The 127,544-nt window shown below is 39.2% G+C and overlaps 3 protein-coding genes across 10 annotated transcripts; 2 read left to right on the plus strand and 1 right to left on the minus strand.

Moving 5' to 3' along the window:
• Window positions 1-7,926: 7,926 nt before the first annotated feature.
• On the minus strand, window positions 7,927-26,737 carry ARV1 (ARV1 homolog, fatty acid homeostasis modulator). 3 transcript variants are annotated; one of them, XM_067293420.1, is made up of 6 exons: window positions 26,608-26,737; window positions 22,938-23,021; window positions 15,248-15,367; window positions 13,509-13,662; window positions 11,622-11,846; window positions 7,927-11,160 (listed from the first exon to the last, which is right to left on the minus strand). In XM_067293420.1, exons 1-6 carry the CDS (start codon window positions 26,704-26,706, stop codon window positions 11,054-11,056), a joined length of 789 nt encoding a protein of 262 aa, XP_067149521.1. In that variant the 5' UTR covers window positions 26,707-26,737; the 3' UTR covers window positions 7,927-11,053. The 3 variants fall into 3 exon arrangements, with proteins under 3 accessions (XP_067149521.1, XP_067149522.1, XP_067149523.1); XM_067293421.1 differs by lacking the exon at window positions 22,938-23,021; XM_067293422.1 differs by lacking the exons at window positions 15,248-15,367; window positions 22,938-23,021.
• A 220-nt stretch (window positions 26,738-26,957) lies between these two features.
• On the plus strand, window positions 26,958-78,291 carry TTC13 (tetratricopeptide repeat domain 13). 5 transcript variants are annotated; one of them, XM_067293415.1, is made up of 23 exons: window positions 26,958-27,174; window positions 30,780-30,874; window positions 33,899-33,974; window positions 36,926-36,996; window positions 39,693-39,758; window positions 41,486-41,578; window positions 42,693-42,809; window positions 43,639-43,749; window positions 47,545-47,627; window positions 50,493-50,634; window positions 51,971-52,145; window positions 52,542-52,698; window positions 53,804-53,934; window positions 54,276-54,408; window positions 56,962-57,054; window positions 62,246-62,329; window positions 63,872-63,956; window positions 66,368-66,477; window positions 70,065-70,200; window positions 70,971-71,050; window positions 72,217-72,295; window positions 74,368-74,447; window positions 78,141-78,291. In XM_067293415.1, exons 1-23 carry the CDS (start codon window positions 26,958-26,960, stop codon window positions 78,262-78,264), a joined length of 2,538 nt encoding a protein of 845 aa, XP_067149516.1. In that variant the 3' UTR covers window positions 78,265-78,291. The 5 variants fall into 5 exon arrangements, with proteins under 5 accessions (XP_067149516.1, XP_067149517.1, XP_067149520.1 ...); XM_067293416.1 differs by lacking the exons at window positions 26,958-27,174; window positions 30,780-30,874; window positions 33,899-33,974 and adding an exon at window positions 34,889-34,992; XM_067293419.1 differs by lacking the exons at window positions 26,958-27,174; window positions 30,780-30,874; window positions 33,899-33,974 and adding an exon at window positions 34,889-34,992 and having other exon boundaries at window positions 66,371-66,477.
• Window positions 78,292-84,369: 6,078 nt separating this feature from the next.
• Window positions 84,370-109,843, plus strand: C3H1orf198 (chromosome 3 C1orf198 homolog). Of its 2 annotated transcripts, none has more exons than XM_067293423.1 (4): window positions 84,370-84,813; window positions 95,383-95,433; window positions 104,883-105,434; window positions 107,349-109,843. In XM_067293423.1, exons 1-4 carry the CDS (start codon window positions 84,466-84,468, stop codon window positions 107,403-107,405), a joined length of 1,008 nt encoding a protein of 335 aa, XP_067149524.1. In that variant the 5' UTR covers window positions 84,370-84,465; the 3' UTR covers window positions 107,406-109,843. The 2 variants fall into 2 exon arrangements, with proteins under 2 accessions (XP_067149524.1, XP_067149525.1); XM_067293424.1 differs by having other exon boundaries at window positions 84,370-84,792.
• Window positions 109,844-127,544: the final 17,701 nt, after the last annotated feature.

Raw genomic sequence — 127,544 nt, forward strand, 5'->3', positions numbered from 1 at the left:
GTGATTCTGTGATTCTGTGATTCTGTGTCTGCTGCAATGCACTAGTTTATTTGGTGTTTTGAGGTTAAAAGAAGCTGTGAAGTCTGTGTACATGGTTTGTGCACAGTGGCAAACTATCTCAGAATCACATTGAAAGAAGAGACACAGACCAAAGAATGTGGATATGCTCAAGGGCAGATGCAGTAGATAAAACCATAGGTGAGTCTTGATTTTTCCTAGTCTGGCGACTACAGCTTGCAGGGCAATCAAGCTTCATAAGTGGCAGTATTAGAAAGGAATTCTAACTTCAGATCAGCAGTGGGTTTGACCATTTGTTTTTAAATGAGAGAATAATTTTGGAGAGGATGATATAGCAAATTCACTGCAGAAGTCTGTTTTGCTTACTTTTTTTGGCTTCCTTTCATCTTTTCTATTCAGGAAAATTCATTAGATGACTGTGGAAACAACCAGCATTGAGTAATCAAGCCCATATCTGATTTTGGAGGAATGTGCTTTCAGCTGTAGAATTTACATTTTTCAGATAAGGTTGGTATGTAATTTAAAGAGACAAAGCCATTTGCTTTTGAAATACACAGGCTTGTGACTATTTCCACTCTTCACTGAACTTCTGCCATGATTTTAAATTCATTCATGCTAAGACATTATTAAAATAAATACTTTGGAGAATTCCTCAATTTAAAATGAGATGAGAAATCTCATGCAAATCTGGGATTAGTAGAGTTTAAAAAATGTGGCCAAAGCAGATTGCATAGGTTGCTGTTTAGAATTGCTAGTTTATATGGAGTTCACTGTGTGTCAAACCACTGCCTTAAATTCATGTTAACAGAACATTCTTCTTCAGAAATCACAAGTATTTCTTACATGGGTCAGACACTTCTATGATTATCTTGCTAGACACGTGTAATAGTTTTAGAGCTCATCTTGGCTCAGGATACCAAGCTCTGTCACAAAGTTGTGTGTCTGAGTCCTCCCAGCTATTGCTTTAACTGTTCTGACTTGTCAAACAGCAGAACCTTTTAAATCATTTACAAAAGCACAGTAAGGTCATTACTTCAGTTACAAAAGTACCTAGACGATACACACAAATGGTACATTTTTAAATTTTTCCTCTAAACTCAAACCTTTACAGTGTTTTCAGTTTAACTGTATCTGTAACTTAACAAAAATCTCTAGTACTAATTATTTGTATTAAAAGCCCCCACAGCCTACAGTTTCACAGAACCACAGAATGGTGGAGGTGACAAGGGACCTCTGGAGATCGTCTGGTCCAACCCTGCCTGCTCAAGCAGAAACAGCTCAAGCAGGTTGCATAGGACTGGAGATGGAGACTCCACAACCTCTCTGGGCTGCCTGCTCCAGTGTTTAGCCACCCTCACAGTCAAGAAGGATTTTATGTTCAGGTGGAATTCCATGTGTTTCAGTGTGTGCCCGTTGCCTCTCATCCTGTCACTGGTCACACACTGAATTTTCAGTCCACCTCGCTGTCCACTTACCTAGCCCATACTTCATCAACTTATCTATGAGGATATTATGGGAAACTGTTGAAAGCCTTGCTAACATAAAGGCAAACAGCATCCACTGCTCTCATCCATCCTCATTCACCAAGCCTGTCATCTCATTGTAGATGGCTCTCAGGTTGGTTAGCCATGATTTCCCCTTTGTAAATCCATGCTGGCTACTCCCAATCGCCTTCTTGTCCTTGAAGTGTCTGGAAATGGTTTCCCCCTCCTCGCCATCCCAGCCTGTCCTTCTTAAAGAGTCTGTATGCATCCATCACAGCACTGCGGTCACATCGGCTACCCTGCCACATCTCCGTGATCCCAGTGAGACCGTAGCCCTGAGTTCTAATTCCTCCTGTTTGCTCTCCAAGCTGCGTGCTTTAGTGTGCAGGCACTTCAGAGAGGCACCCCAGCGGGCTGATTTCCCAGAAGGGCTATGAGAGCTTTCCTCATAATTCTGTCCCATAGGCACGTCCTTATTTACGTGCATACGCTTATAGGGACCCCACTTCATCATGCAACACACCTCGTCACAACATCATAGGCTGTTCATATCATGGAATGAAATATATTTTTGTATGTTCTATTACACAAAAGGCAAACCACTTAAGTACTAAAAATACTTGTTTGTTATAGGGGGAGGACATCATATCAGAATCAGCTGAAAGAAAAATAATACATCATATTAGGATGAAAACTCATTACTCATAGCACTAGAATATCAAAATCCTGTTACCATTTGTTTTTTATCCTTTTTTCCTTCTGAACACAGCATGTCTATATCCTCTCTAATTATTTTAGGAGCCTTTATATACCTGTGTTCTTCTGTTTAATATTGTACAAATCATATGGAATCTTTGCTGATATCTTTGAATTATCCTTTCTCTTTCTGACTGATATTTAGTCATGTTTCTCAAGCAGGAGAAGCATTTCCTCAAATACATTGTATCATATAATATAACTTGCAGAGAGAAATGGAATATATAGCAACTGTTCAGTATATCATTTATTACTTTGTGTGCATTTTTTGAAGAGGAAAGACATTTATGAACAAAGGCCTAGTATATTTTGAGGACAGTCCTTGTACAGTCATTGCACTTGCATAAAGGATTAAAATTCAATGATAAATAAGTGACCTAGAAATTGGTAGCAATCTCTGCGGGGAAAAAATGAATTTCCTCCTCTGTTTTATGTATTTCTTTTATCCAGTTTCATGTCCCTTTCTGCAGGATTTGATGGAGGTGTAAGTTTTCTTATGTAAATAGATTGGTCTTGTTCTCAATGCTTTTTATATGTTCACACAATAGGGCTTTTTTCCCCTGTGCCATTTATCACTAGCCAGTCATTCAGGAAGTCCTTTGTATTTATGTTGCAAATGTGGAATTGTTCTATACTTTCAATATAACTTCTTCTCATAGAGAATACAACTTTTTTTATAAGCCTTTAAATGCAGGTATGTATGTACAAAATAAATCAATCAGTGTTAGAGAAGCCAAGCATATCTCACTATGGTTGCAGACATTCATTTATAAAAGCATCTATTTAAAAATGTGCGGAGTATAGAAATTTACACTACAATTTCTTTCACAAATTAAAAAGGAATTTGAACAGATGGATTTACAATCCACAAACAGAGGTCTCAATTCACCATGCTCATCTTTTCATTCCATTCTGAATGAAATCTTTTAGTTTGTAGACAGTGATCATATTTTTGTTTAAACTTAACTCTGTGTAACTCAGTATGTAAGTCCTTACAAGAAACCTGTAGTAGACTAAGGAGATACAGCATGCCTTGTTTATTTTAAAGTCCTATATACTTTGCAGTTCTACAGCCATGGAATCTGACTCAGATTTCCTTGTTGCTGGCTCAGCAAGGTTGCTGCAGTGGCTAGCAGGGAATGTGAAGCATGTGACCTGGACAATAAAAATAGAGGGCTCTAAACTCCTAAGAGATCAAGCCACCATCTTCACAATGAATTCTTTAAGTAAAATCTTCTGTCTTCACAAAATCAGATTCCTTGATTCATAGTTTAAAAGCTGAAAAACAACTGGGTGTCGTGCTGTCACTGCACACAGCAAAAGCTGACAGGTTCCCCCTCTTTAGGAAATACAGCTTGGCTTTGGTCTCTCCCAGCCAGGATCTCTGGCTGCCCATCAAAACATCTGTCAGGAATGCCAGTCCAGCCTCATGGGTGGAGGAAGGACCAGCTGACCTCCTGAGTTCACTTTGAGCCCTGTGTGAATCTGCAAAAACAAAACCGCTCCCATAGACAGTGGCAGAGCCAGCTGCCAATTCCGGACAAAGAGCTAAGCGTTCAGGAGCAGCTGTGGAGAGGAGTTTAGAGGAGCCAGCACTTTGCAGTATAATGGCATGAAATTGCAGATGGCTATCTGCCACTCAGCCATTCGGATGAAGAGGAAGGAGCTGTGCATGAGAACTTCCTGTTTTGCTGTCCTTTATCAGGACTTACTGTAGAGGATTAAAAAAGACCTCTCTGAACTTTCTATTGAAGAGCTCCTGCAGCTAAATTAGATTAGCATCACCATGTTGGCATTTTTGTAATGAAAGCAGATGAGTAACAATGAGGGAAGGGAGATATGATCTGTATACATTTTTGATGCTGTTTTATCAAAGACATGACTTCTTTTTTTTTAACTGATATAATCTGTACTGTTGCAGAGGCAAACTATTCTGAGGATAAGGTGCCTTTCTCCCAGGTGGCCCATGCTTTCAGTGTACAATCTTTACGTGGTGCAGCTGAGTTCACATCAGCAAGGTGTCATGGTTAAAAATTAGACAATTTCATATTTAGGTGAGGCAGAAAACGCATAGGCTGAAAGAGCAGGGTTGACCCTTCCCTTTCTATCATCTCCCTCTCTTCCTCATATATCATTTACACATGTTGCACAATTCAATTGAGCAGGAAAGTTTTTGGAGAAAAATCTACTTAAAAGTGGAAGGAGCATCAAATGAAGTTTCAAAAGATATAAGTTTTAATACAAACCAAGTCTCTTCATGTTGTTATGTAAAGAAACATATACCTACCATTGGGTATCTCTTGCACAGCAAAGTTCATTGGTTTTTCCATAGCAAAGGTTTTCAATAATCTGTTCAGAGCAAAGCAGCTGCAGCAATTTTCTTTGTTCTATCTATTGTTGCTGAAAAATTACTTCACTAATCAGAAATGTCTTATTTTCAGTATGCTCTCTCCCACGACAGAAGGAGTATGAGATGGGTTGTGTTTTCCTAGCTATACAACTCATTTGCCATTTCCACATTGCTAACTAGGAGAAATGTCCTCACAGGGAAAGAGAAATCCTTGTTATTGAAGAAGTGCTAAAGAGTATGTGCAAAGTATATACATCCATTTCTGCACCCTACCTTGCAAAGTCCAAACCCTTTTGCCTAATGCTGGTCTGTGGCACTTTATTATGCAGTTGATGCTCTCAGTGGAGAATGTTTTCTTCCTGGTTCTTATCAGGCTATTGTTGGCTTTTGATTTCTGTTGATCAAAAGAATGCTGTAGTCCTACCAACTGAGAGAAAGAGATGCTATCGCTGCTGTAGCCAAGACATGATACATCAATGGCTTTGAAAGTTAAAACCAAAGCCTTATACTGGAAGTGAAGGGAGAAACCAAAGAAGGGATCAGAGTTTAGGAGTGATGCATTTATGACAGCATCAGGCATGTGTGCCCTGACATAGCTTAAAGGTAATAACTGTGGATGCTTACATAGTGAATTAGCAATTCTGAGAAGAGAATGCAAGGTGAGTGGAGCACTTCTGTGTTGTTGAGATTTTGTTTTCTTATTGTTAAAATTTGTGAAATGTTTTTGGATTCATTTATTGAATACTAATGATTTGTAATATTTTTCAAAAAAGTTTTTATGTAAGACCTACCCATGCTTTATACCTCAAAGCCTCATACTAGCAAATCAAATAGGACACCTTAACAGCTACCTGAAAGGAAAATTAATGTGCCAGTTCCCTCCCCTCCATTTTTTTGAACTACTTTCATATTTATTTTGGTACATAGCAGCTGTAATAACTTTTAAAATTTACGTTAAGGGGCTCACAGTTTGCTGTATATGCCCCCAAAAGTCTGCATATATATATATATGTTATAGAATTGTACGCTAGTGAGGATCAGAATTATAGCTTCCTTTAACACAACAAAGAATTCTTTAAACATGTCAAGTTCCATATTTCATATTCTCTGGTTCCTGGCATGTCAGCTTTAATATGTGAGGTTCAGAGCGTTAACTGACTCCCAACAACCTGCAGCTAAGAGGACTTAAGGCTTTTCATCTTCTTAAGCAGGCATCAACAAATTAATTCTCTTCCCACTCCTGTGAAGGTGGGGGTACAATCACATTATGGAGACACATAAGTGACTTGTTCAAGGTCATAGCAGAAGTCAGTCTCATATTCAGGATTAGGATTCAGATCTTGTCCCCACTCCTTTGTTCAGGTAGCTATGGCATGCATCTCTGTGCAGCTTATGGACAACAATTCGTTTGCCTAAAAATGTATTCAGTATTACTGTTAGAGATTATAAGAAATTATGGGGTCACCTGGACTTACTTCTGCAGCAGCCAGCACATGTTCAAACTGTATGTGTTCACACTCTAAAGTGTTATTATGTAAAGGAATTTAAACCAAATTTTTACCCAGAAAAAAAAAATCTATTTTCCTAATGAATAACACTTAAAATCTCATTGGCAGTATTTCCTAGTCCCTTTGCAGACTTGCCATTTATTTAAATAGTGCTTGAAAGAGCTTCACACATTTAGGACAGTAGATCATGTTTTGGGAAAAGATTTTGCAAAGCTCCTCATTCTCAGACCTTCTTTCTAGCCACCACAGTAATATAGTATTATTGGAAAGACTAAGAAGGTTAGAATAGTGTTATAAAAGCAGCAGGGCAGAAAACAGAGATCTTGTTATGTACATCTTACTGCAAATTCTAACTGTGGCAACCTGGGTGTGATGCTATTTCAAATTAATTCAGTGACAAAATTCCTACTGCTTTTTAGCAGTGAAAGAATGTGTTCACTCTGCCTTTTGCCATATGGATTTTCTCTGAACTCAGTGAGACTACTCAGAATAATCCCAGCTTGCAAGATCTTGCAAGTCTTAAACAAAGAGATGTCCATGATAAAATAATCTGCATTTCATAGCTTTCATGGTGAATATATTGAATTGACTTTGATAGTTACCAAAACAATTATTTTGTGGGCTGTTTTGATCAACAACTTAATGCTTTTCTAAACTGGAAATGAATGTTAATTTTAAAAGCTTGAATTTGTGATTTTATAAAACATTAATTAATTAGAGAATATGTACTTATAGTGGTCACACTTTCTCTCCAGTATTGGAAACAAAAGTACTTTACTTTTAGACTGCAGGTGGCACTGTGGTGCTTAGTATCACCCAGCTGGGAGAGCACTGATGGAGCAAGAGCATGCAAGTCCCTGAAAAACAATGGTTTTCTTGTTTTAAGAGAAATCAGTTGCCAATAGCTTTCCAGCGCAGATGCGCTATTTTACTTCCAGTTCTGTTAAGACTGGGCTAACAAATGGAACTTTATATGACTGAGATATGACTCGCTGTGTCTGTGAGAAAGGCTCACTTGTCTATACTTGCATGAGGTCACAAGAGTTGTAGACCTTCCCTCCATCAGCAAAACCTAATGCAACACAACCATTGCTGAATGGAGAAGCTCTGCTGTTGCACAGCCCTTCCTGTCCACAAAGTGATTAATTCTATCTCTGTACAATTGTTAATTCAGCAGTATAAGAGTGTATTTTCAAAGACATAGTCCAAACTGCTTAGATAATGAGGTTATCAGTAACTTTTCTAGGGGAACCCAGGATATAGTAGACTATTTGGAAGACATTCTATGGCATTTCATGATATCACTTAGCCTATTACAAAAATGTCTATAATATTCTTTCATGATGTTCATTCTTTGAAATTTAAGAGTAGGACGTTCATATATTTGCTTAATCATACACTCATGCTACAGCTATAAGAGGAGCTTAATCTTTTCTTACATACTAACTTCTGTGCAGACTTCTCTATCCCCTTAGTTTTTATAATCTTCTCAAATCTTAATTTTGTAGCTCTCTGCCTAGCACCCACACTCTTTTAACTGTTCCTTCCCAGTTTATACTCTCATTTTCCAGTGTTGTATAGAGCAGTTTCCAAACTCTTGTCACCTTACCTGTGGAGCCAGTTGAAGTTCCCAGTAGTTCTTTTCAACTCTCACTGCATAATCATCTAAACCTCAACTCAAGTCTGAATAACATCACTGGTTCTATGCATTTTGCCCAACAGAACTCTGGAATTCTGCAATTATTTCCTTACCATAGGCCATAATATCTCATGAGATTCTACGCAAAACTCAAGACAGTTTACAGGGGTTCATTTGCAGGTTTTTATTTTTTTCAACCCAAGTCCTTTACAGTAAGTTAACCAAGCAACTGAAGATATATAGAAAGGACAGGCCATTTGTAATATATCTTCCAGCACAGGGAAGGAAAGAGTTATATTATTAGACTATTTCATTACAAAGAGTTTATGAAAGATGAGGAGATCAAAGGAAAAAAAGGAACAAATGTGAGGAGATGACTATTTAAAACAGGAAAGCTCTCAAAATTATAGCACTCGGAAGCACCCTAAGGAATACTTTCCCAAAGGCATCAGAAAAGCACACATTACCCTCCCCGCCCCAGTATCCTCAAGTTCCTCCTCAATTTACAGAATAGTAGTGTATTTGTTATGTCAGTTCTGGTTAATTAGTAGCATAAAACCACACAAGGCACAATGTCCTGAGTTACTAGACTCTGAACACCTTGTACAACACCTGCTGTTGTTCCACAGCTGTGCAGCTCTGCTAGTTTTTTTCTCTCTCCTCCATAAAGTTGCACAAGAATGGTGTTATCTCCTGATAGCATTACAGAGTGCACAGCTGATATGTTATTGGCACCTATGACACAATATATAAGCATTTCTTCCTTTGGAAGGTGTTCATGTCTGTTCCTTCCTCTTTTAAGTGAAACTCAGGGAAGGCATCCTGAGATCAACTTCATATTCAAAATAAACTTTATGTAAGAAAACTATTCCCAAACAAAATTTCTATACATTTTATTTACAACTTTCCTACTGACTAGATCATGTTTACATTACAGGTGATGCAAGATCTTCCCCTTGCATAAGTTGCACTTAAATGCGCTCAACTCAGCTATACTCTAGCCTTTATACTGAAACCAGTGCCAGAGCAGACAAAGGAGAAACTCTGATAAAAATATATATATATATCTGTGTATAACTGTGACACATACAAGACTAATAAAGAACTCTAACCTAACAGGATTGCAAACAAATACTGCTTTTAGGTCATTAGAGAAACAAAACTGTGTCAGGGAGCAGGCAAGTTTGTACATTCCCTGCAGAGAAACATATGTAACGGTAGGAAACCATACCAGCTGCAACTTAAGGAAGTAGCATGATGAACAGGGAGCTGGTAAAAGCCAGATGACTGCTGCAAAAACAAAGAGAGTTTGGCTCAGCAGGCACCAGCACCTTCCTAGTGCATATTCTTCTGCCATCCTCTCTACCGCAGCAGAAGTGTATTTCTTCCTAAACTAAGGGGAGAAGGTGAAGGAGGTAAAGGAAAGAAGCAGGCCAGACCAGCATTCATGAAACTTTTCTAAAAGATCTACTGCTCTTTCCCTTTGCACCTTCTCAACCTGCAGCATCTGTTGTGATGCTGTGTGCTTGTGCAGTAAGAGGGAGCACTTCTAAAAGCATCTCTGGCAACGTACTGTTTTTACAAAGTCTCCCTTTTACAAAGGGAGAGAAGTTTCTCCCCAAATCTAAGCATGTAAATCAAAGCATGCTCTAGGTGCTGTGTTGCCAAAGCTGCTGCTCAGCCAAAAGTGGACAACTGCAGGCCTACAGACAGTTGTCTGGTCACTGATTCACACCAATAGCAAGGTGGATTCCTCATATACCTTCACAACTATGTGCTCGTTAGGGGCAGCTGCACTGTTAAGCTGTCTCATAGACTTAAGAGGGGTTGCAATTGCTTTTTTTTTTTTTTTTTTTTGCCTTCCCTGGCCACACCATCACGTGCTCAGAAAGATACCAAATTCAGCAAATGGCACACTAGCGTGGTCAGCCTCTGCCCTATTATAACAGAATAGGCAACCATTTGCTTTCTCTCGAAATAGCTGACTATGGCATTGCAGTTGCAAGGGTTTTAATGTGTCTGATGTCTCCTGTCTTCTGGACTCATAATCTAGACTTACTCTACATCTACTCAGAATTAATTTGAAGATACTGCAAAATGTTATTTACTGCATTTTGCAAAAGATGGATAGGAAACTGCAGCTGAGAAAAACAAAGAATCGAAGCCGTACCTGTGGCGTGTATTGACAGAACTACAGCCTTCCAGAATGAAGCAGGAGAATTAAACTTTGGATGGAACATAATGGAAACTGGTCTGCAGAAAAAGATTAGGTCTGTGTGCTAACTGCTGCCTGTCTTGGGAAAATGATTCTGCCGATTCCTTCTGCTAGTCCCTCTGCAGGCCATCTAGCCCTCTCTCCTTGCCTGCTGGGGTGCAAGGTTTAGAACTTGCATAAATGTTTCTTCACTAATTTAGTCCAAACCTTGTTTCTTTTTCAATATGTACTACTCCATAAAAGAACACTGCTAGGCAGCCTCATACTTCACTTTGTGTTTTCACTAAACAAGCTGTCAGATGAGGGCTGGTTCGGGGGGAGATGGCTTAATATTAACTACAGCAGGAGCAGTATCCCAAACAACCTTGTATGTTGGGGGTCAGAGTCCTTTCCTCTCTTTTCATCTTTCAGAACAGTGCAGCAGGATTTATAAGGTCATATAAAATTTGAAATGAAGCCGATTAAAACCATAACTCCTAGAGATTACTCTAGAACTAGGTATTTTATTATTTTGGATTGTTCTATAAACATTCCAGAGAACACGACCTAGTTTTTCCACTGTAGTTTTACTCTGCAGTACTTGCCTTTTCTCTAATAATCTGTTTGTGCCTGTTCATTTCTCTCTCTGAAAATCAACTTTTGCAGAAATACCAGTTTTGTTTTCTACACTTTTTCCACTGACTGCTTTCCTTTCTCTTAAGGGAATAATTCATCTCCCTCTTTCTGCAAAAATGCATGATTGGTAGCAGTGTTGAATTTTTTTAGTGTACCTTTCTTGTTACAGCCACAGCTATACAGCCAGATTTATAAAGCTCTTAGGATAGTGACACATTCATATTTTTGATGAGAAAATAAACAAGCTAAGGCTGAAGTTTTATGTCTCATCACATTAAATAGCTGAAGTTCTGAAGTTTCTCATTTTAACTTATCCTAAAACTGTCTCCAGCAAACCACTAATGAAAATTTGTTACCTATCATTTTCTTTTTCACTATGAAAATAGTGACTTTGGGACCACTGGCAGAAATCATCCTTAGAAGATGATCAGCATGTTGTTGGTTTTTCTTTAGATCTGGACTGACTTTTCAAACATTCCATCCCATTTTCTGGAACAAGCAGACTGTACCATTTTCCAAAACTAATCCAATGAAGATGGCCAACCAAGGGAGCATTTGGTTTAAGTTTAATGTAACTGCAAAAGAAAAAAGAACAAATTTATCCATTCCAGATCACAGAAACCATGTGAGAAATACATGCATAGGAAATCACACAAATCTGTTAAAGCCTGCATTACCAAACCACACATAAAATTAACGCTCTATTTTCATCTTCCAGACACACAAAGGATTCTACATTATGTTTCAATGTTCCATGCTGAACTGATGGATGCAATACAGCATTTACAAAGAGATGACTGTGATAAAAGTTTTGTTCTATTTTTTACAAATGTTTTGTTTCATTCACTTTCTATGAAAGTCCAAAGATCAGAGTTTTAGACCAGAACTATTCTAATCACATATCTGGTAATAAACAGTGTTTTCTCTAAAGACACTTAAAAATATAAGAACGATAATAATGACATATATAACAGCTGCATTCTCTCTCACACACATTCTGTACACATTGTATACTAATAAAGAAGCAAAAATGTACCTCTAATTGCCTGAGAGTTTGATGTCAAGACAAATACTTTTATAAGCATGAGGCACAAAGGCGCGTAGTCATGTTCCCAAATAACAGCTGGAATTAGCAAAAGCTTTCCATAGCTAGACAACAGCAGTGCTTTGAGAAGTAAAATGAAGTCAGACTTCTTCTTCAGCATCTCAGGTCTCATCTGCCATAAGGCAATAAAAATGCCCACTATAAATGAAGTTTGTTCTAAGAGGAAATAAAGAGGAGTTGGAAAGAGAGAATGAAGCACAAACATCAAGTCCTTTTGTGATCAATCTCAGTGAAATGACAGGTCCCAAATGCAACTGAGCCACTGCTATTTAAAAGACATTTTATAAGCAAACATGAACAACATGTCCTCCATCTCCCATTTTCACTTTAATAGGCAAAAATTACTATCACTTATTTAATCTAATTCAGTATAACTCCATTCAAAATAATTCAATCAATTCTATCTGTAGGATGGTTGTGCTTGTAATACCTGACACCATACAGCATAGGAAATTTAGCATATGAAACTCTTCACTTTTCCTTTTTAACAAAGGAAGAATTTTTTCAACTGGCTGTTAGCCTGTAAAACAAGATCATCAATACTTGTCTTTTTTGAAAGGCCAGTAACAATAAACCCTTTCCATCCAGCACAAGGAAGAACACTAAGGCGAAAACTTCATTGAGCTATTAGACTTTCTCCAACACCTCATCCCTGCGTAACACTGGAACTAATGCCGATTGTCAGAGCAACTCTCACAACAACCGTAAGAGATGAATTACTACTGAAAAATGAGCTCCAACATTTTTACTGACCTGTTATGAAAACCTACTAAAGAGAAACATTAGACAATAGATGACTGAAGTTAAACTCTGAATATCTAAGGGAAACATTTACAGTTTTAGTCTGCGTGCCTGATTTAAACAGTATCACCAGAAGAAAAAAAACTGAGAATAAAAGTCTTAACTAAAATAAAACAAAAACCCTCACCAACCTTCGTAGTTACTCTTACAGCTTAGAAATATTTACTGTTTACCAGTGATAACACTGTTCTGTTTGACAAATACTGATTATTGCAAATTCATTTTAAACAGATAGAGCTTTTCCTGATCACTGTTTGCTTCTGCAAGGATCATCCTTAATGTTGTCTCATTTTTATAAGTCATAAACTTTGGAGCAAATCCAAAGAAATTTATGGTTTTGGTTTCACTTAGAGCTAAAAAAAAAAAGGTAATTGGTCACATTCAAATAGTAGTCTTTCATTTTTCAATACATTTCAAGCAAACTTCCTAAGAGAATATATCATCTCCCCACATTTTCTAACGGTCTTAAGATAAGACAGGTAAGAGAACACTGACAGGATCCTTTTAAACAGATTACTTTTAGAAAGAGGCACTTATAAATAGCATATTCTATTTTGCAGAAGACAACTGGCATTAAAGTATCATGCCAGATAATGAGACATAAAGCAAATTGCAGAGAATGTTTGTTAACTTGTGCTTGAATCAATTATCTTACATTAAAATGCAGTAGAATATGTAGAGTTTTAGTCTTTGGAATAAGGCAGAGCTCTACATTGGTCTTTAAGCTATGTAAATGCATTCAGACTAAGATTTCTGAATATTGCCATCTTCTGGTGATTTGATATCTAATGTTGATTATACCAGTCTAAATTGCAGTCAGGTGATTTAAATATAAATTTGCTTTAAATGAAGGCAAGTGAGAGAGTATGTGAAAAATCATTTAACCATGCTGGGTTGAACATGACAACCATTCTGTATTAATAATTTTTGCAATATGAGGCTGTTGAAAGATTCATCCAGTTATAAAATGCTTAAAGAGTACACTTGATAGTTATATGAAATAATCATAGTTCTTACCTAAAGAAGCTATGCCAAACATTCTATAAAAATCCCATTCCTTGGCATATCTGATTAAGTCATCAGGATCTGTATTTTGGCTTGAATCCTGTAGCTGCAGCCACCTGAGATAAGCCTCACAGAGCAAACAGAATATGCAGAGCTTTCCTTGAATCTGGTAAATGAAAGAAAAATAAATGCATTAGTATCAAATGTTTAATTTAAAATACCTTTTGACATCTCTACACAAACAAGCTCTGCTTATCATTTTAGGCATGTTTAGAAATGTAAGCAAATTACTTTTGTTGAGCCACTAATTTAGCACATCTTCCTTTTAGCATCAATTAGTTCACTTACATGACAGGCAAATTAGAGGGTGTTGAAAACTGCATGAACCGTTCTGTACCGAAGAAAGTATGTAATTGTAGTTTGCAAGGTCTTCTCTATACTTTTTAAAATTGGGACAGCTGTTTCAGTTAGGAATATAAAAACAAAATCATGTCCTAGCTAGCAGAACTATACTATCAAAAGATTCAGTATAATGACATCTACTCCATTCAGAGAACTGTTTTAAGTTGCCTTGTTTTTGTTTTTCCCTGAGAAAAATTGTTTCTCCATTAGAAGAAACTGGCAGTGTAGTTCTACCGAAAACATCCCTTAGTTCAGAGAAGGGTGAGGAAACAACAGTAAAGAGAGCAATGCAACCAAACAAAAGTTAAATCATCCTCTGAAGTAACTGCAACAAGAGGTGCTATGAAGGTCCACATTTAGCATATTTCCATATTAAACATAACTTATAAGCCAATGAAAGTGGCTTCTGTCTAGAATTTTTTCTGTTGGAGACTAGTTATGCAGATTTCACTTGCAGGGACAAGTATACCTGCACAAGCTAAGCTAAGTTTAAAAATCAAATTCATTTATTTGAATAGGTGAAATTTCCACAGATGGAAATGTTCTTCCAGAGGCCTCATGGAAAGCATCATTACCTGTTTCCAGCAGCATTTAATTCATTAAAAACCTTTAGCCAGATCTATGCTTGAAAGATATGCAACTACAGGATTCAAGCCAAAATATGGATCCTGATGACTTAATCAGATATGCCATTGTAAGCAATGTAGATCTATCTACACTGCTTACCTTGGACTGGTCAAGAGATAAAAATATGTAGACAGCATACACTGATGCTTGGATAGTTTACTGTAGATTAGCTTCCCTCTCCAGGGAAATAAACTGTTAAAGTAAAAATAATGTAACTCTGTGAGAATAGCTACCTCTGCACTTCAGTAGGTCAGAGGCAAGCTGCCCATGGGACTCTGCATCTCATGAGGAAATTCATTAGAAAGTAGCAGAGTAGGTTTAATTAGTATAGCATTGTTAGTATGGTACATTATACTACTATAGTTCATTTCAAAAATAACTACTTCCATCAGAAATTTAAGGTGGAAATGAATTTGAAATTAGACCTTTCTCTTCCAAAAAGTCCAGTTAGGACTATCTGTAACATGTAGTGAAGACAGCTGTATTTGCCAGTGTTACAGAGACAGTACTTTCTTAGTAATAGCTAGAATTTGAGATGAAATCTCAAATGTGCTCTATTTACCATATTTGACCCTTAATCTGCCTGAGGAAAAAAACCTGTGGTATGGCTTGCTGGGGCAGGAAAAGAACAGCACCTAAATTTTGTAACTATTCCAATCAACTTATCAAACCTAAATATATCTTTAACTAAAAAGCCACATGGTAGGGGCAGAGCAACTTACATTTATCTTTGCATTGAAAAGAATGTGTCTGTATGCTTGCGCTTTACATAAAATAGCATTAATCAAGATGATAACAGGATCATACTCAATGTATTTGTCCACAGGTTTCTGGCAGGATTTCTGAAAGTCACAAAATAATAAGAATTAAAAAAAAGGAAGCACAAGCTGATGAAATGTTCCTCTTAGTTTAGCACAATCACATAATTCCAAGTAGACATTCAATTCATATTACTCTTTCCCTAATGTAGTCTTTATTTTCAATGCATTTTTAATCCAGCCAGAAAAAATGCCTTATTTCCCCTTGACACTGCAGTTTAAACAAGGATTTCCCTTATGAACCAGAAAGATACATTACTGATATTTATAGACTTCAAATTAACACAGAACAATAAACTATGCAAGGATGTACGTAGTTACCATTTTGTGCCCTACAGATGCAAAAAAAACAAATTGCCTTTGAAATACTCAAGAACCACACCAATAGGTTGTTGAAGGTTAATTGATTATGCTTCTCTATACGGTGGGGTTTTTTTTGAAAGAAAATGGATTTCTATTATATATATCCTTCTTTTACAAGAGATGCTTTATACAAGAGATGCTTTATACAAGAGATGCTTTATACAAGAGATGCTTTATACAAGAGATGCTTTTTTTCCTCCTTTTGGGAAAAGGTAAGTATTTTTTCCTGTTGCATTGTCCTTGCATACAAGTTAGTAGCCCAGACATTTCTATTCACTTGCAATTATTAAACAAATACCCTCCCCACTCCCAGCCCATAACATATATTTGGAATATTGAAAACATAGCTTTCACACTAGAGATGTAGCTAAAGAATCAGCAGTTGCTACTGAATGGTGTGGTAAGACATTAGGGAATTACTTCTCTAATACATCTGCTGGTTCCGGCTGTGCCAGCTAGACAGGTTATTTCCCCAAGTGCACTGGGAATTGCTTGTCACCATCCCCTTCAGATTTATTGACCTACCTGCATGGCTGGGCACTCAAGTCAAATGAGAAGGGCTTAAAACAGCTATTATTTTAACTGTTTAAGTGAAGAGAACGTTTAAATAACAGTCTTACAAAGAGCTCAACCAACAGCCCTGAGGGGGAAATAAATAACTTCTACTGGAGAACTTCTCTCATAGAGAAGCACGAGCAGTTGACCACAACAACCACCTCAGCTCACACAACTGCACTTGCAGAAGGACGCCTGCCTGCAGGTCGGCTTTCTCCTGCTACCAAACTTCTGCTGCTTCTTCTCTCTGACCTGTCCTGAGCTATTGCCACCTCTCTTGCTTTCATATTAGCTCCATACTTAGAGTACAAAAGCCACAGAAACTACCTGCGTTTCCATTTTAATGAGGGCACTGCTGTACACTGACAGAACAGAAAACTCTGCCCAGTCGCTTCTGAAATACTCTGCCTGGCACAGTCGGAGCACATGGAAGAGTAGACAAGGCATATCTACGGCAAACTCGCAGGAAAGAACAAAAAGTTTCTTCAGTTCAATAGGGATTCCTCATGGCCAAAGTTAATGTTGCTTTGATATTTATCAGAATTACTATCGGAGAATTTGAGAATGCAAAAATTCACCATAAGAACAAATATGCATCGTAATATTAGTTGAATAGAGTCTATAAGGAACACGGATACCACTAGTCAGTGCTTCTTGGTCCAGTTCAGGAAAATCAAAAACACAGCTCATTTGGATCAGAAAAGAAAGCGCTATATATGATGACTCAATTAACCAAAAGTTTGATAGGTCTAAAATTAAAGTCAGAGAGATGGAAAAAAGGATATAATTAAATGAAGACCATAGCTACAGTGTTTAACAGAGTGAAAAATCTACCACAGAAGAGAGTGCAGCTATAATTAAAGGCAATGTCTTGCTTCATTTCTTTCTACAGGAAAATCATGAAAAAATATTCTTAAAGGTGGTAATTTACATATGTCAAAGCTCTGGGTTGATGTAGCACAAGAAAATTCCAATTTTTTTTATAAGCTTATTCCCAGAAGCACTGGACAAGCACAAATGAAAGATTATTCTTGAACAGAAAGGGTGGTGTAAAGGTTAGATTAAGGATATCCTACATGCCCCAGGACTTATGCTCTCAAATTTTCTATAACAGAAAATTTTTAGATCAGACATTTCAAAATGTTAACCTGCAAGCAAAAATAAATAAATAAAAAGAAGATGACAATATTATCTTTCTGGGAGAAGTACAGAATAATCTTTGAAAATGAAGAGGGTCCCAGCCAAACACTGATCAAAAAACCTGCAGTCACAAGCTACTGAATAATTCTCACTTACTGCTAACATGAATTTTAGATAATTAAAATATATCAGACCAACCCATCAGGCAAAACCAATGATACAGAAATTCTAGCTCAGATGTGTAAGGAGATTGCTACAAAGGAATATGCAGACAGCACTGTTGCCTGTAAGAATGATTTTTCTGCTCTGCAGCTTCTGGCAGCCATGGCCAAATCTTCAGAAGCTGTGAGAATGATGTTTAATTCAGTATCTCATCATATCATCAAACTTTGTTAAGAATCTAATTTCTCCTGTATTACTTCAACAGGAAAAGAAAACTTGCCACATCACAGAAGAACGGCCATCTTCAAGGACTGTTTACACACAGATACACACACACACTGATGTCTGTCTTCTAGACTACTGTCTTATTCTTAATATATTTTATTTCCATTTGAGTCGTAACTGTACAAAGTAAAAGTCCTTGGTGGTTATCCAGCCACTGATCTAGCTAGTGTTAGTGTTTTCAGCAACTTGGGAGATCTATAAAACATCCTACTGAAGAAGAATTGTGTGTGCACTGACATAGACTTGCTGGACAAAACAAATACAGTATTTGTTATATCATGAAGACATTACAGAATTAATAAACTCTCTCTCCATACCTGGCTTTTAATGTTTTCAGCTATAACACTAAAACATCTGCTACTAACCTTAAGCACTTGGGAAGCAAACTTGTGACCAGAGCCTGACCTGAGCAAAATCAATGTAGGCAAGGGTAAATGTAGTTTAAGTATACTTACAATATTTTAACTCGATAATTTTACTAGTTAAGATGATATAACTTTATGAACATCGATAATCACTAACAGTATTAGAGAAGATCAGTATGAGCAATTCAGCCATGTCTTACTGCTTGCATGCTCATTTTTAAGATTTCAGTCAGGCAGTTTAAAATGAACTAAAATACTGGTGCTCAAGTCCAACTGCCCAATTGCAGTTCTACACAGCTGCAGTGATCTGCCTGTTCGGCATACTTGGAAAAGCTACATCCTTTACAGAACGGAGCTTTCTCAATTTTGAATTTGAGAAGCAAGAGATTTACTGCTGTGGGTTGCTGAGTGCCAGGAAAAGTGACTGCACAGGCCTACCTCCATCCATGCTGAACAACCCTGAAACTCCCCAGTCCAGAGGACAGTACAGAATAAAAATGAAGGGAAGCATGTCCTTGATCTGCTGGTACAATAAAGGGCACTTTCGTTTTCTGACTAATGCCTATTCACCGGTTCAACAAGGTAAGCAAAGTTTCTACTGCTCATCTGGAAAGTGCACATGCTTTAAGTGACAAGGCAAGATGAGTCACTGAGTTTGATAATAAGCCTGAACAAAGCATTTGATCATAATATCCTGGATAAATGGTAGCGGTAGTGATCACTTCCCTTTTGCATCTTCCTACAGCTATTATTTTTTCCCACACAGAAATTAAAAGCCTAGTGCTAATGCAGCCTCCTTTGCTTGGACTGGTAGAGGCTATATCCTTTCAGGTATAAAGATTATATCTTTGCTGATGGTCAGAGAAGGGAAGAAGAGGGGTGTTGTTGTATAACACTATACTAGCCACATTTGCAAAGTGTCTTATAGGATTGCTGCTACAGAAATATTAATAAATGTCATAATGCACTTAGAACTCTGAGCAGATCCTACAATTAATTTATCATCTTATCCAGTAAAAACCTAGTCACAAGCAAATGTCTTTTTGCCAGAAGTAAATATGATTAAGACTTCCTGTTATATGTTAAATTGATTTTAGCAATTGATGAAAAGGAACCAAAACAGATAACTTGGATAACAAATAATTGGAGAGAGTTTCATGATGACTCATATCTTTTTCTTTTCAAAAGTATACAAATGTTTTTAAGAAGGTATGGAAACCTCTGTAAGATCCAGTATGACTAGTTAACTCTTTGAAACTTATCTTTCAGTGAAAATGTCACTTCAGTTTCTCTTCATTGTTGTTGTTTAGAGAGAAATATCTATAAAAGCATGTATTGTTTGAAAATGCCTAGAAGAACTACCTGAGACTAACCTAAACCCGTATATGTAAAGCTACCAATTCAAACGCATCTTGTTTGCTCATGTCCCAGATGTCTCCCACATACGCGTATGAATATCCAAAACCCGCCTGGACGTGATCCTGTGCAACGTGCTCTAGGTGACCCTGCTTGAGCAGGGGGGTTGGATTAGATGATCTCCAGAGGTCCCTTCCAACCTCAACCATTCTGTGATTCTGTGATTCTCTGGACTTTCTCCAAGAAATGCATCATTTATCACAACCAGCTCTAAAACGTTCGAAAGGAGTAACTGCATTTCTGCATATTTTTAAACATCTTTTAATTTCTTCCTTAAATATGTAACTGACATCAAAAGCAGGAAATAAGTGGCATCTTTCCTTGAAAAACAGACATTTCCTTGATATCTACAAGTTTGTTTCAGATCCTGCTGCAGAAGGGAAAACTAAATATTTGACTCTGTAAATTCTATTTCCGCTTTTTTTTTCTAAATTGGTAAATTTAAGTTTATGGGAATGTTTGCTACTGATACACATTAGTCTAATATACTTTAATCCCTGAAAAGTATGTGTTCAAAGGATTTCAATATTCTAATAAATCTAAATGAATACTAATTTATGAATTATTATTTGTATTCCTGATAATGCTGGTCTGTTGCTTCCAAACGAAGTGCTCGAATTTTCTTAACTTAGAATTTGCTTAGTTATCCTAACATATTTTGTTTAAAAAAATGAGCAAAGGCAGCTTTAAGGAAAACAAGAAATCTTAAAAAGATAGTACAAGGATGTTCTTCATAGTTCAGCATAGCAGATTCTTTCTGGTCCAAGCAATCCAAAACAATTAGTTAAGGAAAGTAACATATTTTAACAGCTGTTTTGTTAAATAAGACAAAAGAAGTACTGGAACATTGACTCGAACTGCATGTTTACCAGGCTCTTACAAAATAGCACTCAAAGGACATGCTCCTTCTTTGTTTATGAAAGACACTCAGCTATGAACACAGTCCGCAAACACACGCCAAACAAAATACAGCATAGAAATATTTGTGGAAACTACCTACATTCAGTAGTACTTTAAAAAAAGCCACATGCATATAGTTTATTAAGTGCTCTCACCAACATTAAAACATAACTGATTTTTTAAGTAGGAGTATTGGAGGTGTGTGTGTGTGTGGGGGGACTTCTTCTTGAAGAGGAAACCATAGCTAGCATACTACAGAAAATTAAAATCCAGACTGAACATCCAGTCTTCATCCTGACCCAAAGATGGCATGAAAACTGCAACAGTGCAGCAATAAATTTGCAAATCTCTGGATATCAAAAACACCAGCGAAGCAGTCTCATTTTGGTATCCCCTTCTCCAGGGACTGGAGTTTGGCAAAATAAAGCTGCAATTTTTTGCCAGTCTACATATACAGCAATATGTAACAACATTTACAGAGATTCAGCTGTGCTGGGAAGGGTAATGAAGGATGCTCAGGTGAAGACAAACTACTGTGGACCCATTATCTTGAGAGAATAGCCTTAATCCCAGTTGCACCCTTAAGCAATAAAATGTAATTAGCTGTGCTGCTTTCAGAAATGGCTTATTAGGGATGCAGCTAAGCGTCGAAATAAGCTGAAAAACAAAACAGCTCAGGTTGATATGCATTCCATTTCAAAAAAATAAAATTACAAAATGTTGTTTTCTAATTTTTCCTAAATCAAATGTTTTACACTAGTTAGTTGGTCTGCAGATTGAGTTATGTAAAGAAGAATGAAAAATATTGTATTTTATTTTCCAGGATGATCTTTGTACTCCTGACAGATTCTTTACCTTATCGCATAAATGCATTGCATTCAAACCATTTATATTGTCTCCCCCTTCCTGCAATAAAAGAGCTTTTCAATTATTTTTTAATAGCAGAAAAGCTAAATGAAGTGTGCACTGCTCAGGCAATTTAGCTTTCTTATTACAAAGCACAAGGGGGACCCTGGCTGAGCTCTACATACTGCAATGGATAATTTGTTTGCCTTGGTTAGGGTCTGGAACTATTAACCATTTTCAAACGTTCTTTTTAAGCACAAGAAGACATGTGTTATTTAAAACAAAATACAAATATATAAATGTTTTTCCTTCAATTTTGAGATAAGTCAAACTTGCTAATTTCCCTTTATATTCTTTACACTTGGACTATAGAATTCATTCCAGGTTAGCTTAATGTGTTTTTTTCCTACATCTTTAACAATATAAAGGCTATGTTACCTGAACGGTATTTTTTGTTACTGTTGTTAACGGCTGGTTCATACCTTATTTAGTAAAGATTCATTACATTACTTACACATCATTTAAGTTTTGAGGATATCAAAATAATTTCAAAATCACTGCTATAAAGAACCACCTACACTTACTCTGACCATCCCATCTGGCTCAGAACAGGGAAAATGTCAGTGCCTGTACAGTGCAGGAGTAGAACCAGATCTAGGAGTCACAGGCTGACCACCAGCACTTACCTTCATTTGAGGCAATTCTAACATGCCCGCTCCAAAATTATCACACTGAAGAAAAGACAAAGCGAACAGGTCTCACTAAGGAAGTAAATTCCCTCAGCAGAAATAAATCAAAATAATTTTTATCAGTCTTTACTGCTACTCTAGATGATTCAGCTATCTGCAGTGTTGGCCAACTCTATAAACTTGAAGGAAAATTTAGGGTAAGTAACTGTAACTTCTTTTTAAGGAGCGACAGTCCACCTATCTTTTGTAATTACATTTCCACAACAAAATGTATGCAGCATGAGCAAAAGCTTCATTCTTTAAATGGGAATCTCAAGTAAAAAAAGAATATACAGTATCTGAGGTCTGGGGTGGGCCTGTTCTGAAACTGGTCCTGGTTATATAAATTAGATAAACAAAAGTTACAGAACATAAAAAATTACGACCATTAGCTACCTTAGAGAACTTTTAACAAAACACATGATCTAGTCACCCTGAGTTTTTTGGCACTGTGCAGACTTTTGTGTTTGACAGAGGAAGAATGTTTCTTTAGTTTCTTGAGTATTCTTTGCAAATCTGTTTCCAGATTGTATGTTAACACATGTGAGGTCTACTTGTCCGCAGTAAAATTGCAATATTAGTACAATAACAAATGCTACAGGAACTAAACTGAAGCAGCACCATGAATATTAAACTGAATTTCCAGAATGGCACTCCAATATTGTGGGCTGGAAACAGATGTTGCCTAATGGAAGCTTTTAGTATCTTACTGTGCAAAAACCTTTCTTTTCTGGAACAGATTAACAACAGAACACAACATTGTGGTATTTTACTTAGGCATCCAAATTCAAATCTTCCACCTGAAAATCATGGCCCAAATCAGGTTAAACATACCCTAAAAATGAATGTAGGGCTGGAGAGAAGATGCTGCTGGGAGAACTTGGCTTCTTCAATCTCAAGATGGATCACAGGACCATTCTGAGGATGGCAAAGAGTTTTTAGATGCATTTATTAACTTAACAAGGAGGACCTTAAACTATGATTGGGGCAAGTCTGTAGTCAGTATAAAACAGTTGATCACCTTGGCAACGTTCTGCTTGTTCTTAATTTTCTGGGGCCAAAATAAGGAGAGCAACCCTTGATGTTTCATATCATTCTTGTATGAAACAAATGGTATTTTCCTTCATGTGCCAGCATTTTCATGGACTGCTTGAAAATGGGAATGAGACACAAGTATCTCAATGACTCTTAACTAAACATCCATCTGGACAATCTGCACTGGCCTCACTTTGAGTATCATTATATCATCTTTCCTAATACCCTTCACTTTTTCTGCCTTATGCTAAAATGGAGTAGTGGTACTCAAGGCTCTAATTCCACAAAGAGTGGGTTAAAACAGGTGCAAAGTGTTCTCAGGTTAAGTGACTGCACCATCTAATCTCACCTTGGCCATCAATTTTCTTAAATATCATCAGCTTTTCATAACAGTTCCACTGTACTTCAGAGGTGTATGTTCTGAGTTACATAAATATCTCATATAAATGATGAAGATCCTACATATCAATGTGAAACTTACTTTTTAAAGTGGAGAAAACTTCCAAGCTATTATTTTTTTCAGGTTAAGAGGACTCATACTTGTAATACTGACAATCCCATTATAACACTGCTCTTGAAAGTCGGTGGAGAGTGCCAAATGACATGCTGTACTTGACTATTTCTGTTGTTGATGGCATGATGCTGACTGACTTTTGAGGTCTCAGGCAGGGAGTACGGTATTGCCTTGTTGGAGCAGAATATCTGCAAAGGGTTAGTGCAATGATAAGACTCTTCTTTCAGATTAAAAGGAAAAAGTAAAATAAGAAATGCCCTATTAGAAAGAATGAATTCCTGATAAATGAAGACTGCAGTGCTTTCCTGTAATAAACATATAGAACTGAATTTGGATCAGTGCACACCAAGGAATCTTTTGATCTTAGTAATTTTCTAACATTTTGATCTCCACTTTATAAACTGCGAGCTAATGTGCTTCTTACTGCCTGTTCTTCATATGGACTGCTCCTCCTCTTGGCCCTTCCTGGGTGGCCAGAAATGGAGAGAAAGAGATGGTATGACAACACACCATGTAAGAGCACCTTGGACTAAGACTGAAATTGAACCATGGTGACCCACAAGGCAGACCCAGGCAACAAATTGATAGGAATAAGTGAAGAACAGTATAGATTTAAACCTATATGAAGAAAGGTAGATAGAATTCCAATTTGACAGAACAATGGGATTCTTTATTCTTTTGTTTCACTCAGTTCTTTACTCTTAAAAAAATAGTTTGGGATTTGTGATGAACACAGTGACTGGGACTTATGTCTTTTATTTAACATGGGACGCCACAGCTCCAAAAGACTACGTCACCAAATAGCTAAATACTAAGAGGAAGGAGTGCCATCTACTGGATCCCAGTTTCCCTCAGAGATTATCAAAGCCAGATAATCACCATAATTGATAACCTGGGTTTATGAGATGTGCTAAGTCTTATGTTAAATGGCTGCAGGCATAAACATTACACTTGTTCCTTTGCATTCAGCTTGTCCTTGATTTCAAGATGAGTGTGAAGTTCCACAGTAACCTGAAGACCTCCAAAGTAAACCATCTACATTCCTGTCATAAACCAGTGACAACAGCTTTTACTACATCTCTAACCAGTGGTTTGATGCAAGTCATATCCACTACTAAAGATGACATTATATATATATATATATATAAATCAATTTTTCCTTGCAGTGTGCATGTCTAAAGACAGCAGAAATCAGTCTATTACACTGTTTGCCTTTCCTCTGAAAAGCTGCTGATCTCTCTAGTTCTTGAAAGCTCTGCAGAAAATTTTGTGCATGTTTTTTCAACCGTTTTATGTTCTACAGCAACGAGACATTTTAATTGACTGCTGGGCAGGGAAAAGAGGAGGATGTGAATCAGCTCTTTCCCCTTTCATCAATAATTTGTGTATATGTTGTTTTCACAGCTTCTTATTGATAACAGAAGCTGAGATCTAGATATTTCAGCTTGAGCTAATTGCTATTTTCCCAAATACAAACTGGCTACAGACCTATATGAACTAGTTGTTTATGATCTTTATTTTTGATATAAGAAATGCTTGAATGATTCAAAGTTTTTATACAGTTGTAAAGGAATGTATTGCACATCTTGTACAAAGCTTTCTGGTCATGTTTACTGCTTCACAATTAGTAAATTAACCCATCTTCTTCCAGCATTCTCAAAATGCCAAGGGCAATGTAGTTGGGGGAAAATAAGGGCAACAATGAAAAAAGTTTGAATGCCACACAACTAATTCTTTTAATGTATTACTTTAATATATTCCACAATTTGTTCACATACAAGGTTTCCTGTTTTTATAAGGGGCAGACAGGTACAGGATGTTATAAAACAGTCACAGATTAAATAAAAGGTTAAGTCAAGACACATTTACAAATCCCTCAATTCCAAATTCATCTCTTTTCACACTAAAATATAGGGTGCTAAGTGATCTAATTTTCCCACACACTACAAGAAATACATCAAAACTAACCACTAACTCTATATAAATGCCACCAGAATTTTAAAGTAAAAATTTAGAAATAATTAAGTTAGAAATACCTCGAAAACTTTAATAACTTAAAATGTTAAGTGCTCTTCTACTGTGACTCTAAAATCTCTAAGAATATGTGGGAGAAGATACAACAGAACAAAGTATTTTAAAATTATTAAAAACCATGGGAAAAAAATGAACTCTGTCAGAGGCAGAGAGGGGAGGGAAAAGCATTAAAGAGGTTAGAACATAGAGGTACCATCTGGGGAAGTAGAGCCACTATAGTTGGAAGAGGAAAAGTAATACAGGAGTCCTTGTATGTACACCGGATAATCACCAGTCATAACGTGAAATTTATGTGTGATTGTTTCCCAGCTTCACTGTAGCTGTTGAAATACAGAGCCACTCAGAGCTGGCTTACAAAGAATAAAAAACCCAGAGTATGAAGACCTACTCTGCAGCACAGCAACTGATTCTGTCCAGGACTGCACAGCCAGCAACCGGCAACCTGCCCCTAGAAAAAGCCGATCGCTCTGACAGCAACAGACCAACAAGCTCAGCTATAAGGAAAGAGCTACGGCAAACACACCTCCGAGCACCTGGAAAAAACTAAGGCGGGCAGCGTTAAAAACGGAAAAGATCTCCCAGGACCGAGGGAAGCTGGTGAACCTGCAGGTTTAAGAGGCTCGAAGAAGCCTGGCGGCACAGGAGCTGTAGGCGCCTTAACGACAGCAGACGGCGACGCAGACAGGCAGCGACGCTCTCACACCCGTGCTCGCAGAGGCGCCGCCAGCACGAGGGGCGGGGCCGGGCGGGCAGCGGCCCCGCCCCCCCGCAGACAGATGCGCGCGCATGCGCCGCACGCGCTCGGCGAGCTAGGGGCGTCGAGGCCTCCCGCTGTCACTCCTCCACCCCCCCCCCCCGCCACCCCGCCGCCCAGGACGCGCTCGTAGGCCGCCCCCACCCGCTGCCCCGTCCGGGACTCACGCAGATGGAGATGCGGAGCACCCCGCGCTGATAGTCTCTGTACAGCTCCGAGGCCTCCCTGTTGCACTCGATGCACCGGTACGCCCCCAGCTCCGCCATAGCCGTGAGCGCGCGCGCCCCGGCTGGTCAACGCTTGAAACCGCCTCGCTTCCGCGTTCGGAGGCGGAGCCGGGCCCTGCCGCGAGGTGCATCCTGGGGGCTGTGGTTTCCCGCCGCCTTCCGCTTGCGAGGCTGCGCCAGGGCTGAACTCCATGTCCCAGGGAGCAGCGCGGCGGTGCCCGCCTCCCTCCCCGTGCCCCGGCGGGGCCGTGAGGACGCCCGCTGTGCCTGGGCGAGGGGACGCGGTGCGCATGCGCCCTGGGAAGATGGCACCTGCCGCGGGCTCCTGGGCTGCGAGGGTGCTGTGGGCGCTGCTGGCGGCGGCGCTGGGCCGGGCGGCGCTGGCCTTGACCGAGCAGTACTCGGCCTTGTCCCTGCTGAAGCAGGAACTGCACCGGCAGCGCCAGGGCCCGGCGAGGGGCTGCGCCTCGGCAGGCGAGTGGGTAGAGCAGCACTCGGCCGAGTGCGGTGAGTCGGGGGCGGCGCGTTGCCATGGCGATCGCGGCCCCTTCCCGCGCGCCGCAGCCCCGTGGCCGTTAGCCCAACGGCTGGGGGGACCCGCCCGGCCCAGCCCGCGAGAGCCTGGGGGCCGGCGGCGCTTGGCCTGCGGCGGCGGGAAGGGCGGTGGCGCGGCCGGGGGTGCCGCTGCGGGCGCCCGTCTCTGCTCGCCTCTGGGGATGGCGGCGAGCGTGGGAAGAGGAAGGGGGAAGCGCGTCCCGGCCTCCGCCGCCGTGGCGCCGTGGCGTCGCGGTGGCCCTGAGGATTGCGGGCCGGAGGGCGGGATAACGGCGGGCGGCGTGGCGGGGAGCGTTGCAGCTGCTCCTTGACTCATTGAAGCATCTTCTGTGTAAGCTGCATCCCTAAGCAGCGTTTTGTAGTCGCGTAGTGTGGAGCGGCGGCTGCTGCTGTTGCATTAAGCAAAGGAGACGGTCTTACAGCCCTTAAAGAGGTAAACAGGAATCTATAGTATCGGTGAAGGGGATTCCTGTTGTCCCAAAGCGCGTGGGCTAGGCTGGCTGACCTGCCAAGTGTAGCTGCTGGACTCTGCATTGCTTTTGAATCCTGCTTTCTGTAGCACAGACTTGCCAACCCCCCGTGCTCATTAATGAGCCGAATCTGGCTTGTTTCATTTTCAGCTGCAGTTAAATATACTTTGCTAGTGAATTGGATGCTTTGCTATCTGAACTTGGCTCTCCTAAAGAAGATCTGCTGGTACTCTTCAGCTAATTGATGACTTGTAATATAAACACAATTAAAACTATATTTTTATATAGTTAAATATCTGTAGCGTCAGAATCGTGTGGCTTAAGTAATAAATTTACTAGAATCTTTGATCATGAGGATAGTGTGAATGTATTATATGAAAATGCTAGTCTGAATCAAACATGTTCATGCACTACAGATAACAAAAAAGATTAAGACAATTCAGCATAATGCAGACAGTTAGTTGTATAAGAATAATGTAATGTGTCATGACTGTTCAGTGGTCTCGGGAATCACAGAATCACAGAATGGTTGAGGTTGGAAGGGACCTCTGGAGATCATCTAGTCCAACCCCCCTGCTCAAGCAGGGTCACCTAGAGCACATTCCCCAGGATTGTGTCCAGACAGCTTTTGAATACCTCCAGTTGCGAAGCTCTTCCGAAGCTTCTTCTTTTTTTTTTTTTTTTTTTCATAAAGTCTGTACTCATATCAACAATTGCTGTATACAGCTAGTGGATCAACTCCAAACCACAAATTTTCTTTAAAAATATCCTGTTATGAGTTTCTGCATCTGTTTCTTTTCCCCTGTATATATGTTTTTGTCATCACAACTTAAAGATTTTTGGTTGGTTTCTATTTCAGTCAGCTGTGTTAAGTAGATATTTTACTTTTTTTTTTTTGGTGGCTATAGAGTCTGGGAGCCATAATACACAAACACAGAAACAAATCTTGATAGCTATATTGAGATAAAATCTGTATAATGTGCAAGTTAATAAATAGCAAAACATTTGATTACATTTCGTCTGTTACTAAGGCGTGAATGATTGGCTCAGGATACTCCTGAGGGATGTGTTTGGAAGATTAGATTTTGATTTTTTGATAGAACAAGACCTTGCAGGGTGAACATTGTTTTAAACAGTGTAATTGGAATTGATATCAGGTATACTGCTTAAATCACTGGGTACCTCTTCTTTTTGGATAGACTGATAAGATAGCCTTTAATTACAGGACAGCATGCTTACTCTAAAGTAGCTGTATACCAGTTTTCTCCTTGCTGTTTAAATCTTGCAGTTAAATAAATTGGCAATTGAAAAATTCCCTTAAGCTCCCAGTCTTTGTTTTAGTTCAGCTTTCCCAGAAGTTGAGAATCTGGTTGTCTCAATTGGTTTCTCTTTGTAGTGTAGGTCCAGGATGACTTCTCTGGTTGGTGTTTTTACTTTTTCATGAAGTTGCTGATGAGGCAGTGTGATGCAAGTTTGACGGTACCTAACCTGCAGACATAGGCTAATCCATTCTCCCCTGTGAGTAAAGCAGCTTTGTTGCCCTGAGAATCTCAAGGACTGAACAAGGATTTTTTTTTTTCCCCACATCCTCTTTACCCAGTAGCTTGTAATAGACATGCTGTGCTTATTCCTTGTCACCTCATTCAAAGACTCCCTCAGTAAATTCTTGTTGTTGGGCTGAAAATGCTTCTGGAGGTAGTCCATGCTTGCACCTTCTTGGTTTTGTTCATAAAGCCAAAATTACTCAGTGAGACATCAGTGGCTTCCAGCTGTCACTGGCTTATGAGCCCTGGTATAGAACAGCTAATGTTCTGTTAATAATGCTGCCATGGCACAAGAGGGTAAAGTTTTGGCCAACATGAAAATTAAAGGGCAGAGTTGAAACCTCTTGCTGGCAATGCTTTTTCTGGGAACTACAGGTTGTGAACCACTGTTCTTACAGGACTTTCTGACCTTAAACTTTGACCACCTGCTTTTCACTAGTGTTACTTCTGTTGTAAAACTTCTCCCACTGGTTATCATTTATGGCTTAACTTAGTTCCAAGTTTCTATTTACAGGGAATGATTTTTGGATGCTATTTTGACTTCTCTTTATAAGGCGGCTGTTTCTTTTTCACTTCTAACTCTGTACTTGTGAGAAATGAGCAGTTAACTGACTGCAATGCTTTATATAATCAAAATAGAAAAATAGCACAGCCTGTAAAAGCAAATTAGACCTCCCCCAAACCTGTCAAACTTAGCCTCAAACTTAAGTTTTATCATTTCAACTAATGTTTTGTAAATATCCATTTGTGATATGGAATCAAGGAGATAATACTATTTCTTTGCTTTTTCTTGCTTCCTTTTGCAATATTTCAGGTTAGTGAGGTAGTGAGTTAGTGAGATTGACTTCTACAGTCAATAAATTTGGGGGGGGGTGTTTGTTTGTTTCCTTTCTTAACAATATTTTTCTCTACTGTGACAACCAGCTGTGTTTAGCTGTGTCTGATTCCTGGATTTTAATTAGACTTTCTGTAATAGCCTTCTTGGTAATACACCTGTGAGGAACTCTATATATGTTTAGCCAATTATGGTTTACCATTCGCTCTACTTTTTATTGTTTTTATACTTCTGTTTCCTGGACTTTCATCAGCAGCTTTTTCTCTACTCCATGTGGTCCCTTCCATTTATTCTCTTCTATGGGATCTGAATGGTAATTTGGTCTTTAATTTATTGGGCCTTAATATAGAAACATAGTGTCAAATTGGGACATGTCTACTGAAAACTTTTCTTATTGCTTCCAAATTCTCTTCTATTTTCCTTCTTAGGCGCTTTTTTTTTTTAATGTATTTTAGTCAACAGCGTAGGCAGAAGAAGTAACAAAACTCATAGAAAATAGTCATGCCAACAATTGCTTTCGTAGCTGTGTGGATGTAGTGCTGTGCACAGAAAGCACTTTGTGAAAATTCTACCGTGTGGAGTGCTTGATGGGGACATTCCTAATTGTTAAGATGAACATGAGAAAATGTGAGATGTGATAACAGTACGTACATATAACTCCTTGAGTTCCTAAAGGTATTAATTTTCTCTCTTTCCCCCCCCCACCAGACTCATCCTTTTTGCACTTCCATGAATCCGATTGTGACATAAGAGGGTCTTCATCTTGCGAATCTGTGCTTTCTCTCAACACTGAAAAAATTCTGGTATGCTATAAAGACTATAATATATGAAAAAAATAATAGATTATTGATGGTGATCACTTTAACTGCATAACCAGTTGGCATTAATTTCAAGCACATAACTACAAATAGAATCTATTAATCAGTAGCCATAGATCCCCAAAAGACTTAATTGCTAATGAACTGAAGTTGCTCATGAAGGAATGGTTTCATGCTACTACAGCATGAATCTCTAGGGCTGTCAGCAGTTTAACTGAAGCTCATGTTTCTGCTAAAGGCTAACCTTCACCTGGATTAGCCTTCCAATTAATATGAGGTGGAGGATGGGGGTTGCAGTTGAGGAGGGTAAAGGTAGGTTAGCTTTTACTGAGATTAATCACTCGGCCACCACAAAATGCTTGTGAGAGTAGCAGTGGTAACTTGCAATCACTACAGGAATAACACTGTGCACAGGTAATAGAGGCTTTATACCATATTTATATTAAATTTAATAAAATACAGTATGTGGAGAATATCCTAATGAAAGAAAATTGTCTCTTGGTAGAGAGACTTCAAGAGGATTATTGCAGTATTTGGGTTTTCTTGAAACAATACTGTTAGCCTACTGATCCTGCACAAATATAATCTTCAGTCTACATCAGAACATGGTTTTGATGTTACCTTTTCAGTCTGGCACAGTCCCAGATACTGAAAATCTTCGAATATCTCCCTTGTGAATACTGAAAGAAGCCTTGGGAAATTTGTAGAAATTGTTGTGTTGTGGGAGGGAGTGTGGAACCAGTATTGTATTTTGAAGCAACTTCTCCAAAGGTGACAGTTGGAAATAAAACTTACCACTCTACTGTAAATTCACCAACTATTTAACTTAAATGTTCTCCTTAGACATTACTTCATCAGATATTGATCAGATCCTCTGTCTAATCTAGGAGTACCAGAGATTCATTCTAAGGCAGTGAAATGTATGTTAGTTTTTTTTATAAATTTACCTGTTTCAAAAAAATTTGGGCTACTCTATTCTACCTATTGGAGCTGGTGCTACAATGAAAATTCCTCTCTCTCATGTTTCTTGAAAGTGGAATGATTTCTAAATTTTGCATGTAGAACTGTGGGATGTCTAATCTCTAATTGGATCCAGAATTTATTGAAGAAGTATGAATCCCCTCTCTCCCTCCCCCTCAAATCTCTCCCTACTCCAAGAACCAAATGCTAGTCTGTCGCTCTATGAAAATAAAACAGATGAGGTAGGTGAGGGGAGGGGGAATCACTGTATTTCTCTTGCTGAGTGTCACCAGCAACTCTGTGATTCATAGGACATTAGTGTAATGCTAAATTCTTTTGGTTGTAGCTTATTTTCCAAATTAAATATTTAATAGAATGTTAATTACATACCCAATGTGGAATCTTGTTGTATCTTGTTTTTTGTGCATAGACAAGGAAGCGTGTAGGGCTTTTTTGGAACTCCACCAAGGAGGAAGTTGTACTTCAGTAAAAGTGTTTTTTTTTTTTTTTTTTTTTCCTCCCAAGGTTAACTGTAAAACAATTACAGAAGACTAACACTTTGCAAAGTTAAATATTGAAGATCACTTTATGAAGCAAATTTTCTGGAAATGACTTTATCTTTAAACCATTGATGATATAGAAAGGTAGTTATTGGAGGTGTGTGATTTGTGTATATATCTGGTATGCAATGTAGACTTAGTTTCTTAGTTGGTGTAACTGTTGAACGCTGTTCATTTTTGTGGTTTTTTTCAATTGCTTTTTTCTATGATTAAAAAAATTGTTCTAGTCTGTTATCATAGGTGAAGCACTAAGTGAGCTAATAATGCAGAATATTATATTTTAATGTAGGGACCTCTAATTTCAGTAGAAGCAAGGCCTGGAATATCTGATGTATTTATTGTAGGGTAATAGCAAATACAATTTCTTTCACACCCTCCAAAATATTTTTTTAGACTATAGTTGTTAAAGCAGACCAAACTTTCTTCTCATTCCTGAGACTGTAGGATAAATAAGGCAGAAACTGTACAGTGGGAATTGGCCAGTTACTTTTGTGGCTGTGGATCACTGATATGTCTGTGTTGTAAACACAACTAGTGGGTCTTCTTTTACTCTAACAAACCAAAAAAAGCAGAAGGAAGAAGGGCAAAGTGGAGGAGAGACATGAGGAGTCCTCTCAGTAGAGGAAAAGCTGAAATTAAGATGTTCTCTGAAGTTAAAGATTTTCAGATGTGCTGTGTACCTGAAGCAAAAGAAGAGAACTGAGCAGTAAGAGAGGTTATTTGTTCCTTTATTCTTGCTTCTTAAAACCATTTGGAAGGCCTGTTAATCAAATGAACATTCTGTATTCTTTTTACATAAGCTGCTCTGGTAGGGTCACAGTTACCTACAGAAAATACTTCTGAGAATGAACAGGGTAGAGTATTTCTGTATTTCTGAGGGTTTCTTTGTCAATATTGTTTTTTGTAGATTCATTATAAGGGAACAGATATCTTATGCTTTGTTCAATTAGTTGCAGTCTGTTTTTTGTCTCATCTGTAACTGACAGATCTGTTCTTGCTAGAAAAAGGACAGCCTTTTTTCTTCAGTATGGCACTGTTAGTTAAACTTGTCTTTATTGCTGGAGCTGTTTTCTTTTCAGTGTTTTATTCTTCTTTAGTCCCTTTTCCTTCCTAGGGAATGAAGGATAAATAGTGGAGTAAAGAAAAATACTTTCCTATGAAGTAGCACTTGTCCTAGGATGATGTCCAAAACTTGATGTTAAACAGATGTAATATAGAAAGAGCAACCACTGATAAAATGTTCACAATGTCTTTTTACCTGAAATGTTTAGTTAGCCTTATGTTAGAGAGAATAGCAGCAGCATCTGACTGAAAATCAACTTTTCCCCTCAGGGAAGACTAGGAATGAATTTGTTTTCAGTTAGCTTAGAGCAATTATATTAGTCTTAACTTTTTGATGTAAGGAATTCTCTTAAATACTTAGAGGAGGGTTTTCAGTTAAATTCTTTACTATTGTGTGCTAAATGTTGCAACCAATAATGTTTTACAGAGCCAAGCAAAGTCGCTTGCAGAACAAAAAAGATTTCCATTTGCTACTGATAATGACAACACAAATGAAGAGTTGGGTAAGATGTCTTATATAAGGTTTGTGCAGGTGACTTACATGCTGGCTGGTAGCACTGAGTGTTTTGAAACTAAACTAATAATTCCTTAATGATGTGCTAATTTAAAAGTGGTCCAAAAAAAAGCTAGTGAGTTTTCTTTGTTTAAACAAAGAGAATATTTATCTCTTCCTAATAATCCTTTCTGCTTTGCGCACTAGGACTCTTCACCATATCTGCTTAAGCAAATGTTCAGAAAGCATTTTGATTAAATCCTGTTAAACAGTCTCAACTACTTCCTGCTTCTCTTTTTCTCTCATTATTGATGACTAAAACCATTCAAACATCCAGAAAATCATACCAAGGGAATATGCTTTCTATCAAGCATAGATCTTGAATCTATGTCCACTCCCCATGCACTCTTACCACCAAATCTTATAGGCAGCAGGAAGGCTTTCTGAATTGCTGTCCTTACACAGTCTACTGCTTGTTTTCTGTTTGTTTTTTTGAAAGCACACTCAGACCGGAAGATGGATGCATTTCAGATAAAGCAACGAGAAATACTTTTCTCAAACACTTTGAGGAAGGCGTTACTTGCACTGCCTCTCCAAACTTATAACCTTTGTAGGAGGCAGAGGTATTATGAGACAGCAAAGAGATGGTGAGGGTATATTTCAAGGAAGAGTGCAAACTGCCTTTTATGTAAGGGCGAAGGGAGACTTTACTCATAGGTTGTCTGACGAAGTTAAAATAACTGAGTAGTTTGTTTGTTTGTTTGTTTTTGACATGACTTTCTGCTTCAAGGATTTTTTTTCAGCAGAACTTGAGGGCTTAATCTTTTTTTCATATTCCTAGCATACCTAATCATGTTGATGGAATCCTGAATTTCCATCCAGCAGAAAATATTTGATGCTTTTACTGTCTTCTCTATAGAGCTCACAAGACTGTACCAGAAGGTCCCTATCCTCACGTTTGGCTCTGTAGGCTGGTACCACCTACCCACTTCAAGTATGTCATCATGTGAGGAGCCTGGGTCCTTCTGGTGTGTGCATGCTCCTTCTTGTACCTGTTCTGAGAAAAAGAAATGTTTCGCACAAGAATGTGTGAAATGTTTGGGGCACTTCTGAGGTAACAGTGGTTTCCCAATATTTGGACTGATAGACCATTGTTAACCCTTAGATTTTCATAATAAAGTACAAACATTTGTCACTTCTGTAGTACTTAAAGATGAAAAGATAAATTTAAGAGAGAAAATTTAAAAAGAAGCTGATACTTTAACAACTACTAGCTGCCAGTCACTTCTTGTAGCTTTATAGATGTAGTCTACGGCCTCCTGCATTTTGCCGAGACTCCTGTCACCAATGTCTCTTCATTAACTCAACCATGCCAGCATTAAGGAAAAAAAAAATGGAGGAAGCAAGGTGATCTATTTTCTTTTATATATCAACTGTTTCATGTTCTGAGACCATAAAAGTGACCAAGCAGTCTAAAGAATTGTGTAGGCTTGGAGGAGAGTGAAATGAAGAAACGTCCAAGAGCTCTTTAACCTGTTCTTGACTCCTTCAATTTTCTTTTTGTTTGTGGCAATGCTACGTGTTTGCAGTAAGTGAAGCTTTCTATGTATTGAGGAAAACGCTTTTACTGCACACAAACACTTCCTTCTGATTAATATAAATGTTCCAAGAATGAGGCAAGCTCTGGATTTGCAGTTTAAGAAATAGATTTCTCACTTCGCTTTCATATAACTTTTGCTGTTGTAAAGAATAGCGCTTAGCAACACTGACAAAAGAATTTGGTTAAGTCTGCCTGAAAGATAAGTGTGTCTATTAAACAAGCAAACTGTCTGTTTAAAAAATACTTTATTCTAATTGACTCATGTGTCTCTTCTCATATTTGAGTAAATAAGTGAGCCAATAGTTCTCTTCCGTACTGTGTGGCTGACCACTAAAATTCATCAGAAGTTTGGGAAAGGTGAATTCCCAGCTCTCAGTTCCACTGTTAGCCATTTGTGCAGAATGTCTGGAGAAAAGTTTTACTTTACCTTTCAAAGCTCTGATCTACAACATGCTTGCTTTCTGTGGGCAGTGTAGGCACAGCTTAGTCCAAAGCTAAGAATTAGGAGAGATTTAAACATGTTAAATGAAAAATCTTGAGAAATTCAGTTTTCAAAAATGGTAACTTCAGTCACACAAGTGCAACGACAGCTTTCCGAAGTCTTGTGACTTGACTGTATTTTTGTAGAAACTGGAGATTACAAGAGCATGTTTCTAAAACAATGGTCTCTTTCTTTTCCAAATACGTAATACGCAGTCCAAAGTGGGAATGCAAGAGCAGTTCAGAATAAAGCTTTTTGTATTTTAACATGAGTAAAGCTTCTGTAGTTTTTCAATCTCATTCTTATAAACAGCTAACTCACTTTAGTTGTATTTTTTGCAGATAATTCAAGTGAAGGAAAAATTTATTGTGAGCTAGTAGAGTTTAGCAAAATGTAAAGTAAAATCAGACAAGTAAAATCAGACACGTTATAATAGGAAGTATCAAAAAAATATTAGTCAGTCTCATTTATAATTGAGAAAACATCTAGGGCAGCCAAAAGAGATCAAGGTACTTTTTCTGGTCCTAAGTACTTCAAGAAGCTAATGCAGACCCTTTCCTGAACAACTTGCAGAAAAGGGGAGGGTGGAGGGAGGGAGAAGAGGAGAAGCAAAACCTGAAAAAGATTTCAAGAAGGAAGAAGAAAAGCAAAACCCAAAAAACAATTCTGATGAGCACAGTATGAATTAATAATTCATAAATGCTAGGTAGTGGTTGAGGAAAGTAATTTCAGTGAAAGTTTAGAAGCTGTTTGACTTTAACACTTCAATGCAATGTAGGGACTTTCATTAAATACAACAGAATTTTAAAATTATAAAAATCAGATGTTTTTCACTGTTGTACTTATGTTTGTAATTTATTTATTTATTTATTTATTTTAGCAATTGCTTATGTGTTGATTGGCAATGGCCTGTATGATGAAGCCATACGGCATTTTTCAACAATGCTGCAGGTGAGTTTTCTGTTTGGAGCCCTTAGGCTAAATACAGTATTTGAGGGAGAAGATAACTTTATAGAAGACATGTTTTGAAATGTTCCCTTACAATATGGCTTTTACTAAAATGAATTCAATTTAGGATTTTAAAATGAGAGTATTTATTCTGTTTTCTGTTCACTTTGCATACAAACATAAGCATACTCTTAAAATCATGTGATTCCGATAGCCTAGTTAGTTGACTTATATTTTTCTCATCTGATGAAACAAACTTTTTATGACATTTTGACAGAAAATAAGACCTTTCAGAAACCTGACCTGCACAAAATTGAAGTTCCTTTAATTATTGTCTTAATGTGTAGACTGAGATCTCTTAATGTGGGGGTTTTTTTGGCTACAGTTAGTGTGTTGCCAGTAACATAAGGAGAAAACTGACAGAGATCACATATTGCTAGTGGCAAGTACTACATTGCTCTCTCAATGATAAATGATATTGCTTGCCAGGTTAATCCTTCTTCCTCAGTCATAAGAATTTTGATGAGTGAAATATTTAAGCAAAATTTAACTAACACTCCAAGATACCTTTTTGATCAAAAGGTACAGAGTTTAGAATTTTCTTCCATGAAGTAAAAGCTAGCCACTTAACTTACAGGCCTCAACTAAAGCTGATTTCAAAATACTGTGTTTTTATGGCTAAGAACCTGTGACTACCAGAAGCATGAGACTGCTTTTCAATCTACTCTGGTTGTAGCACACAAATGCATGCTATAAAGTAATAATCCAAATACTGGTGTGTGATTTTTAACTCAAATGTCACATAGCTCATACTTCAATTTAGTGAAAATATAGTAATTTAATGAAGTTATTCTAGGATATTTATCAGTAGGACAAAAAGATGTAAACCAGAATTTTTTCAGATACGTGAGACCTCTGTCTTGAATTTGTGTCTGTTGGGGGAGTGATTTTTCTAGCGAGAAATGCTGCTTCAAAAATCACTTATAAATTGTTCTCTCAAGAAGGAAACTTGATAAAAAATGAAGATAAGCAAGATATAGCAACTGTAGAAAGAAATTGTGAAAAGTGTGTATATAGTACAGTAGAAAATTTGTAATGTGCACATTTCAGTAGAAATGAATATTATGCTTACTGGATGTCTGAAAAGATGTGAAGTGGTGGTAAATGTTCATTCTCTCTTCCATAAAGCAATTGCAAGTATGCATAAAGTGAGTATTAAAATGCTTAACAAAATGAAACAGTGCTTGTTTAGCTGCTGTATTAAAATAGGAAAGTTACCTGAGGTTGACACTGGCAAGCGTACACTTGGAAACAGCTCAAGCCTGGCAAGCTGCCGGCATTGGGTATACCACTTACCTGTTGTTTAGTCAATGAAATACTTGTTTTTTGGCAATCATCCTAGTTAAATGAGATGAGGCCTATGCTACAAACTTTTGTAGCACAGCTGTGTTGATTGCAGGTGCGAAGATGTGTAATTCCTGACTGGCTTTCAGGGAAACCTGTTTGCATAGACATAGTTTTGCCAAGAAAACTAGTTTTGCTGTTGTCTCTTTTAAATCTGGAGGGAGAACCATGGCTGGAGTAAATCATATTGGAAAGAAAGTAGCTTTACCTAGTGTAAGATGCATCCACATATGTACTCAAATTCAGCAAACTATTTAAGACCTATGTCATTGGAAAGCTAAGGGCTTAAATCTCAGCCAAGGAATGTTGCTTGAATTTAGCAGAACTATTTGGCAAAATGCCTCCAGTTTAGTTGCTGCCTGAATACAGATTTTATCAGGATTTCACAATTTCCTACTTCCTAGTTTTAAAGCTTGATTCTTTCTGTAATTCAGAGCAAAGCAAATTTTCAGTTGCTGAATTGTATTCATTTATTATCACTTCAGTGACATTAAACCATTACTGATGAGGTTACAAGTAATGAAGTTGTGACAGAAGAGTATACTAATGTGTATGTAGCTTCTGGTAGGTGGTCACTGATACTGTAACCTGCACTCTGATTACCCTGAGTAGTTATACACGTCAGTGCTTCAGAAGTAGTGTTAGCAATGGAATGGAAAAGCTTTTTGTCAAAAAAAAAAAAAAAAAAACAGTAGATGAAGCCAGTAGGATTACTTTCATTGTTGATTAAATAATGTCATTTTGGTATCTTGGACACTTGGTATCAAAACTTCTTAATTTAATTCTAGCCTGTTAATTTCTCATGTTTATGTTTAAATAACATATGCCACTTCTGCAAAAAAAAAAAGCAGAAAAGCAGAGCTTTGTATTTGAACAGTAGTCCTTGTTTCTGTTTCCTTTTGTGTTATAAAACTAATTGTAGATAAAGCCAGAGGAAAAATTCAAAAGTATGCATAACTTTTCTGGACATTTTTGCTATAAATCATGGTTAGAAACAGTATGAATATCATTATTTCTTGTGTGAAGTCTCCTCTTTCCCCTCAAATTTGGTGGAGATGTTTAGCTCATTTTCCAAACAAATCCTACAGAAATTCCACCAAACTACATTGAAAGTTGTGAGCGTATGAAAGTATGAGCTGTAATAGAATCTGTTTAATACCTTTGCTTGGCAACTATTTGTTCATTGTTTACTATTTAATATCAGCAAGAATTAAATATGTGTTGAAGAAAGATACAAAGATGCCTTAGACTTTTTTTTTTGTAATGATTATTGTATTTGTTTTTAATCTGAACAGGAAGAGCCAGAGCTGGTTAGTGCAATTTATGGACGAGGGATAGCATATGGGAAAAAAGGACTACATGTGAGTAGTTAATTATTTAAATTGTTGTCTGTCTGAATTATTTGAATATAAATGATAAGAGGGCATTTGACAGTTGGAACTAGATTGATTAGACCTTGATAGGTACATTCCCAACTGTGCTACTACAGTGATGCTGAAGTGTCACATTTCCTTTCCTTGGTAGATACCCTCTATTACATAGAGGGAACCCAGTGGTCCATACTGCTCAGACCATGGTGTGTTTACTTTGAGGGAGTGTGAAAGTAAAGCAACATGAAGCAAGGATGCCAAAAGAGAATAGAATATAGGCACATTTTTGAGTGATAGATGGTAAGCTGAAACAGTGGCCTCTTGAAGGAGTTATCTAATAAGATAGTGGGCAGCATCTTGCCTCTAAGAGGCAGGTTTCTGAAGTCCCACTGAAGTGACTGCACACTTAGTCTGTACTTGGAAGTGAAGAAGTCTTTTATGATGCTTTGGAAAGATTGCCAGCTCTTGCCAGCCAGTAGGCTTTACATCATCTCTTGATTTGTCTATGCCTCTTGATAGTGTATACTTCCTTGGTTTTATACAAAAATGTTTGAGGTTAAATTACTTAATTCGAAATCTGTGTTGGTAATAACTATGCAGCATGATCCTGTTTTCTTTTTTTTTTAAACAAGTGGGTAGATTAAACAGCTTTTTCACATTAACGCAATTTCACTTAGTTGAACTTAAAAAAAAAAAAAAAAAAACTTAATAGCCTTAAAAAATACCTTAAGTGCCTACAAGATAAAGAAAAACTTAAGGGTTTTTATCAGTTACAGCTGATTGCTCAATTTCCTGAGCAAAAATAGGTTTAAAAGTAGACTGTGGTCCATGAAGTTTGAGTTTCTGTGGGCTACTGAATCATGATTTGAGTGTTTGCTGGAATTCTAGAAGGCAGATGAGTTGAACAACTCCTTAAAAATTTCCACGGTGCAGAATCTTTAATTCTTCAACAGTGCTGACAGGAGCTTGAAGTTTGTCATATTTTCATGTTTCTTAACACCAGCAAGAGTTTTTCTTCTCAGTTCTGTTGTACATTGAGGCAGCTTCACTTGATGATTTCTGTGAACAGCACTTTGGAGACAAAAAGGTGTTGTTTATCTCATGCAGAATTTCTTTAACTTCAAAAAGAAGAAAAAGATCAATGAAACCTGATACAGAACTTGCTATATAACCATTTTTTTTTTGATAAGTTAACTGCTTCCATCCTACAATTTTTTGAGGGCAGTATAAAAGTTTAAATAGATAGGCAAGATACTGACAACATCAACCCATTCCCCAGCGTACTCAGATTAGGTTATAGACAGTACTGGTGAAAACACTGGTGTTCAAGTTCTAGTTCAGTTAACTGCATACATAGTTGCACTGATACCATTGAACAAGGAAATGTGTGAGAGCTTGAGCCAGCTTTTTTGCCAAGAATACCACCTATGGGGCTGTAACCTTAATGTTTATTCACAGTTACATTAATATAGTGAGTTACTAAAGGTGCAGCACAAAGATAAATACAGAGTATTTTTTGTTGTTGTTTATATCAGATAGATTTTTTTTTAGCTATTTTTTGTATGCTGCATCTTAATCTTGTTAGCAAAGATTGAAGGGCGTTTAATGTAAACTGATGTACTTTCAAAATCTTAGCCAAATTAGCTGTGCTTCAGTCTTCAGAGTATATTACTGTAAATATACTCAGTTGTTTAGCTTGTTTGTTTTCTTCTTTTCAGGACATGAAAAATGCTGAACTTGCTCTGTTTGAGCTCAGTAGGGTAATTAGCTTAGAACCAGATCATCCTGAAGTATTTGAACAGCGAGCAGAAGTGAGCAATTTTGTCTGTCTTTTCAGAACTTTGGAAGAGGTTGAAATTCTGAAATGTTTTCAAGTATTTCTTTGCTTATTTAATGACTAAAGCTCTTATCTGGTGTTTTTTTTGTGAACATTCCTCCTTGTTTTTAAAATATGCATATTTGCTCTAAAACAATGTAATTTGTGAAATATTTAGTTTTAAAACAAAACCTATACTATATGGAGTTACTATAGCCAACAGAATAGCATATGTTATCTGTAACTACTTAGTTTTTGACACAACAGACAGGAACATCATGCTTTTCTAAAATATAATGAAACAAAACATCACTTACCCCTAATATTTCTATTTAGTGTCACCTCAGTAAATTTATAGTTATGACAAGTGAGTATAATTCTGAACTTAAGGAATGTGTTTTTAATCACTTTGGTATTTGTAGTCACAAATATAACCAAAATATAATTCAGATGCAGTTGGTCTAATTTTAAAAATCATGTTTTGCTTGGCCGATTAAATTACAGAAAATGGATTTCAAGCAAAAGCTTTGTGATATACCAAGAGCATAAATATTCATTAACCTCAGAACATTGTAATGATAATTGCCCTAATATGAAATTGTAATTCAAGATTTTCATGTTTTTAATGATTTGGAAATACTGTAACTAATCTTAGTCTAGATATGTAAAAGTTGAGCATTCAAATAATTGGAAAGTAAACAGTTTTCCATTGGAAAAGTCTATTTTGTCAAAATTAAGATGGTTTATGAGAATATTTTAATTAAATTTTCAGTTGAATGTGTTGAAACAATTTGAAATGGGGTATATTGCTTTGACTGGCTTGTTTTTATTTGGACTACTATATTTCTGCAAATGGTGGTGGTGATGTTGATGTACACTGATATTTGGGGGGGAAAATTGTTTTGTGTTTCCTCTTTGATAAGTGATAAAGAAAAATAAATACTGAAATTGGTAATAGAATTTAAGTTCAGTTTTCCAGTCTGTTCCAGTAAATATGCTTATTCTGTTATAGCTGAACTTACGAAAGAATAATCTTCATATTTCTAAAACTAGTATTTGTTCTATTCAGCCTGTTCTGTCTAAACTAAGTACTTGTTTTGGACTCTTAGATATTATCCCCACTAGGCCGAATTAGTGAAGCTTTATCCGATCTCACCAGAGCTATTCAGCTGCAACCCTCAGCACGACTCTACACACACAGAGGTACCCTTTACTTCATATCTGAGGTTAGTGGATTTTGAGGGTTCTGTTTGTTTTTTTTCTTTTTTCGGTTGTGTGGATGGGAATGGGGGGGGGTGTTGTGGGTTTTTTTTCCTTTGAGTATCAGTTGCTACTTTTGTTCAAGAGCATCTTTCCTATTTAAAAACAAAAAACTGATTTTCCTATAGTTGACTTCCAGCAGTTCAGAGGTGTCCTTCAAGCATTTCATCTGCATATCTATTTAATGCAGAGAAGCAAAGGGCAAGCACATGTTACTTGCAGGCATGTCTGGGATTGTTTTGTGTGTTTGAGGAATAGGACATGGATAAATTAATTTGATTTGATTTTTAACCTGCAGCTGCATTTAAGGAGTATTGTTAAATGGCTATCTAAAAAGAGAGTTACAGCCAAGGCAGTAAATGCCATATATACTGGGGGGGAAGGGGAATCCTGCAGAAAATGCTAACATCCTATTTTGCTATGGACTCTGTTTATCTTGGTGTTCTTAAAGTTACTTGTTTTACACTAAATTGTATCTTCAAAAATTGTCTGTACACTAAATAGCTGATATCCCGCTTTGTTCTTGTGATTTCATTCTGCTTATTTCCACCTATTTTTTTATTTACTTTACTGTGTTTTATACAGCAGTTGCTGAAAAGAAAGTTGGAAGTGTATTGTACGTTTCTTTTTCTTTGCTCTTGTGAGTAGCAGTTGGCAATCACTGCTGCTTACCCCTGACACTGACTTCATATACTAAACAAAATTCTAGTTCAAATTTTATCAAGATACTAGTATGTATTCCTCTTAGTATGGTGTTTCCTCTGTCATCTAAAACCTACTTTTTTTTAATCTCAGGATTATGCAACAGCCCATGAAGACTTTCAGCGCTCATTGGAACTGAACAAAAATCAGCCTATAGCTATGCTTTATAAAGGCCTAACCTTTTTTCACAGAGGACTTTTGAAGGTAAAATTATGTTTACTAATGGTACATATAGAACAATGGCCTCTATTCAAAGTTATTTCCATAAAATACTTGTAGAAATTTCATAGGTGTTGATATACATATTTTTTATTACATAAGAAAGATTTTCAAAAACAAAGGACTGCAAGCAAAATCAAGTGGTTTTTGGCATGTTAAATCTGGTTGGTTTGCTGACAGTCTAATACTTCATGATATGACGTGGCAGTACTGTGGGTCTAGCTGGATCTTTGTGAATCAGTGACAACTGATGATGTGTTTAGGAGGTGGCTTCAAAGGTGTTTGTATTAGCACCTTCACTAAAATTTGCACAGTTACATTCAAAATTTCTTTCCATGAAATGGAGACTTTCTAGTTATTGTGAAAGAAAGAGGGATGAACAGGAAAATAATGTTAAATTCCTCCTTGCATGAGGTAATCAAGCAAACTGCTGATAGAAAACCCTTCATCTGTGCATTTGTATCTCAGTTAAATGTTGATTCTGAAGTGCTCATATGTAAATTGAGGGGGAAAATAGTTGCTCCCTCATATTCTAAAATCAGCAGGAAAGTAAACTCTCCCCATGTTTTTTTTTTTTATGTAATGATTTTCTGACTCAAAACTTTCCTATGTTTTAGTTTGAATAATATTGCACCTGTTTCTTGCTTGTTAAGTATAGGGAGATACTGCTGCTCTTTCTCTGAGGGGAGAGTAATTAGAAAAGTTTTCTGAAATCCTCAGTTTGAAAAGTGAGGGAGCAACCATGTGATTCCTAACTTCCAACAGCGAAGAAGCTTTTGTGACCTATGCTAACACCTCTGATGCTTACAGGAACAAAATAGTTGCTCTTGGACTCTTCTGAATCCCATCACACTATAGAAGCTACAGTTGCTGTATAGATATCTTGCTGCATGTCTTCCATGTATCCCTTTTTCCATCTGCAAACTCACCTAGCTTCCTGTTGCACTTGGAGGAAAAAATGGGAAAACTACCTTGATGAGTCAGACTCTCTTTTGAAAACTGAAGTAGCACAGGAACTCTCAGTATTGCCCAAAAGTCTGATTAGCCTTTGGGGAAGTGTGCCACTCACCAACTTGCTAGTTTATTTCCTTCAATGTCCTAGGACAATTGTGGCATATTCTAATTTTTGATATAGCACAACTGAGCTTAGACTGAGTCTTGATGAGATTGCTCTTCAAAGTGGCTGCATGCTTCTAATCAGAACAGTAATTTTTAGCACACAACTGCAACTAAGATAGGGGAGCTTGGCCACTTCTGGCATTTAGAACTGAAGCTAACTTAATATTCAGAACACTTATTCTCATGCCTTTCTGTTCAAAATCCTTCACTACCTCTGGGCTTATTTTATCTCTGACTCTCTAAATGAAGTGCTTCCAGTGGGCTATCACATAACAGTAAAATAAGAGATATAGGTAGTGAAAATGTTATTAATAAACTACCTGTCTGCAATTGTTAATGAAGATTCTACCATGTAGAGTAACTCTCTGTAAAATACATAATTACGGTATGGTCTTTAACCTACTTATTCATCATAATGAGTGGGAAAAGAAAAAAATAATGTTTTCATTAATAGTGTTAGTGAAGATTAATAGCGTTAACTCAGACAGTTTCTTGTTTAAATAACTTCTGTTTTCTATTGAAACTGTTAGTGACCTCTCAGCTGGAAAGGATTGTGGGTTATTTTCTAATTTAAGTGTTAGAATTCTCATTACAATTAGGATAAATAGCCAAAGGTCATTTAACCTAGTATGTTTTAATGGCAGATACTATAATTCACATTTTGAGAACTTTGAGTGAGCCTTGCATTTTTATAGGCTGAGAGGTTATATTTTTGAATTTTTTTTTTCAATTCAAAGCATCTACTTGAATGTTGGAAATGCTGGTGGATACACCCTGTATAAATAAATGTTTACAAGTGATGTGAAAGTGGGTGTATGCATTTGTGTATGCTCAGATGCACTCCTTGTTGGATGTTTTTAAGAACACAAGCATATAAAGAAATACCTAGGGATCCACTGTTTTTCTGTAGTGCAGTCATAATGAAAATACTGTTTGAGTTGAAGTACTGGCTAATTTAGGTTCCAGATATTCCTGTGAGAAAAGAGAATATCGTCTCTTGTTACAGGTGAGGACCTGAGGCATTAAGTGGTTAGGATTCATTAAGGGTTATAGGAAGAAAGCTTGACAGAACAAGGAGACCAAACCCAGTACTCCTGAGTTCCAACCCAGTATCTTTCACAGGCAATCACTGCTCTATTTTAGCAGACAGGCTGCTTTGTTTTATTAGTACCCAAATGGGTCTTTTTTCAGACGCTCACTGTAAACTGGTAGAACTTCAGGCTGTCATTGAACTTATCTTTTGTATATTACCTCAGTCAAGTGAGGTCTCAATAATAATAGTCTGATGGAATTTCTGATCTTTGGTCTGGACAGCAGAAAACCCACAAAATGATGATGGAGCTATAACTGACAAGGATAAATAATACCTCAATTTGCAAAGTAGAAGCAATGCTTTCTCCTTTCAGATATGCAGATCCATGCATTTCCCCCTCTCTTTGCCCTCCCATCCTTTTTCTTGAAAGAGGAGTCTTGCCAATTACCACTCTTTCTTCCCTCTCTAGTATACTACTTCTGAGAGATTGTAAGCAAGTGGCTTTGCATCTCCAGGTGTACCTTGACCTCGAGCTATCCTCTAATAACTCCCAGTCAGGTTCAGGCTGCCCCTTAAAGGAAGGCTGTACAGGTCCTCTGTTGGATTATACTAGGCCTGCCGAAAATTGTGAGATCTGAGTTTCTTTCATTTTTGAGTGAAAACAGGTTGTTGTTTTGGATCATTGCTTTTTTGTTTGCAATAATCTGCTAGGATTTAAAACTTACCTAGATGATGTGAGCCAGTCAGTAATGGTAGACGATTAGCTTATATTTTTGTTCAAGAAACATTTGTGGTGCTTGTTGTACTGCACAGAATGTATTTGATACTTTTTTTTAAATAGGACTTTCTAAACTGACTGAAGATACTACCAGTGCTTTTCTTAGAGCATTTAATCTCTTGTATTATGGTAGACTTCAAGATATCTTTCAGGCATTCCTTCGTAATACAAAATAGTTGCTTATTTCATCCTTAATTCTAAGTCTCAATACTGTCTTTGCTAATTTTGTTAGCCAGTCTAGTTTAAAAACTTAAGCTCTTGACCAGCTCCTTTGGAGGAAAACCTTTGTTTGAACATGCGCATATATTTATTTTTAGCTATTTTATTTTTATGCCATTCTATTTCTGACAACAGCAGTACATACTCTTGTATGAAGATACTTTAGTCACTCAACAGAGTTTTTACAAACTCTGTGTAACTAACACAGAACTCGATAAAACAGTAAAGGTAGAGTACAGATGTGAAAGGGATTTTTGGTCTGCAAAAATTAAAAGGTTTGTTATCAATCAAACAGGAAGACTGTAAAGAGAGGCTGTGTTAGTTAATGAACTAGACTGAACTTTAAAAGTGAACTCCATTAGTAAATTCTAAAATGCCAAAAGAATAGTTTGTTCCCATAGTATGCTATAAAAAGAAGAATTCTAGCTAATGCTTTAAATTGTAAAGAATGTTGCAATATTTTGTTACACAGTGATTATTACTCTGTAGATTTTGTAATAAATTGATGCCTTGTTTGTACCTTCCAAAGACTTTAATGAATAACTGTAATGGCTAGTAATTACTGAAGATGCTAAAATTAAATGGATTCAGTAAGTGACAAATTATTTTGTCCATTGGTGTTTTTCTATAGGAAGCCATTGAATCATTCAAAGAAGCTCTGAAGCAGAAAGCAGACTTCATAGATGCATATAAAAGTCTGGGACAAGCGTACAGGTAATCAGATTTAAAAACTCTTTCTGAATGTGTTTTCCATCTGATCATGTTCTTTAAAGCACACTGTTTTGCACATTTGTTACAAAACCATGCAGAATCATGTGTGTGTTTGGTAGCTCTTACAGCTGGTATGGCTGTGTCAGGATGTGCTCAATATGAATAGTCTTCAGGTTTGCTTCGTAGTTCTAATTCAGTATCTAGTAATTCTAAATTAATGATTAGGTGAATGGTGGATTTCAGTAAAATGTGTTTTAGGTATGCAGAATGATTTCAATGATGGAGGTATTTAATACGAACTGCATTTAGATATTTAGTTTGATTAATATGCTCATTAGTTGCCTTCTGAGATTATTGTACTACTTAAATTTGTGAATAACTCACTATAAAAATGACACATACATCATGAAGTATCAGAGATCTGCTAGGTCCTGTATCAATTAATCTCTCTCACACCAAAGAGATTTACAGTTTTGAGAATTCAGCTAATTTCCTGTTCAACATACTTTTAATAGACACTTGTAATTTCTTACATATCAACTAGATTTAAAAAACTGTAATCTTGATTAAGTAGCAAGGTAATGTGTCATTTCTTTCTTTCGTTAAACTGATTGGTCTTTTTAACGTAAATTAATTTGCAGTTTAATAAAATATTTCTTTAAAGGTGGTCTGCAGATAATCACTAAGGAGGAAAGTACATATACCTTGTTTATAACAGGAACATAAACTAATCATCAACAGAATATCTCTGCCTGTACATTGTAGTTCTTCTTTTCCCAGCCCACTGTCTCTTGTCAGTTTTTTATTTCATATTTTAAGCTTTTATTTTTGGAAAGCACTGTTCTACGGCATAAATGCTGCTGCAACTTAAATAGTTCTTGTTTATTAAGGGCTAATGGGGGCTGGTGGTACAAAACTATTATAAATATAGATTTTAATTATATAATCGTGTGCTGTTTTCCTTTGGGCTTTATGCTTCACTGAAAGCAGCATCAGTTAAATTAATTTTTTTTTTTTATTATTTGCTGTATGGACTTGTGCCTTATTTGCCACAGTATCTAAATTCTGAACTCAATATAGAGCCACCAGCTTCTTCATGAATTTTTCTGTGGGATTTGTTATTGTGGTGTCTGAGTATTTTCTAGGCATTAATGAATACTCAGTAATTCAGCCTGGAAGATGGACCTTCTTACATTTTCGATAAAACCTTTAACTTTTTTCACTTGTATTTTTATGTGACTGTCTCTCTGGTTGACCAGCTGTTCTGTCCTGTGCCCAAGAAACCTTAATGTGAAGGAGCTTCGCTTTGAACAGGGGGGAGGCAAGCTTTAAAATAATTCAGTTTCCAGTAGACTGTTGTTTTACAATACAGAAGTTACTTAACCAGAATATTCCTAATGAGCTCGTTTGTTGCCCTTTTTTTTTTTTTTTTTAAACTCTGATAGTTCTCTGGTCTTCAGGAAATATTGGGGGAAAGAATGTCCAGATGTCTACCCCTTCCCAAAGGGTAGAGACCAAAAAGGACAGAATTTCCCCTGGTGGGATGGAAATTCATAAGGTGGCTGAAGGTCCTTGAGAGTCTCTGTCAGCCCTGACTAAAATCATGTAGTTTACAAGGAAGGCTTTAGAGCTGGTCTTACCGGGTATTTTTTTAACACTTAATGTTCAAAGCACAACTATTGTTGACTCGTGTAAATTCTCAGCAGTTAGATAAGGGATCTCTAGGACAACTCCAGAAAGTAAGTGGAATGCTGTTTAGCAACTGAGGAGACCATAACTGGAGACCTACTATGAAAAATCTGAATTACTTCCTCTGGAGCACTCGGTTGTTGTAAGAGATGTAGAAATAAAACCTGATTTCTCCAGGGCAATGCTCAGTTAATTTTAGCTATCAGATTCGCCTTTCTTTCTAAAATTCTGAATTTTATTAAGTTCCACTCTTTTTTTCTCCTGCAACAAATAAGTTTCAAATATAATGCTTAAAAAGGTCTTTTAAAGACACTTTTGTAGTAGAAGTAGACAATTCTGAACCTCTGATTTGACCTGCACACCATGAGTTATAGCATTTTACCTGTTAAATCCTGCTTCAAGTCTAGCAACTTTTATGTTTGAACATGTATTTGGAACTAAAGAACTGTGGTTAGTCAGTGTCCTATCTAAAATTTCTTTATTGCAAATGTATTTAAAACTAGTTATTTGGGGTTTTTTTAGCATTGTTATTTGGGACAATTTCATTCGATTTGATGTGGAAAGAATTTAATGATCTTGGATTTTAAAAATCAACATAGTAGCTAAATAAAAGAAGACAACCTAATTTTTTTTTCAGTTATTTATTCTTGATCTTTAGGTTTTTGGTGGCTATTTTTACTAAAAGTTGTCCTGCACATGGAGTAATTCCAATCAACACTTCCTTAGTTTCAGCTTTCAAACACCATATACTTTCTTCTTTGGGATCTGAATAGTTCATATATAAAAAGTGTTTCTGTTTGGAAGTTAGAAAGACTTGTTATAGATAGTCTTTTCCAATAATGCTTTTTGTCAAAATTTTGATTCTTGAAATACCATAGATATGGTTTATGTGTTTTTTTATGGTTTATGTCCACTCAGAATGATGAAAATTTGTGGTCTTACAGGGTTGCATATCAGAGTACACATTTCTGTAAGTGAAAAACTCTGGGCATCTGTTTTGTTATTACCACTGAAGAACAGTTGAAGAATTACTATTTTTGTTAAAGAAATTTTCCCTTAGTACCATGTTCCGTTTTAGTGATATATCCTATGGACTCATTAAAACAACTTTTAATGAATAATTTTGTTTTTACTGTTACTTTCTATATTCCTCACTCTATACTTTCTGGAATTGCCCAGAGAGCTTGGCAACTTTGATGCTGCTACAGAGAGCTTCCAGAAGGCTTTGCTGCTAAATCAAAATCACGTTCAGACATTACAGCTCAAAGGAATGATGCTTTATCATCATGGTACCTTAGATGAAGCACTGAAGAATTTTAAGGTAAGCAGTGTAAGGCCCTAAATAAATTAAAACATTTACATTTTGAAGTACGACTAATATACAACAAATGCAATAAAATCAACAAATGGCAAAATTTTTCATTCTGAACGTGAATACAAATGGGCATTTGAATTCAGATTTTGTGAAGTCCTTCAAACATGATATATATATCTCACAGTTTTTAACTGAAAATCAAATTTAGCTAGAACCAAGACGCTTCCTCTGCTTCATGAATTTCTAAAACCAAGCTCTACTTGAAAGGTTTTAACTGTTTTTTTTGTTTGTTTGTTTTTGAAATTACTAATTGTATTCTTGCTGATGTTTTAGTTTGGGGTGGAACCTAAAGATTTTTAATATCTGGGGGGAGAAAGGTTTTTTTTTTTTTCTTTTTTTTTTTTTTTTTTAGGTTAAAGTAAACATACAAAGTTCCAATATCTATCTAATTTTTCTGATTTTTGTTTTCCATTGTAAAACAACTCACAATTTTTAGTGATTCATTGAGCTTGTAAAAATGTGTGTATTTCTGTAGGTAAACAAAATCTCACCTCTCTCCATTGGTATTAAATAATATTGTTATTTTTCAAACAGAACAATAAAGGCACATGTTGTAATCATATGTCCATATCCTTAAAACATGGAATGAAATGAGACATGGGAACAATTGCATCTCTTCTGCATGAGAGTGTGTTTATCCTGCATCTAAGGAGAGAACAATTTTTGTCAATTATTCCATGTTCCACGTATATAACGTGATTTGTAGATACTGATGTATTTGAAAAGATATTTCAACTTTTAAGATGACAATACTCTTGTAAAGAGATGCAATTGTTAGGAGAAGAATCAGAGCATTAATTTTGAAGGATAAATATGAATTTGGTAAGTGATTAACATATAATAAATAGTGGACTGTAACGTAATAAGTTGTACTAATGCATGAATTAGCCAAGATGCTGATGGAAGAAATGGCACAATATATATGTTGAACTATTAAAAAATGACTATTTACTAATATCATCTGTAGTATGTTTTGTCTAGTTTCCTTCAACTAATGAAACTTTTGTGGTACTAATATCATTGAAGCCAACGTGATTTATTTTCATAATTACTAAAGTGTGATCAAAAGCATATGGCAGTTCATTAATGAAACTGCTAGCAAAGGTGAGAAAAATATTTTCAGTTTTAGTACTTAGTGTCATTTGAAAGAAAATAGTGATGGAAAGTGGAGTTTAGGAATCAGTAAGTCTTTTGTCTGGTGCGGGTCCTCTTAGCTTGTTAACTTAGCTTGTTTCAAGAAACTTCTCTCTCTTATTAGTGCTTTGCTTCTTTAATCTCCTAGAGATGTCTACAGCTAGAACCATACAATGAAGTATGCCAGTATATGAAAGGTCTCAGCCATGTTGCAATGGGACAGTTTTACGAAGGCATAAAAGCTCAAACTAAAGTTATGTTAAATGATCTGCTACCAGGCCAGAAGGCCAGCCCAGAATATCTGAAAGTAAAATACCTCCGAGGTAAGTTGGAATCCTCAGAGAGCCCTATAAGTGCAAGCATCATGCTTATAGTTAGAGGCCGTTTTAAAGAAACCATCCTACATTCCCCTGAGCACTGTTGAGTGTGCCTGTTTAAAAATGTGCACTGATTTTTGTTTCTTAATATTGTTAAAAATTGGGACATCAAATACAGGTTTCTGTGTAGCATTAAAGAGTGCTGTGATACTTAGCTAAACTAGACTTATTTCTGCCTTGGAAATTAGCTAATAGCAAAATTAAATGATTTGACATTACTTTAAAAAGGTATTACTGTTAGATAACTGACAAGTGTATAATCTGTTTTTTGTTTTTGTTTAATTATGTAACTAGGCTGATTATGCAAATGATACTTAATTTTATTGCATTTCTTTCCTCCAGAGTATTCTAGATACTTGCATGCACATCTGGATACCCCTCTTACAGAGTATAATATTGATATAGATCTTCCTGGAAATTTCAAGGACCACTGGGCCAAGAATCTTCCTTTTCTTATAGAAAATTATGAAGAACAGCCAGGTTTGCAACCACATATAAAGTGAGTGATTTTTTTTTTTTCTTTTTTTAAATATCCTCCAAATGTTTTTTTTCTGTTTGACTTTTTAAAGTACTCTTCTGAGGCATTTATATCGGTGCAAATGTTTACTACTGTATGAAAGCGGAATTACACAGCTTGTCGGTCTTTTTCAAAATCATACAGACTGCAGTTGATTTAGCTCTTAAAAGAGAAAGAATGAAGCTTAGAATGATTTTCTTCGTTTCTGTCTTCATATAATCAAACAGTATTGTTTCATATTATACAACCTTACTGGTTAAGTATTCTGTTTCTTTTCTTTGCAGTTAATGTTAAGGCACTGATAAATTTGAGATGCTCAGTGCATTGTTCTGTAGTACCCTTTTTACATTTTCTTGTTATAAGTATAATTTCCCTGATGCTAAACAGTTTTTAATGACAGCTGAGTCTCACTGGGGAAAAAAATTCTCCAGAATAATTTAGATAAGCAGTATTTCAGGAGGAAGGTGACTTGAGCCCCCCAAACCCAGGGGATTTAATAGACTATGTTTCAAAAACGTGTAGCTAAAGAAAAGAGATGCAGCAATTTCTCCTGCTGTAAACTAATTTCCAGATTTATTCGCATGTATTCACTTTGTTTATGTAAAATGAGTTAAAAATATATGGCACTTGTGCGCATGGAATAGAATCTGCCTTCGTAGTTCATGAAGCATTTACAGTGTTAAGAAAGAAGTTAGTGAGGCTTCTAGTTTATATACTCATACTTTTCTTACTTAATGTTAAGGTTCTGCAGGGTGAGTGTAACACTGAAGGATTGTTCTCTGTGAACTTTAATATTAATTACTGTGTTAAAGTCTACAGGTGAAATACTGTTTCTTTTGACAGTAGTAAGATTTGCTGTTGAATTCAGTAGGACCAGTATTTGATTTGAGGTATCATGTGTAACTGCCATATATTGTGCATGTATAGTGGGGTGGGAGGGAGAATGAGTGTTCTTTATACTGCTTTTGAGTATTTCCCACACAAACAGTATTGATTACCGTACATGCAAATCTGTGTTTTACTTGTCAGCATAGGTCCTGAAAGTTGTAATGTCTGATTTATGTTTGTTTTTTTTCTTCTCTGAAAGAGATGTGTTATTCCAGAATTTTGAAAGCTATAAGCCTGATGTGCAAGAACTCATATGTGTAGCTGATCATCTGGGTTCAATGATGCAATATGAGACACCAGGATTTCTTCCAAATAAAAGAATATATAGAGGTATACTGAAAATATTCTGTGACTCTGAGAGGAAAAGAGTTCTATGCAGTCATAATTTAATGCCATGTCTTTGCGATCTGCAAATCAGTCTTACGCTCTACTCATTTCAAATAAAATTTTCATTTCAATTTTATTAACCATTGATCATCAACTTCTTGACCTAATCAGGGACTGAAAGTCATGATCTCCCAGTTTTTATTGATACTGGGGGTTCTTTTCCTGTAAATACCTCACTTCCCTGCTTCAGTTTTCCTGTCTGTACAAAAATGAGTGTCTGGCTCTAACTGGTTTTCTGTTCTGTTTTTTGGCTTTTTGTACCATGTTTCCCCCTTCCCCCTCAGCAATGGGATTGGCCACATTAGAAGTAATGCAAGCTGTGCAGCGGACTTGGGCAAACTCAAAAGTTCGGATGAACGGGAAAACCAGATTGATGCAGTGGAGAGATATGTTTGATATTGCTGTAAAATGGCGAAGGTAATGGTAAAAGAAGAGGGAGAATAAGCCTTAACTTGTAATAATGATGCATGTTTCAGTTAACCAGAGGGCTGAAGTCAAAACAGATTGAACAATTGTTCGTTCTTTTGCTAGAAACAGCCTATGTCCTTTAATGTATCTTCTTGTTTGGTTTGGTCCAGTCTATAAAAAAATCCTGTGCATTCCATAAAGGGCTATATACCAATTTATCCAAATCAGGTGTTCAGACTGAACAGTTCTTGCTTTCGGGGTTTTAGGTTTTCTTCTTTTTTTTTTTTTTTTGTCTCCTAATTCTTATGAAACTAAAACAAAGGTGCTTGACAGACATGGAGGGACAGGTGAATGTTTTGTTAGGTAAACATAATAAATCGTTCTATAAATCTTAATGCTAATAAATCATAATACTAATAGGGTTGATAGTTGTTAATTAGATCAGTAGCTAATTGTTTAGAAGTTAAATATATGATGCTTAATGGTTGACTGATTTCTATTTTAGGTCATCCATTTAAACCAAATTCTGTCCCTGCGTTTGTACTGAAGTGCTGGAGGTAGATAATGGCAGAGGCTGTCTTCTGTTTTTGAGATCTGTGCCTTCCTTGGTGTAGATGCCTCCTCTCAGTGGGCCGTTCTGGTGCCCGCTTCAGGGAGGAAGGATTAAGCAGCATTCTGTATGCTGTTCTTTTCTGAAGTTATACTCAGAGCAAACTCCTCAGAGCTATTTCTCCTCAAAATCATTGCAAACTTTCATAGGTAACAGTTGCAGTAATACAGCTATGGACTGATTATTGAAGTGGCTTCTTTTCATCAGATTCCTATGTAAGAAAAGTTAGCAGCTTGGGCTCCCCGGCCATGTACGAGTGTTTGCGCTGGGTCAGACCAACGGTCGATATAGCCTTGCATCCTGTCTCCAGCAAGGGCCAAATTCCTGCATTTAGGAAAAAGTATGAGAATAGAGCAAGCACATAATAATTCCCCAGAACACTTTCCCAATTTATGACAGTTTCTTACGGCTCAGGGAGTTCACGAGCCAGAAGTGATTAATAATCTACCCAAAGTTCTCATTTGTCTGCCATTATCCTGTCAGCAATGTTCACTATTGGGAACAAGAAGGAATTGTGGCATACGTTTCAATTTTTAAGTCTAAGAAGTCAAAATACAGGAGTTAGTCATCTCATTCATTTTGGTTTGATTCTTTAGGAACCAAAAACTTGTAAAAACCTCCTGTAGTTGTTAATGCCAGTGCACTACAAGCTCAAATACTGGCAAGTTGCAAATGCCCTACTGCAAACACAGCAGTTGGTCTGACATGAAGTTTTCCACTACCTTCCAAGCACCTAATACGTAGGTGGTTCTTAGTGGGCCCAGTGCTAGACTTATCCTCATTTTTAATCCCCATTCTGTCTGGGTATTAGATTTGACATTCTATATCACTGATACTGAAATCTTTAATACTTGAGGAGAGCAGTCCTGATTTGTTACCAAAAGTTCTCTACAGGAACAAGTGAAGTCTGCCATAGGAGTAATCCTATATATACTGTAATCGGTAGGAAGACATTGTTGATTGTGGCTCTAATGGATGCTGCTGGCCATGAGAATCAGATTTTTCATTTGTCTTATTTACACTAAAAGTGGAGTCAATGTGGGCAGCTCAGTATGAAGAATCCCAAGTACTGTAAGGTCATAATTTTCTTATTTTATAGGACAGTACCATTCAGAGGCCTCAGCAAAGTTGAGTCCCCATTGTGCTAGGTTCTTTTGCAAAGTAGAAGACCATTCATGCCCCCAAGAGCCTACAGTCTAATAGCAAACTAGAGCAGACAGGTGAAACGAGGATGAGGAAGAAATGTAGTAACAGTATAGTATTAAAAATAATTTTTGCTTATGTTAGCTAGATATAATGGGCCAGTCAGTGGCAGTAATCACAGTGGTAGCTCCTCCTTAAAAAATAAACCTATCCAACTGGTATTCAAAGAATATTGACAGGACAACACAGGGTCTACCTGTACAATACACTACTGTGTTTTACTTGTTAATTTGCTAAACGAAATACATCAGATGTGAACAGCCTCATTTTTGTGACATTGAATTCAAAAAGAGGAGAAAGTGAACCCTTACTTCCTACTTACAAAGCCGTAGTATTCTGATCAAATAGAAAGATGCTTTAGGCACAAGGAGTGTGCTTCTGAAAATATTCTGTTTTCCCTCTTTTAAATGAGGGAATGAGTGGGAATGGCATTCTCTGGTTGAGGCAAAGCTGTGAAAGGCTGTAGGATACATTCCAGCTTTGGTTAACAAAAAGCTGGCAGTTGCAAACTCTCCAGCTACATAAAAATTATTATGAAGTGTTTTCTTCCTCTTATAAAAGTCTTGTATGCATTTCAATAAAAAGCTCTTTTTTGTGATCTCTGAATTCTAGCTTTTCTCTAAAATTATTATGTGCATGAACAAAATTCTTGTGAATTCACAAGTTAAGATGTACTTTTTTTGTTTTTTCTACATTACAAATATATTGAGAGAAACATGTGCCAATATTAATATCCTTTATCTTTGTAGGATAGCTGACCCTGACCAGCCTGTGCTTTGGTTAGATCAAATGCCTGCCCGAAGCCTTAGCAGAGGTTTCAATAATCACATTAATTTAATCAGGTATGAAACTTTTACCAAACAGTTTTCCATCTCCCCCTCCCCCCACCAAGGAATTGTACCAAAGTATACCAGTTCATGAAATAGAATGTGACAATATTGAATGTATATGTTCTTATTTTTTTTTAATATTTGTTTTATATTTTCTAGTGGAACATTTTGTTTTCTATGCACTCAGAATTTTCTCTCATGACATTTCCCCTTATTCCTGAATTTCAGTTTTACAATTGTGTTTTAGGAAGAGATAAGTAGTACCCAGAAGATGCATATTTTTACATGCTGTTTTTTATTCCCAGATAATCTAATTTTTACATTTAAGTAAGGTTCATCACTGTTGGTGTAATTTTTTGCAAATGCTACTTCTAAAAGATAGTAACAGCAATAATGATACAATACAGTTCTATTACCTTTAATGCCAGTTTCTCTAAAGGAATAGAGAGGAAGCGCATAGCCTTTTGGGTGTTCTCAAAGCAGGAAAAAGTAAAGCAAAGATAAGAAAATAAGTGACCTGTGAAAGTTAACAGGTGTACCTTCAAACAAAGGTAACATAAAAGGTTCAACCACTGTTGTACATTCCATCTTCTCCCATGCTGCAAGACTCAATATTGCAGTCATGACAGTGCTACCTCCCATGGAGTAGTAGAAGTGGGAGAGACTCAGTGTGGCAACATCACTGTCAATCACAGGAGCCGAGGGTGTTTGTGCGAGTAAGTATGTAGCCAGGTTTCATCTTATTTCTCTTCTTGCCTCCCTCCCCATCCTACAGGAAGTATGAAATCTTTGATCTGTCATTCTGCTTTTATATCTATTTCTTTCTTTTTGAGAAGTTGTCTGCAAAAGAGAGGACAAGGGAAGCAAAGCCTTTTCTAGAATTTTTATCTGTGAGAGAAATGGTCATATTTTAAAGTTCGCATGTAGAGGCTAATGAGTATTTCTCCAAGCACTTCCTACCTTTCTACAGAATGGACCCTAGCAAGATCTCCTTTACTTTCAGGAGTGGTTACAATGCAGTTTTAAACTCTAATGCAAATCAGCAGTTGCCTTGCAGGACATGCTGCTTCTTCAAGGACAGTAGTATGCTTAGGTTTCTGTCTTTCCTCAAGTCAAGGTGCTACATTTGGGCTCCAAATACTGTCCATCCTTGTTGTTGCTGCCTTTCTCTCTTCACCCACCTAAGAAAGAGCTGAGAACACAATTGTCTGTTCTTTGAGACAGAGGTGTCTTCCATACTTCATCTGTTACTTTCTACCTGTTTTTTATTTTATTTTTTTAAATGGGAGGGAAAGAGCTTAATGTCTAAGTTTGGTCTGTGCTAGCAGAAGGCACTTGGTTACCACACTGGAAATAACTTTTGAACGCTTAATCTGCCAGTGTGTCCCTGTACAGGATCTCTGCATCAGCAGCTCTGTTTTTTATTGGCCAAAGCATGTTATTTGTTTTCCCCTCAGAGAATGCTAGCAAAACTCATAATTTACTGTTCCAGTTATTTTGATGATTCCTTAGGGGAGGCCACATCTGGAGTACTGCGTCCAGTTCTGGGCTCCCCAGTACAAGAGGGATGTGGCAAGTCCAGCGAAGGGCTACAAAGATGATTAGGGGACTGGAGCATCTCTCTTATGAGGAAAGGCTGAGAGAGCTGGGCCTGTTTAGCCTGGAGAAGAGAAGGCTGAGAGGAGATCTTATCAATGTGTACAAGTATCTGAAGGGAGGGTGTCGAGAGGATGGGACCAGACACTTCAGTGGTGCTGAGCGACAGAATGCGAGGCAACGGGCACAAACTGAAACACAGACACTTCCATCTGAACATGAGGAAAAACTTTTTCACTGTGAGGGTGGCAGAGCGCTGGAACAGGTTGCCCAGAGAGGTTGTGGAGTCTCCTTCTCTGGAGATATTCAAAACCCGCCTGGATGCGATCCTGTGCAACATGCTCTAGGTGAACCCCTTGAGCAGGGGGGTTGGACTAGCTGATCTCCAGAGGTCCCTTCCAACCTCAGTGATTCTGTGATTCTTAGAACTCTGAATTAAACTTTAGGAACATTCAGAATGGAAGGCCCACAGTGAACTAATTTCTAACCTTTCATTTTTGGCTCAGCCTTGACTTCTGTATGAAATACTGTCTCATCAGCATTTTAATTGTGCTTTCTCAACAGCTAATTAATGGTTCTTTGTGAATTACTTATTCAGGGCTTTTGTGGAAGGAGAATTAGATTTGCAGCAGCCTAAATACCCCCACTTGAGGAACTGATCATACTTGAGCTGTGGATGCTGATTACATCCTTTTTCATCCTGGGAACCTATACCTGCTTGATCATTTTGCATCCCAAGTAATAGCTGTTTTCATAGCTCAGCTTTATGTAGTAGATTTGTCTGCTATTGGATTCCCTCCTGATCATTTTATACAAGGCGAGAGATAAAAGAAATGAAATGAAAGAAATGAATACAAGTGCTAACAGTTTCTTAAAGCATGCTTCTTTTGAAGCATGCTGTAGTCCATTATGATTTCTAAATGAGAATTTACTCTTACTGGATTATACAGATTGTATAATCCTCTTCTTGTGTTACCTTAATTTACTGTAAAATAGCTGCTAATTGAAGTTAATAATAGACTAAAAAGCTAACACCTTTTTGTTTGTAGATGGGATGATTCTATGGTCTTTAGACTCTTGTTTCAGGAAGACATACATTGCTTTATATTCATCTTATAATTTGAAGGTTATTCTCGTACTGTCAGGCTAAGGCTGAATTCTGTAGCTTAACTACCTGAAAATCAGGTGTAATAGTAGATTATTCGGGCTGACAAATGGCAACTCTTCATGATTATTAAATACACCAAAAATATAAGCTGCTCAGTCAAAACAAGAGGTGTGAAAATAGCAGTAGGGTGGTAAGCATGAAGTGCTAGTCCTTGTTCTTCATGATGAGACTGAGTGTGAAAAGAGGGAGCAGATCGTTTCCAGTTTCCTAATAATCTGTTATTGGCTCTACTGGCAGCAGCTTAAATACTAGTAGAATAATTTGACGTATAGACTAAGGAAATTATGCATTCTCCTGGAAGTACATAATAAACACAGCTGCAGTGTTTCCATGTACTTCCTACAGGTAACTTCCTTAGTTGTGCTGATTCAGTGTCTTTTATTGCATATGACTTTTTACCGTCCTATTGTTGTAGCATGCATGCGCACAGTTCATTTGGCAAAAACGAGGGATGGGAACCACTAGGAGGAGAGCAGGGAGGAATAATCCTTTAAACTGGCTTAGCCACTGAAAGATTTGAAATATGGAACTTCCCTCCATTCTGTGAGTATTTGTGAAAGATCTGGTCATGCCTAGCTCAAGCTGCCTCTAGGATTTCTTTCATCAAAATTTTACATGAAGTATTTCTGTATACAAAAATGTTTGGGTTAAATACCTGTTAACAAATTTTTTTTTAATTCAGAAATCTTTGTATTTAAAGTAAAATATTGTTCAATGATTCCTGTCAAATGACTTTTGGCATGGAGATACTAGTATTCTGTGGCTTCTGAATTCAAGATTCTTTTCCAGAGTGACATAATGTTTCGAGAGTGCTAGAAAAAATTTTTTTTGTTTTGATTTAATATGGAGAACTCTTGTTGCAGGCGTCTATGAAAAGTGTTAGGTTTCACAATGTCTGATAGGTTTCCAGAATCTGATGTTCTCAACATGCAAATATATCAGTTGTCACTACTTCCTGGTGGGTCTGTACAGAAGTGTGACATTGCCTTATCTCCTTTTTGGCTTAAATGATGAGAATTACCAAGTTTCTTTTTAAGCAGAGAAAATGTTTTTGAAAGCTTAACTTATTTCTGTAGGCAAAACAAGGATTTGGGCTCTGCTAAGCATTAGTGATAGATTGACTGTTCTTACAAAAAAAGTAAAGGCACTGCGTGGTACACTGCTACTTTTTAAATTCTTGGTGGTAGTGTTTATTGCACAAAGAGAAAGAGTCAGAATAAATACAAATCACTTTTCACCATCCACTAAAAGTCTTTTTCAATACTACTGCTTCTAGATGACCTGACTTGGATCTGTTTTCCAAGATGCCTCTAAAGGAAAATCCACTACCTTATTCTGACACACTTCTGCCTGTTGTACAGATTTTTTTTTTTTTTTAATTAAGATGGAAAATGATGGGACGTACAACAAGGGCAAATTATATATGGAAATTTGTTTTCATCCTTCCTCTTTCCCTCCTTCCTTTCCTCTATGCAAATATGTATATATGGTCTAATTCTGTTTAGTTTTTAAAGACTGATTCTGCCATTATTCTGGGACTAGGCCTACTAAAGTGTGAGGCTGTGGAGTGAGATATTAGACAGGGAGTTGAGCTGCCAAAATCGGTTGTTTAGAGTGAATAAAAGTGCAAATATATACACCTTCCTGTGATTGACAGTGGTTTTGCTTCCTCAAACAGAAAACAGTAACATTTGCTTTATAAAATCTTGTTTTGTAGACTGGGAGAAGAGGAAGGACTCCTACAAGTACAATAATGGTATGTAATTTTCCCTCTCAGAGTGGTTATAATCCTAGTAGGGTTTTACCAAGTTTTTATATATATATATATATATTTTTTTTTCTTATTGTTCCAAGGAAAAATATACCCTTTTGTCACTTTTGTTTAACAGTTACTACTTATAACTGTTAGGAGTCAAAGCAAAATTACTTCAATGTATAGAGACTTAGGTGAAGAAAGAAAACTGTACTTGGACAGTCAGAGCATATCAGCACATATATTGGCAAATATATAAATTGGAGAGTGTTGGTTCTCAAATCAGTATGGGGATTGATAATTTTCTCTTTATTCTGCAATTTCTTCTAGTGTACATAACTCTAAGAACAATTATTTCCTTGTACAAATCTATGATTATCATATAGATATGTTTTGTTGTACATGGGAACACTGAAAATGGGAAATTATCCATATAATATAGTTTACCGTGGAACAACAGTACCAGTAATATCTCAGAGATTTTGTAAGTCCCCTTTTGAATCTATATTCAAAATGGGGGTTGGAGAGTTTCAGTTCAGACAAACTGCTAGTTGTTTCCCCTAATTTATGAAACGTCTGTAAATAAAATTCTGTCAAATTTTAATGATTAATATTTGTATCTTAGCCCTAACGTGGGCTGTTAGGATTGAAAAAACAGACTTAAAAATTTTTTTTTTTCTTTGTAGGGGACAGGTCATTAACATGAGGTACCTGGAATATTTTGAGAAAATTCTTCATTTTATCAAAGATAGGATCCTTGTTTATCATGGGTAAATTACTGGGTTTTTTTTCCCCCCCTTTTCCCTAGTAACATTGATTTGAATTTTATGTAATATTGATATACAGTTCCAGAAAGTTTGAGGGATATTTTCTTAATTCTAGGAAGTTCTAGTTTTCTTAGTGTCTGTAACTGTGTCTTATTTCTTAATGGAAATGCAAAATCATATTCATTGCCCTTAGGGGTTTTTTTGGTTTTTTTTAAAGAAGAAAAAATACTATGTGAATTACACTATACCTATAAATAAATAATGATGTTGAATTTGTACACATACTTTTGATATGAGTGGATGTCAATTCTGTCAAAAAATCCGACTTTTTAAAGACACTAGGTTCCTTTCTGGTAGAACAGAGTACAGTTTCTCTGAATATTGAAATGAATTTATTAAATAGTAGGGTGATAAATCCAGCCTTTAAGAGTGAGAAGGAGGGAGAATGGGAGAAGATATGGAAGGTAACTTTATAGGAAACTGTGGTGTTTGACAGGTAGTTTTTAAGGAGCAGAAAATCTTTACTACCTATTACCTAAATGGATTGATAAACCTTGACCTGGAACAGAAGACAGTTGTAGAATCTTAAATGGGAATGTGACTAAAGGTAATCTTAAAGTTGATATTAGCATGTATTTCAAACTTTGATCAGTCTTTTATAAGTTAAATGTCTTCTAAACCTCATTTGTGGCAACAGTCTTCTGACAACGTTAATATTTAAGGTACTATTTTAGCTTTAATTTCTCTAATTTTTCTTTGTCCTGGTAACTTTTGTGAAGCATTGAGTTCTGATGTTCAATCTCATTGTACTACTTAAATGTCAAAAAATAAAGTGCAGAAACTCCTTATAACAGTTGAAAACTTTTAAATTTAAAAACATTTATGATACCTGCTGAAAAGTTCATAAGCTTTGTAGTAACTGGGAAGACTGTCCTCTATTGAGAGAAAGCTTGTCCAGACTGAACCAGTAGCATTTGACCTTAAACCAGAGCAATTTGTGCTATGGTTTTTAAATACTTCTGTTTTGAAAATCTGGATGCAGTCATTAGTAAATATTAGAGTTATTCAGTAGGTTTCCCCAAAGCCTAGCTGTGCCTATGTTTGTGATACTTATGTACCTTTAAGGCTACATAGATGCACACGTTCTGAGAAGAGTATTTCTAAAGCTAAACCTATTCTTCTCCACCTTTTCTTAACAGTCCCCTGCCCGCACACATGCATGCAAATACTGTTTAGTGTTTTAGTCTTGCTGACAGCAAATGAGAAAGAAATGTGTAGTTTGAAGTTGAGGTTTGAAGCTGAAAAAATTATCTGAGGTGGTATAGGAAGAAATTACTTTTTAAAGAATGAAAATGCTTCTTTTATGATAGAATAGATAAGCATGTAGCCAAATATGCAGGAACTCACTTTTCCAAAAAGAAATAATTAAATAACTTTCAATAATGTATTTCACTGACCATTGGTATGGTTAATTAGGTTAAAGCTAGATGGATTTCCAGAAATGCTAGATGTGTTCAACCATTGCAATTCCATATTTTTTTTCAGTGCTAATAATCCAAAAGGACTATTAGGGGTTCAAGAAGCATTGGAAAAAGTACATAAAGTAGAAGATCTTCTTCCCATAATGAAGGTAAATTAAAGAAAAAAACTTCAAAATATGATGGAAATAATAAAACTTTTTCTGGCAAATATCCAGATCTTCAGAATAAAACCATAGTATATGAGCTTAAAATGAATAACTGCAAACACTAATTCAGGTTATTTCAAATCTGTATATGCAGGGTGTGACCTTCCCTTAGATATATGCAGATGTGTGATATATATTTGGAAGGCTTGATCTAATTGTGAATTGGTAAAAGAAAAAAAAAGAAAACAAAGTTGAATGTAGTTCTCTGAAGCCAGTCTTATCAGCCAGGAAGGCTTGTGATCCTCTGTAACAGGCTTACGGTATGTAGGTACAGTAAAAAGGAACATATTGAATAGGTGCCTGAAAGATTAGGGACATGGGAACTCTTTTTAATTTAGCTTCAAGGGTCTAAGTCAGTAAATGGTGGAGGTGGGGGGAACGTGGGGGAGTAGTTGCTCTTAAAGACTGATGGCCAATCTGAAATGAAATGGTGGTTTACAGTCTTCTGCTCTGGAAGACTACCAGAAAAGGAACCGGGGGCTGAGGGGGGAACCTGCAGGTTTTTCTACTTGGTGGTGATGGTCTCTGTAGAAATGCATTGTATCCTATGACTTGTTAAGTAAGGTATGCTCCTATCCTTTCAGCTTAAGCAGTCAGACTTAAACTGAGTTTAAATAAAAGGTCTCCCCCCCCCCCCATTAATCTAGGATGAGAAGTGTGCAAGTATTTGGGTTTGGAGAAATGTTGTTACAAGGTATTTATTTTGTAAAAACTGGACAGGATTTAATTCAGAATAGAATAAAATTTGGGAAGGAATAGTCATTCTAAACAAAGACAAACTCATTTGTTTTCTTATAGGGTATTGTCTACAGTGCAGTTTCATATATAGATACCAAGATACCTCTAAACAAAGCTGACTAATTGTCATAGAAAAGTCCTCTCTGCAAGTGTATTTATCTTGCTGCTACTACTGAGACTGGTTTTGGACTTGCTCACTGTAGTGCTCAGTCACTTGGGCACTATAGCTGCCTTACAGAGGCTACATGGCTCAAGCACTACAATGTAAATGTTTCCATGGGGTGTTTCAATAGGTATTACAAATATAAGTGTCTTTTCAAAGAGCAGGTAATAGATTTGGAAGTCCTTTTTATATTCCTGTCTTCATCTTTGCCTTGCAAGAGGAAGCTAAGTGGATGACAACAGAATCTAAATAAAAACTTGTGAAGAAAAAATACTAGATGTTGGTATTGGATAGACAATTAAGTGTTCCCTAGTGGCACATGAATGTATAAATAAGACCCTGCAGAGTACCTAATATGGTACTACTACTATTGGATTGTAGGCCAGAAAAAATGCTATTAGTGGATTTGAAAATACAGATTACTCCAAGTGGATGATGAGAATATATAAACATAGCAAACTATACATAACTTATTTTGAAATAATGTTTCTAAGAACTGGCAGCAAATATTTTTCCTGGTTTTCATAACCAATACATTTTGTTCTGGTTTGAATCTTCTGTATCTCATTCTAAATTGTGTCAAACTGGAATGCTGTTTCTCAATAAAGGCTTTTAAATTTGTTTCTTTAAAATAAATGCAGGTTCTTTTAGTTTAAATGTAACATCCTGGATCATTAGTTCTATCTTAAAATGAATAATGGCACAAGTTATTCATTCAACAGTAATTATTGCACAGTAGTCATTAACAGTGTCTGCATAATATGAATGCCTGCTAATATTGACACAATTTGGTTATTCAGATAGTTGGGGAATGTTGTTTGTCAAAAGCTGGGCTTTTGGCTTTATTTTAAATAGTTTTGCATGGTTTATACATAGTTACAACTCTTTGGCTACAGTATTACACTTAGCTAATTCAGTTTTGTAAAATTCTTAAACTTTGTGATATCTTTCCTCCTGATGAGGATAAACATTAATTGAGCCTGGATTACAGCTAAGAAATTGTTGCTATGAGCTGTATTCTAGAATCCAACTTAGACTAATGCATTTACTTGTCGGTATAAACAGAAAATACAGATTCTAAAATTCAGGCTTTTGCATTTACATTGTGACACCAAATGGTTACTATCAGCATGCAATTTTGGGAAAAATCATTGCCATCTGTATAATTTGAGCTGCTTTATACAGTTGCTTTTCACAAGAAGCGCAGATCTGTTTTCAGTATGTAGTTATAAAGTAGAATGGCAGTATCCTTCATTCAATACTTGAGATTTCCATTCAGTAGGAAATAAATAATGAAAGAAATAATGTAGTTTACAGTAACTCTTGATACTCTTTGCTCTGTGTTTCTCCACTTCCATTTCTGCTCCAGGTATTTTACGGTGTTTCAGAACAATAGTTAGGAAGTCTGTCTCTGTGCATCCTCTCTAATATTACTTTATTTTTCTTTTGAAAGCAGTTTAACAGTAAAACAGGAGAAGGGTTTACTGTGAACACTAAAGTCCCCAGCCTCAAGGATCAAGGGAAAGAATATGATGGATTCACAATTACAGTAACAGGAGATAAGTATGTTTGCTATTTTCAAATACATGCATAAAATGCTGTAGTGATGAAGTATTAGCATTATTAATTTGTTCTCAAAATACCCTTTTCTGCTTGCATAAAATGGATTTTGTGTTTCACTGCTGGCATTTGTGCAATAACTAAAACTTTTGTTTATCTGAGGTCTTCTTTTCCTGTTGTATTTCCTAACAAAGAGGGAATATGGGTAATGTTTAAGGAGCGGGCCCAGTTGAAGTGATTCTCTAACACAGAGTATATAAATGAAGAGAGACCTTATTATTTGTTGTAGACTGTAAAATGCTAGAGGAGAAAAATCTTTATCCATACTGAAATATCTTTCTTATTGTGAGACCTTGCCTGCTATGGACATTGAGAAGTCCTGAGTGGAATGGAAATTTCTATTATCCAAGAATGGAAAAAGCCGTCTCTTCTGTTTGGTTTCTGACCTTTTTGTTTTATGGTTTTTCACGATGTTGGTGGATCTTCTATCTGTAACTGCCAACTCGGACTGTGCCATTCTTCTTCTGTGAAGGTGTGTTCAGGGGGCTGCGGGCCAGACTCTGGGTAATTGCCTCCCTTTAGGGATATGGGCTCATTGTCTTCTCAAAGTGTGACCATTAATCCGAAGTTCAGAAGCCACTAACTGAAAGTTTGAATAGATAGTTCTTGCCTCTGGTTCATTATGGGATTTTAAATTCTACACACTGGAAGTTTTCCCAAAACTTGTACGTTTCCAACATGTGGTGTGGAAGCTGGGCTTACATAGTGGAGTGTTAACTTATCTCTTGGCTTTTAATTTTACATTCTAAATCATATGTCTATATACAGTAAGATGATGTAAAATACATGGCACCACTATCTTGGAAAGATACTTTGGTGCAATTAGAACTGTATAATTTTGTTTTGTAGAGGTTTTGTTCTGCATGGATCTGTTTCAATCCATAGTTTGTAATTACACTTTTATGCAGAAACAGTTCCACAGAATCACAGAATGGTTGAGGTTGGAAGGGACCTCTGGAGATCATCTAGTCCAACCCCCCTGCTCAAGCAGGGTCACCTAGAGCACGTTGCACAGGATTGCGTCCAGGCGTGTTTTGGATATCTCCAGAGAAGGAGACTCCACAACCTCTCTGGGCAACCTGTTCCAGTGCTCTGTCACCCTCCCAGTGAAAAAGTTTTTCCTCATGTTCAGATGGAATTGTCTGTGTTTCAGTTTGTGCCCGTTGCCTCGTGTCCTGTTGCTGGGCACCACTGAAGTGTCTGGTCCCATCCTCTCGACACCCTCCCTTCAGATACTTGTACACATTGATAAGATCTCCTCTCAGCCTTCTCTTCTCCAGGCTAAACAGGCCAAGCTCTCTCAGCCTTTCCTCATAGGAGAGATGTTCCAGTCCCCTAGTCATCTTTGTAGCCCTTCGCTGGACTTGCTCCAGTAGTGCCACATCCCTCTTGTACTGGGGAGCCCAGAACTGGATGCAGTACTCCAGATGTGGCCTCACCAGGGCTGAGTAGAGGGGGAGGATCACCTCCCTCGACCTGCTGGCAACACTCTTCCTGATGCACCCCAGGATACCATTGGCCTTCTTGGCCACAAGGGCACATTGCTGCCTCATGGTTAACTTGGTGTCCACCAGCACTCCCAGGTCCTTCTCGGCAGAGCTGCTTTCCAGCAGGTCAACCCCCAGCCTGTACTGGTGCCTGGGGTTATTCCTCCCTAGGTGCAGGACCCTGCACTTGCCTTTGTTGAACTTCATGAGGTTCCTCTCCACCCAGCTCTCCAGCCTGTCCAAGTCTCTCTGAATGGCAGCACAGCCCTCTGGTGTATCGGCCACTCCTCCCAGTTTTGTATCGTCGGCAAACTTGCTGAGGGTGCACTCTGTCCCTTCATCCAGGTCATTGATGAATAAGCTGAACAAGACTGGACCCAGTACTGACCCCTGGGGGACACCGCTAGCTACAGGCCTCCAACTAGACTCTGCACTGCTGATCACAACTCTCTGAGCTCTGCCATTCAGCCGGTTCTCAATCCACCTCACTGTCCACTCATCTAGCCCACACTTCCTGAGCTTGTCTATGAGGATGTTATGGGAGACAGTGTGGAAAGCCTTGCTGAAGTCAAGGAGGACAACATCCACTGCTCTCCCCTCATCTACCCAGCCAGTCATTCCATCATAGAAGGCTATCAGATTGGTTAGGCATGATTTCCCCTTGGTGAAGCCATGCTAACTACTCCTGATCACCTTCTTTTCCTCCACATGCTTGGAGATGGCCTCCAGGATGAGCTGCTCCATCACCTTTCCAGGGATGGAGGTGAGGCTGACTGGCCTGTAGTTCCCCGGGTCCTCCTTCTTGCCCTTTTTGAAGACTGGGGTGACATTGGCTTTCTTCCAGTCCTCAGGCACCTCTCCTGTTCTCCATGACCTTTCAAAGATGATGGAGAGGGGCCTAGCAATGACATCCGCCAGCTCCCTCAGCACTCGTGGGTGCATCCCATCAGGGCCCATGGATTTGTGGGTTTGCCTAAATGATCACTAACCCGATCCTCCTCCACCAAGGGAAAGTCTTCCTTCCTCCAGACTTTCTCTCTTGCCTCCAGGGTCTGGGGTTCCTGAGGGCTGGCCTGAGCAGTAAAGACTGAAGCAAAGGCGGCATTCAGTAACTCTGCCTTCTCTGCATCCTTTGTCACCAGGGCACCCACCCCATTCAGCGAAGGGCCCACATTTTCCGTAGTCTTCCTCTTGCTACTGATGTATTTGAAGAAGCCCTTCTTGCTGTCCTTGACATCTCTCGCCAGATTTAATTCCAAACGGGCCTTAGCCTTCCTCGTCGCATCCCTGCATACTCTGACAACGTTCCTATATTCCTCCCAAGTGGCCTGTCCCCCTTTCCACTTTCTGTAGACTTCCTTCTTCTGGTTGTGTTTTGCCAGAGCTCCTTGCTCATCCATGCAGGTCTCCTGTCTCCTTTGCTTGACTTCCTACTCATAGGGATGCACCGCTCTTGAGCCTGGAGGAGGTGATGTTTGAATATTAACCAGCTCTCTTGAATGCCCTTCCTTCTAGGGCCCTCACCCATGGGATTCCTCCAAGTAGGTCCCTGAAGAGGCCAAAGTTTGCTCTCCTGAAGTCTAGAGTTGTGATCCTACTTAGTGCCCTAAGTTTGGCAGTTTGGTGCCCTAAGTTCCAGTTTGGCAGTTTACATATTAACAAAACTATAGCGTACATTCTATACAAAAGTGCCAAAACCAAGAAGATATTTTTAAATACCTTTTCCTCCCCCCCCACTTGAAGTGAAACACTAATGCTTGTCAGATATCCTTCAATGAAATACTTTATCTGTGATTAGACATCAGTCTTTACATACTCTTCCAGAAAAACTTAGAGCATGACAAAATGTTTTTAATTTCTGTGATTTTTATGGAAGGGGGGTGCAATTCATTTATTCTCATGCTTAAGAAGAATGATAGGAAAAAGGTTATGATGTAATATTTTACTGTAGTAAATTTGTAACTTACCTTGGATATTAGATTGTGTATCAAGCTCTGTGTAAAAAAATCCTATTCTCCTTTTTTTGTTTAATCTGCTTGACAGAGTGGGGAACATACTATTTTCGGTAGAAACTCAGACAACTGAAGAAAGAACACAACTGTATCATGCAGAAATAGATGCACTGTATAAGGATCTAACAGCTAAAGGAAAAGTACTAGTTCTATCTGCAGAGCTGGGGGTAAGGTTGTTTTAATGGAAATGATGAATTCCTTGATGTAATTCTATTATGTTTTTATACCTTCTGTTTAACAGCTACCTTCTTAATAATTTTTGAGATCCTAAGCAGTGAAGATCTTAAGTAATGAAAATGACTGCTTGAATTGACTGCTTGTTTAAGCCTAATTATGGCAATTAAAATAAATTGCCATATTTTTACCTGTTATTCAAAAGTTTGCTCTGCTTTGCTGCAGCAAAGGGGAAGTCCAGACAAGGAGGTCCCAATGTCACAAAGTACTCTAATATAGAAATGCACTTTATTTTTGTTTGCTTAATCCAGTAAATCTGTGATCACTGCTTCATTGTCCTGTCAAGCACTGCTTAAGATCATGTGTAGATTTGGTTCATGGTGGCCAGATATGAGAAGTAACATGAAACCACAGGTCTGTGGCAAAGAGCTATAATTGTGTTCATGTTAGTTTGTACTGTAATAAGGATCTGACTACATTTGAGTTTGTCCTTTCCATTTTTGGTCCTTTAACATGGTACAGGTGAACTGTAGTTCACCTAAATATTAAACGTATAATAAAATAATTTCCTTAAACATCTGTTAATCAGACTTCAATTTATCAGCTTGACATTTTTCACATTTGAAATGGTTCCTTAGGAAAAAATCATAGTATTTTAAGACCTTTCTATATGGATTACTGTACATGGTTTTGTGATTTTTGTCTGGACCATTAGTGTTTAATTGCCTTCTTCTTTTTTTTTTTTTTTTTTTTTTAAACTTAGGAAGCAGATGCTGTGTGCAACTTGATCCTGTCATTAGTTTATTACTTCTATAATTTAATGCCTCTTTCAAGAGGATCCAGGTTAGTGTTTTTCTTTTGTCATACATCTGTTATCTTCAATACACTCTAAAATGTCCGCATATTTCAGTATCTTAATATATTTATTTTTAAGTGACTAAAACTGGCTCTTTGAGTTGAACTGTCTGTCCTGCAGTGTCTCGTTTTATGCTGCCATGACAATGGGGACTGACTTTGTACTGTTTTAAAAGCTGTCTTGTCATACTGATGGTAATTATTCATAGCTGCATGCATATTTAAAATAATGAGTAGTCTGTATTTATAGACTTCAGCTCACAGACTGAAAAGTGTCATTTTTAAAGTGGAGCTTTTGAGTTCCTAATTCACATTATGTTACAGCACTGTAATTTCACTCGAAAAGCTTTACTGAAATATATATTCTAGTTAAAATATATTTTTAGGATGGTTTAGTTTTAATAAGGGACACTGCACGGTAAATAGTAATTTATTACAAATGTTAGGGTCACCAAATGAAACCTTAGAATAGATTCCCCATATTTCACAGGTCTCTCTAACTGAAATTCCAGTTTAATTTAAACCTGGTTACATCTAAGACTTTGCTGAATCTCTGGCACAGAGCACTTAAGAGTTTTAACCTTATTATTAAGCACAGCTTAGTTTAAAAGAAAAAAAAAAAGAGAGAGAGAGATTTTCAGTTGTATGATCAAACTGTGTTTTTATCTTACAGAATGTAAAAATGAACAGAACTTGTTTGAGTTTCACACACAAAAAAAAAAGTTAAATATTGAACAGCTGCGGGGTGAGAAAGTTTGCTTTTTGTTCTACAGTGCTTCTAGCTCTGTTGCAGCAGAGTTCATAAACTCTGCTGGACTGTAGTTATAGTTAAGTATCTTGGAAACAGGAGTTTGCTTTGTCTTTAGCTTTAGTTTTAGAGGAGTTTTAAGAGCTCACAAGTCTGAAATTGATTCTGACCCCTGTAGAAACGGTGTTTTTCAGTAGTTCATCTCCGCAGGACCATAAGTTCATTCCCATGGTATTGGAGAGTGAAAGTGTTTTCACCTTTAAGTGTTTCGTGTTTGGTTTTGCTTCTAAAATAAAGTAACTGTCAAAGTATTTTTTATTAATCTTCTGTGCAATAGTAGAAGATTCAATTTGTCTGTGTTATCTAAAATAGTATTGTGGAAAGACTTCTCTATTTTGTTTTTTAGTGTGATAGCTTATTCAGTGATCATGGGAGCACTAATGGCGAGTGGAAAAGAAATATCAGGAAAAATCCCTAAAGGAAAGGCAAGTATCAAAATACACTGACTCAACCTTGGTAGAGGCAGTAATACTTATAAATGTGGGGAGGGAGCTGTAAGAATGAACAGAAGTTGCCCAATGGTTTACTGGAGGTGTCAGCCATTTACTGTGTTGTCCTGCAGCCTGAGAGGGTTTTAAAGTTTTCATAACTGTCCTGACAACAGGTGAGATTGAGGTAGTATCTGCAATATCTCTGATTAACTCAGAAATTGTAGCAGTTCATCTGCCACAGTAATTATGCCTTTTTAACCCTGAAGCCATTCTAGGGTGCTGAGCAGCTCTTTCCAGCTTGCTTTGAAAGTACTCTGAGAATACTGGGGCAGAATTACTGGCTCTTCTGGGTGTGTAGCAGAAATTTTCTTTCTTTGCTCTCAATGTATTTCTACTTGTCGACCTCTAAATGATCCGGAATACATTTGCAACTTCTCTTAATTCCCCCTTCCCCTCTGTATCCTGCTTAATTCAAAACGAAGTCTTAGTTTTTAAGTCACTAGATTCAAAATTATACCACCTTGCTCGATGATGGGGGTTCCCTTTGTGTATTCAGTAATATACTGATACGCTAATGGAAAATTTATTTCAACTATTGACCTGTTAGCTGTATTGCCTCTTCAGCATGCAAGGAGTGAGAGCTCCTTTGTCTTTTAATGCATTGTCAAAAGGATCAAAGAAATTCTGGTGAGAATCAGCATTTTTGAAGAAAACACCTTGCATGCATAACTGAAGAAAGAGTGACTTTCCCTTTTTCCAGCAGTACATGTGAAAACAATGAAGTTGTCCTTTCAGTACAATGAGTTTAGAAGGCTGATAACACTCAAAACAAAACAAAAACTGAAAACGGTTGAGGCAAATAGTATACTGTACTCCTAATAGCTTTTAAGAGTGGACTGCACTTGCTTAATAGCAAGAAAGCTTGCTTTTCAGTGGGTCACTAAGCTGGTATCTTCAGTGTTCTGTAGGAGTTCTAGCTAAAGTGGAAGATCTATTTATCTGGGGAAGTTTTATGCATCTTTTTAGGTCTAAATAGAGTGGTGCATTTTGCTGACTGATTTATGCAGGCAAGCAGAGTTTCAGGATTACTTAAAAGCAGGATTTCTGACTTACAGGAAACTTTGGGGCCACTTCTGTGCCTGAACTGGAACAAAACCTTTTTTATGAAAATTTTCACCAGCTGGAAGAAATTGTTTTTTTTCAATTGAATGAAACTGGGATTTTTTGCCAGATTCATTAGAAGGGGATTTCTAGTCCCAAGCTTATGAGAAGATGCATTATCAGACTTCTCTGAAGCCAAAGTTGTCCAGCGCTAGAGAGTCTTGTTCTACTGGCAGGTCTGCCAGTAGCCAAGGCCAGTATAGCATCCAGTATTGGTTGCAATGGGGTACACCAACCTGCAGACAGCTTCAGTGCCTGGCATGCCTGCTGACTTCCAAACACCTTTCTTTGGTGATGAGGGACAAACTAGTCTATGCATAAACCAATTTGTGAGCTTATTCCTCACCCACCAGGAGTAGGTTCTCTCAGAACCTTTGAATTCAGCCAAAGTCCACTGAACCCCAAATGTTTCAAGTTAGATGTTTCAGTATTAAAGAACTACTGTCTTGGACTACACATTGTTTCATTGAAAACACCTTATCAGCTGTAGATACGAAGTTGCCTGGATGTCTTAGCTATGTGTAGTCAAAACTTGCCCAAAAATCCATTGGGGAAAGAAGCAATACAGAATGCTTGGAAAGCTCAGTATAAATCTACCATTCTGGTGATACTATATTTTGGCATTTTTCAGAATACAGTATGTAGAATCAATGAGAAATACCTCAGTTTTAATTGGGTGTTGTCTGTCTTCAGCCCTGTATTACAGTATTTTCTGGCACTGAATTGTTATTATAAATGTCTTGTTAAGAGATGATTTTTAAAAAAAATGTATTTTACCACAAAAAGAAGGATATAGTTTTAAATTTGAATTTAACTATTGAGAATATTCAAGAATTAACTCTGTGGAATTACAGAATTTAAAACTTCTCTCATTTCTGAAGATCTTTTGTTTTGTTGCATTTCAGTTGGTTGATTTTGAAGCAATGACAGCACCAGGGTCTGAAGCTTTTAGCAAAATAGCAAGGAGCTGGATGAATCTAAAAAGGTAAATTGTTTTGTCAAAATGGTTGGGGAAAGAGATGTGGGGGAGCTCCGGGTTTTTTATATAGAATCTTAGAAGTGTGCTTATATATGATACTTAAACAGTAGATGGGATTGCAGTAAAACTTGCTTTTGAGCTGATCATGAATTGGCATATTGTATTGGTATCACTAATCAGACAGTTCTTAAAGCTTAAGATTTGGGCTTTTTAAGAATTTGCGCCCAGCAATGATAGTTGCCTGCCTCTGGCCTGTCCCCACATGGCTGTATCCAAGGATAGTCTTTCTCTATCCCACAAACCTGTCCCCAAAATTTTTGCATTCACATTTCAGCAGACTTGAGCCAGGCCCTGTTCAGTCTAATTCTCTGATGAAATCCAACATCCTTCCTCCATTGACAATATAGCAGAGGTCCATCTGGATTTTGCACTGTTTAATTTGTAACTTTATTCCTACAAAAACTCCACAGAATAGTGTGGCCTACAGTTAGGGTTGGGATGATGCTGGAAAGGGGCTGCCAAAGGAAGAATTGTCTGCCAAAATAATTCTTATCAGAGAGCTTGTTCATCTGGGCCATTTCTGGGGGTCCTTGGCTAAATGCAAACCAATACATTTTAAACTGTCATTTTCTGAATTTATCAAAATTCCTCAGCCAGCCCAGCGTAGGCTTATGAGAAGTATAAGGTGCTGCACTCAAATGAGTGGTTAAGCTGCTGGAGCCCATAGGAAAAAAAATAAGGCAGTGGCATCAAGATGAGCCACGTTTGCATCACTTGTAAGCAACACCTGGCTCTTTTGGGCATTTGTAGTATGGAAATCAAATGGGAGTAAAATATGAAAGACTTTTTATGTGTCAAATTTAAATCTACACTTAACAGTGACTTAGGAATGATAGGTTTGGTAAATAATCCACCGTATTTTTCAACACTGTTTAGGAATTGATGAGACAAGATTTGAGTTCACACACACAGTAGTTTATTTCTGATCTAACAGAATAGTAGTTTAAACACTCAGTTACCATGTGGCTGTAATCCTCTGAAAAAATTCTTAGGGCAACATTTTCTTCATTTTGTCCAGTAGTCAAATTTGCATTTTTTTTGTTTTTAATTAATCTGGGGATTGAGAGAACAAAGTGGGGAGAAATTTTAATGTAGTCACTTCTTTTCCATTCTAAGGATCTCTTCAAACTATACATTAAAACTTATTTACCTATCCTTTAATCCTGTTTTAATTTGGAGTATTTTCAAAGCTGATGGCAGTTTTGAAGCCTCACTTTGGTCCCTGGGAAAATCATGGAGCGAGTCCTCTAGGAACCTGTTTCTGAGCACAAAAAGAAGGTGGTTGGGCACAGCCAGCATGGATTTATCAAGGGTAAATCATGCCTGAGCAACCTGATTGCCTTCTGTGATAAAACTACTGGATTTGTGGATGAGGGGAGAGCAAGTGGATGTTGTTTACCTTAGCTTTAGCAAGGCATTTGACACCATCTTCCACGATATTCATGTAGCAAGGTAGGACATTTTGATCTAAATGAACGGACAACTAGATAGGTAAAAAACTAGTTGAACTTGGGTGTAGTGGTTAATGGGTAACACTATCTGGAGGCCATGAACAAGTGGAGCACTGCAGGGGTCTATCCTAGGAGCTGGCCTGTTTAATGTCTTTATTAATGACCTGGAGGAGGCAAAGGAGTGCTTGCTCTTGAAGTTTGCAGATAACACCAAATTGTAGAGACCAGTTGATACACTCGAGGATACTGCCATTTGGAGGACCTAGACAGGCTGGAGGAATGGGTCAACAGGAGCCTTATAAAATTCAAAAAGTACAAATGCAAAGTCCTGTACCTGGGAAGGAAGAATCCTGTGCAACAATACAGGCTGGGGCTAACTGGTTGGAGAGCAGTTTTGCAAAAAAGGACCTGGGGGCCTTGGTAGACAGCAAATGCAACTGGTAGAGCTGGCAGTGAGCCTTGGCAGCAGGGGTGTCCAGCAGCATCCTGGGCTGTCTTAACAGGAGCATACCCGTAGGCTGGGGCAGGTGATGATCCTCCTCTACTCCACACTTGTTTAGACCCCATCTAGAACACTGCATCCAGTTTGGGGACTGCCACTACAGGAAAGACGATGATAAACTGGGGCAAATTCAGCAAAGGGCCACCAAGATGGTCAGGGGGCTGGAGCATATGCCTTATCAGGAGGGAATTGGGCTTGTTCAGCCTGGAGAAGAGAAGGCTTTGTGGGGGCCCAACAGCAGCCTTCCAGTACCTTTGAGGAGTATCAAGAAAATGGAGCCAGGCTCTTCACAGTGGTGCCCAGTGGGATGACGAGAGACAATGTGCATAAGTTGAAACAGAGAGAGGTTCAGGCTGGGCATAACGTTTTCACCCTGAGGCAGTCAAGCAGTGGAACAGGTTGCCCAGAGAGGTGGTGCAGTCTCTGTCCTGAAGGTTTCCAAGATCCAGCAGGATAAAGCCCTGAGCAACCTGGTCTGACCTTATAGTTGACCATGCTTTGAACAGGTTGTCAGATTATGGATCTTCTGAGGTCCCTTACAACCTGAGTTATCCTATGATATTATTGACAGTTTGTACTGCTGCTGTTAGTGCTAAATAAACATCTCACTGATTAGTGCAGTTTAACTTATTATCTGTGGCTATCAATCTCGCTAGACTGTAATACCTCATTTAAAATGAAGAACATTATTAAGAAGACTCAAGTACATCTGGTTCAGGCTCGGATTAAAATTCTACATGCAAATGCAATCATATTCAGTCCTTATTAAGTAGTGACATTTTTGAACTACAGTGTAGCAGCTTGCAGTTGATGCTGCTTTTACAGTAGTGGGTTTTTAGTAAAAGTAGTCTGCACAAATATTATGACTTGGTTGTCTTGGAAATATAAAATGTTTATGGTTCCCACAATTTTTTTACTATAAATTTCCCAATTTACATGCTTAACCTCTTTCTTAATCCTGTGTTCATGTATCAAAAATAAATTTTGACACATCTTTACTAGGACAGAGTGGACTTTTATCTTAGGATCAAAGGCAGCTTAAGCCATTTCAACCCTTGCTACGTGTTTGTGACCCTCTCAGTTGCACTGTTGAAATTATTTGCCGAATCCCATAGTGAACCAGATCTGGATTAAAAAATAACTATATCAAAAACAAAATTTATTTTTAACCTGGACCATTTCATAGTGCAGTCCCACCAACAGTTTTACTGGCTCAACAGAGAGATGTGTAGTGGGCCAGGAATCAGGCAGAGGGGAGAAAATGCTTAAGTAGGCATTGCTTGAGATTGAGGAAAAGCATCTGTGGAACCACAGCCCGAAAGACTTGAAGTAATAATATAAAGGTAATTAACCTGACTGACTAATTTGTCAGCAATGTAGGAATAATAGTGAGTAAAGTAACTAAGACTTGAAGACTTAAAGCAATAAAATTCTGCTTTAATTTCTGCCATTTCAGAAGGCTCTTTTATATGGTGATTATTTTCATTCTGTATATTGAGAGCACTTCCTGAAGTGAGTAGTCATGAGAAGCGAGAGCTGATGGGCAACAGATTCTTGAATTCAGTTCCCAAATTTGTTGGAGAAGGGAATGAGCAGAAATATAAGTTAACATATTAACTTCCTGGTAATTCATTAAAACTCAGCAAAAGAGGATTAATTTTCTTTTCTTTTTTTTTTCTTTTTCAGTATTTCTCCTTCTTATAAGACTCTACCATCAGTATCAGAGACATTTCCAACACTGAGAACGATGATTGAAGTGCTAAATACAGACTCGTCTCATTGTTTAAAGAAAACTATAATTGTTGTGTAATTTATACAAATAAAAATCCAAGTCTCATTGCTTCATAAATTATTTTGAAGGGGAAAATTACAGACAAACTGGGTTTGTTTTTACTTTTATATGAGGGTGGGGGGGCTGGGGGGGGAGGTAAATATAGGGTACTTTGACTTGAGTAGTTCTTATCAGAAAACAGGAATCTTTTTGTGTGACTAACAATATTACAAAGGGAAAAAGAAATATAACAGTTGACTTTTTTTGTATCCAGGCTTACTCTAAGAAGAAATACAGTTACTCAGGGGCCAAACTGAAGAGCAATAAGAAAGTTCCATTTCAGAACATACTGCAGATGAAGTTTTTAAAAAGTTAATGTGCTTTGAAAATAGCACTTCCCATTTGTTGTTTTTTTTTTTTTCCAAAGCCTCTGTTTTCTGCATGGAAAACTTCATGAACCATACATGTGAGAGTAATTGGTAAATATACAGGCATTTCACGTAATGTAATCCAGCGAAGGAACAGCTGTCAGCTTAAAAGAACTGGTTTCAGGAAAACATACTTTGGAAATAAAAACAAACAAATGACATATCCAGAATTAGCTTGGTGAATAAATGTTAGAAACACAGCAATTTTACATTAGTCTCCCTTTCCAAATACCCATTCCTTTTCCTCTTTGGCAAAAGATAGCAAAAGAGTGAGAATATATTTGGAGAGCTATCTTGGGGTCTTTGGGTTGCTTTTGTTGGAAGGGACTGGCAGCATTCTGGAAAGACAGACATCCTGTAGGGCAGGGCTAATTCAGTTCAGTGAACGTGGACAGTACCACAAACCATGGTTCACATTGTAATAGTGATGATATTACTTCTGGTAAGTTCTCATTGAATTATATTCATTTTAATTTGAGCTTTGTGACTTTGTAGCCCTTTGTCAGGGTAAGTGATTTCAGAAACACAAGCTATAGCAGGCAATGGTGAGGCAAATGTTTCCTCAGTGCCTTTATCGAGTTTTTGTTGTCCCCTTAATAGTCAGCATTTCAGGAAGACTGTTCTGTTTCTAGATATGGCTTTCAACTTTTTCCAGTGTTGATGGTCTAACTGCATTTCTGTTGCTACCACCTTTTATACACATACTCTTTTCTTTACTTCTTCCTAATTTTCCAGTGCTTATGGCTTTTGGGGGCAATTGCAAGTCTCTGCCCTAATCACGTTGTATGAGAGATGCTAAATAAAAAGTTATTTACCAAGGGGTAGTAGAGGAGAAAATCCTGCATGCCCCAAGCCATGCCAAACCCAATAGCAGTGGTTTGGTTCCTTTTTCTGGCTATAGCACAGTGCAATCTCAAACCTCTCTTTAATCAAAAAAAGAAATGCAGCAAAGCACCAAGAATATTGATACAGGTGACCTGCTTCAGTAGTGGGACTGAAAGTAGGGTAGATGTATTGAAGGGAGGACTTTTATCTTGATTATCCTACATAAGTATTCATCAGATTCAGAGTGGGCTTTGTGTGTGTATATGTTTGGTGTGTATGTGTTTTAAGTTCTGGCAAAAAAAAAAAAAGACTCAAAAGCCACAAGGTAAGTTAGAATTTACTCTGAGTACTAATATCCATTATGAAGAGAGCCCTGTTTATTTAAAGTTGGATTTCAGTATTTGTTAACCAGGTCACTGACAAAATAGGACAACCATGGGTAGCCAAACACCACAATGTCCACACAATATGAATGTTTCTCCTAGAGGTAGGAAAGGAAACCTGGAAAGTGAATGTTTACTATGTCTATACTACCAAACAGTGCATCCCCCTATGAGCACATCAATTCCCTCACTACATGTGTTTCAGCGGTTTTACTTTCTTCTGCTTCATGTCTGGTTTGTGAACTGGCTGCTCATTAGCATTTAGAGTTCATTTTAGCAATGTGTTTTCCAATTTGGACTCTTTTGGGGGTGAAACAAAGCATTCTGAGACCTCTCTGCAATGTAAATTAAAATGCAGTAAGTGGAGAAAATGAGGAGACTTGCTTCAAAAGTTTGAGTCAGGAGCAAACTAAAATAATGATGCCTGTAGGAATAATGATACCTGTAGGAACCTATTTTTCATGAACTCTTATATTCAAAGATTATATACTGAAAATATGAGAGTAGGGAAAGAATGCACATTCCCCCCACTTACAGCCTTCTACCATCTATTGCTGAAACAAATCATTCTGTCTCTGTGGTCCCTTTCTCCCTAAGAACAAGTGCTGTTATAGTATTAACTTACCATGCTAACTTATGTTTACTGTTAATAGACTTGTAAGTACAGCAGAAGCAATGTTGTATGAAGGAAGAGGGAAGAAGTAGGAAGCAGATTTAATATTAAAGAGTTGGGGGGGGGGGGGTTGTTTTGTTTTATTCCTGACTGTGGTATGGCTGAGGGTAGATCTGGAATATATTTCAAGATTTGCATGGACTGTCCTAGAGCTACAGTGATAACATGGTTAGATTTGATTGGAAAACAGGGACCTGACTCCCAGCCCAAGGGACTGGTTAGAATGCTTAAATGTGCAATATCTTGAACTGTAGAAATCAACAGTTATTTCACAAAAATCAGTACCCAAATATTGTGCCTACATCTGAACATCTTTTTACTAAAGCCTTTTTTTTTTTTTCTTTGCTTCTGCTTGTTTGCAAGGAAATCATTAAATAAGTGAGCAAGGGATATGTAACAAGTGCCCAAAACATCAACATGCAAGGAAATCTAGAAAAAAGGGAAAATACCTGTTTGGAATCCAAGTTAGTAGTCATTAGTGAGCACTAATCCACTTTGTAATATTGTTAAGCATTTTGAAGGATTGGTATAAATTTGAGAAACTAAGTAAAAATCACTAGAAAAAAACATAAGCAGATTTCAAATGTAGCCCTAAGATTGATTAACCAAGCCATAGTAAAGGCAGATTTGGCCACCTGGCTGGCTGGCTGGCTGATACTAATGAACACCCTTTTCAAACTTTCTTGAGCAGAATTTATGTAAAGGGCTAAAGTATTTCTTTCCAAGTACGAGGATAAAGTAGATTTGTGAGTTTCCATTAAAAGAACTGTATTACTGCCCAATTGTGATGAAGGTATTTTTCTACTATCCTTTTGCTGAAGTACCTTTTTCATTCTGCTATAAGTAAGTACCAATCACTTCTACTGTGTCTTCCATTTAAGGATCTAAAAGCTTCAGAAATATTTGTTAGATTTCATAATGGAGGAAAGTAACTATTATTCTCTCCTACCTAATGGAGAAACAGTAGCCAGGAAGAGTCCTAATTTCACGATTACTTGATTATACTAAAACATTACAATCTCTTTCCTCTTAGCCTGTAAGTTTTCCTGTAGTTTGTATTATCTGTTGAGAAAGGGGAACTCTATGTTGGTACTGACCAGGAAGTTCTTGGGGCTATAAAATAAAAGATTTCTTGTTTTAGGGCTCTAACAGAGAAGTGGAGAAGTGATGGTGGGGAACAGGAAAATTCCCTGGACAAACAAGCCACGTACATCTGTTCAGGTTTTCTTTTCCTCATTTGTCTTACTCCTGTGACTGACTTCATATCCATTCCCCTTCTGTCAGATAAAAAGATGATATTAGTGGGAGATTAAAGGCGTGTCAGTGTAATGTATGTTATACCTCTATGAGTGCGTGTGTGTTTCAAAGACTTGTTTCTCTGGGCGTGATACATATGACTAAGAAGGAAAGTGAACTTAAGTTAAATACTCTCAAACAAGTTTAACAAACAAAACAGGATTATATAAATGGGCTGGTATGTGATGACTTGGAGAATTGTAATCACCTCCTAAGAATGGAGAAATCTAATTATCATTTTCCATCTTCTATGTCAGCTTAGACAACTGGTCTAGTGATATCATTTGAGCTCTTAAATGGGAACACTAATGTATAGCAGCCCCAGCCACTTAACTATTAGGAATAATATTAGAGAAAGCAGAGTGGAAAAAATAGGCCAAGTAATGAAGACCCGCTAGGCTGAACCTCAATATTTGTGAGACTTTGTTCTGAAGAAAATAAAAACCCCTATGCAGCTATCCAGGACAAAAGGCAAAATAGATTTAGCCTTGCACAAATCTCTTTCTGAGATACTTGTCTATCTTTGGTAAGGAGAAAGTGTGTGTGCGTGCGCACATGCACTCATGTATGCGAAGAAGCAAAAATGCTGAGACTGGGGGATCTTTCTGGAGGTTAGCAAAACATTTGATGTGGTACCATACACAAAGTTAGAACTTGATACAGGAGAAGAGAGCTCCTGTAGAATAGATGAGGAGCTAAATGAAAGGGAGAAACAAGGTGGAGTGCTGCAAGGCAAACTAAGGTTAGTAATGTAGTTTGCCAAATTTGCAGGTAATGCAAAATTTGGAGGTGGTGCTAATAAAATGAGGCTCAGAATAGTAGGTAGGAAGAACTCAACATCTGAAAGTACCTCAAATGGGATGGTACTGCAATCAATAAAATCAAGTCCTTTGTAATTTTCAAATAATGAGTTCCAATCTTGGGTAATGCAAGCTGCAACTAACAAAATTTATTACAATCATGTGGCTGTGGAAAAGGCACATGAAACACTAGCACGCACCAGGAAAAAAGATTCCTAGTCAAGAATCTTTTAAAGATGTTATTTGGCACTGGTGGGATGTCTTCTGCAATACTAGTATGTTCTGTAATTCTGATATACAACTCCAGCCATCTGTATTCAAGAACAATGAATTCAGACAGGAGCAAGTTTAGAAGAGGGCTAATAGGATGAACAGGGTGCTGGAGAGAAGGCTGATGTGACACAGGATGTCCCTATAAATACATTAGTATGAAAAATAGCAGATTTAGGAGAGAAAAGAATTACAGCTAAAAAGAACCCTACTGTTGGCATGAGCTGGTCATTGGGCTAGTAACTAGAAGATTTCAAAGACTTGGAAGGGTTAAGTAATGTACTCCAATCTTGCCAAAAGAATGTTTTAAAACTGACTTCTTAAAATATAATTTACAAACTTGTGAGCAGAATCATATGATGTGGGGGTCAGAAATCCCTTCCAATCCTGTGGGAGAGGTCAGTGATGTGCAGAAATTCCCGTGTTTCCCTTAAGCTCAAGGACAGAAGTAAAAATACTGGAGTAGTCTAGTGCAGTGAACTTTTATCCTAGTACTATTGTCTCTTTATTCTTCACCAGCTACTTTCCTCCCCCACTTCTCTTAATTCATTGAACATCTGAAAGAAGCGGTCCTCTCCCTCTTGTAGCACACCTGCTAAGACTGAAGAAAGTTATTTCAGCCTATAGAAACTGTATTCATTCATGGCTTTGGGAACTTCCTCAACAATAAAACCCACCAGAATATATCCATTCTATTTTAACAGTATAACTAATACATAACAGATGGGCTTGCTACATTTGGGACACAACTCTCTCATTTATTTTACCAAAATAATCCAGATGCTTTTGAATGACTCATTGCTCAGTTTGTTTAATTGGACAAAATAGTCTATCCCAGGCACCCTGGCTCTCCTAATGCGATCTGCCAGACCTCTGACTGTATGAACAAATAAATAAGACTTTAAGAGCCAGGAAACCCAAATTCTTGGCTCCCTTGCTGGTCTGCCAGCTGAGGCAAGTCACTTCCTGGTGCCTTTGCTTTGGCCCTGGTAACGTGGGAATGCTACTGCTCGCCGCCTTCGGCAGGGCCTTGAAGGTCCGTGGGAGAAGCGCAGGGGTGCAAACCAGCGAGGGGCCGGGGCAGGGCTGGGCCCACACGGCCGTAGCGGCGGCCGCGGGGCTCGGCTGCGGCCACCCCGCGCCGGGGCCCGGCCCGAGCCCGGCGAGGCCCGCGGTACCGCAGGCAGCGCACGGCTGCGGTGAAGCCGAGCTCCCTTTCGCACCCTCGCAGGCGAGGCAGCGGGACCGGGAGCGTGGCGGCCTCGCCCTCCGCCGCCCCGGGGAGCAGGAGGCAGCGCTCCCGGCCGGCGAGGGGGAGAGCGAGGCGCCGCCGCCGCGGGGGAGGCTGCCCGGGGCCGCCGCGGGCGCCGGGCGAGGGCAGGGGCAGGGGCGTGCGGGGGGCGGTGCGGCGGCGGCGGCGTTTATAGGGAGCGAGGGGAGGCGGCGTTTGCAGGAGCGGAGCAGCGAAAGGAAGGGAAGGGAGGTGGCGGCGGAGGAGGCGGTTCCCGCTCCCTCCGTGCGAGTGCGCCCGGCTCGGTGCGTGCGGGGCCGGCGGCGGGGTGGCCATGGCCTCCATGGCGGCGGCGATCGCCGCCTCCCGCACAGCGGTGATGAACGGCAACCGGCCGCTGGACGAGCGGGAGCGCAAGCGGTTCAGCTACTTCTCCTCGCTGAGCCCCATGGCGCGCAAGATCATGGCGGAGAAGGAGCGGATCCGCGAGCGCTACGGGCCCGAGTGGGAGCGGCTGCCGCCCCGGCAGCAGGACGAGATCATCGACAAGTGCCTGGTGGAGCCGCACGTCCAGGCCCGCTACGCCGCGCACCGCGGCGCCGCCCGGCCCGCGGCGCCGCCCGCCTCCTACCCCAGCCTCCGCCTCAACACGGGCCAGAAGGTGGTGCACTTCGGCGACGAGGTACCGCCGCGGGGCGGCGGGGAGCTGCGAGGGCTGCGGGCCCCGCGCGGCCCGGCGGGGCGGCACCCCGCGCCCCGTCCGGAGGCGGTGGCGGCGGCGGGGGGAGGTGCCCCGGCGGGGGCAGAGGCGACACCGCCGCCCCGGGGCTTCGGGCCGCTGTCAGAGCCCGGGCGCGGAGCCCGGGTTACGCTTGCAGGGCGCTCGCGACCGCCCGCTGCGCGGCCGTTGGCGGCGGCCGTTGGCACTGCTCGCGCACGGGCGCGGCGCCTCGCGCCCCTGAGGGGGTCCGCCATCACGGGGGGCCTCGCGGGCTCGCGGCCGTGCTGCTCCCGCTTCGCGGCTCCTTCTGCCCCGGCCTGCTACAGCTGAGCCTCCGCTTTGTTAGGGAGCCAACAGACGAGGCAAGGAACAGGCATCTCTAGTCGCTGACGACTGGGGGAGTTGCCCTGGTGATGAATGGGAGAGCCGCTTGCTTTATTTATTTATTTTTTTATTCCCCCCCCCCCCCCCGATGTATCTGCAGCAGAAGGGCAGGATGTTATACTCCAAATAAGAGAATTAGGTAGTGAAAACAGGGAAGGAAACAAAGTTTGGCTGGGCTAACTAGAAATAATTTGGAAAGGGATTTTATTAAAAAAAATAAAAAAACAGAAAAGAGACTTACAGGAGAGGCCAGTATCCTACCTTTTGAAAGTTGTCCTGAAAGGTGATTTGGATTATTAGTATGGCTAGCTCTTAAAATAATCCCATGCTGCAGATGGAGTCCAGGCAATGTTTACACTGAATTAAATCTCTTCCTTTTTGCTTGCGGTTTTAAAGGCAGTTAAAAATATAACATTGAAAACATTCCAGCTCTTGATATTTTTGACACTTTAAAAAAAATCAGTCTTTTCCATGTTACGTGCCAGGAAAAACAGGGTGTGGAAAGATAGATGGTAAAAAGTATGGATTTTGAAGCTTTTGAGACTATTCTACCTAATGGTAGTGTAACAGTAGTTTTGGGAAAACAAAGGTACAAGAGTACCTTGACTGGAACAGTCAGTCAGGTTGGACCCCTTGAATTACAAAGTCTAACAATTAATGTTGTCAAAGAAGTGACAGTGCTCTTCAGATACTGTATCTCTCTTACTGCTTTTTTTTTCTTTAAGTCTTAGGATAATTACAGAGCTAATATCTGTCATTATGTTTGCATAACTTCTTAAGGTGACCTATTGTTAATTAATTTGTGTGACTACTACCAGAAAAAAATAATCTGCTTCTGCACTTGGAAACATCAATCTGATTTGAATTGAATAGCGCTTGTTTTGGCCTCCTCACCAAAAGGATTTGTAAGCAGTGCTCGAAGCACATAGATATTCAGCATCATGTTTCCTAACTGGCTTTATGATAGAAGACTGTTGCTGGTGTTTCATGTGTTGGAAAAGTATGACAGTATGCACATACTATATCTATATAATATCTATATATAAGCACATACTGTATCTAGAGTTAGAGAACATACAGTCGTGTTTAGTGATAACAGAAATTCTGGATAAGTATTTGCTGGTAGTAGACCATAATTATTGGGGGGGAAAAAGGTATGGAAAGAAGCAGACAGCACATTTGGTTGCACAAGCAGTCTTTCAAAGGAAACCTAAACTTGAAGTTTCTTGTAGAAGGATTTAGGCTAGTGGCTGTGGAAAGTGAATACATTCAGCTTCCTCAGTCTCAGACAGCTCTGCTGTGCTTTCTGCTTTGAATTATAGGGATCCAGAATGAAAGAAAGCATGCTGTAGATTGTTGTGCTTCATCGCATGGAAAAAGTCATTTCCTGTTTGACAAAACTACAGCTAGGCAGCCCATCTGAAATTTGGCAAGTCTTTCTTGTTCCCCTTTTCCCCCAAAAGGCAGCTATGATATAAATCATGTTGTACTTAGCCTTTCTGTAACCATTAACCAAAAAAAGCACGGTTCATCAAAATACTTGATGTAGAGTGTTTAATTTTGGAAGCATCTGCCTCAACTGACTCAGCTTCCAGGCTGAAGTTAATATAAATTTTATTTCTGAAGAAAAGGGGTTCAACTCGTTTTGGCAACCTCCAGTTCCATTTTAGTTCTTCCAACTGCACTGTTGAGCCTCAGAGGTTTTCCTGGCTCCTCATCAGATAGCTTCCTTCCCGCCCCCCCCCGCCCACCTCCCTTTCTGGCATTTAACCTGATTCTTGGACATTTGCCCTGGCTCACTAATTGCTCCTTCTTGTACTACTGTTACAGAGCCACTGGGGCCAGTCTCTTGCCATTTCGATTCAGGTTTCCAGGCTTGAAAATGCCTTGTCTACAGAGCTTTATTTATCATGCTGTCTCCTGATCTGACAGCTTCCTGAACTGTACAACTGCACATCTGTTTTGACAGAACAAGGGTACATGAAGGTGTTCCCCACCTGACATCTCTCTTCCCTTTTGTTTCTCTTGCTTCACTGGGAAGGAATTTTTGCTATATCTTGCGAATTCCTCTATATCTAAGAATGCTACAAAAACTCTGGACTGTAAATTCACACCTTTCCTATCCCCTGTTCTCCATTGTAATTTCAGCCAATCATGAGATAGCTGTGCTAACTGTAAAGGAAGAAAACCCTATGTTTTCCTGTAACATTCTGATTCTTGAACAGTGGTTAAGAATTTAGGTACCTAAAAACTTAAAATCCTTTTTATCAAAATGAAGCTATTTCATTCTAAACAAGACCTATCAGTCAACCCCTAAATTCACTATCTTCCCTCTCCAGCTTTTGTAAAGTACCCAAGCTATGGCCTGTGTCTGTAGGGAAATAACTTCCTGCAAGATCTTAGCACTTTGATTTTTTTTAATTTTTATTTTTTAATTTGAAATAACACATCTTTACTTCAACGCAAGCTGTCATTTGTTTTCTTAGCAGTCCTGTAAGAAAACCCCATGTGTATTCATAAGGATAAGGACTTTGCAGTGACTTATGGTGGCCTCAACAGTTTTAATTGTTTAGTCATTGTAAAAGTTGCCCCAAGTTAGTTCATTAGCATATTTTGGCTGAGTTCCAGAATTGGAGAAACAGTTTTACAAGCTCTCTTATCTAAACAGAGCCAAGATACTGCAGCAAGTTTTGGGTTTTTGCAGGGTAGAGGCAAAGGTCCCTAGCAGGAGGCATTTTGTATAAAGAATCTAGTTCTCATCTTCTGTGATTTTATTAGCTTACTATTTATTACTTTCTGCTTTAGGTAGAAACAAATGAAATGCTTCTGCTGTACACGTAAGTCAGTACAGCTTCATGTAAGTCGTTATTTGCGTACAAGGAGAAGAAACTTCTACATATTAGTTTGTTACATATCCAGCTGACAATTCTATTGTGTTTTATGAAGCAACTGATACTACAGCTTTTCTTTCAAAAGATTACAACAATACTTTTAGGGAGATCTGAGTAAAGCCAAAAGAGAGGGAGGCAAGCGAGGAACATCGGATCACTCCCTCCTCAGTGGCCTTGCATGATCTTACTGTAGTGCCCAGAGCCAGGACTTAAATTCTCTAATTTGGTACCACCATCAGTGATCTTAGACTAATAAAAACTAGCTGGCATATTTTGTGTTGGTTAATTCATCATCTAGGATTTCTTGAAAGAGCTGGCATGTGAAGAAGGTTCTCTCCCTCTGTTTTTAATGCCAGATCACTTTGAGGCTTAGGTAACTGTTTGCTAATAGTCATGCTTCTGCAATCTTTGTAAGACATAACTGCTGCACATACCACAGTCACCTAGCACTTGCTCAGAGGGCAGTTAGACTCGTCCTGGCTACTGTCTGTTTATCTTAGTGTAGAGTATCATGAGCCAAGAAAGTAGAGTAGCCTGTGTACCAAAAATCACTGACCGATACCGCAACCTTTACAGTGTGAGTATGCTGGTCTGACAGTGTTCTTGCTGGCTGGCACCTGCTCCAGAAGCTCCACACTTCCAATGACAGAAGCGTTGCTGACCTTCTGTGTCAACTAATGCTAAAATCCATAGTGATCTAGCTGCGCTTGCATAAGCATGGAAAGTTAATCTCTTTTTCCTCATGTACGCTGGAGAATTTGGGAGAAGGCAAAATGAGGATGAATATTGAAAATGTTGATTTACCAGGCTGGAACTCTTATCGTTTCAGTCGCACTTTCATACGTGTGACCACTTTCACAAGCTGGTACAGAGAATGTATTTAGTGGTCTTGTATCTCTGGGCAATTGTTTCCCTCTTTCTCCTTCCACCCTTTTCCATATAACTTTTCTAACACCAAGCTGATTTCTTGAACTTTTAGCCCAGAACTAAGTTTCTGAAGCATAAGCATCTATTACATTTTCAAAGCATCTTTCAGTATGTTATCTGTGCTGGAAGGTTGTGACAAAAATAGATGAGTCTTCTGTGGCCCCTAATGTCATCCAGATTTGTTTCATGATCCAGCTGTTTTGCAGGCCTAGAATGGCTGTAGCACCATGCATGACTCTCAGCAAATACCTCGAGTTAACTGAGTGCCACTGTTCCTCTTCTTTGGTTACCTCATCCTCACTGCAGCATTGCCAGTCACTAAGTTAATAGTGGAAGCTGTGTAAACACAGAACTGTGAATGCAGTTTCTGAAGAAGGTAGGTGCCAGGACTCCAGAGCTGAACAAGATCTGCATTTGACAGTGAGACGGCAGAGTAAAAAGTAGCATGAATAACTGAGGGTATTTTAAGAAGTTGCAAAGTTTTATGAGAGGTAGAAGCACAGGAATCAAGCTCTCTGATTCCCTGAGCAGTGTTTCCATACCACAAAGAACAGAGATGGTGGAACACAGGACACTTGGGTGTCTACCTTTGTCCACCGTGCTCCTGTGGTAAGGATGCATGTAATTACTAAAAGCAGCCAATCACATGTCCACCATTAGCCTTGCAATGTCAGGTAAGACTTCTGAGTTAAGACAGGCTTGAGACTAAATCACCTTAATGGGTAGTATCTCCTCCACTTGATGAGGGTATAGACCTTGCCATTCTCTGACACCTACTCCTAGGGAAACCCAGCATCTCTTCTCTCTATCTGGTTCTGTTTTCATGTCGTGTGGTCTGGGCCATGTATATATTTTAATCTCTTCCAGGCTAATAGGGTCATTTAAGATAAGTGCTAAACCCCACATGAAAGAATCTTTGTCCTCCTAGTCTGCTGAAGATTAAATGGCTTCTTATCTGTATGTGGGCCTAGCAGCAGGAGACTGTTGCTTCACTGTCTTTGCATGTGTCTAGACAGTCTAGGCCTTCTGGCTGAGGGCTCTTGGCATGCTGCAGCCTTCAAGAGGAACTTTCTCTTTCCCAGCAAGCCTTCAATTGCTGATACAAGTGTTAGGCTTAAATGGAGAAGTAGGTATGGAAAATGGGGTTAACTGAGCAGAGAAAAATCTGGAAATAGAATTTGAGGGAATATAAATGTAACCTGAATGGGTTACTTTTGAAATATACTATAAAGTACGAGCCATCTTTTAGGAAAGTAGATGGAAAAACAACAGTGTATGAAAGGCAAACATCTTTTTGATCTCTGTAATAGTTCGCTTGTGTTTAGCATCTGATCTGATGCTAGTTGATGCCCCTGGATTCTCCTCACTTAGTTCAGTAGAAGATAGTTCAGATATTTATCTCACAACAAATTCACTGCCTTTCTCACTACCATCCTTCTTAATCCAAATGTGTCTGAAACACGCACAGAATTAAGGTCTGTTTTTGTTTGTTTGTTTTTCCCCAATTTTTTTAAGGGATATTAAGTATTTGAGAGGTACTGAACAGCTCAAAGAGTTGGATATCACATAGGTAAACTTTTTTGTTAACGATAATGCCATGTAACTTAGTGTTAAACAGTTTGTGTAGAAGAAAGACAACAGAGAGTTCAGCGAGCTTTGTCCATCATCATTTAATAGGGAAGCTTCACTTATTTACCTGAAGGTACATACAGAATTTCTTTTGCTTAGCCTTAAGAACTTTGTCATCAAGCTAAAGGATTAACCCTTTTATCTCCTACTTTAAAAGGCTTTAAAGCAGCAAATTTTCAGTATAGCAATAACCTTTATGCTTGGCCTATTAAAGATTTATGCTTTCAAAAGAAATGAAAATGCTGTGCACCTTTTGAGTGCAGTTAAATCACAATCACTAGTAAAGTCCTGTTCTGATAATGCTTTTAAGATGCATTTGCGAGCATGGGAACCCATTTGTTGGTGGTTTTGTGACTGCAAGGCTGCTGTTGGCTGCTCTGAGTGGTGCCTATGTCAGATATGCTGGCACTTTTCCACCAGTGTTTTCCATTTAGAAATTCTGATGCTGTTTTGCAACAAGCTGCCCTCCATGTAGCAAACATAGTTTGTGATTTTTATTTATGTATATATGTGTATATTCTGCAGCTGGTTGCTGGAGTCAAGTGTGTGACCAGATTTTTGTTCGTGTCTTTTTTTTTTTTTTTTCCCTTTCTTTCTTTCCCCTATGAAATATACTGCATGAGGCACAGTTTCTTTTAAATTGGTTCTTTAAAACTGGTGAACAAAGGTTTATTTATTTGGCTTCTTTCTGGAAGAAAGCTTTGTGTGCTGAAAACAAAAGCTGATCAGATATGTATCTCTTCTAATGCATGTGGATGATAAATAGCCTTGAAGCTTTTTCTCTAAAACTTCCACTCATAATTCACTTTCGTGGATATTGAAGTAGTTTATGCCTTTCTTCTTATTTTCTTCAAACATGTGAGAATTTCTTTGTTGTAGAGAAGACAAGATTATCTCTCAGATATTGCAGATTTTGTTGGCGATAAACATGAATTGGGTGCATCAGACAGGAGCTGTTGTACAGCATTGTTCTGCTGCTGCTCGCTTGGTCCCCTCCGTGCCTTCTGCGTGAGGCCATAAGATATGGAAGCCACAAACTTCACTTCCCTAACAGTAGGCAGAACCTTATAATTGTCTACTTGGTTTTAGCTTCAAATAAACTTCCAATAATGACAGTCATTAACTCGCTGAAGCTCTGTATCCTTGAACCATGTCTTACAAAAGAGATTGCTAGATCCTCTGGATCCTGAACCTGGGCAAAGCTTATCAGAACTACTGGCTCTGAGGTCTCCTGTGGCATATTTCCTGTGATATAATGAATCATGCTTTTAAGAAGAAAAATCTGTGCTGCTTCCCTTTCAGGGAACTGCTCTTATATAATGAGTGTCTGCTACTTCCATTTTTTGGAATAATTATCATTAATTAGTTTTAGGACCATTTTGTCTACCTAAGCTGGATATTGAGGTTATATGCCAACAAGTTCGATGGCAGTTGAGAAGACATTGAATTCTACTGAGTGGAAAGCTAATTAGCTCCATTCTATAGGAAATGATCTATCTGGGTGTATGGCACCCTTACATCTTTGCTGTGTCTTCTACATGGTACTTTTCTATCCCTCTTCAGGCAGCCTTTTGTCAGCAGGGCTGCTAGCAGCAATGTCCTTGCTGAGTTAAGAAGGTACACAATTTTAGGTGAAGAGGTGTTTACTCCCAATGTTGTCTATAGTTAAGTACACGAAATTAATGAAGTGGCAGTCCCAGGTCCAGTATGATGATGTTCTTTGCTCACCTCCAGATTTAAAACTGGTTCATGGCTCTTTTGCATGTCCTGCAAATGGATCTGTATCACAGAACGGCTGAGGTTGGAAGGGACCTCTGGAGATCATCTAGTCCAACCCCCCTGCTCAAGCAGGGTCACCTAGAGCACGTTGCACAGGATTGCGTCCAGGCGTGTTTTGGATATCTCCAGAGAAGGAGACTCCACAACCTCTCTGGGCAACCTGTTCCAGTGCTCTGTCACCCTCCCAGTGAAAAAGTTTTTCCTCATGTTCAGATGGAATTGTTTGTGTTTCAGTTTGTGCCCGTTGCCTTGCGTCCTGTCGCTCAGCACCACTGAAGAGAGTCTGGTCCCATCCTCTCGACACCCTCCCTTCAGATACTTGTACACGTTGATAAGATCTCCTCTCAGCCTTCTCTTCTCCAGGCTAAACAGGCCCAGCTCTCTCAGTCTTTCCTCATAAGAGAGATGTTCACAGTCCTTTAATCTACAAGGAATATTTGGATTTACAGTGTGGCCTGCTTGTTACCAATGCAAGGTTTTCTGTTGTTTTTCACTGCAGCACCATGTCTAATGGTCAATAGGAGCTCGTTTAAACTAACCATACCTGTAAAGTTAGCTGACCTGTGGTCTGTCCCAGTTTATTACTGGGATCAGTTTTTCCCCTGCTCTCCAGCAAGTACTCCTTGTGAACAGTGAGAGGCTGTCTCAGCTGCAGTAGCAAATGAGTCAGCCAGAGCCTTCTGACAAGAAATCAGAATTCTGTTTAAACTCCTTAGGTAAAATCAGCTGACAGCTATGCCAGCGTGTCTGGAACTTTAAAGCTGTGTGACAGCACATAGGAGTGTTGCACTTTTTGCTGGACTTCATTTCTGTTCTCTGTTGCTATGGTTAGTTGTGTACTAATTCATCCAGACCCCATGTAGACAGAAGGATTACAGTCTTGCCTCAAGTTTGTGAGAGTTAATGTGGTGGCCAGGCTTGCTGAATGAAGAGTTCCAGTCTCTGTTTCCTCCTCGACTGTGATTCCTGTCATGGATGCTTCAGAAATAGGGTGCAAATTCCATTAATTTCGGATGCAAAGGGTACAGTCCTAAAATGGTTTTGAAATAATTTGACGGAGCACCTGCTGTAAGATATCCCACCTAAGTTATATGACATTCCCATGTGGTCAGCAGTGCTCCACAGTGCAAATACTGATAGATATTAGAACAGTAAGTAAAAGGCAGACTTTACTCACGTTGTTTCCCTTAAATAGTAATGAATCTGAGTATCTTTTTCCTAGCAGTGAGAGAACCTAGCGTTACACTTTCCTGTATCAAACTTCCTTTTTGGTCAGAATGTGTAATCCAACAGAGCTCAGACTTTTCATTTTAGACAGTCTCTGATCTGCCCAGTTCTTCTGGTTTCAAAAGTGTTTTTATCTGTCCTCACCTTAGATACTAAGATCTTGACCAGTGAAGAGTTAGGCAGATGAACTCTTGTTTTTATATCTCCAGACAGGAGTGTAGGATCACTCTCATACTACAAAGACTTTGCTGCTTAAAAACCCTCTGTGTATCTATAGCTGTCTCACAGATAAGTGATAGTCTGAGATTAATATCTTTTCATGTTTAGGAGTTGGTACTTGTAACTGTGATTTCATAGCCTTTGGCCAAAAAAAAAATCTGCCTAGGGTGAAATAAGAGACAGCAGATGAGGAGAATGCTATCAGGTATCTTTGAGAAATGTAATCCTATATAGAGGTAAGAAATATGAAGAGAAGGGCAGTCATGGTAATTTTGGGGGTTCCTATGCCATAGTTTGCTTAAAACATAGTCTAGTTCTGTACTTACTTTAAACATAGGAGTGTGAAACAAACCCTCCAGATTTTGTCCTGTCCTCTCTTTCCCTGTGCATGATTACTTCAGGCTTTTGTCCTTCCATCCATCACTCTGTCTCCCCTGACTTACTGTGATGGCAAGAGCAATGTCATACCTCTACCAGCATGAACACCCTGTATACAAATAGGTCTGATCCATGACTAGAATTGAAAATGCAGTCATTTTGTTGCAAGCCATGAACAAACATGAACAACTATTTTTTAACCTCTTCATTCTAGATGTGAGTTGCATGCATTTCTGGAGGGCATGCCATGTAAAAAGAGATTATCTAAATTTCTCAAATTGGGATTATTTTCAGAAAAATAGCTTCTTTGAAAGTTGCAAAGGAATTTTCTATTACTGATACTGGCTCTCCATTAGTAATAAAAGTGAAATACAGTAATCATTAAAAAACAGCAGAAAACAAAAATGTGTGCACATCTGTCAATAAACTCCTGACTGTTCTTCTGCAGTATTATGACTGGAGCTGCTGATCAGTTGTGGAACTTGGCTGTGCATTCCCAGAATGGTACTGCTTGGATTTGGATTGCAATTTTACTCTTAACATTATTTTGTTCTTTAAACAGCACAGCATACTTTTTTCAGACTGATAATTAAAGTGCATCATGATGCATCTCGTCAGATCCAGCTGTGACTTGGATTGAGAGATGTGCGTCTGCTTTGCTGTCTTGTGACTGCCTAGTTCCACACAGACGCTCAGTCTGCGCAGGGGAGAAAACAGAACTTTATTTCCCTAAGGACCCTGCTCTAGTTAATTCTATCCCTGTGTGTGTGGCTGTGGTAGAAAATTGGAAATAAAATATGTTTCAAAGTTATTTGTAGAGAAACTGTTTCAGGAGGTTTACACCAGGTTAAGCTTCATTTATTTTATAGGTTAAACTACAGTAATAATTGGTAATACTTCTCTCAGAGAACTTGCTTTACGTCAGTCTTATATATGTTACTGATTACGCTTTAAGTAGTGCTATCACTTGTTAGCTAGTTTTGTGGTGGCGGTTGTTATGCTTTCAGCAGTGGAACATAATTTCATCTGTATGATGCTCCTGAGCAAAGTGGGCTGCTTTTCTGATTTTTAGAGTCATTCTTCAATTTTATTTCAGGACATAACTTGGCAAGATGAACACTCGGCTCCTTTCTCCTGGGAAACAAAGGTAAATATGCAGCAGTTCTATTTTTAACGTTGGTTTGTTGTTTGGTCCTGTTCCTTGTGCTTTTATATTACCTTCATTTTGAGATTTGATACACTAATGTCACCTTTATTCTATGAGAGCCTTGTAAAGTGACCATGCTGCAAATGAAACTTGACTGGTGTGCTTCAATTTATGTCAACAGAAACACAAAAGGTACTTTATGAACCAGTGTTCTGACACCATGTGCAGATGTAGAACTGGTTTGCTCCAAACTAAATATTTTTCATTGTAAGCTTTCCAAACAGTTTTCTGTGTTTAGTGAGGAAAGGAAGTTTAATCTTAAATACATATCAGGTATTGTATAAGCATAATTGAATTGCACTTCTGAAGTCAGAATGAAGTAGTTAGGGGATGGGGTGAGAAAGGTACAGGTATCTAGCAACCCCCCCCACCCCCCACCCCTTTTTTTTTTTTTAAAGCCTATCTTACACTTCATCTTGTTATGTATTAGACTGTAATGAAACCTGCTAAATGCGGGCTATGCTAGAAGCATTGTATTGTTTCCTTTCCAAAGAGCAGCTTCTTCAAAAATTATTTGCTTTTCTGTGGGCTGTTTCTTTCTTTTTTTTTTTTTTTTTTTCTGCTTTACACTCTCTCTGATGTTTTATTAAAGCATTATTTACAATGGGATTCTTATAAAGCTAAAATAAAGCCAGAATTCCCCATCTTTGTGAAATTGCAGTATGAGGAAACAGTCATACCATGCTTTGGTGAATCAAGTATAATCCTTCTTGTTAAAGAAAACATGGAGACAAAAACACAGCTCAGTACCTCTCTCAGGTAGGAATGTTAAATTAATCACGGTTTCAGACTTCTGGTTTTCTGACTTTATCTGCCAGAGAAAGATGCTTTTTTTTATTATCCTTTTTTTGCCCTTGAACTGTGTAGATATCATCTGTGAGCTTATGAATATAATCTAGGCCTAATGCAAAGTAATTTTCTGGAAATGCCAGTGAATACTGACTTAATTCAGTTGACCCAACCCTAAAAGTGTTGTCAGCCTTTTGTGCTCAAGGTCACTGCCTGTGTACCCCAGTTGTACTAGGCAGATGCCAATTAACCCATAACTTGATCTTGACTCCTGGATCCCTGCAGCGTACAGTGCAGCAGTTTGAAAGCAACCATTGCCAATCCTGATTTGCCTTAAAACTCTTGTAAGCTGTGGTAGTTCAGGTACCAATGGAGTAGTGGAGGGGTCCTTGCCATGGGAACTGCATACATAGCCTGAAGAGGTTGTCAAGCCCAGCTAAGTCATGCTCTCCCAACTTGTTAATCAGGACCCTTAGAAGAAGCCACTGGTTTTAGTATAATACTAGAGAGGCTTTTAGTGTGGGTGTACTTGAGTGCAGCTGTCAAGAAAAGAATAGTAGTGAGAAGAGCGTGGAACTCTTTGACAATAAAGTGAACTAAATCACATGTTGGAGTCAGCTAAGTTACCATAGCAGTCTCCCATACTTCTTGGGGCAAAACCAAAACTCAATCTGAGGAATGCTGCAGCTGTAATCATATATCTAAGCTCTACCTTGATATGATTTAATAACTTCTGAATACTTGAACTTCCTGTAATACACTGTCTAATTAGTGATCCGTGATGTGATACATTTACAGTCAAAGGGACTTTAACTGGTAGTGTTTTTTTCATCTAAATGCTTGCATGTCTAGGGAAGTTTTCTGCAGCCCAAACTGTGGCTTATCCCTTGCTGATTAAGAATATTTTTACCATCCTCCTAGTGTCTCAAAATGAAGAAGTGCAATGGACAGATGCTCCAGTTTCCTGTTTTTCTTTAATGGAGGGAGGATTGCAGAATGATATGGAACCAGTCCTATGACTGCTGCAGAAAAGTCAGGGCGGGAGGGGAGTTACTTTGGTGATAATTGCTTGCCTCAGCTAATTAAGCTGTGCTTTTCTGTTACCCACTCCCTCTCTGCTGATCAGAGAGAACAGCTGTGCTTCAGCTGTGGAGTGAAAACTTGAATCACCTTTTCCTTGTGCAAACCTTTAGAGAATCCGTTTTGTCTGGCCTTATGGGGTGTGGGTTGGTTGGTTTGTGTGGGTTCTTCCTCTTGTTCCCCCCCCCCCCCAGTGCCTCCCATTGTTTCAGTCATCTTGCAGCTGAATCCTTCAGCTGCTGACTCTTCCCATTCTTAAGGTTTATATCTTGTTCCATGCTTGCTCTTTCATCTCTTCCCTAAGCAGTACTTTAATAAGATGATATTGGAATGCAATTTCTCCACGAGTTATTGGGCAAGGATACTTTCTGTTCAGCCAGTCAGTCTAGTTTGGGGAAACAATGAAGAGCACTTAAGTGGGCTTGTTTAATAAGGTTGATACCTTATAATACGTGTTCAGCATGTTGAAAGCCAGATCTGTTCCCTCTGTTATTTGAAGCTTGCCAGGCTCATTAGCTCTGCCTCATGGTGGGTTATTCTTTTCATGATACTCTTTTCTCTGGTAACTCTTTCATGCAGAATTGTGGGGTGTTTTTTTTTCTTTGTGCATTATTGCTGTTATGAGGGAATTCCTCTATTATTTTGCTGCTTCATATGAATGTACTTTGGCTTACCCAAGGTACAGAATGTGACACTTAAGGTTTCTACTTTTGCAGAGAAGGAGAAAGCAGAGATTGAAAAGAGGAAAACCAATAAGCTTGACTTTTTTTTTTAATCATTCAGACTGTAAGAAAACTATAAAGTAGCAAAATGATATTTGTCTGTAATTTACATTAGGAAAACTAAGAGGCTAGGCAGGAGCCTGGAGAAGAGAGGAGGGTGTGATCACTACATATTGGAGCCTCTCTCAGCTATTAACAATGACAACAATGTTGATTTCAGTTGATTAGGTATGGTACTGATTTTAAAAATATGAGTCCTTGAAACTTCTGTAGATAATGATTTGGAAAGTTTAAGAATCTTATGAATGCACTGCTAGATTTCTTTATGTTCTACTGGTTATTTAAAAAAAAAAAAAAAAAAGGCTGAGGAGTTCCTGTAGATAGTAGCATGGAGTTTACCAAAGCGGACACTTTAATCCATATTTAAGTATACTCAAAAAAACAAAGTACAGTTCTTTTTTTAGAGACCTGTGGTACACACACTTCCTGTGGATGTTGGGCCACTTACTGGAATGCATACATACAGGTTTTGGGGTGGGCTTTTTTTGTTTGTTTTTGTCTTTTGAAATTCCTTGATCCCAGGGAACTTAAAGATCTACTTTTCAGATGATTTTAACAGCTATGTAAGGATGTTCACTGTGTACTCACTATAGGTATCTTCCAGGGAACACTTCTCCCTATCAAAAATCCCTGTTATACTTGTGGGTTATCATTAGGACAGTTTATTCTGATGGCCATAGCTGGAAATGAGCCTTACTATTGATGAAAAATTAGGAGTACTGGACAAACTGAATTAGAAAAATTTGCAATGCTAACAGATACTACTTCACAGTAATTAGTGCAATGAATTCCCTAATTCCATGGCTGTCAAACTAACCAGAGAATTGTATATTAAAAGTTCTTAAAAAAAAAAAAAAAAAAATTCAAAAGTAAACTTTCTGTATTCTTATTTTAAACACAAATGGGAGATAGGATTAAGTAGTTCAGAATGTGGCAAACATTCATACAGGTATCTCCACAATTTTTAGCTATTGATGTGTGTTTACTTTAAAATTCTTGTCCTACCTCTACTTTTAAATGCTCAAACAAAGCAGAAGTACAATGTAAATTGTTGAGCTAGCTGTTAGACAGTATTTGAAAGACCTAATATTTTAAATAGAAAACTGTAGCACTTCTTAAAAGGAAAACTATTAGGAAAGCAACAAGTTCTTGTGGCACTGCAAGTAAACTGACACTTTAACTAGCGATTGACTTGGATGGAGTGATTTGGTTCATGGGTGGCGTGCTGGTAGAAATAATGCATCTTGAAATGTGAGGTTATGTTGTTTAACTGGAGCTAAAGCAGGTTTGTGAATTTAGGGCACTATTTATGGCTTTGGGTTTAAGTGAGATGAAAGCTGATGTTTTGGCTGAATTTAGCCTTTGAAGTTTTTTTTTTGGTTTGTTTGAACTAAAAATTCAGTGACACTCAGCACAAACCCCGAGATATAAATGGAAAACAAAGATCATGCCTGTTTTTGCAAATTAAATTTCTTTGTAACTCTTCCTGAACTCAGAACTTTGATTGTTTTTAATTAACTTAGGGGACAGAAAATACCGTAACTTCAGTCTGCAACCTCAGTTAACACACTGAAAGCACAGAGCAGAATGGGAGTAAACTGGAATCTATTTCCAATTCCTGCTATTAATTAAAACAAATTCTATTCCAAAAATCTTTAAAATTGACACGTACATCTAAAAATATGTTGGTTTTGTTACCTTCACAACTGCTCTACCTGTGTGTTTAGAGTCCTCTGTACCTTGTCTTTCTTCCTTCACCTCTCCTACTTGTAACAGGCCCTCAGATGTTTTTTGAAAAGTGAAACCTTCCAGGTGTGTTTAAAAAAAAAAAGGGGGGGGGGGAAGAGGAGGAAAAAAAAGCACTTCATGCTTAAATCCCATTCAGTACTGTGGTTCTTGTCTCCCTATTTCTGTTTCTACAGAATGATCTAATCCCACCAAAAATTTATAAAGAAAAATAGCCAAATTATGTTGTACTTGTAAACATTGTCTGCAAACTGTATTCCCTATATCCAAGGGCTAAAACTAAAAGACAGTCTTCAATATTATTCTCTGCACAAGTCATTCATATATATGTATATAATTATAATAAATATATATTTATATACATATTTATTGTATTACATTATATTTATATATGTATATAAATAGAAAGTGGCAGAAACAAAATTTTTTTCCTGCTTCCTTAACAGCCTGATATTAGAATTGTTTGCTACAAACTATAATTCAATAATATTTTTTATCAAGTTGGCATAAATAGCAGTGTTTCCTTGGAAGGAAAGAAAAGTGATGCCTCGGGTTGTGGGTTTTTCCTTACCTGTCTAGACTATGGATATCTTAAAAATATTGCTGTCAGACTACTGTTGACTACCAGTTCTTGAGCAAAAAAATAAATTATGGTGATAGTACTGGTATTCAAGGTTTATTTTAATCTGCATGGCCAGGTGTTCTCGGCCACAGATGCAATTGCCTGCATCAATCTGTGGATAGCTGGTTTTGAGCATAAAATCATTCACACACCAGATACTGGTTAGCTGGAGCAAATTCATATTGTCTGTAAGAGTGACAAACTCATGTCCAGAACTAGATTGTAGTTCATATCACAAAATAGTAAATCATGAAACTTCCTCTGAAGCTACATGTTTTGCATCTTTTGCACTGTCATTGTGTATGGACCAAAATTAGTTTGTTATTTTGAGGAGTTTGCTCTAATTTTGTCCTTGCAATTGGTCTCTGCTGACCTAAGGATTTCTTCTTGATTCTTGTCAAGATCACCTGGTGCATAGGAAGCAAAGCAAAAACTGCAGCTACTTTGGGTCCCATACTTATTTTGCTTTTGACCATTTGGCAAACCAAAGTCATCTTCTAAATACGTGTGTGTGTGTATATATATATATATATTATATTTTTTAAACTCGGCTTTCTTACCTCTGCATATATCAGACTGTGCTTAAAACAAGCTGTTTTTGACAGTGTTTCTGTCTTTGTCTCAACAATTTAGATTTTTGAGGCTGCCAAGCAAAACAATTTGTTTTGGCTCTGCTACCTTGTCTGTTTAGTAAAATACTACACATTCCCAATGAGTGAATAAGATGCTTAAAAAAAGTTCCTAAGTTCTTTGTGGTCATCTTGCTTTTTAGTACAGAGCTTATGAACTGAGACCTGACTTTATGCATTATTATTAAACCATTAGGTTCTTAAAGTTGTGTTGTCTCTATTTTAGAATACATTGTTTGCCATGAATAGATAGTGATGCAGATAATATATAATACAGATAGTATTATGATTTGTTATATTATCCCTCCCTTAAGACTTAAACTAGATCTAAACTTTAAGTCCAATAAATAAAATTCATAAATACCTTACTTAGTATGATCTTTTTAAGGAAAGATGGAATGTTTCAATCAACTTTTTAAAAACTACAATTTGAATATTACATCTATTTTATTTATTAGAGAGGTGAGCCAAGACCTAGGCTCACCTTGTTTTAACCCCTGCAGTGGTCTGGGACCAGAAGGGTAGGATTAAAAAAAAATGGAGACTTGGGGTTTATTCTGCCTGAAAATACTGTTTTGCTCTATCTTTACATCTTCCTTTTATTCATTTTATTTTATCTTTTTACTTGCACTGAATAGAATTTTGGAGATTGACTAAGAAAGATTAGGCTCACTCTTCATTTCAAAACTAGATGAAGTAGATTTAGTTTAGATGGAACAGGTATACTGCAAACTATTGAATATTCGAAGACTTTTTCACAATTGAAAGACAAAAGTTTCCAAGAACTGAGAGCAAAAATACAGAAGCTGTACCCAAACTGAACAGCAGGTATTTCTCCTTTTCAAACCAAAAGTCTCGTTCTAGTTTGATTTTTTTTTTTTTTTTTTTTTTTTTTTTAATAATCTGAATGCTTAAACTACTCAAACTATAGTCCTGTTTTGGTACGCTATTGCCAAAGATCAGTTGGGGGTTAGGATGACTGCTTCATCCACAATCCTGTGGGAATACAAAAATGTGTGCAGCTCCCCTCCGTACCCCAAGGTATCCATCCTGTAAGGACAGAGAGTGCAGCTCCTTGAGAACATGCATTGACAGGTGGGTTGGAGAGGGTAAAACCACCTGAGGTTGAGCTGCGAGGCCACTCATCTCGGCACTAGAAGCAGTTTGCTGCTTTCAGACCAGACCTCTAAGTTGACATTTAGACCCACGTGAAAGAACTGAAAACATGACCACAGGAAGTGGCTTCTGCTCCACAACACAAGAATTTTCCATGAGGCATAACTTTATTTGTGTCTCTTGCTGCCATTGAAAGACAGTCATCTTGTCAGCTTTTGTTGATTTTTTTTTTTTTTTTTTATTTCCCTAATTTTTGTTCTAACAGACCCCTGCTTTCCCTTCCATCAACGTTTAGCCTCAGATTTTGTTTCTGATGCTATTCCAATAGTATTGGGCCCTTAATGGTCCTTTCATCCCCTGGGCACTTGCATCCCCTCTCTCTTGAGCTGGGGTGGGAGAAAATCATTTCAGTGAAACTAGCTGCTGCTGTGACGGCCTTAGCTATTGCCATCTCTGGTGTTAGCAGTGGGACAGGTTGGTCAATAGAAGGAAGACTTGAGGACAGAAAGTAGCACTGTTTTAATTTCTACATATGAGGTACTTAGGTCTTCCAAGATGCATAAATTCCTTTATATAAATTATTTTTTTTTCCCCTTGTATACTGGGGAAATACTGGTCTGTTGTATATATTATTGTTTTTTGTTTGTTTGTTTTAAGCTGGGATTTTATCAATTCTGAAGTCTTAAAGCATCTTAACTTCAGGGTGGTAAATCTCTATTCGATAGCATTGCCAAGTGAGCTTAGAGAAATAAATCTGTATATTTTAATATAGGGAATGGCTGTCACTGTGAATAATCCTCAACACCATTTCATAGATTGTGAATGCAGAATTTATCTAAGGAAAAATCTCCTACTCTTAATTTGCTCATGATTTTTAGGGGATTTTTTTTTTTTGAAGTGCTCAATTTCTGTTCTTATTTGGGGAGAAGGGGGAGGAAGTTGAGATATTTGGTAAGAGTTGTGCATATCCTTGCACTTGCCTTATTCTAGCAGAGCTATAATTACTCACGGCTTATGTTCTGCATCCTTTGGTAACACAGTATACTCTCTTAATGAAAATGCAGAGCTGCATCCTTCCTTGCCTATAAACTTGGGAAAATACCTAACACTGTCTAATGCTTTAGAAATTTCATATGGTAATCCATGAATTAGTTGTGTAGTCAGCTGCCCACTTGTTCAAAGCAAATTTGTTTTATAAATAATCAGTTGCTGAGTTAACATTTGCACTTTGAGAAGTATCTAAGTACTAAATAATAGGTGTGCAAGAATTGCTAGATCTAAAGTTCAAAGGGACATGTGCATGTGCAGTAATGTAGAGTTTGGGATCAGACACTTCTAATGAAAATGTGATGCAGTTAGGACTTGTTCTAGACTTAAAGTTCAATAGTGTCTACTAACTTATTCAAGAAAGACCAGGTAATGAAGTAGAACTGGAACAACATCTTGTCACAAAATCTGTAATGACGTTTAAAAGTAACTATTACTAGCTTGTAGTAAAAGCTAGCATTTGAAACTGTCCTCCATACTTTTTCAAAACTAGTCAAGCCCTTAATGGCAACACAGAAACTCTAACTTCAAATGTAATTTTTTTGCAGTATTTGGGGGTTTTTTTGTTTGTTTGTTTATTTTTTTTCTTCCCTCCCTCTGTCCTCCCCCAGCCCCCCCAGCAAAATACTAGACATGATGTTGTTCCTTTCTGACACTTGCTATGGTGCTGTTTTCCTGAATACAGTAGTGTTTATGTGTTCCTCAGGGTGGCATAAAAGCTTACCTTTCTTAGTCTAAACGGTCTCAAACTAGTTGGCAATCAAGCGTAGTGAAGTGGTAGTATATAAAATGAACGTGCTTCTTGAAGTACTAGCCACTTTGGGGTGACTTTTGCAAGATCTATCTCATGCTTTAGCTGTGGTCACTTACTTCCTTGACCCAGTGTCATTTCTAAGAAATGAGTACAGCTATCCTCATTGCAAGCAAAAAACCCCACACCTCTGGAATAAGTGTAGAACTGGTCCTGCTGGAGTTGTTGCCTCTTATTTCAGAGGGGCATTAGAATTGTAAAATCTACTTGTTTATATATACCCATTATATCCATTTCTTTATCTTGAAATTAGATGGAGTTGTAACACATAGCCCACTATTTCAAAGTCCATCATTGAAGACCACCTATTCAACTACACTGTAAAGCTTTTTTGCTTAATTGTATCATGTACAACACTTATAGCCTTCAAAATACATCCACATCTATTCTAATGTTTTTGAGCTGTGCCATGCACTGCTATCTTGAATGGCACTATATAACTCAAATATACTTTCCCTCCAACTGACTAGTTTACAGCAGGTCTAGGACTCTTGCATTCACTTGCAGTTTTTATTTATATATATGTATATATATATTCATATATATTCACTTGCAGTTTTTTAAATGTACAAATACAATAATATATATATATGTAGCTAGAAAGGTAGATGTTTATGGAAAAAATAAGTCAATTTTGCTGTGGCATCTGCTGTTTGGGAGCTGTCTGGTCATTGGCAAAGGTGTTATCTATGTGCATGCAGATCAGAAGTTGGAACTGTTTCTTTGTGAAGGTATTTGAAATATTATTTTTCTTTAAATCTGAACAGAGTCAGATGGAGTTCAGTGTTGCATCTCTGTCCATACAAGAACAAAGTGGTACCCAGTTGCAAAATGAACAGAGGCAGGCAGTTAAAGCAGCACCTGGTGTCCAAGTTCCTAAATCTTCTCAGGCTAATAAGACCCCTGGCTCTGATGGGCTAATAGCATCCAGAAAGGAAGAGGAGTCCTCCTTCTGGAAGATAAATGCAGAGCGCTCGAAGTTTGAAGGAGACAAATCTGAGTTCCAGTCACTGACCCCCAGCCAGATCAAGTCCATGGAAAAAGGAGAGAAATCCCTTCCCTCTTTCTACAGACAAGAGGCTACTCCAAAGGAGATAGCAAAAGCAGAGAAGCCCAGCATAACTAAACCAGAGAAGTCTGTCACCCCTAGTCTACCTTCTGCATCTCTAGAATGGGAAAAACCTCGACCCAGTCAACTCCCTTCTAGTTCTTTAGATGACTTCTTTCTTCCTGACCCACCACGGGACCTGGCACCTGCTAGGACAACCAGTGAAGATACTGATGGTATTATACTTACAGATCCACAAATTCCTGGACAGGTAAGGACTGCTAAATCCACTATTCTTTAAATTTAAGAGCATAAAGCACATTGAAATCTGAAAAGGTCGCTCTGGAAGATTGGGGATTCCCTAAAGCATTAAGTCATAGCTAAGCTTGCTGGCTTTTTGCCCTGCAGATTTAGAGGAGTCTATTTAATCAACATGTTAACTCCCATTGTCTCTTTCTATCAAGTATTTTTTCAGTATAGTAATGTTTGTAGGATAATGGCATCATTTAAATATAATGCCAGAAACACTGATTGGGCATCCAGTGTCTTGTTGACAGCAAGCTACCTAACAGTTTAGGGTAGAGAGCTTACCATATCAAATAAGAATTAAAGACTTTTTCTCATGAAATAGCAAAACACTTTTTGCAAAAAGCTTAACTTGAAAGTAGATAAACTAGAATCTAGGATACCTCTTTAGGCATAGTCAGCCTAGCAGTAAATTGTAAACTAATTTCTCAGCTCTTTAAAGCAGGAGCCCAACAGCCACTTTCAGTGCTTTCTCCCAAGCAACTGGCTTGCTTTCAGATATGTTTTCTTTTAAAGTCCAAAATGGAAATGGAATGAGCTTCCAGAATTAGCCTTCTCATTTTTTTTATAAACAGCAACAACAATAAAAAATAACCTTAAACAGCTCAATAGCCAACTGGAGCTATTCCAAATGCAGATGCTGATCTGTGAGAAGAAGGGAACAGCAGGATATGACATGGTGAGGGAAAGAAAAGGAAGAGATATGAAGTCTAAACTCTGAAGTAGAGAAGTAGTTCTCTAAACAAAAGTTTTGCAGTTCTATTTGGAATCTGTGGCATTACACTCTGGCATAAGCCTGACTTATTACTGTACGCCTTAAGCATGTCACATAATGGTGCCATGATTTTTTTGTTTTAAACTCTCTTATTTTCACATCAGTGATTGTTTAAATTCCAAACCATATCGTGTACGGTCAGAAAGATGCAGTCTGAGGTTAAACGCTTGACAGTGATGTAAATGCCAACACTTACTAGTGAATATTACTTAAGCCATTTCAGTATTTGGAGCCCTAGGTTTACTTTTTTTTTTTTTTTTTTTTAAGCTAAGAAATTAAGCTTCTTTAACAGTATTGTGGCAAATTATGCCTGCAGTAGTTATTTAATTTGTAGTTAAAGGTATTGGCACGATTACATACAAATGAATCGTTTGTTGCAGTTTTAATTTTGGTGTGAACATTTTCTAGCTAATTGAAATAGTTTGAAAAGCCTGTGGGGGGTTTGTTTGTTTGTTTTTTGTTTTTGTTTTTTTCCCTCCATGCAGAAACAGTCCTCCTATATCAAAATGTAAACAGAGAAGGTAGTATGAGAGAATTTGCCTCCTTTTCTGGGAAGAGAATCCAGAGACCCAGGCCTCTCCTCTGAAGAGTGTTCCTGAACATTAAGATCACCTTAAATCTCATAGCTAAAAGTGAAGTGCTGCAGGAATAAGTATGTTCTTGATAGCCAAGTAAATAACTTGTCAACAAAGTTTAAGAGATGTAATTTTTTGAAAACAACCAACTGTCATTGTAACAGGCAGTCTGTTTGAATTAGTGATGCTTACATTCTCTATTTTTTCCCCTCTCTGCAATTCCCACTAAAAGTGGATCTTTATGGGTTATTCCAAGGGAATAAAGAACCTTTTGCCTGCAAACCACCACAAGAATTTTATTCTTAACTGGAATTGCCTTTTTTTTTTTTCTTCTTGTTATGAGCATTTCCTGATGTCTAGTATTTTTTGGTGTAGCTCCTTAGGTGTCCTAGAGCAAGGTGAAGAACTTGAAATATTGGCAGACAACATTTTAAGCTTTTTTTTGTAGATAGGCAATCATGTACTGAGTTTGTAATACCATAATTAACAATCACGCCTTCAATATATATATATTTTTTTTCTCTTGCAGAGTAATACAGGCAATGTTATCTTGAAGACTGGCTTTGATTTTCTAGACAACTGGTAGAAGATGCTTCAAAATAGTTCAAACTAATTTTGGGGAAGGAGTGGAGCATTTTCTCCTTGTATGTTAATTTACTAGCATCTGTGTCTTTTTCTAGAAGTAACTTTCAAAATCTTAAATGTTGCCTTTGTATAAACTTTTGTAATACCAGATGCGTTTTTGGTTTTTAAACAGTGATAGAAGTGTGGTCTCATTTGGATTTTTTTAAATATCTGTTAAAATTTTTTTGTAGTTATTGTATTGAGAAGATGGAGGAAGTTACCATGTATATGTTAAACAGATGAGACTCCACATCCTTGAAATGGAACCTACAGAAACAAGTCGCTATTTTCAATTGAAATCTTGCTAGCTTGGCTTGTAAGTAATAGCACAGAACACACAATGGTTCCAAATAAACAAGTAATTCTGTACTTCAAATAACTAGCAAAAAAGGTGTGAAAAATCAGCATACGGAAGAGTTGAAATAATTTCTGTATTTCATTTAGTTTGAGTGTAACTTTTGTACCACTTATTTGCAAACATTTCTCTTTTGAAGAGGACAAAGGCATTGCCAAAATGACAGATCCAAAGAAACACTGTGTTTGTACCCTACATATCTCCTAAAATAGCCAGAAGGGTGTAGGAAAGAGACCTGGCGGGGGAGGAAAAGTGTTTCTGGTCTTTGGATTAAAGATTGAAGAGGAAAAAAAAAAGAGGGGGGGTGTGGAGGAAAACTCTAATGGATGAGAGAAACTGTCTTCAGGGAACATAAGCCTAAAGATTTCACTGCCTCCTTGCTAGAACATAACTTTTAGTAACAGTAGTGCTGGAAGTGCAGCACTGCCAATTGCTGGAGCGTAGATTACCTTTGTTTCAGGAAAACACTATGTTCATGGCGGGTGGTAGCAGTATAAGGCTTCTTTGTTTTTTAAGCAGCTTATCGACTCAAGGACTCATCAACTTTGGTGCTTTTTCTCCTTGTGGGTACATTCTCTTCAGCATTCAGGGCGTGGGTTACATTTGTTCCCGAGATGCAAAGTAGCATCTCTGGGTGGCCCTCAGCAGGCTTGCCTCCAGTTCTACTTTTGAATGAACCTTGCTTGGTGTTTTAAATGTAGAGAACAAGACTGGATGTCGTTTGGATCTGCTTCTCTGAAGTGCAGCATGATTTACACACTGACTCTCACTGTGTTTACCTCACCTTGAAGCCTTAATTCCCCCTACGCACAACCAGTGAATGGTCTGCTGCAATGCCAAAGGTTTGACCTTTCCCTTTACCTCAGCAATCATCCCATAGCATTGGTTTGAGGTAGAGGGCAAAACCTAGGGCTCTAAATGGGTCTAATGGGTTCAAGCCAAAGCTATAAGAAAGTCACTTTCTACTAGACCATAATTGTGCCAGGCTTCACGTGCATTAGCATTTGACATTTGGTTAACTGCCAATGGCAGTTAAATGTGCAGAATTGGATGCTGCAGGACTTTCTTCTGCATAATGCAAGCCTGTTGCAGGAAGAGTTTTTAAAGTCCCGGAAAAGTCTTGCCTCAAATTGGTGTACTGCTTGCTTTGAACAAGCGTTGTATGCTGATAGAGCACTATATCTTATTTCTTGATCAAGGAAAAAGCTATAAGCTGTCAGGAGAAAAACCAACAACAACAACAACAAAAAACCAAAAAACAACCCACACCTCCAGTTTTTCTAGTAAGTGTTTTCTTAAAAGGTTTCTTAGCTAAAGAGGGAAAGCCACAGAGTATAGGTCATTGCATAGCCTTATTTATAGAATTCTAAGAGCTTCTTTACATCCTTGCTGGGATGTACAAACTACTGTAATTCATGGATATTGTCTCTGCATTCAGCAGTTCAGAAAATACTTCTGTTTTTATTGGCCTAAACTTTTCTGCTGTTTTTTTTCCTAGCTGACCTTTTTAGGATTTGTTACAGGCATCCAGCATTAATATAGCTTAAAGCAGCTTTAGCACAAATTCTTTAGGTGTATAATTAGTACTGACTTGCACCTTCTTTTCAAAGTTGACAAATGCTAACCCTGGGTTTTACAGTTACCAATGAATCTAAGTTTCTATACATTCAGCTATTGAGAAGTTTTAAATCCAACCTAAAGATATGCATTCTAACCTTACTTTGGTATTTGTAGCTCTTAAAGCAAAATCTCTTACTGTTGAGGAGTGTTCTTTTAAATCTCTGCTAAACACATTAAAGCTTCTTAAAGAAGAACCTGGGCTGTCTGTCTCTTCCATTGGCTAACTCTACCCTAATACACATTGGGACCAGATGGTAGAACATGCTGCAGAACTTTTTACTTATCCTCGTAGGTTTTTCCTGTGCTTTGACAAAAGTTGATGCTCCTCCTTCTTTCATATGTTTTTATTAAACATTCTTACAGAACAATTGTACTTGGTCACATTTTATATTACAAATGTTTTAATAAAGTCACTTTAAATAGAACATGCAAGGCTTTTGTCCTGTTTTTGTTTATTGTCCCTTACACTCTGCTTTCCTCACTACCGTTGCAGTTGTTTGGTGCATCTTAAATTTGCCAGAGAGGCAGTCAAGACTGATCTGCTCTAGAACTAGGAACTAAATTTTTTTCAGATCAGGAAAAAGAAAAATCAATTCTCTACACTGCAACTGTTTTTCAAACTCTTACATGAGAGTGTTTGGGCAAGTATCTTTGCTATATTGTTTTATCTAACAGCTTGGGACAGGACAAGATTTTGAACTTTATGAAGACTATATTACCTATTTTTACTTCACTGTAGCGGACATAAACCTAACTATCACCCTCCCTTCCCTCTCCCTCTTCTCTTCCCTTCCCCCCCGATAATCTAAAGCAGAATCTGGAATAATATTGCAGGGGCAATGTGAAAACTATACTTAGTACAAATGAACAGAACTAGCAACAACAGAAATTCGCACACAGTTTTGCTGTCAGTTGATGGTTATATACATATTTTAAAAGCATGTCATGGAAAGGAAGATGCTATTAGAGCTGCTAGGTAGTCTCACTTTCTGCCTTTTGTTTGATACTCTGAGAACTTGCTGCATAAGAGAATCAAAGATGCAGCTACAGGAGTAGTTCTTGTACTACATGCCTGCATCCATCTTTTCCAGAAATGTATTTTGAAAAACGAATCAATTTGTTTTATATTTGAGCTGAATTTCTATCAACAACTAAAATGTGTTTTAGGAAGAATCTAGTTTGGAGAAACTTGACAGCTTTCTAATAAGTGATATTCCAACTGTGGTTAGGATCTTGTCCTACATATAGTTTGCTTCAGTCTTGTTTAAGCTCTGTCTGAATTTTTAAAAGCCATCTTTAATCCAACCTAAAGATGTGCATTTTAATCTTATTCTGATATTTGTAACTCTTAAAGCAAAAATCTCGCAGTTGGCCTACGCAATTAGAGACAGCAGGTCTGGTAACTGAGTAGAGACTTCTAAATGTGGTGTAGAAAAGTTCCTTTGGCTGTCTGCCTAAGGATGCTGGTCAATTTATTTATTGGTGACTTCTGTCATAGTTGCTGAGGATCAGTCAGGAAGGCAGACAGTATAGAGCTGTCCTTGAGGTCACTTTTGTGGATACTGTAGCAACATCCAGCAGGCAGAGTCTAGTTCATTGCACAGCAGCAGCATCCTGCAAAGAACCTAGAAGTCATGTGCCTAAGATGCAAAACATGACTTTGTAGGTGTTATTCACAGACTGTCCCCTGAACTTTGCTGTCCAGGTTTGCCCATGACCCACTTGAAACAGTATGTTACTGTTACAGTGTAAACCCGGCAGAATCGAGAAGGAATTATGACTGCATATCTGAGGAAAAACCCATAACTTGTGAGTTAGTCTGATGCTAATGAAAGCCTTTACAGAGCAGAAAAGCCAGGCATGCCTGATTCTGCTCAACAGGACATTTCCTGCAGACAGGAATAGAAGATTTCTGCTGTTGTCCCTTTACATTACAAGTACATCTCAACACATATTAGAACCAAGTAGTTCACAAGGAGGCTCTACATCTTGACAGCACCCTCTAGAGGCGGTGACTGAGGTGGGAACTGTTCACAAGGTCTATTTGCAACCTTGAACCAGTAGCTCCCCAGTGCTGTGGAACAGCATCCAAAGGACACAGAGCTGAGGCCAAAATTATTCCATCCTAATGGAGCAGAGAAGGAAATCTCATGGTCAGCTCATCCCTGTCCTTCAGCAGACCCTCTGTCCCCAAGAGTCTAGTCATCTATCTGGGTATTGGAGAAACCAAGGCCTGTAGAGCCAGTCCAAGTAAAACAGAGCTTTAATGCCTTCAGGATGAGGACAAAATAACACAGTTATTCCCAGTGCAGAGCAGCTTCCCCAGGCAGTCTTCCCCAGCACTTGGGTGCATGTCCTTTTTCTGCCTCCTGGCTAATTACACAAGTTGGCTGACCGTGCTGTAAGATTAGGATGTGGCCCTGGGCCCTTCACCCACAGCACTGTCTGTGATAAGGGACAGCTCTAGCCTGAGCCTTGCGACAGCATGGCCAGGGCCCAGGACCTGTAAGGAGCCACAGGGATGCTCAGATCCCCACTCTACTCCAGGGTACGAAGCACCTTTTTCTGAGGGCTTTGCTCCTTCCCATGCTCCTCCCTGCTGTTTGAAGCTAAGATGCCAAAGGACAGGCCACAGTTCATCCTGCTCCTCACTGGCAGCTTCATTTTCTTGCTAGGACAAAGCTCATGCATTCAGCAGGGTAAGGGTACCTGTTCATAGGACATCAGGCTGTAACGGTAGACAACCCGTTTGCCCATTTGCCCTCAGACAGGCTTGGCAGAAGCCTTGCAGCCACGTGTCTCCACTCACAGCACATTACTTCTAAAGCTCTTCTTTTTTCTTTAAGCAGCACTCTGGATTTTACTCCAAATGTCTTGTGGGGTAAGAGATTTCATTAAGTAACCTCTAAATCACAGCAGTTATCAGCTCTGCTGCCTAATGGCTGTGAAACTTGGACTGTATTTTGGAACAAAGATACATGGAAAAATACACTTGGCAGGTCAGTATTTTACTGGGATGCCAACAAGTCAAAAACACATGTAGCTGCTCTGAAAATAACACACTGCAATTTTCCTGTAATGTTTATCTGAAAAGGAATGAACAAATGAAAAAAAAGGGGGTGAGGGAGAAAAGTTTTCTCTCTTTTTTGGGTAGTTCCAAACAATTTCAGTAACTGATCAGAGGGTTATAGGAGGGCCTGACCTCAGCCTTAACTTCCCTTCTTACCAAAAAGTGGCAAGAGTGCCAGTGACCCTGAAGTTAAGCTGGCTGTTCTTCTCCTGGGTTGGTTTTCTGAAGTCAAATGATCAGAATGAAGGAAACTTTTGAAAATTTCCCATTTACAGCTAGATGCAAAGTATTTTATAGTGATTGTTTCTGTTGCTGTAACATGCTGACTGCTATGAAAAGATGCTGTGGAGTACAACCTCCTAATGAAGATGAGAAGAAAGAAAGGTGAGAGAAACAGGAAAAAAGCTGGAAGGGGGTGGGGGGGAATTCACCAGATTGGGTTCTCTCTAACATGACATTTCCCAGCTACATGAGCTGAAATATTGGCTTCATTTATCTTGGTGGCAAAATTTATTTTGACTTGTAGGAAGCCTGGGCTTCATTACAGCTGTTTGTTGTTAAAGGGTTGACTGAGCATCTCACTGTCCTTGCCACATTTTTCAGAGTTTACATCTGCCAAAAAGCAAATGTCTGGTGCGTGCCTATGAATTTGTGTTCAAGAAACACTGCTCTGGACCATGCATTGCACTGAACCTTTTTGCTTTCATTTGCTTGTTTGGCAGCAGCTCAGTTCCTCCAGAGCAGAGAATGACTGCAAATACATGTGGCCAGTAATTGCAGCTTATTTTCCCTTCCCCACCCTGGAGAAACTGAGCTGCTGCCAGTGAGTCAGGGCAGCCCCCACCAGTGTAACGTAAGTGCAGACAGCAACCAGAGCGTTTTGGAGGAAATGATCTGCTGTGGACCCAAGGGAAACTGCGGGGAACAGCTTCACAAATGCCTTTTAAACCCTCAGGAAATCCTCATGACCTGTAGTCTGAGGCACCCTGAGCTGGGTTCCAGAAATTGAGTCTGACCCAAGTCATAGCAAATGTTTGGAGAGGTGAGACTTTCTTGGCTCACTGCCCCGCCAAGGCAGGAATATTGCTTATTGTGTGCCCTCAGTTTTGTCCTCGCTGGCTCTCATCTCACCGAGAGAATGGATGTTCTGCCACTGAAAATCATTCAATGTCTCTCAGAAAGTCATTCAGAAAGATGTAAAGCTGCAAGACACTTTAATACCATAGCTGCCTATCAGATACTTGCCTTCCTTGAGGCACACCTGGCATATTACATTTCATGCAGATCCTGCCTGCATTTCCTTCATAATCCACTAAAAGGAGTTGAGGGAGGGAAAAAAAATCCCAGATGAAACCATTTTGAGTGCCCAACCTTTGGTCAAGTTGTACCATAACTCTACCACCAGCCTTGACTCAAGCTTGAGGTCAGCAGGCTAATTTTGAAATGAGCTCAGCTGATTACGTGGAAACCCTGCAACAGCTTCAAGGGAGCTCCTCATCCCTAAAATTTTACCCGTGAAAAGTGTATGGAGGACTAAGAAATGGGTTTGCAAAGAGCAAAGTTTGCTCCTTGATGGTCTTTCCCCCAGCTGTTCAAATCTAGTCCTGGCTGAGAGCAAGCAAAACTTGCTTAGGACTTACATGGATAAATCTCGACCCTGTAGCTTTATGCAGTTGCTCATCGCTGAGGCATCAGCCACTGCTCAGCCAGGACCGGTGTCTGCACCTGAGAAAGGCACCGAGCCAGGTTCCTCAAACCTATAGCCACGGCTCCAGTGCCCAGTGCCTCTCTTGCAGCCCGGACCGTCTGGTTTCCTCATTGACAGCTAGCCATTTTGCATTATCCGGGCTCTTCAGGGGCTTTGTGGTGTTGACAGAGCAGCAGCTGGGAGCTGGACACCATGGACGCCCGCTTGCCTGCCTCTGGTACGTGCAGCAGGACACAACAGCAGGGTTTGTTATTACACAAGTAGCTTAACAGAGGGCCCACTGCCAGGACAGGACTATTTCCCTTCAGGGCTTTTAGCTGTCTTTAGTGTGTAAGCCGGGCACCAGAGCCCAGCTGCAACAAACTGCCTCTGTTTTAGCACAGGACCTCATGACCCTCAGCAGAGAAAAGGACTTCGTCTTCAGCTGCTCTCTGCCCTCCCCCTTTTTTTTTCTTCCTGACAAACCCATTCGGCCCTCGAGCAAACACCCCAGCAGCCAGATCACATAAAGGATATCTCAGTTATGGAAAAGTCTGTCCTAAAACATTTGGTTTAAAATTTCCTGTGAAAACTTCTCAGGCATGCTTTTAAAATTAGGCACAAAAGTATTTGCAAAGAACGGCCATTATGAGACTGTCAGCTTTTGTGGGCATTTTTTTTTTAATGTTTTACTTCTGCCTCTCTCAATCTCTTTTTTCCCCCCTGAAGAGGGCAGAGATGTCACCCGGCGCAGAGCCACCCCTCAGTCTCTCTGCCGGCATCAGCCAGAGATGGGCCCAAGGACGGCAAGATCAGCGGCCTCGCAGTGCCCTTCGGTCATGCTCGAGCGCTGCTCTGTTCTCACTGGCTACCGCATCCTAATTGGGAGCAATTCTCTGAAGCCAAAAGACTTGCGCCAGTGTAGAGCCAGAAAAGAAGATGGGAAAAAATAGGTTGGGATGGTAATGTCCTTGTAAGAGAAGTTGCATGTTGGCAAGCAATAGAATAAGGGGTGGCTTTTGAATCTAGTTTCACAGATTTTATCTAGTAGTCAGTGACTACAGTCGCAGAGGGCTTCAACTGACATGTAAAAAACAAAATCTTGACTCCTTTTAACTGTACAGATTCAGTTAATACCCATAAAAGCAACAGCACTGAATCCTTCTTCGTTCATTTCCAATTAGTCCCACAGGGCACTACATTTTCCTAGAAATTCCATTAGCATTTACTGTTAAGTTCACTGCAAAGTGCTGCTGTTTTTAATTATATAGCCCTTATAACGCTTCCTCTAGCACTATCTTAGTATGGAAAAAATGAGCGTAGGACATGGATGGATTAAAAAAAGAAGCTATTAATTCCAGCACTAACAATGCCAGATCATTATACTTACAAACAGATATGTCTCCCTAACCCAGCCCAAACAGCTGGCTTTGAGTGTTTGGATAGGAATGTTCTAAATATGACCAAAATGTCTTTATCTGCGGTAGCTAATTTTAGATAGCATTTCTGGCCAGGCAGTAGAAAGACTTAAGAAATTATTAAACTTCCATTTTAAAAAATATTTTTGTAGGACGCATTGCATCTAGTATTTCATAACTGTTCCCCTCAGGATGTACATCATGCATGAAATTTTGAACCGGCTATATCAGCATGTGCTACCATGCACATCCATCAGCGCATAGCCAGCATGTTATGACTGGAAGTTATGACCATTTCTGCAAGGCGACCAACCTGCAGACCACAACCAGATCAGACCTCTCACTCACCACCTACTCAAAGGACACATGGTCCAGTCCAGCCTGACAAGCAGCCAACCTAAACACGTCGCATGGAGGGGGGGGACACATTGGCTAGCATCTCCAGAAAAGCTAGGAGGGGCAATTACTGGGCCGTGATGTCCCAGGCTCCAGGGCAGAAGCGTACCCACCTGACAGCGCTCCTTCTACTTCTGTGTGTGTTAAATTTCAATAGCCTTTTCACCCTGCTCCCCAGCTCTGCCGTGAGCGTGTCTCTGCGTGACCGGCAACCACAGCGGTCTCCTATAAAACTGGGTTCAATTTCCACAAAGCTCTTTACAGCAGTGAAGAAAGGCCTGCTCAGCACTCTCCAGAAAGCAACTGATTTACATAAAACTTTGATTTAAACAACTGAGACAAAGCCATCATTGTGCAAGGCACTAGCTAGGGATTTGGCTGGCACCAGCTTTTATGGCCAGACCCCCATGCTGAGGAGCGCAGGCTTAAGCTCCATTAACCTCAGAAGAGGCAGGGAGGTGGTCTGGAGGAGGTTTGCAAGCAGCAGCAGATTTCACAGAGGGGTTATGTTTCCCTCCCAAGCCCAAACCGCACATGCCTCCCTTCCACCCCCATCCCATCCTGCCTGTGAGAAGCGGCCTCCCAAGCACCACCGTGAAAACTGCTCCGCTGTTCCCGGGAGGGTCGAGCCCGCTGGGCCCCACAGCACTGGGAGATGCCTCACAGCCTACCCCGGCCGCTCGGTGAGCGAGTGGCAGCATCCTCACTGAGCGTGCCGAGACGACGTTTGGGTACTGCTGCTGTTCGGGATGCCACCGGTTTCCTGCCCAATGATAGGAAAAAAATTCAGCATTTCAGGGCTTCTCACTGTCTCTAGATGAAACTGAGGTATTTCACAGTGTTTTTTTTCAAAAAGGCAGCAAAAGCAGAGTAGAAACCAATGGCTCCAGCATCCCCCTAAAACGCAGGCCATGTGGTTCAAATCTCAGCTCTGCTCACCCGCTTGAGTTGTCCGTGCAGAGCTGAGCAGCTGCACGGGAGAGCCTGGCTGCAGCCCAGCCGCTGAGGGCTGGTCGGTTATTGGAGACGTGGAAGAAACAGATCCGAGTTGCCAGTTTGAATCAAGGAGAGCAGGCAAAGACGTGTAAGTGCATTAATCATAGATAGCATTGTAAACAGAGTAATTATTGTCTAATTAAAGAGAGGGGGAAAGCATGCGGCACATAAACAAACTGTTAATGGTGAGGTGCAGAAAAAGATTTTTAAGTGATCCAGAGTTCTGCTGTTTAAAAATTCACACACTTCAAGTTATTTCTGTCACAGCTAAAATTGCTTTTGACTTAAACAACCTCAGCACTTGCAACCAACAACCTGCAAAATGTTGTCATTTCAAAACTTATCTAAAGCCGATCGCATTTTTCTGTGATGTGTTTTCTTTCCTTGCTCAGTAGTTACAAGAGACAACGGGACTCAAAATCTGTGGTGGTTGTGGGGAAGAGACATTCTCCAGGACACCGAGTGTCAACTGGATACAAACAAATACGTATATTTTTAAAGCCAAGAAATCAGGGTTTGGAAATGCCGGATCTTAATAACAGAAATTGCAACACTGAAAATCTGCTGGTGTTTCCCCTTTTTGGCAAAACTTGGAGGGTCAGGGCCAGCTCTGTCTGTTGCACTGTTTTCCAAACACCGTGGCCACAGCTCAGTCTCTGTTGTCCCTTTTGGCAGCAGGTCCTGGGCCTCCCACCAGGAAGCGTCTCCTCCAGCCCTGGCACTGAATTTAAGGCAGAGGGATGGTTTCAGATAAGATGTGGAAAGCCAAGCACAGGGAATATCTCAATTCAAGTCTTCGCCTGACAGCAAACTTTGCGTGACCTCAGATAACTCGCTTATCCTTGCGAACCCCCTACAAGTGTTCCCGTGGGGATGCAGGCCCTTGGAGAGCACATACCAGCCTGCTGACTATAAGGCTGATACTTGTCATTATCTTTTGAGGACCGATTAGTTGAAGGTCACAGAGGCTGGTGAATCACAGGTTGATACCACAGCTCAGTGCTGTAGTTCTTTACATGGCAAATAGAGGTGACAGCAAGTTCCTCACAAAAGTGGTTGTAAATAACTATGCTGAAGATTATGTGCTCAGATAGTACGGCTCTGCACCATACTAACTGTGCTCAGTTAGCTGTTTTTACCCCCTTCATAAATATAAACAGCTTGTAAATACTACATCACCGTATTGTTTAATATTCACACTGCAGTGTCATGCTGAGGCCCATGTAGAAATGATGGTGCGTCTTGTGCTGGTCTTTGCACTGACCTGGCAAACGTGATTATTTCAGGCACAGATTAGTGCACTCAGACTTGTACACCCACCAAGCGCACCGACAGGAATAAAACTCCAGGCAGGCACATGTGTACGTGTTCTCCTGCAAGGTGCGAACACCAGCATGCAAGTGATGGGTAAATGGGAATGAGGGAAAATGGTCATATTTGTATGTTGTTTATACACTAAAGATGGATATACACCCCCTCCAAGAGGATATATAAGATGTACCACATTTAAAATGCTCTCTAGAGCGTTTTAAATATAGGGCTGAGAAGCCATCATGGCATCACAGGTCAGCAGAAGACCAGCACTCCAGGTACAAAGCACAGCAATATGTTGTCTGTATTTCACCAAGTGAAGTGAACGTTAGTTTGAAGGTTCTTGTATCTGCCCTGCAACTCAAGATAAAATATTGTCAGCTCAAAAGAAAGCCTATATGTAACAAAATCCTTGATTCCCAGTGCCTCTCATAGGCTACTCCTGGCCCTTCTTAGCCTCAGTTAGACCACAGACAGCACTATTTTGCTTTACATATTACAGCACACAGATCTTTGCTGTAAACAGCCACAGAGGATGCCCTTTTCTCAACAGACTTTTTGAATTGTAGCCCCATGAATGAATGAAGTTGCAAACGCTGTTACTACAGGACATCATTTTGCTCTTGTACTGGAGTTACTCTACAGAAGTTTTCCATTCTGAAGTCCCTTAGATATTCTCCTGATAACAGTAAGTACATTGAGACTCCTGTTCTGAGCCTGCAGATGAAAGCAATAGCCTCTGGTCTTGATATCAAATGATAACACTCACCTTAGCGCTCAACGCCTGCACACAGCATAAAGCATTGTTTTGGTCTCCTGGAGAGGCACAAAAAGCATCGGCTGAAATCACTGGGAAGCAACCTTGTGATGGGAAGTGCAAGAAATAGACATTTGTAACCCACTGGAGAAGACGGAAAAGACATCTTTGTGAACACTAGCTGAAAGTATGGGCTAGCTATGGGGTAAATGTCCCTCTGCTTCAATAAGCTTCATGCAGGACCTGCACAAGAGTGCTCTAGTAATAAATCACAGCCTGCCAATTCATCAGTGGTAATGTGAAGGCAATTTCTACGCAAAGGCATCCTGCAGAAGATGTACCCACCGGTAGGCAATAAAACCAAGTGTTGTTGCAGTAAGTCCTTCTCAGTACAATTTACAGGGACACTTAGATTCAAAATACACTAATGAACAGACAGTTTGACAGAAAAGACCTTGCCAGTTGTCAAACACAAGCCTGAACAGGCAGCTTCTATAGACAACAGGTGTTTCAGGACACTCACCCATGGCAGAGATGGGCAGGAGGGTGGACAGGGGGATGAGTTTAACAGCACTTTATCCCTACCCACTTCTCAGATAAAAACTTGACAAGAAGAAACACAAAAATGACTGTGTTAAAGACTTGGGACCATGAGGTGGGTCCCCATCTCGCTCATCTCCTGCTATTCTCCTCTCCAGTACAGAAGAGGATTGGAGGGTGAGCAGCTCGCTCCCTCTGCTCCACACGCGATGCGGAAGTGGCGCCGGTGCTGGCTGTGCTGCTCTTCCGACCCCTGTGAGCTCAGGGAGCCTGCTCACATGGTCTTCAGCTAATTCACACCAAAAAAAGGGTAACGGTTGCTTCCACTTAGCCTGAAAAGGCCAGTGCATCGCTTGGTATTAACCGGAGTCGCCACCCTGAGCAGAGGAGAGACGCCCTTGCGAGGCCGGTGCCCACGCCGGCGCCCCTCGCTGCCCATGCCCTGGCAGCGGGATGGGCGCCCGCCCTGCGTGGCGGCTCGGCGTTCGCCGGGCCGGACCCCACTGCGTCAGAGCAGCTCCTGGCGCCTTCTCCTTCCTTCCACAGAGCTGTGCGCAGCCCCCCGGGACGGTGTGCCTCATTTCGGCGCCACTGAAACCCACGTCCTCGAGGGGACGCGTTTTGCTGGTGGCGAAGGGTGGACGCAGCGCAGAAAGTGCTCTTTGGCCCCCGGGCCAGGCACAGCCGTGCTGTTGGGGCAGCCGGAGCAACGGCGGGAGGGAACCACAGCAGCACGGCAGCCGCAGGGCACCTATGCAGCCTGCCCTCGAATGTGCAGGACTGACAGATCTACCTCCGGCTTCCCCGCACGCACTCACGGTCCTCGTCCCCCTTAGGCATGCATCGTCCATGAGCTGGAGGGAGTGTTCGTATTTGCTTTTCAAGCCTGACATGATATTCAGTAACAGGAGGAACTGAGTTTTCCTGTTGGGACAGAGATGGGTCTATGACTACAGGCAACTGTCTCCGCAAAAGGAGCTTGGCTTTTCTGCACCCTTTGTCCTTTGCAGTTAATTTTGGAATGGGATAATCCATGCATGGCGAGTCAAAAATTGGCTGTCAGTCAGTTTAGGGGACCAAGTACCTCACTATTCAGGGTTATTACTGAAGTCTTTTACACAAGCTGTCCTGCATATATAAACAAACAAACAAACAAACAAACACATATATAAAATACACACTTAAAATATAAAAAATCATTTTATATCTCTCTCTATATATAAAAACATTATTTGTGCTACATATATATGAAGTATATATACACAAGTAAACATATATATTAATGTGCATCTGAAGTAGCAATATTCTATTTGTCCCTTCCTTGTTTGTGCATCTGAGGGGGGAGAAACAGAATATTGCTTATTTAAAAAATACGACATTAAAAAACCAATGTTAGATCTTCAAAGGTATTTAGACCACTAATTCCCGCTGGTGTTGTAGGTTGGTGTTAATACTTTTCAAAACCTGTTTGTTAGCAATCAAGGAAACTACTTAATTAACAACTCTGGAGACTTAATTGTCCAAACACCTTCAATCATTTATTAAGGAAGGAAATCCTTGCCTGTAAACAAAGCCAGCATGGAGATGTTTCATGTCAAGAGCAGGGCTGACACATGAAAGCATTAACAAGTCATGAGTTATGTCCAGTTAAAATTATCAACATGGTTTAAACATCAAAAAATAATAAATTGGGGTTCATCTTTAGTTGTATTCTGGTTTCTGAAGCTTTAAGGCCTACTCAGATGCCATTTTCTAGATTTTCTCTGCAATCATACAAGCTGAAGCTTACAGTAAAAGATCGAAAATACTCGCTTTTTCATATGACTTCTGGAGCTAATGCTTTATGGAGAACATGAAATTCTTTGACACTGACAGTATGACTATAAAAGCTGCCAACAAGGAAGATGCCTTTCTCATGTGGATTGAAATTTTGAGCAGTGGAGTAAACTTCACCCTTGATGAGGCACAGATCATCTTTTAAACAAGCCCAAATCACAGGCTCTGTTTTCCCACAGTAACCAAGGCAGGGACATCTTGCACGGCACCCTCCAGGATGTCCTAGGTCCCAGGTGCTACACAGCAATGGCAGGCTTTTAAGGGAACAGAGTTACTGTTGGGCTTCTCAAGAGATGCCTTTCAAGCATGAAGATCTGATCTCCTGTTGGAAGCAAAATGTAAACCATCATTATTGTAACTCTCTCTTTTGTTGCGCAGCGTTTTCCATAGCTTTTGGTGCAATGACACCCTGGACCCCCTGCTCTGCATAATTTGAATATGCTGGAAGGGTAATGCCAAGAAACAAATTGCCGGAAAGAAGGAAGTGCAAATGTGGGGATGCCTGCTGTCTTTCTGCTCATTTCCTTCACACTGACCTGTCCAAGACCACCTCGCTGGGGAAATTTGCTATGTATCTTGAAATACTTAGGCCTCTGGAGTCAAATAAGGACAGTGCCCACATTGCCTAGAAAAATGGGTATTGGCCCTCCATCCCTTGGGCGTTGTAGGTACTTCCCTGGGTCCATCCACAGCGGAGCAGTTCGGCCGCAATCTCCATGGCTGTGCGGCCTCTGTTCAGGCTACCCACGCCGGGGCGTTTGGCATCTGGAGCCACCGCATCCCTGCAGCAAAGCTGTCCTTTGCCCACAGCTCTTCCAACGGGCTTGTGCTTGAGGGATGCCTGGCAGTCAGCATTTCTTAAATAGAAAAACCCAGCAGAAAAATGAGCCTGGGCAAATAGGGATCTCACAGGGAAAAGTACTGGCTCTCTGTCCGCAGTATTTTCACAGAATAAGCTGTGGGAAATACTCCTGCAGTGAAGGCAAATGTCAGCAGGACTGAGCCGTAAGATGCTGGAAGGTGTGGAGGATGCAAAATGCTGCTCTTTTGTGTGTGACATTAGAAATTTTGCCACACCAACCTGCAGATTTGCTAGTCACCCACATAAATTAATTTTCATAAGACTAAAAGAAATAGACTTTCCTATTTATGTGAAAAAGTATTGAAATCTGTACACATTCTTTGCCTTTCTTTTCTCTCCCTTTTTCTTCCTTCTCTGCTTCCCCAGCAAACTCTTTTAAAGGATGTGAGCTTCTTTTATTCCCAAAGAGGCATCTTTTTAAACCAAATGTTCAACATGAACATTAGTTGACTCCTCTCTAGCATATACATGGAAAGGCATTAGGGCATTTCTTTCAATGGCTTCTGATATTCCTGAGTGCAACATCTATACACAAGGAGGTGGGAAAGTTTCTTTCCAGTGCCGTGCATAGCTGTTTGTCAAATCAAGCTAATGTTTTACTGGTGATTTTTATTTTATAGACTGAAATAATGAAGAAGAGTATCCCATCCCCAGAAACTGCTAGAAAGAGACATTGCCAAGGGACACAGAATGGGTCACTTCTATCAGTCCTCAATCTGTTGGCCCAGATCCAGTCTGTGACTCCAGGCAGCAGATCTCTTCCTCCTCTTTCACGTGCTGACACCTACATGCTGGGACTGAAATACACACAGAGACTGCCAGTACCCTCATTAGACCCCCCTCCTGGGCTTGGGCTCATCTGCGGTACAGGTCAAAATCTGGAGCAAATACGACTGAGAGGGATTGAATTAACTGTCAATGGCTGCATAAAAAGCACAGACCAAGGCCTGTGTCAGCTCCTGAAATTCCCCAGGAGCCCATCCCAACCATGTGCGTTGTGTTTGAAGCAGTCTGCCTCTCACACTCATGTCCAACCATGATAAAAGGCTGGAGGGTAGCCAAGGTCTTTGAGATTTTGGCTGGTACAGAGCATAGCTGTCCACCTCCCACAGGGCATGGTGGGCTTGTAAATGCTTGGAGCTCCTCACGTGGAAGGCATGCCTCTTGGTTTCACTAGGGCCAAAACCTTACCCAGAAAATGCAAACCACAATGTATCCAAACATTGTCTTGTGCCAACGGCACAAATGGTCGACATTTACTGTCATCTTTCTTCCCAAAGGACTGGCCAAATTCTCAGACTTCTGGGACTAGCATGAGGATTTAAATACCTAAATAAATATGGCCTCATTTTCCCAGAAGGACTTGTCCCATAAATCATTCCTTGATGTCACCGGGCTCTCTGGGACCCTTAATATCTCTGAGAAACAGGCCTCTTCTCTTCAGGCACTTCAGGGTGGAGATAGAGACCCTGCTTCTGGTTTCCAAGACTTAAAATTGAAACCGTTGTGGCTCCTTATGGCTTGCACACTTTCACTGCACTGGCAGAATGAAGCAGCTCATTTGCTACCAACCAGGCTAGCAGCCTGGCTCACCGCACAGTTAAGTTAGACTTGTAAAGAAATGTTTGTGGACCCCAGTGCAAGCTGCTGAGGGAGCCATCGTTCCCTGGCTCCTTTCAGGCTTACAATGTCAAGCTTAACGCAGTGTTCATTTTCTTTTCCTCGCACTGAATACGTCTTTCCCCCAGGGGTTATGCAAACTGCACTGTGACTCTGTTTTTCAGCCAGCCAGTCAGCCATGCACCTGTTTTTGATCAAAATTTTTTACTGCATCCCTTGTTGGCTCAGAAAAGTGCTTTGACAAGCTTGAAACTTCCTGTCTCTGGAAGGAATAATAACGTCCCACTAAAACAGCAGAGTGGATTCTGTTGGAAAGATATTACCCATTAATTGCAGAGATCTTTTAGAAAGTTGGACTTATTAAAAGGATCAGAAACTGAAGCAGTCCTTGTGGTGGCATTACTAAAGACATCCCAGGGCCTTAAAAAGATTTTTGGCACCAGCATAGGATACAGCTTGGGTCACAGCCATTGTGGAGCATTCATAAAGACGCTTTTCAGCCTCTGTTTCTTGCACTAAAAGGAGCTTTTGCTATCCTAGTTCAAGAAAAGATAGCACATATGACAACGTTGTTAGGAATAAATTCAGACACTTCAGTTGAGCCTGGTGAGGCAGAAAGCTGAGCTGAGGCTGCAGCTGATAGCCACTCATCAATTTCCCTTTCTGGACTAACATAAAGAAATCCCCACTGAAAATGGAGAAATATTTATTCATGGTTTCACACTGAGAAGAAATCTCCAGGAAGGCAGTTTCTCTACAACAGTGCCTCAAGTTCTCCAAGAGTTCAGGACATTTCTGTCTCAGCTATCCTCGAACAATGTCCTGCTAAAACTTTCAGTAAGTTATTTTTCAGGTAAATATGTAAACCAGCCATCCATCATTTCAACATACAGTGACAGTGACTGAGAGCTACATTGTTAATCACTAATCCTGTTTCTATTTCTGTTACATGCCATGTCCTCTGGGGAATGAATAGGATCAGTCATGATAAATCCATTCTCTGCAGCACCAGATAGTCTGTTTTCAAGTTGGAGCAGATGCTGAGCAGCCCATCCTGCCAGTCTGCTGCTGGATGACCAAGGGTGTTGCAGTGCAGTGTGGCTGCATCCCAGAATACTTGTGCTGGTGCCCCCTTGTACAACTGGCACAAATGGTTTTGATATGTAATATTGTGTCCTAAAATGCCCTGCTGAGGTATGATGTGCCACTTTTGCATGGTGCATGGTAAGGATGCATCTTTCCAAAGGTCCCACAAGTTAATTCCTGGATAGCTGACAGCCTTTGATTTGGATACTTAACTGGTGCAGAAAGCCCATGTCTCACCCTGTAGGGCGCTTGGTTACAATCCCCTTTGGTGGTGGAGAGCTCAGCTTGGATCTTCACTCTGCCAACAAGGCTAAGGCTAAAAAAGCGCCACACTCTCTTCTGTGAAGGCCCATCTCAAGGTATTGTCTGAGGCACCTGCCGGCCCAGACCCCCAGGCCAACAGCCGGGGCAACACTTACTGAATTTTTGAATCTTCACCAAGTTGGCACCTGGTACTGTCAATACCCAGGGCTTCCGGATATGCCAGGGGTGTGCCTTGAGACACTAAGCCAACTTTTCTGGGGGAAACTCCAATGTTAGACATGAGCCGGGCAGGAACTAAAATCTAGACTTAGGCACTGACCTCTGGCTTTGGATGCCAGTAACTCCTACGAGATTACATGCCAAAATCTGTGGCATAACAGGGAACAGACCGGAGCCCCTTTCCAGAACCTCGTGCATGCAATTGCACTTGCTCATGTCCTGTGGCAGATGGTTAGGGGGTCCCATGTGACACAGCACAGCCTTTCTTATCAAAGGCCATAGCATAAAAAGTATGAGTCTGTGCCTTCTCATGTCAGGAGGATGATGGCTGCATCAGGCTGCCACCAAAGGGAGAGCACTGCATCCCAGTGCGACTACGAACGCTGAATTGCTGTTCAGCAGTGGCAGCAATTTTAAATGTTTCAGAAACAGCCTGCGGGCAGGTACAGCAGCGCAGGCACTCGGGTGCTCCTGGGAGCCGGGGCAGCAGGAGTTATGGACGCGGGTTCAGTGGGCAAGAGGAGCCTGTCCGGGCTCCTGCTTCCCATGCCATGAGGGTCTGGGACTGAGCCTGGCAAAACTGCGAGCGCCTGAGCAAGGATGGGAGAGAGAAAAACGCGGTTTGAAGCAGTGAGTGCCGTTCCAGAACAATGCCATTGCTTTCCCCCCGGGCAGTTTGTTTTGTTTATATTTGTGTCCTTCAGACCCAGCTGCTTAGCAACTGGATAAAATTGTCACAAAACGCTGGCAGTGGCCTCCCCGGCAGGGCCGTGTTCCGGGAGGGCCCGTGCACCAGGCGGGGCGGCTGCGCCACGCTTGTCTGCGCGAGCCAGCGGGAGCCTCTGCCCCAAGGGCTCCTGTGAATTTCTTCCTATGCACGGCACAGGCTGCGCTGCTTTGCAGCTCCTGCGCTGGGCCCTGGGCGATGCTCCCTCCCCGGCAGAGCAAGCGTGCAGGCAGCGTCCCCCGGGTGCCCGGCTGCAGCCGTGCTGGCGGTGCAGAGCATGCAGCACAAATGGGTTTGGGCTCCCTGGAAGACGGAGAAAGAAATAGATTTGGAGTCTGCTCCTGAAGTATCTGAAAGGGAAAATATTCTCTGTTCTTGACTGAGTGTCTGGGGGAGATGGGGCTGGAATACAATGCCTTACTTTGATTCAAGGCATTTTAAATACAAACAGAGAAAAAAATGGTGACAAAGAGTTCAGGGTACATGTTCACCAGGCCAGAACAAGAACAGAAAGATGAGTAGTATCTGCTGACCTTAAGGTCCTCGTCCCTGCCCAGTTTGCCTCTTCTGCCTCTATGGATAACATTCAAAGAGGTCTCCAGGCTTTCTTGCTACCCAGGAGGCCAAACTCTGCTCCTCAGTGGAGCTGACTTCCCTTGAAGGGCTGCACAAAGGGCAATGGATGAGAATTAATTAAGAGTTGTTGGGAGTGAGTTTATAATGCACTTGCCCTTATAAGTGGCTGACTTGCAAAAGATAGTTTGCAACTGCTGACAGCTTGTGTGTTTACCTCAACCAGCAAGTATTTGTAACTCGTTTCAAAAATGCTGAAGTTCCAGCCTTAGGGGGAACATTACAAGCTATCCTCAGCACACTGATGTGCTTCCAAATTGTACGCTGCCATAGTCAAAAAACGCAAAGATTCAAATATTTTAGGAGAGAGGCAGAGGAGAAGCAGGGAGATGATGCAGCTGAAATGAAAACGATTTAGATAACCCGGCTATCTATTTACAAATGTTTAATTTCCATACTGTAAGCAACTGCAACTGTTATAAATGAGTTCAACCGCCACATCATTTCTAGCAGCTCTTCTGTCTGAAGCCGTGACTCTACAGTATGGAGGCTTTGCCAGCAGCAGGGCTTCTAGACTTCACCTTTTTTTCTGTCCTTCTCCACTGCAATGCCTCAGCCACCCCTGTGCTGACACATGCAGTGTTTGGGGGCCAGCAGCAGGGTTTAAAATAGCCCTGTGAAAAGAGAGTTATTTTGTTTTCTCAGGCAGGTATTGCTGCCAAAACCATGGCATTGCTAAGCCACTCCCTGGGAGGCTTTTCAGA

The sequence above is a fragment of the Apteryx mantelli genome, chromosome 3 (assembly GCF_036417845.1).
Source record: "Apteryx mantelli isolate bAptMan1 chromosome 3, bAptMan1.hap1, whole genome shotgun sequence".
Taxonomy (NCBI): domain Eukaryota; kingdom Metazoa; phylum Chordata; class Aves; order Apterygiformes; family Apterygidae; genus Apteryx; species Apteryx mantelli.

Bases quoted from the DNA above. Each gene is read 5' to 3' on its own strand.
- ARV1 (XM_067293420.1), bottom strand. From the start codon at position 26,706: ATGGCGGAGCTGGGGGCGTACCGGTGCATCGAGTGCAACAGGGAGGCC. The intron at 23,022-26,607 runs GTGAGTCCCGGA...TGCCATCCTCAG, and splicing joins TGCTCCGCATCTCCATCTGC to AATGGTCCTGTGATCCATCT. The intron at 13,663-15,247 runs GTAAGTTGCTCT...TTCATTTACCAG, and splicing joins TTTTCAATGCAAAGATAAAT to ATTCAAGGAAAGCTCTGCAT.
- TTC13 (XM_067293415.1), top strand. From the start codon at position 26,958: ATGCGCCCTGGGAAGATGGCACCTGCCGCGGGCTCCTGGGCTGCGAGG. The intron at 52,146-52,541 runs GTAAGTTGGAAT...TCTTTCCTCCAG, and splicing joins GAAAGTAAAATACCTCCGAG to AGTATTCTAGATACTTGCAT. The intron at 71,051-72,216 runs GTTAGTGTTTTT...TTTGTTTTTTAG, and splicing joins CCTCTTTCAAGAGGATCCAG to TGTGATAGCTTATTCAGTGA.
- C3H1orf198 (XM_067293423.1), top strand. From the start codon at position 84,466: ATGGCCTCCATGGCGGCGGCGATCGCCGCCTCCCGCACAGCGGTGATG. The intron at 95,434-104,882 runs GTAAATATGCAG...AAATCTGAACAG, and splicing joins CTTTCTCCTGGGAAACAAAG to AGTCAGATGGAGTTCAGTGT. The intron at 105,435-107,348 runs GTAAGGACTGCT...TTTCTCTTGCAG, and splicing joins ATCCACAAATTCCTGGACAG to AGTAATACAGGCAATGTTAT.